The sequence below is a fragment of the Impatiens glandulifera genome, chromosome 9 (assembly GCF_907164915.1).
Source record: "Impatiens glandulifera chromosome 9, dImpGla2.1, whole genome shotgun sequence".
Taxonomy (NCBI): Eukaryota; Viridiplantae; Streptophyta; class Magnoliopsida; order Ericales; family Balsaminaceae; genus Impatiens; species Impatiens glandulifera.
In genome coordinates, this window is record NC_061870.1 from 21,987,180 (window position 1) to 22,131,358 (window position 144,179).

Sequence of the window (144,179 nt, forward strand, 5' to 3'; positions counted from 1 at the left end):
CATTTTATTGGAAGATCATCCCCTTATTCTATGGTGGACGATTTGGAAAGAGCACAATAGAAGGAGTGAAGGACATTTAAAGAAAGGGTGAGAAAAGAGAGGATGAAGGGCTTGGCACAGGGTTTGACAATTTGATCTAATAGGAATCTAACTCATTTTTCATTGTTAATGTGCTTTCATTTTTTTTTCATCACTGTAAAATGATTGCATCTCGCTTCCATAACTCTTAAAAAACATTTAATACAAAATGACCCTTTTAAAAAATACAAGATAAGGGAACTCAAATGCTACTATTATGATAATGGTTGTTAACATTCTTCTGAAAACAAAAGACAAACAATAATTGGCCTCCATCATTTTCAAGACGAGATAATTGCATGCCCTTGAATGATGGAGCTTAGTGATGATTACATAATCCTCTTGGACAATTAATGAGATCAAGCTACCCCAGGGATTCAATATTCTAATTAAAGCTCCACTATTCAAAGTTGCAGAATAGAAAATCTGACAACCAGTAGAACATTTAAACATACCAAAGTCCTTCTGTTCATTTGCCAATGTTGCAGTTGTTCATTGGAGGTTTTCATGCAATTACCATCCCTATCCCCATTAGCCATTGATTCTCTAGCACTCCCATTTCCATGAATCTCGTTTTCTTTTATAGGAGATAAATGCGAATAGTCGAGAGGCTTGCAAAGACCAAAATCAGAAAGCTTCATATGACCATTCTTATCCAATAGTAGGTTGTCAGGTTTAATATCCCTACAATTGTTTACAGTGGAAGAAAAGAAGTTAAACTAAAAAATTGCAAGAGTGAAGCGCCAATATATTGTCGAGTCTTAGCATGGCATACTTTGAAGACGGACCGACCTGTGAATGTAGTTGTGCTTGTGTATAGATTCTATAGCAAGACAACATTGAGCAACATAGAACCGTGCTACAGTTTCTGTTAAAGTTTCTTCTCTAATCAGCAAAGTCATAATGTCACCTCCAGGTAGATACTCCATTACTAGATACAAGTACTCAGCATCTTGGAAGGAATAATACAGTTTCACTATGAAATGGCTGACAACCTCCGCAAGTAAATTCCTCTCAGATCTAACATGTTCGACCTGCAGTAAAAGTAAAATTGACAAACTCTAACATATTCCTGCTAGCAAATCAGAAGAAATCGTAAAAAAGGGTAAAAGTATGAAGTAGTGCTATATAACTTTCTTGTTAGAAGGATGGTTTCGGTTTCATCAGACAACATAATGACGGTTTCATCTTCAATTAAAAAAAAAAATTACAAGCACTATGGCTTGTAGTGAATAAAACAGTGTTACACCATGACGAAATACGACTGTAGATAATCGATTACATCTGTCTCACCTGTCCTCTACTAAGCATTTCTGACTTTTTCAATTTTTTCATGGCAAATATGTTGGCTGATTTCTTCTCCCGACACAGTGTAACCTGTGAAACAGTTTCGTGAAGCATCAGACAACTCACACTAACAATCTGAATGCTGAACAGCTGAAGGAACAACAATTAATTTATTGTGTGAATAGAAATACAAGAAAGACATGGCTTAAGGCCATAGGCACCGAACAAAAATAATTCTTTGTATCAGATAATTTGCCTTGAAATTTCCCGAGCCAGCAAGAAGCTGTTCACATAGAAGAAATAGGAAAAAAAACAGGAAAAAGGTCGAGGTATCTCTTCAGAATATTGCAATTTTATTTATATGATCTGCAGCATTGCAAAAACCATCTATCAAAAGCAGAAACATGTGAATTTAACAACTGTTTCTAACAACCTGATTGCAAAATGCTAAACCCCAGAAGCTTTCAAAAACATTCAAAATTTATAACGGTTTTCGTTTTCTCTTTTTGAAAAGAGGATCAACTTTTAGTTGAAGAAATAAATTGAATGCGGGTTGTGCTCATTTAAATACAAAAAGGAAGAGAAACAAAGACAAGATAAGTAAAGTTAAATGCAAATCAAGCCCAAATAATCCCATCCTGTGCAAATTCTTCCAATTTTATAACTTTTCCAGTGAACTCATATTATCTTGACAACAGTCACGTAAGAGAAAGAAATGTATATGCACGATACTAGTCCATACCTCTCCAAATGCTCCTCTACCTATGACAGTTAAAAGCTCAAAATCATCAACACAAATCCTGTTCCGTTTTAGTCGTATAAACTCAGTCTCTTTCTGCTCCAACTCTTTCCGTAGATTTTTCTTTTCGTCTTCTGGTAAATCCAAGGAAGCTATCTTTTGTTCAAGAATAGAACGCCTGGGATTTTTGTAGTAAAAAATGTCAAAAGAAGCAGACCAGATGAAAAAATAAATCTGCAAACCATAATGATGAAGACACTCTTTGATGAAAACATAAATGCTGGAAAGTGATCGAGTGAAGTCCAAATATGGCGGAAGAAAGAGCTTACATGCAATCATGTTGATTTCTATGATACAGTTCCTTAGCTAACATCAGCTACATATAGTTCAATCTCATAGTGATTCAATCTCATAGTGATTCAATCTCATAGATGAATGAATACTAAAGGAAGGCAAAAATGCAGTTGATTGTACTGTATAAATGCATATTAAGGATATGAAACTTTCCAAATCAATCATATATAGAGAACATAATCTATTCCGTTGCAATTAATGAACGAATTTCACGATAATGAAAATTTACCGCTCTTTTCGTTGTTGGATATGCTTCATAGAAGACTTATAGTGACTCTCGATAAATTGTTTGGCGACAGCGACCTTCTTTCTAGTCAAGCTCGAACCAAACTGCTGCTCATCTTCCTCCTCCTGGACCTCCTCCGGTTCGTCGCCGGCGTCGTCGTCGTCTTCCTGATTCTTCATAGCTACAGATAGATTGATACCTTGTTCACCGTCGCCGGCGTATCAATCTTTCTCGCACTATCCCTCTGTCATTCCATCATCATCATCATCATCGAGGAAAAGAGAGATGAAAGAATGAACCGAAATTATTCATTGCAATTCTACCACCACCGGACGCGTGGCGGTTCACGCAAACCGGTATCCCAAGGTTAACGAGCGGATGCATTTCACAACGGAACATTTTTATATGGAGAAAAAGTCATATTTGCCCTCCAACTTATTTTCTAAGATCAAAAGAATTCTTAAGCTTATAAATAATAGCAAAACAAAATTAAAAAAATATATAAACAAAATAAATTTAATAAAAATAGATTATTTTAAAGTTTAAAATTCTTAATAAATCACGAATAATATATTAAAAAAAAATAGAACACATACATTCTACATTTTATTCACTTCGATAAAACAACTTATCTTCTCATATATTTCATCACATATTTTTTCTCAATGAACAACTCATCTCGTGACCTTACACTTTCATTTTGGTCAATCAAATATTTGATTCATATTTTTTAACATTTAACATCGTGACCTCACATTTTGGTCAATCAAATATTTGATTCATATTTTTTAACCACTTTCAATTGTTACCGGCTTATTATCCCTCGGCAAACCACGTCCTAATAACACTTGATTAAAAGTTGTACTTGTTTTGTTGGGTTGTAAGTTCGAAATATACATATATCATTTTTAATTTTATTTTTAACCGTTTTAAATTTATGGGCGGATCAACCTACAATCCGACTCAAATATTTATTTACTCTCACACATATATTTAAATTAACCACAACTCTCGACACAGCAATCCAGACACTTTGAGCATCATTATATATAAGGAGATGAAAGAGTGAGGGACGTTATGCAACTACTCCATAGCGCCCCCCACCTGTCAGGTACGTGAAAAAAATAAGTCACTTTGAAAAAAAAATTATCATGTAAAAATTTAGAGAGAGAAAGTTAGAGAGACTAAGCCATATTCGAGACAGAATGCTCCCGAACATGGCCTTGTTAATGTTCGAGATAGAATCTCCAGAATATGACTTTCTCTCTTCAACATTTTCTCTCTAATTTTTTACATTTATAAATTTCTCGCTAACTTTTATATTATAATTTTTTTTCATCGTGTCTTATCTTTTTCACGTGCCTGCCAGGTGGAGGTCGTTGAAGAGTCGATGCCCCAACGTCGTTTTCCCTATCATTATTCTAATTATTATTATTAAAAAAATTTTAGAAATTTGTTTGGAGATCAAAAATCACCAAATTATTGTTATGAAAATTGGAGTTTACACATGATTCCCTACTAATACAATTACATACAAACTTATTAAAATAGTTAAGACATCAAATGTCACAAATTCAATTTTCACTTAAAACAGAGTAGGTAGGCCCGATATTTGGGTCCCATGTAAAAAAAATGTGATTTTTTTGCCTTAAGTCTAATTTAAAATATTGATAAAAAAAATTATTTTTAGTAATAAATCTACATACCCAATTTATAAAATTAAAATAATTATTTTGATTTATTTTCAAATAAATAAAATCAAAATAATTAATTTCAAGACCAAACCTAATTAAATAATTAATTATATTAATTATTGTGATAATTAAAACATAATGAATTAAGGAAAATGACCTAATAAAATAAATAAATTATTTGAGATAAATATTGTACTCATTTTATCTTGAAATAGTTTTAGAAAAAGTCAAGGGATTAAAATAAATAATTTAAGATGAAATGTGATACCCATTTTATCCCCAAAATTTATTTATTTAATCCAAAAATATAAAAAATAATAAAATAATTTGGTAAAATATTTTTCATATTTATTTTTAATATTTTGTGTATTTTAAAAGATCATAATTAAAGCCAAAAGATAAAGAAAAATCAATTTCAAACAAATCCTTAAAATTTTAAAAATTAAATTAAATATTTAATTATGTGTGGCCAAAATTATGAAGATCGGGCTATAGCAAGGACCATAACCATCAGATGAGAACGCTCACAGGCCGCGTCGCCCGCTGTAATGGAAGAAGCGTGTGCCCGCGGAACGGCAAACTAGCTAACACGAGCGTTAGTTCCGTCAACTAGAACGCGACGGAACAGCCAAAACGCAACAGCGTGTTGACGGAAGTACGGACCGCTCTACGTTCGCGTTCTCGCCCAAAACGACATTGTTTCGTCCCCGATCATCTTTTCGTCGCGATCGCCAAAGGGATAAGATTGAATCCCATCTTTAATTTTTCAGAGATGGAACTCAGACGATAGTCCACCTTTTCAGCTGATTCTAAAGGTGAAATGATCCCCTACTGTTACAAGCGTAACTTGCTAGCCTCGGTCTTGGCTTGATTGCGGAGGGCCAGGACTGAGAGGTGCCTAAAAAGAATGTCGCGGGTGTGCGGCATGGGCACCGGAGTGGCGAAATGCGAAGTGTTGAAAGATTCTGTCGGGGCGCGAGTTTTAAAATACAAGGACCGAGAGATGGATGCTAGCATGCGGGTTTGGCTCGGCATGATGAGGAGTGTCGAGACTGAGCTGAAGTGTGGTCGCGTGCGTGCGACCTAGGGCCGAAAGAGTAACAACAGCCAGCGCATTGAGTGTGCGGGCATCGGGTGGGAAAAGTGTGGAGAAGGAAGCATCAGACCGAGAGAAGGTTAGCCTTACGGAAGCATCAGACTGAGGGGGAAAACTGACTAAGAGTAAGCATCAGACCGAGGACTGAGGGCTGAGGACCGAGTGTTTCAGACATGGGCCGGATCATTGTGCATGGGTCAGGCCTCGACCATGGATCGGACCTTGGGCCGGTTTTGGACCGGTACCCGCTCCGACCCACTTGGCGACCGAGGAGAAGTGCGTCGCTAGGTCAAAGATGGAACAAGTCTCAGTCACGACCGAGTATTTCGGGAGGGCCCGGTCAAGATCCTATAATTTCGGAGGGCCAAGTCTTGGATGACTTTTTCAGCCAAGACCTAGCCAAGGGTTTTCTACGTCTCCAAGTTTCCCATTGTTATTCTTTAGGGCTATAAATATATCATGAGCTGCACAAGACGAAGTAGTTAAGTTTTGGTAGAGAAATACCCACAACTAGTGAGCGTCATTTTGTGTGCAGCCTTGAGAATTTATAGCCTTTTTGTAATCGATATTTGTGAGTGAATATATTATAAAGTTGGGCATTTGCCCGTAATTCTGTGTCTTTACTTTACTGCATACTTCTTGATTGTGTTGTGAACTTGCTGGTTAGTTTCTGTGCGAAAAACTAACCTCGGTGTTGGAGTTGGGCTGACTGTTTTGGTGCGCAAAACAGGCCGCACAAGGGCGAAAAGTTAGAAAAATTCCGCTGCCTAATTGCCTTTGTGACAGGTGGTATCAGAGCTCTGTTTCCGAGTTCTATCAAGCATGACAGAGAGAAGGGAAACCCGAGGCCTGACCTTAGAGATGGAGCCAAGGCTAAGGCGCTTGGAGGCGCTGGTGGGAGTCCCAAATGATGGAGAGGAGGCCTCCATATTTTCTCAAATCAGCGACCTGAATACAGAATGGTTGTCCACGCGGAATTCCATTGTTGTTGTTTCAGAGTTTGTTGGTCAGAAGGCTCTAGTGACTGAAGAGGATCTAGAGGTCCGACTGGAAGAATTGGTGACGGATGAGGAACTAGATTCCAGATTGGAACAACTGGTAACTCAAGAAGATTTAGATTCGAGATTGAAACATTTCGAGAATGAAATAAAACTCTTGAAGAGAGTGGTTGATGCTTCAAAATCGGCTGGCCAGGGAGCGCTAGTAGCCGAAGGTGACTTTTTGTCCAGATTGGAGTACTTCGACGTAGAAATCAGGCTCTTGAAGAAAGCTGTTGGCAACAGCCATGCCACAGCCCCTGTTTCTGCATCTAGATTTAATTTGCCAGAGCCAAAACCCTTTGGTGGCGTGAGAAGTGCCAAAGAGTTGGAGAACTTTCTGTGGGATATGGAAACATATTTCGCAGCAGCGAAGATCCCCGAAGAAGAAAGGGTTTCGATCACGAGTATGTACCTTGAGGGGGACACAAAACTGTGGTGGAGAGCTCGCTTATCAGACGATACGAGTGCGAATCGTGCTAAGATTGACTCGTGGGAAAGCATAAAGGGTGAGCTGAAGGAACAATTTCTGCCTCGAAACTCATCTTGGAGGGCGAGAGAGGCACTTTGAAACTTGAAACATGCTGCCTCGACCAGGGATTATGTTAGGGATTTTACTTCTCTAATGTTAGATGTGAAAGACATGTCTGAAGAGGATAAGTTGTTTAACTTCTTATCTGGTTTGCAACCGTGGGCGCAAACCGAGCTAAGAAGGCAGGATGTGAAGAACTTGTCTTCGGCTGTTGCTGCAGCTGATCGCCTAGTGGACTTTAAAGCAATCGGGGGTGTGAATCCTGATGCTAAGAAGCATACGCAAAGGGACAAGGGAAAGGCCAAATCTTATGAAAAAGAGGCATCCAAGTCCGAGGGATCATACAGCAAGAAAGAAACAAAAGGAAGTTTTGTTTTCAAGGACCGTGCCAACCAGTGGTGCTTCATTTGTGATGGCGACCACCGTATGAAAGACTGTCCAAAACGCGCAAGAGTAGCAGCACTCTTGGCCGAGGAAGATGAGGAACCAAGTGAAGAAGTTCCAGCTAGGGTAAATCCAATACAACTATTGAGTGCCTTGCATGCGGAGAAATCAGTTCCAGGGTTGGGATTGATGTTTGTGAAAGTCTGTATCAATGGAAGATAGGTGATGGCGCTGGTTGATTTAGGGGCCACACATAACTTTGTTGCAGACCGAGAAATTCAGAAGCTGGGATTGGTGATGTCCCCACACAAGGGCCGACTGAAGGCCGTGAATTCTGAAGGCACGTCAAATAAAGGCATGGCCAAGGCCGATCTCCAGGTGGGAAGTTGGCAGGGGCAGGTCGAGTTTATGGCTATCCCTTTAGATGATTATGAAGTCATTTTAGGACTTGAGTTTTTGATCCAAGCGATGGTGGTGGTGATGCCTCATTTGGGAGGGATTTTCGTTGGTGATCCCAAGAACCCCTCATTTATAAAAGGAACTTATGAATCTCTAAAGAAAAATAAGTCGGGATGTCTTGCAGCTAGTTGAAAGTTGTGTTGGAGAGGAGGAGGCAGAAGCGTCGACTTGGTTGGAGAAGAAGGCCAGAAAGGGCCAAGTGTCGGCCTGTTCCAAGGTCCCGACGCTTGCTGGGTCCAGATTTTCGAAAGTTGCTCGAAAGGTAACTAAGAAGGGCCCTAAACATCAGCCGCGGGTGAAGTTGATGGCTTGTTCAGTATGCAAACTGGGCAAGACCGAGAAGAAGATGGAAGTGGGTCTGCTGCAGCGACCATCACATATTCCGGGGAGAATGGGCAGATATCTCTCAAAGGGCTTCGTTCTCGAATTCCCAAGTGCAAGTGGGAAGATCTCTACTCCGTGTGTGGGTAGATCAGCCAAGTATACAGTCTCAATGGGGGTACTAAAGGTGTTTCCAGCAGAGGGGACCGAGGAATGTTTTTCTAGATACTTGGGTGCGGCGAAATTCCTGAAGGCGAGCAGGAAGACCTCGGTCCCAGGAGTGGACAGATTATACAAGTACACGGCCCGGATGGCAAGGTTGAAAGCGGGTTCGGCTAGCAAGACCGAGAAAATTATTTTTGTGTGCTTGAGCAAGGCATGGTTAGTGCAGGCCCCAACGAGGACGTTGGCTTCGTCTGGTGGGGGTGGTGTGTTACAAGCGTAACTTGCTGGCCTCAGTCTTGGCTTGATTGCGGAGGGCCAGGACCGAGAGGTGCCTAAAAAGAATGTCGCGGGTGTGCGGCATGGGCACCGGAGTGGCGAAATGCGAAGTGTCGAAAGATTCTGTCGGGGCGCGAGTTTTAAAATACAAGGACCGAGAGATGGATACTAACATGCGGGTTTGGCTCGGCATGATGAGGAGTGTCGAGACCGAGCTGAAGTGTGGTCGCGTGCGTGCGACCTAGGGCCGAAAGAGTAACAACAGCCAGCGCATTGAGTGTGCGGGCATCGGGTGGGAAAAGTGTGGAGAAAGAAGCATCAGACCGAGAGAAGGTTAGCCTTGCGGAAGCATCAAACCGAGGGGGAAAACTGACTAAGAGTAAGCATCAGACCGAGGACCGAGGGCTGAGGACCGAGTGTTTCAGACATGGGTCGGATCATTGTGCATGGGTCAGGCCTCGACCATGGATCGGACCTTGGGCCGGTTTTGGACCGGTACCCGCTCTGACCCACTTGGCGACCGAGGAGAAGTGCGTCGCTAGGTCAAAGATGGAACAAGTCTCAGCCACGACCGAGTATTTTGGGAGGGCCCGGTCAAGATCCTATAATTTCGGAGGGCCAAGTCTTGGATGACTTTTTCAGCCAAGACCTAGCCAAGGGTTTTCTACGTCTCCAAGTTTCTCATTGTTATTCTTTAGGGCTATAAATATATCATGAGCTGCACGAGACGAAGTAGTTAAGTTTTGGTAGAGAAATACCCACAACTAGTGAGCGTCATTTTGTGTGCAGCCTTGAGAATTTATAGCCTTCTTTGTAATCGATATTTGTGAGTGAATATATTATAAAGTTGGGCATTTGCCCGTAATTCTGTGTCTTTACTTTATTGCATACTTCTTGATTGTGTTGTGAACTTGCTGGTTAGTTTCTGTACGAAAAACTAACCTCGGTGTTGGAGTTAGGCTGACTGTTTTGGTGCGCAAAACAGGCCGCACAAGGGCAAAAAGTTAGAAAAATTCCGCTGCCTAATTGCCTTTGTGACACCTACCATGGTGATCATTTTTCCTATAATCAGCTTAGACCTAATCAAAGCTTAAACGAGCAACTATGATGAAGAACAACCAAAATATATTTAATGACTTTTGGCTGATTCAATCTACTTGAATTTATCAACCGACTTCGGGAGGCTATAAATATCCCCTCTTAACAATTCTAAAGCCAAGAGAATCTATCTCCAGCTTCCAATCAAAATTCAAAAAATCCGTCATTGGAGCTCTAAGCTTCTGATTTTTTTGGAATTTTCGTGTAAGGCCTTAAAGTTTGGATCTAGACATCCAAAAAGTTTCCTTAAGGTCTAAGGAGTGTTCTCAAACACTTGGTAAGCTTCCAATCATCATTTAATTCATACTTCTAATTTTGAAATTGAAATTTTTATATTCAATTTTCATAAGCTTGTATGCTATATTTTTCTTAAATTTGATGATTGGAAATCGATATTAGAATCATTTATGAGCTTTTTATGAAAGCCATAACCGATCAATCGGTCTTCAAAAGAAAAAACCAAATTTAGATTTGGGAAATTTAAAAATTGGGGTTTTCTGTTTTTGAGCTAATTCTCAATAATAATAGCTTAAAAAGCTTCCCAACATGTTTATAATGATGTTGGATAACTATTTGGATCATGTTTGATTTATCCCGATTAAATTGATCAAAATCAAAATTTTCAAAAGAATTAAAAATTTTGAATTCTTGAATTGGTCCAAATGAGCCGCTAGTGTTCATGTTTTGGTATCAATTAAGCATATGAAGTATAAGAAAGCTATTGGCAAGATCCTTACACTTCAAAACAATTTTAAAACCAAAACCCCGATTTTTCGCCATAAATTATTTTGAATAAATTGATAATCACCCAGGTCGATTGATATATTGGGATGATGTTCTAAATGTTCATGCGAGTTTTGTGAAGTTACCTAGGCCTTTGGATAAAAGAATCCAAACCTCCATTAAAATTTCAAAACATGCAATTTTGATGTTCTTGAGGACTAAGAAATCCGACCGATGTTCTTCATCTAAGACCGAGAGGTCTGGCCGATGATTTTTAGATTAGACCGAAAAATCAGACATATGACTGAGGAGTCTCACACCCGACCGAGAACTCCTGAACCTAGTACCAATGCCTTACACCTAGGACCGAGAAGTCAGACCTAGGACAATTGAGTCTTGCACCCGACTAAGAACTCTCGAACCTAGGACTAGTGACTTCCACCTAGGACCGAGGCGTCCAACCAAGAATTCTGGCACCCAACCGAGAATTATAGCCAAGGATTGAGAGGTCTTAGCACCCCGACCGAGGGACTCCCGCACCCTGACAAAAGGATTCCTGCACCCCAACTGAGGATCTCGAACCTAGATTGAGGGGTCTCCGACCTAGGACCGAGGGCTCTTAGCTCTCGATCGATAAAATGAACCCAAACCTAGGAAATCGGTCCTAAGGTCTATTCGGTTCCCATTTTCAAATTTCAAAATTATTTTTGTAATTTTGGAACCTCAAACTATTTTTTAAAAAATCCAGAAAATTTAGAAAATGATTTCAAAATATTTTTGGGATATTTTTATAAAAAATATTTTTACAAATACTTGTTTATGATATATTTTTAAACCCTAATGTCTTTTAAACTAATGTTCTTCAAGTATTTTCCTCCATAGTCATCATCAACAACAAATACTTAAATAATTGTTGTTACAATTCTTTAAATAACGCTAAAACCTACGCATATCTAGGACTGGAAGAATAATCGGTTAAAATAAAATGTTATACAACCGATTTTTCAAAAAACAGAATTTATACGGAGGATGAAGCGCGAAAGCCCTTTTCGAGTATCACCAAACTACGAACTAAAAGAAACTTTGGTTAAAAATATGTTTGTACACGTATTTCATTTTATTGATTTCAAAAATTAATTGACGATTCTGTTTTCAAATAAATAATCTTTAAACTAATTATTTTTTATAAAAAACAATGAGTTTCTAAAAAATTAAATTGTAATTTGATAACAACAAATTCTCAGATTATTTAATTTGAAGCCAAAATTAATTAATTTTAAAAGCTGTCATAATTATTCGAATTTTTTTATATTAAAAAGATTCTTGACATGCAAATCAAAGTTGAAATTCTCGAATTTCAAACTTCCATGGAACCAAAGGATTTTCCGGGGTTATAATAAGATTTGAACCCACAACTAAATACAAAATTTCAATTTTTATCTTGATCCATTATGCTACAACATTTTATTTTATGAGAATAATAAATTTTAACTAAATATCTTATTTTTTTTAATAAATAGGCCGTCCTAGTGATTAGCCTGAGGGCTTGCTAGGCTTACTCCGGACCAACCATGACTTAAAACTAAAAATGTTAATGGAGTAGTTCTTGAACGAGAAGTGATACCCATCCCTGCTTTGATATCTCTGAACATCTATATTCTTGTCCCGATCCCGACAGATATTTTTATTACATACCATTCTCGCACCCAAAATATTTAAATTATTTTTTAAAGCTATATAAATAAATTTTACTATATTTAATTTAGTTAAATTAAAAAAAAAAACTATAATAAAAAAAAGAAAATATATCAAATATTTGAAAATATATCATTCTATTTGTTTATTAATGATGCTTCCAATCATTTATTTTAGTTAGACTAGGTAGATTGACTGATTGTTTTGATCAGTTTAAGTTAGACATATTTTCACTTTAATTATTTAATAGAAATTAAAATATAAATATTTATTCATATAATCAAATAAAATATATATATATATATTGAGAGTGGTATCATCCCACACCCTGATTTTCGGTCATCGTTTTTTCAGAATTTTTTTTATGGATCAATTATGTGGTACGGATTTTAATTATCATGTAAAAATCATTATTCAGTGTTATATAAAAGTAATTGTATTAAAAAAAATTAATATTAATAATAATTTAAAATTACATAAAAGATGGTTTTCAAGCAATATTATGGTGTAAAAGGTTATGAGCAATATTATCTCTAGCCTTAATCGATTCAGCAGATCTAACAGGATTTTCCGGCATCATCTCATCATCAAAAAGCTCAAATCCCATAATCATCTCCGGTTCCATTTCTTCCCCTCTAATCTCACATATATTATGCAAAACACAACACGCCCCAAGAAGAACAGGCAAATCCGTAAGCTTCACTTCCGTCCTCTTCTGCAAGCATTTCCACCTCCCTTTCAACCTTCCAATCGCCGCCTTCGCCACCTCTTGAACCTCACCAATTTTCTCATTCAAAGTATGTTGTGTCCAACTGGTATAACTCCTATTACTATAGGGTACCAAAAGCCAATCCGTTAACGGAAAGTTACAATTCCCCACAACCCAAACATCTTTCAGCTCTCCATTGTTAGCTCTTTCGAAAATCGTTGATTTCTCGAGGATGGTTTCGTCGGAATTTGAACCCGGCCAGCCTATACATACGTCGGTAAAGACACCGGTTGGATCAACCACGGCTTGAAGAGTTATTGAGTAGGATGTCTTTTGGTTACGTTCGGTTTGACGTTTGTTGAAATAGGATGCAACGTTGTTCTTAGGAGCTATGATTGGGATATGGGTTGTGTAGATTGAACCACATACGTTTGGAATTGAAGAAATCGATTGGAATTTCGATTTGATTTCGTTTAGTTTTGATTCGTTTGGCCATTGGAGAAATTTCGGCATGAGGACTGTTTTTATAGCAGAGGAAACTTCGATTATTAGTTTATGACAAGTAGAGATTCCTAAACCGAAACGTTTGGAGACTAATCGGAGTGGCTCACCGGTAGCTAATCGCCAGATGCAAACGGCGACTCTTTGCCTCACCGGAATCGCAAGTCGGAGCATCGTGTTTTTCTTAGTTACAACTGAATCTAACGACTTACATATCATGTCAAACGTCGATTTACTCATTCGAAACGCTCGACGGAATTCATCTTCAGGGAAATCCGGTGAGTTACACTGTTCCCACCACGCGTTTGACCTGTTCTTCACCCATAACCGCCGTGGATGGCCGCCGCCGCCGCCGCCGGCCTCTGGAATTTCGCGGCGAGCTTGTTTTCTCTCGTTTTCTTCAAAATCGGGATGAAACCCAGTTGAATTCTCGTGGTTGCTGAATGAATTGTAAAAGGAATCAACGTATTCAGATGAAGTTGAACTTTGGTGATCGTTTCTCTTCCGCTTATTAGTGTTTTCGCCATTATCGTCCATATTTTGAAAGAAATTGGTGTAATCTTCTTCGTCCTGATTAAGAAATGGAAATTGAACGTGGGAGACTTCCATTATAGATAAATGGATACTACCGTTGAAAGATCTTGATGAATGTGAAACCGTTTGACCAATCTGAACTGAGAAGAAAGGTATTGAATTCAACGATGATCATAACCAGTACAAAATATATAATATATATAGGTGTGAACACGAAGCGCGTGGGAGGAGAGAGAAATTATATATTTTTTTATATAAACGCGGTTAAGATTTAATAATAATAATAAACAAAAAGATGACATTTATGTGACGACATTTCTGTCGTCAATAATTGAACACTTTTGGAAGGGAAATGGAAGCTTCGGTATTATTAATATTTATATTAATCAAAGAGTATCCATATATAGTTAATTCAAATAAATGATAAACACACTAGTTTCATAATCTTATATACCATTCATTATATCTTACATTTTACACAGCAATCTGTACAAACTAATTCCACAAACAAAACAAAACAACCAATCAAATTTTCGATATCTGCGATGAAGATTTGTTCTTCAACCGTCGAATGGAAGTGCTAGTTGTGACTTCCATTCGATGATGGCAGATTGCAGAGTGTGGTTAGGGACTAGTATTTTATGCTTCAACTTGGTTTTCGTGACTGGTGAAATGTTATATCTTTCGAGCCATTTCTTAATTGCAATGTGCTCGTATGTGAATCCGTCTGCAGCTATTTGAGGGTCTTCCATAACTTCCTGTATTAGAAGACACCCAACATGTGTAAGCATTTGTATTTTGCAATGCTGTTGGAGAACAAGATGACATGGCAACTATGTTTGGCCATGTCAGCACCAAGTCAGCTATGCAAATTAATGAAGATGAAAGTAGGATTTTGATTGTGATTATCTTAGGTAATGATTGGTTTGATAAAACCACTTATCACTTGATTATGTGATTGTTTAAATCAACTTCATTTATAATTGTTGCTTGTAAATGTTTCTAACAATGTCATGTTGTTCTCTAACAATGGCCAAAATGACTGTTGTACATGTTTCTCAAAATTTACTGAAAACTTTCTTCATATGGGCTCATCATTAGTACAATCAAATTCAAATTTCTATGTGAAATTCTTTCATCAATTTATCTTTGATTCCTAAACTTTGCTTATAACATAAGCAGGTTATAATTTAAACGAGAAATATAAAAAAACATTGATATTGAGTTTGATCTCTTTACCTGGAGGATTGGGCAGTAATAGTGGTCAGGCGTGTTGACTTTGTGGTGAGGTTCGGTCATGTCATCAATTTGCTTACTCTTACCAGACTCTGCAACAATGGAAAGCTTCTTCAGAATAGGCAAAACCTCAGTTTCCAGCTCTGGTCTTTCCCTGCATTTGAGTCTAGTACACTTCAAAGCAATTTTCGCAAGTTCTTCAGCTTCAGCTAATGGCCAATCCTTAATTGAATCATCCAGCATGTCAACAAAACAACCAGTACTCAAAGCAGCTTCGAATTTCGGTACAATCTCTTTCGGAGATTGAGAACACAGCATTTGAAGACAAATTATTCCGAAAGCATATAAATCTGACTTTGGCCTAACCGTGCCAGTTCTATAGTACTCTGGGTCCATGTAGTGAAGCGTCCCAGCAATAATTGATTCCCGATATTCTGTCACATTATCGGGAATCTGATCAGATATAAGCTTTGCCAATCCTACATCTCCGATTTTGCTCACGTAATTTCTGTCTACAAATATGTTTCCTGGTTTTACATCGCGGTGAATGATGGGCTCGGGCTTGGAACTGTGCAAAAATGCGAGCCCACAAGCTACTTCAAACAATATTCGGAAACGAGCTGGCCAAGGAAGAGGGGGGAGACAATTTTTCCGTAAAATGTGATCTTCTAGGCTTCCATTTTCCATGTACTCGTAAACAAGGCTCCCATTTTCTGGGCAGGCACCAAGAAGCAGAACAAGGTGAGGGTGACGTAGCTGGCTAAGTATCTCAACCTGAAATAAAAAATGGAGCCATATCAATATATAGAATTAGATTCAAGGTGTTCACCAAACATGTCACTCAAAAGATACTGAAAAGCCTATTTAGATCATTCACTCCAGATGTGACTTCAATTATGTTTGTATATTTAATGTAAACTAGAGCTTGATTTATGTAAATAAAACTATAAAAAGGATAGAATTTCATCTTGTTTCCTCAAACTTGCATCAAAAACCCGTTTTGCAAATGACTGCAATTACCGTGCCATCAGTTCTTAAATCTAAGTTCTTGGCTAACATATTTTTTTTCTTTCTAGAGTGCATATCAAGACACTACCCAAGCAAAAGGAGCCTACTGAATGTTGAGGAAGCAAAACAATAATGTTTTAATGCAAGAAAGCAACTGAGCTTATTTCCTCAATAAAATATAAACGAAAGGGAAGTCATGGGAGCATAGGTGAAACCTCTTTTAGAAATTCCGCTTTCTTTTCATGTGCATTGTTCTGACAAACTTTAATAGCAACTGGAATGTGATCAAGTTGGCATCTGTATACTTTTCCATAAGATCCTTCTCCAATCAATTTGGAGACAGAAAAGGAATCGGTTGCATTCTCAATTTCTTTTTCAGAATATTGTCTGTATCTTCTGTCATTGGAAAGGAGTGCATCCACAATTTTCTTTCTCTCAATGGAATCATATCGGGCTTTTAGCTCTGCTAATTCTCTTTCATAAGCTTCTATTGAGAGCAAACATTTTGCCTTCTCAATTTCCTTCATAGCAACCAAATATTTTTGGTTCTCCTCAGTAGCTATTTTCCTAAGCATTTCTTCCCTTTCTTGTGCAGCATTTACTTTTCTTACCTCCTCAATGCATTCTGACGAAAGCATACGGACCTGTAAAACAGATTATTCATCTTTTCATTTTCTACTCACTTTTGGGGATTAGGTATAATTCGTAATTTCATAAATCACAGTATCTGAGGGGTGTGATCTTTTTATATCCCTATCACCCTCTAATGTATTTTGATCAGACTATAGTAAATACATATAGGAGCAGAGAAGTAAATGGGTTGATTTCTTATCAACTTTTGTCATGTTCATTGTCCAAGAAAAATCTACATTTGTTATGTTTGTCAAAAATCACAATGACAAAAAAACGATCATGATTTAGAAAAAAAAAATATACATATACCAAATGAAATAATAAAAAATGACAAACTTGAATCATGATCCAGAAATTATCTTGTACAGTTGTACCAAACGAAAAAAATATAATTTTAAATTTGGCAATTTTTTTATCAGATAGTGATCGTGACAAAGATTGTAACAAACTATTGGTTTCAAAATAGGCTCTTACCTTGTTTTTGGCATGGATCAGGTGCTCGCAGGCCTGATTATACATGACAACAGTGTTCTGCAATTCCAGGCGTAATCGTTCCACTTCAGCTTGGACATCTACCTGAAGGGAATAATTAACATGAGTAGGTAAGACAATCATTTTGAAACATCATTTTAAATGTAGCTCAATCGTGTAGCTCCAACCAAGCTTAACTAGCATAATTCACCTTCTTCGATGATGATGATGATGATGATATGGTAGAAAGTCTTTGATTTTCTGAAATACTGCCATCAGCATTCTGGAAACTTCTGTTTCCTTCACCAACTGGTCGAGAATTCATAGAACTGTGATCTGATAATGCCTCAGATGTTCCAAAACTGTAACTGCCTCTATGACCAGTAGAAGAAGCATAAAGACTATATTTAAGTTTCATGCTGTGAAAAGAACCGCGATACTGTTTATTAAATAGCCAGCTCTTAGAGCTACTCTCTGCAAAAATATATCAGTAAAAAGGGACATGTTACTTGCATGATATGAATGAATAAGTCATTAGAAAGGCAGAAACACATCAATTCTTAACCTACCGTCAGTTGGCAAAGATTGCAAGGAAGTGGCCATGAGTCTATGTCTAGAAACAACAAAAACACCACATGTCTGAGGAGCATTTTTTAGCATGAGAGATGGTACGCTAGGTCTTTTCAGCTTCCTAAATAAAGTTGAGTGAAACATCAATTAGAAATACTGAGAGAAGAATTCAGTGTAAGCCTCACATGTTGGCAAGCTTTTTGAGATGACATCTTAGCCAAATGATAAAATCTGAAGAGCTTTAGGGAAGGCACACAACGAGAATACAAATGTACCATTATACCTTCGAATACAATTGAAATAGCAGGATCCGAGCACTAAACTCCTTATATCCGAGTTTGAAACATAGTTAAGAAGGGCTGCAGCAACGTTATCACCTTCCAGTACCAAAGTTTCCACCTGAAAAAGGCTTTGGTTTGGTTACATTCATAAGCACCCCCCATGTTTTGCCCCCCAAAAGAAAATTGCTCACCTTTCTCGGTTTGCACAATTTCTTAAATGGCACAAATATTTCTTCGCATTTTGATTTCACTTCTTCAACATACATTTTCACAACATTTGCATCTAGGTTCTCAAAGGGAATATGTTCTCCAGCTGTATAGTTCAAGCATGACATACCCACATCAATAGATAAAAACTATCACTACATTAAAAGACCCTAAACAATTAATCAAAGTATAATCTCTGAAACTCTAATTAACCGAAACAACTGAAGTTTCTGACCAAATTAATCACTTAACATGAGATCAGAGCATTCAACTATGTAAATGAGAGAAAGTAATTTAAAGTGAAAACCCCAATACTATGAGGTATCTCTATTGTTCAATGGCACATGAATAATTCATCACTTTCTGTGGTTACTTGTTAGTATCTGTTAGTAATAATTTAAGTTCTTCCTACACTCATTTCCCTATGGTTGAAGTGACGGTTATTAATATAGTAGTATAAATGGAATATTAGTGGTTAAAATAGTTATGAAAAATGATTAGTTGAATTCTTTTGTTAGACTTTATCTCTCTCATCCCCGTCCAATTCACTAATTTTTCATTTCCTCAGTCTCAATATAATTCTTCTATATTTTTATCCATTATACTTCTTCTCGGTTCAAGATTTATACCTAATTCTAGTTCAAAAGTATTACGATTAAGAGAGTAACAATTTTAGGGTTACTTGACCGTTGAATTAAGCAATATTCTACAGAATTGAAAACAAAATTAAGAAATCTACGCTCTATTGACATGATCAAATCCAAGTAAAATTAAAAAGGATGTGATCTGCAATATTAAGGTTAGCTCCTTAGCTCTATCTATGGAATACGGATTACAGTTTAAACGCTTCTACCAGTACCTTCATCAAACAACTGCAATTATAATGTATTAAAAGAGAAGAGGAATGGAATAATTACATGGAGTTGGTACAGAAGTAATTTCAGGAGTTACGTGAATCAGGATGAACCGATCGGCTTTATCAGCGAGATTATTGACCGCCCACCGGACAGCGCGGCGGCTTCCTCTGCCTCCTTGACCACCGCCACCGCCTTTCACGGCCACTGCCACCGTAGCCAGCTGTGCAAAGTCGCTTCCAGCGCTCATTGTTTATAATTGTGATCTCTTCTTCTTCTTTGAAAATGAAGTCTCTGTTGTTATTTACGCAGGAAACGACTTCATAACTCTTTCAAGTCCTAACAGAATACCATAGGAGGAAAGGAACAGATGATGAGAGAGAATAACCATTTCTTGTTTGATTAGGTGGACCCCCATTGAAGATCTCATCTTAGCCGTCTGATTTGTGTGTATTAAATGATGAGTCAACTTAACCAATAACTCGATAGTCAACTTTATCATAGTAAATTTGAAATATATTAATAAAATATATTAATAGTCACATCACATTATATTAAAAATTAAACTAGGCCCCGGTTCTCTTTGGGTTATTTGAAAAATCCAAATAAAATCAATTTTCCAATCAATCACTTCTCAACAATTATATCACTCATTTCATTAACTAAAATACTAAAATACCCTCTATTTTAAATTATTATTTTTTATTTTATTTATATATATCAATACCTTTTAAGTCATTTTATCAAAAATAATCATCACTTTCTCAAAATCATCACCGATCATTATTATTTTCTCTCTCTAAATTTTTTAAAAAACCTCAATCCGAACAAGCCCTAGGATCGTAGAGCGAATCTCCGTAACATTGTCACGCTGAAATTTTTCAATTTAAAAAAAATAAATTCAAATAAGCATTCAATAATACTCTTAACATGCCTCTCTCTCTCTCTCACTAGCATTAATGCCCGACTTGACTTTTCGCCAACTCCTAGACTTAATCTCAATTATAACCATATTGCCTCTCTCTACTCCTATCTCGTTGTGGAAACGCTCAATTCTTTCCAACAAATTTCTTCTTAGCGTTGTTATCTCTCTCGTCGTGGAAGTCCCTTGCTGTATTATTTCCCCCACCTTGCCTCTTCTTGTATTCTCACTGTATGTTTTCTCCAATATCAAATATCTTCTTGTTGTTTATTCTCTCGACGCCTAACATCAACATCAATGAATTTTCCCACCGATATCAACATCACCTCTACCGCCCCTTCCGACATTGTTCTATTCGATGGAAACCACGACACCACCGTTGTAACGATCCCGAACACACGAAAGAGGAAGACCATCCCGAACGCACAAAAGAGGAAGACCAGCGGTGTTGACGTCCAAGATTTTGGAAATTAAGTTATCATTTGTGTGTTATATTTCGTAATAAGTGGTTATATTGAGCGTGAAATGTAGTTATATAAAGCGTAAATGTAGTTATATGAAACGTAAAATGTAGTTATATGAAGCGTAAAATGTAGTTATATGGAGCATAATAGGTAGATATATGAAGCATAATAAGTAGTTAAATGGAGCGTTCATTTTTTTCATTTTTTCAGTTCGAAGTGTTAAAGAGAAGATTGTCTAACATGGCTGGCTACATACAAGTATAGAACAACGATTGCAAATATCCGCACTTCTCCTCGGGGCCTATATAAACTCATTAATGGACTGTCGGACCTCCAGAAGTAAGTTGTCAAGGACATCGACTTCGGCTCTCTCCTTTCCTTACGTTTCTCTAAATTGTCATGCGCAATTGCAATTTATTTGTTTAAACACTTCGATGAACTAACGAGTTCCCTGGTTTTAAGCAACCATCAGACTATGGTTATCGACGAGGATGATGTCCAATGCATACTAAATATCCCTAAAGGAGAGATCGACGTAACTAAGTCCATTGAAAAAGTGACGGACCCGAGTACCTCGCCCTACTTAGGGCTTGGAGGATGAGATGGGTATGGAGCGAAACCAGCGGTGCTCCTATCATTTCCTCTATGCAAAAAAAAATTCTGGCCAACTCAATTGTCGACGACAACTTCAAACTTGACTTCGTTGTGTACGTCGTCTTCAGCTTCTTGTGGGCCACTGAAAGCCCAACGTGCAGGTAAAACTCTCCAGCTTCTTGTATTCTGTAGTTATATGGAGATTATTGTATATTTATATGGAGCGTATTGTATAGTTATATGTTGCATTATTTGTAGTTACCGTATTTCATAGTTATATGGAACATTATTAGTAGTTATATGTAGTGTTATTTGTAATTATATGGAGCATATTATATAGTTATATAGAGCGTTATAGGTAGTTAGTTATATGGAGCGTAGTAGATATTTATATAGAGCGTAATAGAGTTTTTATCATATTAATCTAATTGAATCATATTTTCAAATCTGCAGGTCTAAAATCTTGAAATCACTAGTTTATGTTGACAGTATTAAAGACCTAAATTGGTGTCGATTACTTTAAATGGACTTGTTAAGAGTGTGAGAAAATGGAAGAAGAAACAAAACTCCTTTTTACACGGACCAACAACCTTCCTTATGGTAAGAGAAATTCATTAATTAATTTCATAACATTGCTAATTAGTATAAAACTAACATTCCTTCTTTTTTCAATTATGTTACATGGACAGGGTAGCAGATTTCACCCAGAGAAGGAACGTCAGGATTTTCCCGATCTTGTCCTGTTGGGATGACAAGATGATCTTTGAAAGGTTACGTACTGAGAAATAACTTGGTGGTTATGACAAAGGGAGAGTGTTATATAGGATTCTACTCTCAACACCAGAGAACATTGTTGCTCCTTCAATTTCTGCTCCTACTGTTGTTGCTCATTCAGTTTCTGCTCCTACTTTTGCTGCTCCTAGTGAATGGGACGTATTCTTAGAGGCAAAAGTCTAATTGTCAACCTCTGTAACTGCGATCGCAAATACATCTCTAAACTTGAATACCGCAGGCCACATGTCTATATTTATTAAATCTGCCATCCAGCCTGCCATGATGACGATGTTCCAAAATCCCGACCTCAAATTGGCAATCCAACCGTGGATTCAGGAGTTAAATTTTGAGGCCTCTCCTCCCACACACAAGAGTCCATCTTCTCACACACCCAAGAGTCCAACTCAAGTTCTAGCTCCCACTATCACTATCCAGCTCCCACCACACTCCCAGGTCAGGAATCAAATTTTGAGGCCTCACCTCCCACACCCAGGAGTCCTTCTCCTCACACACTCAAGAGTCTAACTCAAGTTCCAGCTCCCACTACCACTATTCAGCTTCAGGAATCAAATTTTTAGGCCTATCTTCCCACATCCATGAGTCCTTCTCCTCACACACTCAAGATTCCAACTCCAGTTCCAGCTCCCACCCACACTCCCATATCTCACTCCCACTCTCCAGGTCCAGATTCAGGATGAACCTTTACCCGCCATGATACGCAGAAAAAAAAGATCTTGACGCCCAATAAATCAAGTACTGACGAAGAATTTGACGACTCCATATTTGAAAAGAGTCTATGATCAATTTAGCAAGATGAAATCAGCGGACAGAACCAATGTCAATTTTATATTCGCATTTGGGTTGGCTAAAATGGAGATCCTATATTTCAATAACATCACCACCTTACGTCGAGAAGATTTCCAGTCAATGGAAGATTGCTCGCATATTATTGATAACATGATTAGTGCATGGGCTTATGAATTGTACATCGCCGAAAAATAAAGTCCAAGCCTTAGAAAGCGGATTTTCTTCACATACTTGCACAATGTAAGTTGTACCCTTATTATCATTTTTTGATGCACCTATAGTTTCTAACACATTTCTTAATGATCATCCACAACTCATTTTCAAAATTGAACATTAAGTTTATAATCAATCAATGGAAAATGAATGGAGGTTATTTGGCATGACAAGTGAAGACATCGATCAAACTGAATTGGTGAGTTATCTTCATGACCTGTTATTTTGTATTTATTTGAATAAGTAATTGGTAGTTATATGTTTAAGTGGTAGATATATAGAGCTTAAGTACTAGACATATATAGCGTAATTGGTAGATATATGAAGAATGAGTGGTAGATATATTAAGTATATTATCTCATTATATTTAGCTAATTGACTCGTTATATTGTACTTGTTGTTTCGTTATAATTTGTTGTTTCGTTATAATGAGAAAACAACTAATAAAATTATTAATTTTGTATTAAAAAGTAAAAATAAAACAATTTGAATTAGTGGAATTGAAATTGAAAACAAATTTACAATTCAATTTCAAAGAATTTGCATTGAACAATTCAATTATCATGTTTTGAAAAATTATAAAGTTGTTTGAAAAAAATACAATAAAAACAATTTGAATATAATATTATCTATATTATTAAGATATTTTTTTTACATATCTTATTAGGATAACTCGAAGATCAAGAGATTTGGTTTATATGTCGAATCTCACAAAAAAAAATCATTTCGACATATTAATTTACTACTTTAAAAAAATAATATCGGTTTCGCATTTAACTTCATAAATTAAAAAAAAAAATATCGTTTCAATATTTAATTTTATAAATTAAAAAAAAAAATATTAGTTCGAAATGTTAGTTTACTAAATTAAAAAAATAAATATTAGTTCGAAATTTTAACTTTCTAAATAAAAAAAATATTGTCGGTTTAAACAATTAATTAATTGTGTTGTAAATGATAAAAAATAATAATTTTTGTTTAAAGATATAGATAAATAAATAAATTCTAATTTCAATTCCAATTTTTTATTTTAAATATCCAATTCCAATTTCATGATTACCGAAAAAGGTAATAATTCATTTAAACAGATAATAAATTTGTAAGCTCTGGTTAGTTATTTTAAAATATATTACAATATAATTAATTATAAAAAATAATTTAAATTTATTATTAAAATTTATAACTTACATCTTCTCGAATGCAAAAGAAATGAGGGATTGAAACAAATTAAAGAAATTGAATTTTATAAAACTAAATTAGACACAAGTTCAGATATTCACAAAAAAAAAAAATTATGAACTCAAAACGCAAGTGTAATAATCATTCAAAAGATCTAGTGGCCAGATATTTCAGAGTAGAGACAGCCCGTTTAGGATGGGCAATTGGGCAATTGCGTCGAGGTCTTTTTCCACACGTAACCAATCATCGAACCCTCAAAACCAAATTCTCGAAATTTATTTCCTAGCTTCTTTGAGAAACAAAATAAGGTGACGACTCTAAAGTCAATTAGGTCAATCTGTTTGAGAACACGATTGATCTAAAATATATACGAGCCAATTAAAATGTTTATGGTAGAGAACTTTATTTTTGGCTCTTCATCTCACTTTAGAGACGAGACAACTACTGAGAGAGTGACATTCTCTTTTAATTTTACGAGATCTAAGAGAAATGTAAGCCATTAGATTCTCTAACATAGCCTAAACAGCATAAAATATTTTTTCTTTTAAAAATAGTACACGAGGTCGAGTCATCACTTGTTAAAAATATCAAAAATATTTTTACGTGTATAAACGTAATTTTATTAGAGATTCTTTGTAAGCTCAATATTTGGTGATACTCGAGAAAAGGCTCTCGCGACATGTCATACTATTAAATAGTTTCTACTTCACAAAATTTTAGTTTTATTTAGAAGATTAGATTCTTACATTTTAATTATTTAATTATTTTTCACAATTTAGATATATATTAAAATTAAAATTTTAAAATATTAAATAAACGTCAATACCTGCCATTGATGTTGAAAATTATGAAAAATGGTACAATGTGTTAGAGAACACATATACTATTGCCAATGCTTTGTATGAATCAGAACTAAGCTTAGAATACAAAATTTTCTAAAACTGTAAAAAGCTTAAAAAATTTTATTGACGGATTCTTTATGGAACTTGATTTGTGTGTTGAGACTTGATTCTCCTCATTCTTCTTTGCTTGGGGAAGCTATTTATAGTCGAGCTAAGTCGATTTGAAGTTTCGAGATGATAGAATTTAGCCAAAGGCTATTAATGTTTCTAGGTCCTGATTCGGCCTACAATTATATGTAAAAATGATCACCATGCTAGGGTCGGTCATTTAACTTTTTACTTCAGCCAAATTAATTCGGTAATCCGAGACGAATCCAAAAATTTGAGTTGGGTTGGACTTGAAAAATATTAGAGATAGTTTTAAAAAATGATGGAAAATTAATAGATAAAACGTCAAAACAATACATTTATTCAGCAAAATTTTTTTATGGATTATAAAGTCATAATTAATCAAAGCAATAAAATAAATCTTATTAGTTTATTAAACCACATGAATTATGTTTAATTTTAAGTATAATTAAAACTATATCTCAAATAAATATATTTTATTGAAAAGGATTATTTATAAATTTTTAATACATGAAACACTCAAATGACATCATTTCACCGCCATTTACCTGACAAGTAGCCAATGAAAAATGAGAATATGGTCAATGAAGTGGGGACTATTTATTGTTTCTTTAAATAAACCTACATTATTACATTATTTTAAAAATAATTAATTTATATACACAATATGTCATACAAAAATACAAACTCAATATTTTATTAATATATCCAACTAGCTTAAAAGATTAATTAGTCGTAACAATTAACAACACTAACTCAATATCTTTTAAAAAAATAGACTACTAATATATAATCTAGGCAGATCCACCTCTTCACAACCCAATCTTTAAATTATAAATAATTCTTTTCAGTTCTATTTAAATAATATTTTAAAGAATGTAAAATAAAAAATTAGTCTTGAGTAGCCCAAACTTCAATACTTAAGATATAATTGAATTATGCTTAATGTCCTTAACAGTTTATTAAAATGTGTGAAAAAGTTCAATGATAAAATGTTGATTTATTCAAAATGATAGAAAACAAAATAATATACAGAGGATTAATTTTAATTGTTTTCTTTAGGTTTTTATTTTTCTTGGGTAGCTGTCTCATTTTTTTTATGAATTGGACTTAATTATTTGTTATGATTTTTTATTTGCCCTTATACCTGCAAACACTTAGGCTTTGTCTAAAAAATTATTATTGGATGAAAAAGAGTTAATTGAGTTCTAGTTTTGTTAAAATAATGTTTTTTTTTTATTTAAAATTTAAATTTTAAAAAATAAAATAATGATTTTTAGTATTTTAATTAATAAAATAAATAATTGTATATTTAGATTGATAGCAACGTGATAAATATAACAAAATTCAATAAAATTTCAAAATAAACTAAAAAAATCCCACATAAAAAAGAGCTCCTGCTCATTCCATATATATATATATATATATATATATATATATATATATATATATATATATATATATATATATATATATATATATATATATATATATATATATATATATATATTTATTTGTACTTTTGCCTACTCTAATTCATTTTTTTATATGTACTATGCATTAATATATATATATATATATTTTTAATGAGAGTGATGTTTAATTTTTTATACAAAAACTAATAGAAAATTTTAAAAATGACTTCAAATGGACGTGGTTAAAAGAAAAAATTAAAAATGTCCCAAAACGCACATGGATAGGAGAAAGAAAATTAAAAAGTCCCGAAACGGTCATTTCGGGATTAAAAAAATTAAAATTCTGGTCACGAAATGAACGTTTTCGAGACCCAAAATGTGAGTTTCAAAATAAATGTGCATTTCTGAACGTGGAGACAACGTGGTAGGCAACGACGAATTCGTGAACTTGCTTTTATTAAAATAAAATTTTCGTCTAGTTTATTATTCCTCAAAATATAATAATGTTTTCTAATGGTCAATTTTCATTGGATTGAATGAACCAATTAATGTGAAAAGTGAAGAGTTATAGTTTTTTGATATTATAATTTTGTTAAAACTGAAAAAAAGTTACATGTTAGAAAACTTTACCTCAAAAATAATCTACATTTGATTTTTTTTTTTTTTTACTTTTTACCTAAAATAAATTTAATCTACTCCTCCATACATGTGCTTTTGACATATTTTTATCAATATTTTACTTTTTTTTAATATACTTCAATAATTACTTTTATATTATATACAAAACTTTTCATAATTTTAAGAAGGTTTGTGATTATAACAATGTTGATAACAAAATATCACAAAAACTTTAAAATTATTATTGTCATAACTCATAATCACTATTATAATCACAGTTATATCTAAAATTGTCAAAATAAAAAAATAAGTTTGTATTTGATATAAAAAAATATAATTGAATTAGCTAAAATAATTTTAAGTATAAAGTATATGTAAAAGTATTTTTTTTTGACAAAGTTTAAATTATAGTACCAACAAAATAGTTATATTTTCTTTTATCAGATATATATGTAATTTTTTTTATAAAATAAAAAATTAATATACCAAATGAGTTAGGTACTAATTTATTTTTAGAGATTATTTAGTTGGGTCTGAAAATTGGTTTTAACATTGCAGTTTAAGAAAATGTATAACTAAAATTACTTTAATATATATATATATATATATATATATATATATATATATATATATATATATATATATATATATATATATATATATATATATATATATATATATATATATATATATATATATATATATATATAAAGAGATTAATTCAAATAATAATTAATAACTATATATAATCTTCTTCTAAAAACTTATTTACACAACATGAGATATTTTTTTATCCTCTAATAAATAAAGAGTATCACCCTTATAAAATAATAACTAATTATGTTGGTGAATATTTAGTGCTTAGTAAACTATTTGAAATAATAAAATAATTTTAAGTAATAATTTTAAAATTATTTATTTATTTTAAAATTATTCAAATTAAATAAACCTTTTAAGGTTATTTAAATAAAAAGTTATTAAAATATAATATGAATTTTCTTGTATTATAAAATGTTTAGTTGCTCTAAATTATTTAAAAAAGATTATATTCATAATATTTTTTTAAAATAATCATAATTAAACATTATTTTATCTATTGTCTCTTAAATTGTAAATCGTAATTATGGTAAATTTTGTAAAGTATCAAATTTTTTTTTTTTGGTTATAATAGAAAAAATAGTAAGATATAGTACCTATATTGAAATTTTCGTAAGGTAACTATTTGATTTTTTCTATACTGAAATTTTATGGCTAACCCATATACCTACCTTTAGTCTATTGAAACTTAATTTATTAATTAAAATATTAAAAATTCATTTTTTAAAATTATCATAAATTAACATTTATTTAAATAACATCCAACCAAACCAGCTTTATTTATTAAACATTTGAAATGAATTAGATATTAATTTTAATTTAAAATTATTTGTTGGTCAAATTATATTTTTAACTTTAACGAAAACAATCCAACAGAGGTTCCCTGCGAAAGTTGCCACGTGTAAAGAAAAGACGATGGGTATAAAAAGACGGTTCATAAACTTAAGCGCGTAATTCCGCCACCAGTTCGTCGACACTTCTCGGGATTCTCTCTCCTCTCTCTCTCTCCAGATTTTTTTTTTTAAATCTCTTTTCCTTCCTCGTGATACCGCTTCTTCTTCCTTGGTGACTTTCTCCCAGATTTTCCCTCTTTGATTCCCCGGAGATCCTCCAAATGACGACGGCGACGGCGACGGCAATGACTTCGACGGATCGGAATGACGCATTACATAAGCTACCTAATGGTAACGCTACCGTTGATACGTTGTCTGATTTGTCTTCCGAGTTGAACTCACGCGAAGCCAATCAGATCGGAGGTCATGTAGAATCGGCTAACGAAATTAATAACGGGAAGAATGGCGGTGATAAGGCTGAGAATGGAGAGGAGAAAGGAAAACGTAGTTTAACAAGTTTGTCTCATAGGCCATCTGCTCCAGCGCATCGGAGAATTATGGAGAGTCCTTTGAGCTCCGACGCTATATTTAAACAGGTACTTTATGCTTGATAAAAATTCTACACGCATTTTGCGTTCTGGTTTTATATATTTGCATTATCTTAGGGTTCAAAATGCGCTAATCTTGTTAAATCTATCGATTAAGTTTCGGTAGATGGAGAATGGAGAATATTCCTACTTATAAATGCGCATCTGTGTTTGTACATGCGAATATATTGATTTCGTTGCTTGTATGTACCCTAGTTATTCTGCATGTGTTAGTATTTGGAAGCTTTTCTATTTTATACTGTTCGCATTCGATTATATTTCCGTTTATCATGTAAGTGGTTGTCAATAGCCGGTCCATAAAGCACACAAGTACAATGTGACTCTATATTTTCTAATTTGGAAATACAGTTAAGAGTAATTTGGAGTCTGGATTTTGAAACAAAACAGACAGAAAGAGATCCCCTTCAGTTACTGTGGTGATGATGCTTGAATTTCTTAGAATTTAAGGCTTGAATATAGATAGATAGATGCCTTGGGAGTTTGAGATTTGTAACAATTTGTAGACAAGCAACATAACACTCTCGTTTCCTTTCAGTAAAAAAAACGATTCATTTCCATAATAGAAATATCACATAAAGGCGTGGATCTCATGATTTTTGTTTTGGGGAGGGGGTAATTAATTAAGGTGGGGTGTTGTTGATTTCACAATGTGCTGATAAATTGTTATATATTTGGCAGAGTCATGCAGGTCTTTTCAACCTTTGTATAGTGGTTCTTGTTGCAGTGAACAGCAGGTTAATCATTGAGAATCTAATGAAGGTTTGCACACATCATTGATTTTTCATGTTGATTGGCAAGCTCTGGATTCTTGGTATTATGATATAATTGAAACTTCACACTTTTATTGTATATTGGTGCCATTACAAACATTTTGTTCCTGGAATTTGTTTGTTATAAGAAGATTAAAGTGATCATGAAAGTTATTTTGGGATGAGAAATGTTGATAGAAGAATATTAAGTTAAGATAGAAAAAGATTTAATCCAAATAATCCCTTATCCCATCATCATATACTTCATCAATCAAATCATTTAGATTTAGATCATTAACTAGAGTACCCTTACTATTTTCTATAACTTTTTAAAGTATTAAATACAAAGAATATTTCAGTCATTTAACCCAAATGACCACTAATAACCCACTTTTTCATCAAACAAGGTCTTTTTTCTTTCTTTCGAAAAGAGATTATTTCAAAAAAGCCCTGCATCAAACAAGCTCTAAAGTGTTTGGGTAATATATGTTTTTTGTGCTCTCTCAGTTTTAAATGAATAAAGTTAGAGATCAAACTGATATCATTGCATTTATGATCTTAATTTATTGGTGTGGATATTGGCATGAATTGATTTAAAATTTAACATGGGTGTGATTTTTTATTTAATTCTAAACCATTATCCAGAGTTTGTACTATCTGATAAAAACTCTTTTAGGACTTGGTACTTCAAATGAGTTTTGAGTTCATTGTTACTGCAGTACGGATTATTGATTAGGACTGGCTTTTGGTTTAGCTCAAGGTCATTAAGGGATTGGCCACTCTTTATGTGCTGGTATTGTGTTTTCTCCTCATCTTTTATTGTCAGAGGTTGTTGATACATGTCAGTTTATTTGTGGAAATAACTGTTAGAATATTAAAATAATGCATAATTAATTAATTTTGCAGTCTTTCTCTTCCAGTACTCCCTGTTGCTAGCTTTGTTGTAGAAAAGTTGGCACATAAGAAGAGTATATCTGAGCCAGTAAGTGATCTATATCTAAGTTTTTTATTTTACTCCAATTTATTTGATCTATTCATCTCATAATAGATATCAGAAGAAATATAATTTGGCAAAGATATTTATTAGTATTTCCTTCTTGCCTCTTTACGTTGTAGTCAAATCTGAGATGCCTCAGGGTGTATGAATTTTGAAACTTAATATTGCTAAATTTCACGTTTTATTGGTCCTATTTTCTTTATTAGTTGTATAGGCAAAGACTGTCCATGGACCATGGAACAAGCTCATTTTCTGATAACTGCCTTTTAGACATAATCTGTTGAGCAGATGAAAACACCGGTCTATATGCAAAGTAAGGATCTAGAACTAAACAAAATTGTGGATTAACTGAACTTTGGTATAGAAAATTCTGAGAATCAATACATTTTATTTCCCATTATTCTAAGTTTTCTTCTCTTTCAAGGAACGTGGAAATGTTGTTCGATTTGGCTCCTGGAGTTAATGAAGTAGGTCATTATGTTGAACTTGCTAAACGCTTAAATAAGGATTACTAGCCTTTGTCTCAATAAACCCTTATTGGCCAAGAAGACTAGGCCTGAATGATTTTTTTTTTCTTTTTCTGAAAGGATGTAGTAACAATTTCATTAGAAAAGTTGTGTTTCATTGCAAGGCCTGGATGTTAGTAGGAGGGATTGAATTCTTGTATATGACCTGAGCTCTGAACATGACTCATTTTCGTTCTTATGTTGCAGGTTGTTGTTGTACTTCATATCTTCATAACTACTTTATCAGTCCTTTATCCGGTTCTTGTAATCCTCAGGTTTGTTTATCAAAATAATTCCCTGGAGGATTTATTTTACTTTTTTTTAAATAGATTCAAATTTAAAAAGTACATATTGCAAAATGATGATTAATAATGAAGAAAGATAAAAAGTGAAACAAGATGATAATGCCTAGCTTACTCAGCTAAATATTGACCTTCTATGAAAAAACATGCCATCAACAAACTAAAAAACAACATCCAAATCCTTCCTAACGATACCACCAAACCGCCATGAACGATCACAAACATCCCCATGGACATTAAACTCATAAAGCTCTCGTATATAAAACAAAAAATGTTCCAAGCTTACCTTCACTCTTACATTTGTCTTTCCCGACCGCATAATCCTTACAAACAAATCATAATCAGGATGATCCTGAATAGTGTAATTAACATTTGTACTCATACAATGCATTTCCCACTGAAACTTTGACCTTCCTTCTTTAACCTCCCTATGCTCTTGATTGTCACTTTTGATATCACCTTCAATAAGTTAAACTGCTTTTGAGCGTTCCATCTTTTTTATTGATATAGAAGAGCAACCCTCAAATAATATGCCATATTATCATTATTTTCTCATCCCAATCCTTCATTCCGTACAGAAGCTGAACGCTGAAATTCCCTGGAGGATTATAAAGTTAATGCAGCCAATTTGGCATATTAAGAAGGAATATAGATTGACTTTAGACAGCTTATTGTTTTTATATGCAATTGACATTGATTCTTCAATCTGATCCTTCTGATTTTGGTTACATTACTACTGGTCCTTTCACTTGTTTTATGACAGTGTAACATATGGCGATAAGTATTGAAGGCCAGGAGAAAGGCAGATTCTTGTTTGGTAGTGCCAACTTGCTAATGGATGTTTGTTTATGTCAATAAAAAATGTGCAGGTGTGATTCTGCAGTTTTATCTGGTGTCACGTTAATGCTCTTCGCATGCATTGTGTGGTTAAAATTGGTCTCTTATGCACATACGAATTATGATTTGAGAGCTCTCTCAAAGGCATATGCCAAGGTAATCAGTTCCATGTGTATTTTTGTTAAAAGTAATAGGCATTCTAGGGTCAATAAATCTGCAGCATTAATTGTGAGTTCCATTTCATCCAAGTTTCTTCACATAACTGCACACCATTCTTATATTCTCTAACTATGACATGCTTTGTCTGTTTATTGATGATATAGTGTGCAATCTGATTTCTACAATTATGTATATTCTAAAATGATTCTCACATAAGTCATTTCATGATGCTAGGAGGAGGCATTATTTGGTTCGAAAATGTACCAATCCACTGAAGTCAGCTTTAAAAGTTTGGTGTACTTCATGTTGGCTCCAACAATGTGTTACCAGGTATGTGTGCTCCTAATAAGTTACAGGTAAAAATGGCAGCATATTAATTTATATCATGTTCGAAAATAGGCATAATGAAGATTCTCTTCTCATGGTCTTAATTCTGAATAGCTTGTTGTTCCTGACTTGCAATAACTTTATTGTACTAATATATATATATATATATATATATATATATTTATTTATTGGATGGGTTATGTCAAGTTGCATTGGCTGTGTTTGTCTATATTTGAAAATGAGTTGTAGATATTTACAAGCATATAAAAGAGACAAAAATAAGAAGAAAAAATCTCTTAGGAATTACAATTCTATGCCAATTCTTATAGAACTGGAATTATAATTTTAATTAGTAAATATGTTTTTTCAGCTAAACAATGTGATAGCCTTTGAAACATGCAACTTGCTTAACTGTATAGTTTACATGCTAGGTAAATTTTGTGAAGTATACCACTTATGGTATAGAAGACAATCTTCTGGTATTGCCTGTTATGATAATTTTATCCACAGTATAGCAGCATGTTTAATGATTTCTGAACTATACTCCAATGTCTCAGAATTTAATTAATGTTGTTTGTCAACTGGAGTAACTGAGCGACTCTGACTATTAACTGTAAGTGGTTCCCTTTCTGAATTTCGTGTTCTCACCACAATTGTAACTTTTTCTTTTGTAGCCAAGTTATCCCCGCACTGCATGCATACGAAAGCGTTGGGTTGCACGTCAACTGGTCAAGTTGATTATATTTACAGGGCTCATGGGTTTCATTATTGAACAGGTCAGTTGTTCTAGTACTGCATGCTTATTTTTTGTTGTCCTCTTGGAAAATAGAGAACTGTAGCAACATTTATTTTCTTATAATTTTCTTGTGCAGTACATTAATCCGATTGTCAAGAATTCACAGCATCCACTGAAAGGGAATTTGTTAACTGGATTGGAGAGGGTTCTGAAGCTTTCTGTTCCAATTCTTTATGTTTGGCTCTGCATGTTCTACTGCTTCTTTCACCTCTGGTATGTTGGATCTAGAAACTTATCTTGATGAGATTATGTTTGGAAACTGAACTTAGGTCAGAGAAAAATTTAGAAATTTATTGGTTGTTATGGATCCTGATACAAAACAAAAATTATACATGGCAGGCATCAGGGCTCTTTTTCTGATCTTAAGATTATTTTTTCAAGACCACAGTTCTATAGAATCGTCTTATTTTTGAAATTTTAATCTTCATTTCTTATGCTGTAATAGGTTGAACATACTTGCTGAACTCCTCCGATTTGGTGATCGTGAGTTCTACAAAGACTGGTGGAATGCAAAGTCTGTGGAGGAGGTAGACTATATTAGTTTAACATTCTTGTTATTTTATTATTTCTGGTTGTTATTGATTTGGGGACTGATTGATTACTCCATATGCTTCTTCCATCTGTTTCGGCGCATCTTCAGTACTGGAGAATGTGGAACATGGTATGCTCCTAAAAATCAAAATTCAGTTTCTATGATGCTGTCTATTTGTTAGTTGAATTATTGTATTGCGAGCCTTCTATTTATAGATAATTCCTATAACTGATCACAACCCTATGCTCATTACAGCCTGTGCATAAATGGATGATACGCCATGTTTATTTTCCAAGCTTACGAAATGGAATACCTAAGGTAATTGTCCTTTCCTTATGCTCGGAACAGACCTTGATGAAGCAACTTTTTTTAATCTACTTCCTTTTGGTGTTTCTTGGGGAGTACCAACCATGCATTCTTAAGATGCTGGTCTGTTGACTTGTTTTACATTTGTAGCTTGCTTCAAGTTTACCTTGGGCTATTTTGTTTGAAATTTTTTGATCCTGCAAAATCTTTATTTGTTATGTTTGCCAAAAATACAATGATCTAGAAAATCATTTGCTCATGATCGAGAAAAAAAATCTATATCCCAAATGATTTTTTTTGCTTTCAATCAATGAAAAATACTCTCCTCAAATAAGGAGTGTTATGCCATCATATTATATTATATGTTTTAGTTGACCCAAATCAACAAAATAAATTATTTTATGTGGCTGTATTGTCAAGCCACGAACCAAACAAATGAATGAGGCGTGCAGTCGTCCCATGTCATTAACCATACATAACATGCTAGGTTAAAAAAAAATTCTATTGTCACATCATCTTTAGTTCAATCTTTAGATCAAAATAGACGATGACATAATCACATTCTTACAAAACTATCTTTTCCTATTTACACACTCTCTAATAATATCATACTAACTTAATAATAAGCCATCTACCAAGCCATCAACCAAGACATATAGGTTTTGCGTTGACGCAATAGCCATCAACCAAGACATATACGTCTTGCGTTGACGCAATAGCCATCAACCAAGACATATACGTCTTGCGTTGACGCAATAGCCATCAACCAAGACATATACGTCTTGCGTTGACGCAATAGCCATCAACCATGACATAAAGGTCTTGCGTTGACGCATTAACCATTAACCAAGACATAAAGGTCTTGGGTTGACGCATTAACCATTAACCAGTATAAGCGGCACTCGAGGCACAAACAAATACAAGATCAAATCCTGTGTAATAGACCAATCTTCATAACTATTTAAAGCCTCATTTCAAGTCCAAATATAACATATTCCATTTTAATGTCGAGATAAGAAGCCATATCAAACTACTTGAAAACCATCTATCACAAATCACCATTTTATCACAACCATTTCAAAATCATCTATCATAAACCATTATTTTATCAAAAGTTATTTCAAAATCCTCCATCATAAACCATCATTTTTGATAAAAGCCATTTCAAAATCCTCTATCATAAACCATCATTTTATCAAAATATACATACATTCTTGATCCATATATTTATAAGCCCAATTTAAATATAAATATGTTTTACCTTGAAACAACACTATATAGTATGAAAATCAACATTTCAATATTCTAAAACTTATACCCAAAATAATCATACATATATTAATAAAACTAAAACTGAAAGAATAGATTTCCTTACCTTAATTCCAGTATAGCTTCTACCCTTTTTCTCCAACCAAACCAAATAAGCCTTCACCTTCTCTCTATAGCTAACAAGCAAATGATATGGTCATATGGTGCACTATGCATGAAAAGTAACAAGCTAATTAAAATTTCACTCACCTATGCCACTTACCCTTATTAGAAATAGGCCACTTGTCCTTTATAATAAGTCACTTGTCCTTTGTCATGAATTCCATTTGTCTCCATTAGAATATGTTACTTGCTATATAACTCATATGACACTTATCTCCCTTAAAATAAAGCATCCCTTAAAATAAAGCATGTGTCCACCTACAAATGAAGCCACATATAATTTATATTTGAAGTCATTTATTTTTATTTTTACTTTTAAATTCAGATATTTCATGTATGATGGAACATTAATTGCTATATTATTAAATAATACTTCTGCTTAAATATTTTTTGGATTATTTGTTCTTTCACTCAATCTGGACCTATACAATTATTCTATTAGATATTTCTATTGGTACCTTGGTGTTGTTCTGTATAAAGTGGTTTAGTTTATATTCTGATAGATTGTCACTTATGGGCATTTTATTTTTGGCTTTAGTACAGATGGTAGCTGTTGTGATTGCTTTCTTTGTATCTGCCATTTTCCACGAGGTATTGATGCCATCTAAATCTCCTTCATTTTGTTTTCTTATTTTATGAGTTGCATCTTGTTGAAGAAGAAGTAAACCTTAAAATTATCTTTTGCAGCTATGTATTGCTGTTCCGTGCCATATATTCAAATTTTGGGCCTTTATTGGTATCATGTTTCAGGTATGATTTTTTTTTTGTTTGTGTTTTGAAAACCTAATCAAGAGTTTTACATGGTCGATAGTGATGTATTGATATCTAGGGTTTGTGTTCTTGTATCAGGTTCCCTTAGTCATTGTGACAAATTTCCTGCAAAATAAGTTTCAGAACTCTATGGTATACTTCCCTCCTTACATCTCTCTCAACTTATTTTAGGGTTGAAAGTTTGATTTATTAATTAACATTATGGTATAAGACATAGATTTTAGGGTTCCAAAGGCCAATCACTCATGGACATGGGTCTAAAAATTAGTAGTGTTGTTGGTTAGGGAAATTATAATTAGCATTATAGTTATCTATTAAATTTAGGTTTTTCTTTTCATTGAAACCATAGCCTGATAGCCAACAGGAATAATTGAGAACTATAGTACATTTTATAATTGCATTTTGCATAACTAAAATGATACCAAAAGTCTCTCTCTCTATATATATAATGTAATCGAGTTCCTAATTAATCATAATTATAATAGTTATGCCTGTAAACTAGTTACAAACGCGTTTAAGATGAGTGCATATTAAGCAAGAAGTTGTTTGTATGTTTGATTTCAGGTAGGAAATATGATATTTTGGTGTTCTTTCTGCATCTTCGGTCAGCCTATGTCTGTACTGCTTTACTACCATGACTTGATGAACAGAATAGTTGGATCGCAGTGAATTATCCATCCGGTCAGATAATAGTGTTGTTTGTTTGTTTGTACATGGATTTTTTCCCCCTTAATTGAGGAGATTGTGTATAACTTTTGTCATTCTTGTGGAATTCATTGGCTGTGTATGTATGGCCTCTTTTTGTACCATTATTATTCTCTAGCAAGTTTAACTTACTTTAGGTTTTATGCTTTTATTTATCTTGTTCAAGCTTTTTTTGGTCACATAGTGATCATTATCACTCAACTGAAGAGAACTTCAAATGGAATGAAATCTCGAATAAGTTTTTATTTACTATCATTCGTATTTGCTTTCGTAAATGAAAATGTGCATTTTGATGATGCAATCAATCTATTTTGGAGCTCACTATCTAATGCTTCTACAATCGAACATTTAGATGTCTTAGAAAGAACTATTTCATTCATAAGTGTAGATTTTATCGAAGAATCGAAATATGCATATTTCCTTCTCAATTTAGTATATAAATTTGTCATATATTGAATAACTAGAGAGTTCTTTGACTAAATTACACAGAACCCATAGCATTAAAGAACTATCACCAACATTCCCAAAACAAATAATCAAAAACAAGACACTCTCACATGGTTTCATTATGTCTTCTTTTGGTTGTCTCTTAGATCCACTGGTTCATCTGATCTCTTCATCTTTTCATTGGTCGAGTCTTCATCACTCGAAACAGTAGTCGTCTTTTGAGGTCTCTTCTCAGATGTATTATTATCCTCTTGATGATCCTTAGAAACTAAACCGGCCTGCCTCTTTGGTTCATTTACAATCTCCTTTATAGTTTCCTCTAGCTTATCGAGTCTTTCGTTTACTTTCAAGATCTCAGGAGGAATTTCTGCCACTTTCTCTTCATCCCCATTCGATTCCAACTCTTTCGCAGCTTTTGCTGCTTCCTCTTCTTCTTCCCGAGCTTTCTTCACCTCCAGTTCCTGTAATGTGTAAAGGAATGATGGACATGGAAGAGTAACACAGATAAAGGAATGGACTTCTTCTCATTACCGCTTCCATTCTTCTGATTTCATATCGAGCATATTGAGCAACCAAATATACAGCTGCCACAAGAACACAATGACAATGAAGACATTTCTAGGTATGCAAAAGAATCAGAATCAGAATGAGAAAGATACCCAATGATGGCAAACAGGTGAAAAACAGTTGTACAAGATGGAAATCGAGCCTGAACAAAAGAATAACGAGTCATTATTAGATCATATGCTTTTCAATCACACTAACTACATAAAACCCTAATGCTGCTAAGAAGAACAATGCACAGTTTTCTGCTCAAGGAAACAACAATAAAACTTGAGTAATTTATAACATAGAATTACCCGAACTTCTTCTTCTTATTAGGAGGATCACTGGTGAAGAGAATCTTGGCGGCAGTCATGAAATCGAGTTTGTCCAACTGACGGTAAGCATCATCATAGCTTCTTCTGTTTGCAGATCCATTCGCATTGTTATCGCTGCTTGTGAGTTTGGTTTTGGTGCAGAACGGTTTGAGATGATGATGACCACCACCACCGTGTTTGAACCGCGTCAGACATTGAATCAATGTGGATCTAGCGCCAATCATTCTTTTCATTTCTAGTTGCAGTAGTACATTTTCAATCAAAATGAGAATTTCCTGTAATATATATATACCTGAAATGAAAACATTTGTTGTGAATCTATGAAATCGAGAGATATGAATACTTTAGTCTACGGAGGAATGATCCCGCCGCCGGCGGTTTGCTGCTCAATCAACGTTACCGATCGGAGGCGACGGACCGGTTAGCTGCAGAAAAGCAGGACGGACTCAGGGTGAGTCGAAAACTATTAAGTGTCAGAAAAATCATTTTGACCCCTAATCTTTTGGTAGATATTCAACATTATTATAATTCATTTTAAACTTCTGGTAAATAAAGTTTGTTTTATAAATTAAAAATTGCACAAATACGATTTTAAACCTATTAATTTATTATATATGTCTTAATAATTTGAAGCTTCTTATGGTTAAAATTATACAAAATGAGGTTGTCTTAGCGATTTTAAACGCCCATTAATTATTATTTATTTCATATCATTCATTTAACCACTAAGAGTTTATCGATTATTTAAATTTCGGTAGTTTTGATAGTTAAATTAGTTATATCAACTATTTATTTATAAATACAACTTTAATAATAAATTAATATCGTTTAAAAACGTTAAGACAAACCTCATTTTTCTTTTGTATAAATTTAAATTATAAGGGTAGAAAAAATCTTAATTAAAAATTATTTTAACCAAAATAATATCGCAAAATTGTCAAATTTGGGGCTCCTTATTTAAGTCAAATTGAGATTTTAGACTTTTTCTTTCAAAGTTCACAATTTTAGGCTCATTATTGTTAAAATTATACAAAAATGTCTTAACAATTTCAAACACTATATTATCTATATGACATTTATATACAAATAAAATATTTGTGTCACTAATTTAACTACCGAATTTCAGAGTGAAAGAAAGGTTTAACGAATTTTAGTGAATTGGAAGTTTTAACTACCCGTTCTTTTAAATTCGGTAGTAAATTTTTTTTATATTGTTGAAATTTGTAGTTAAATTAGTGACATTGATATTTTATTTATTTATAAATGTCACGTAGATAATTAATTAACCAATTTGAAATAGGGCTGTAAATGAATCGAGTCAAGCTCAAATCAGCTTGAGCTCGAGTTCGACTCGATTAAGTATTTATTAGCTCGACTCGAACTCGAGCTTAAACGAGTTTATAAATTTGAGTTCGACTCGACTATTTGCCTACAAGCTCGACTCGACTTGAAAAACTTGAACTAAAATTAAATTTTCAAAGTCGAGCTCGAACCAAAATTATTTTCAAAACAAAATATCAAACTTACATACCTTTTCAATGAAAGAAATGATTGAGTTTACTAATTCTTGAAAAAAAATAATATGAAAAAATAAAGTGACCAAAAAATATTTGTGAATAAGTGAGAGAAATTGTAAAGAGAGAAAAGTGATTATGAATAAAATTACTAAGTGTTTGTCAATAAATGAATGAAATTGTGAAAATAAAAAGATGCTTATGAATAAGTGAGATAAATTGTATAAAATGAAAGAATGGATACAAATATAGAGGAGTGTTAGGGGAGGAAATTTGAGTGAGGGAATGAGAGAGAGAATGATTTGACATCATTGGTTGGAAAAATGGTAAAGTAGGAGGAAAGAGAAAAAAAAGAGAAATTATTTGATTTTTTTAGCTAATTTCCTCACAAAATTTCCTCTCTCAATCATTTCTCAAAAAAATATATGATAGAATTATTATATAATATATTCAATAAATATATTTATGGAATATATATATATATATATTATTTCTAACGAAGGATTAAGGAATTATGATTTCTAATTTTGAATTTTTAGGACAATATAATATAATATTGAATAAGGAGAGAGTGAACAAAAAAATATTTGTTTTAGATTTTAAGTTTTAATATTAAAATAAATAAATATATTATTTAGTATTAAGTTCGAAAAAGTTCGACAAATTATCGAACAAATATTATATGAGTTGGAGCTTGACTCGAATATTAAACGAGCTCGACTCGAACTCGAACTTAATTAAAGTCAAGTCAAATTTTGATCAGTTCGTGAGTAACTTGATTTATTTGTCGCCCTAATTTGAAATAGTTATAAAATCTTTACAATTTTAATAACAAGTAGTCCAAGATTTGATAAAGATGTCCAAAATTAAAATATACCCTCAATAATATAATAAATTAAATATGATTGAAATCCCTAATAATATAATTTTAGTTTAATAATATAAGGTTAGGTTAAGATTTAAAAGGTCTCTAGAAGCGCGTGGGTCAACCCAGAAAATGGAAATGCATCAAAAATATAGGGAATGAATCAATCTTAGAGAGAGAGAGAAAGAAAGAAAGAGAGAGAACTCCACAATTGCCTGCTCGTTGTCTAATGAGCAGTTCAGCGAACTGATAAAACTCCAGATCTCTATTGCTATTCGGTGAATTGGTGTCTCCTTTGAGAATTTTGCGATTGATCTCTCTTGATGGAGCCTCTCATTGGCGGCAAGTATCGGCTTAGTCGTAAAATCGGAAGTGGATCGTTCGGAGAGGTGTATCTTGGTTTGTCACGATACTTCGTTCTATTTTCTGGTTCCTCTTCTTGTTTAACTTTCGTTTGATGGTCGTCGGCCTCTGCTTTACAGGAACCGATATACGGACAAATGAAGATGTCGCAATTAAGCTTGTAAGTAGCCTTCTTCTTTCTCAATTACGCGAATTCTTTGATTGATTCATTAAGAAACTCTTCATTCTTGTCCATCTCAATAGTGCTTTTGCGGCATTAATGCTTCGTTAACAGGATTGAGTAGGTCTTGGTGCTTGTGAAAGTATCTATTAAGCGTTCTTGTTTATCAGATTAATGGTGTGTGTGTTTATCTATAAGTGTTCTTGGTACTGAAGTTCTTTTTCTTTTTTCAAGCCCTAGATGTTTAATTTCTCTAACAAGTATGTGTTTTATTCCTTTTGACATGTGTCATTGCAATTCTATTATGATTCTTCATCAATAAATGGGGACATGTTTCTTGTTCACAGGAAAATGTGAAGACAAAGCATCCTCAGCTACATTATGAGACGAAACTGTACAGAGCTCTTCAAGGAGGAAGTAATGGAAAATTTTCATTTGATCAAAAATTGGATGCACCTCATCTATTTGAACTCCTTTTGTCATGGTTTTATGTATACAGATATTAATTTTTTTGAATATTTCAGCTGGCATTCCTAGTGTGAAGTGGTATGGAGTGGAGGGCGAATATAATGGCATGGTGATGGACTTGCTTGGACCTAGTCTTGAAGATTTGTTCACTTTTTGCAACAGAAAACTTTCGTTAAAGACTGTTCTCATGCTTGCGGATCAAATGGTGTGATTAAGTTTGTTTTAGTGATCATTTGTATACTTTTCAGTCTATTGAAATGAAATGACCTCACATCTACTTCAGATCAACCGTGTTGAGTTTGTACATAATAAATCATTTCTCCATCGGGATATTAAACCTGATAATTTTCTCATGGGCTTGGGAACACGTGCAAATCAGGTTTTCAGATAATTTTTTAAACTTTGTATTTTAATTTGATTTTATGCTCAGTTAATGTTAACATGGGTGCTTCTTCTGCACTCTATTTAGGTCCATATTATTGACTTTGGTTTGGGTAAGAAATTTATAGATTCAGCAAACAGGCACATTCCTTATAGGTGAGATTAACTCTATTTTATGATATCTTGTTTAATGTTAGTTCTAGAATTCGTATACTCCCCCACAACCACCACAATTTTATTCTGTTTTGCTTCCTTTGAGAAATTTACATGGGTTAGAAGTTGCAATTTGGCTTCAGTTTTTCTCTCCATCAAATATATTGTCAGCACTAATGGGTAGTGCCAGTTGAAAATGGTTGGTTGCAGTTGCGATCATATGTTTCTATACTGTTGTAAAAATTAGTGAAATAATTGCTAGAGAAACAAAATGTGTAAGCTTTTGAAATCTCATAAATAATGTCTTGTTTTTACTAGCTTGATAGGCTATGTCTGATCTCATAGTTGCTTGCTATTTTGTATCCTCATACAGTGCCAGAAGTAAAGCACATTCCATTTAGGTTGTTTTGAGCCCACTTAGCTGTTGTATTAAATGTATTTACTTTTAACGACAATTAACTGCAGAGATAACAAAAATTTGACTGGAACTGCAAGATACGCCAGCGTGAACACTCACTTGGGAATTGGTATGTGTTGTTTGTTCTCCTATTTTATTTATTTTATGTTAAATATGGTTTTAAATGTTGACTAGTTCCTTGCAATCCTTTCTCATACAGAACAAAGTAGGAGAGATGATTTAGAGTCGCTTGGTTTTGTCCTTATATACTTTTTAAAAGGATGGTAACTGATGTTATTTTCATCTATCTTGTTCAATTTTCATCTTGGTGCTTACTGTCATCCATTTTGACATATCTATTATGTATTTGTAGTCTTCCTTGGCAAGGGCTAAGAGCTGCCAATAAAAAACAGAAGTATGAGAAAATAAGTGAAAAAAAAGCTTCCACGTCAATTGAGGTAACATATTGTCTCTCCTAGGCCTTCTTTGATCTAGGGTTATTTGGATAACTAAGTGGTTATTTCCAATTAATCTTGTTTGATGTAGGTTATTTCCAAATAATCTTGTTTGATGTAGGTTATTTGGGTTAAAAAATATTTGGGCTATATATGATGTGATTGATGAATAGAATGTTGATTAGATAGTTCGAGTTATTGGGAATTAATCTCAAATAACCCACATCAAAGAAGGCCCTAATGTTATTTATGCAAGATTATGCCTAACTATGTGTTGCACCTCAGTCCTTGTGTAGGGGATACCCATCAGAATTTGCATCATACTTCCATTATTGTCGATCTCTGAGGTTTGATGACAAACCAGACTACTCTTATCTGAAGAGGATTTTCCGTGATCTTTTTATTCAGGAAGGTGTGCTTTTTTCTCTTTGGTATATAGCATCTTGGATATGGTTAGTAGTTTGTTCATCGACATTGTGCCTTCTAAACAGGTTTTCAGTTTGATTATGTGTTTGACTGGACCATTTTGAAGTATCGGCAATCTAGCCAACCACCTCGAGCTCAAGTAAGTTGACAGGTCAAATATCAAATCTTCTTTTCTTCATTGCTGCCTATTTTCTGCATGTGTAATATTTCTCATTTTTTAGGACTCTGGTGCTGGAGTGAGCACTGAAGTAGTACCACCACCCCCTGGTTTTACTCATACGGTTCGGCAGGCAGGTAATAATAATACACTTTGAATAAGAAGTGGTTGACCTTTATGGTTATTGTGTTGGGTTTGTAGTTCATATTTTGGCCTTATCTATTAGGTATATTTTCAACATCAGCCCCTTGGAAAGCTTCTTCTGGGCCACATGCAAATCTTGAAGGTTTATCCAAGCAGAAGGGTCATGTTCCAAGTGAATCAACTAGCAAAAATGTGCCATATGTTAGTTTGGATCTCTCTCTCTCTTACACACACACACGACACATGCATACATTTTCATTTGTTCGTTTTGTGCACTGATAAAACTAAATCTGAATTTCATCTAGAAAACTAGGGGCTTGTTTGATCTTAAAACATGGATGATTTTAGTTTTTTGGGGTTAATTACCAACATATCTATAGTAAGGGTATTTTGGAATTTTAGTTGATAATTAAAACAGAAATCTAAGTTTTGTTTTAGAATATTATCTATTCTAAATCAACACTCGGATGGGACAACAAAAAACGAAAGTGTTTTCAAATAAATTTATCTCAACCAAAACGAGACTGGAGAGATCATTTGAGATCTGGATATCATTATTATTTGGCATTTATTTTGGCAAATGACAGTTAAACTTGAATCATATTAAATATACATATGTTGTGAACAGCTTTCAGGGTCTAGATTTTTTTCAAGACCAAAACGAGCTGTAGTGTCTGGTTTGGGAGGAGATTCTGATCCTTCCAGTCATGTCATAAACGAGTCTAGTCCAGGGGCTAAACTGAAAGTATCTAATGGCCGAAAAGGTTCGCCTGTTGGGCGTTCATCAGATCTGAAGGGAAAATCTGGTAGGTTAGGCAAGAACTTGGACTCTTCTGCAATCTACAAGGGGATAGACATGCTGAATTTTGGCAAGGATGATATTTTTCCTTAAAATAGTTTTGTTGAAAGTAATTTGAAAATTCATGTAAATCAGTCGATGAATCATGTTGGTATGGAGGGTTTGGTTTGATTTTGTATACTTTAGTATACTTATGGAAACCAATCCTTTATTTTGACCACTTGAGGGGAGGGATCTAAAAGGCCATTATAGTTTGGAGTGTAAATTTGTCATGTTAGAGTCACACCTTGGACAATTCATATCGGTCATGTGACCTTTGGTAATGTACTACATTCTTATTTTTGTTCATAATGAGGGCTAAATTGCTACAATTATCTTTCTTATCAAGTCTAAAGTAGAAAATTAGGTTTAACTAATATTTCTTTTTTCAATCTCTTGTCTACCATAAAGTATTTCAATATGGACCAATAAGCTTAAAATTGAGTTAAAAGAATTCAAAAGAAAGCTAGCATTGAGGGACATGATGATGATAATTTTAATCTTATTTAAAGAATTTCTTGTTAGATTTTAGAAGTGATTTGTTTGGGTTAAATAATAATTATTTTTAAATGTTATAATAATAAAGTAACGATAAAAAGCATGAACATGTTCTCTATCGTTACTTTAATAAAATTAAAATATTTATTAATTTAATTGATAAATATGAGTTAGTTTCATTTTTCTCACATAAACATGAATTTACTTTGGAGTTGCTTGAGAGTCTTAGGAAGCTTTCAGCAGTGTCTATAATTAAAAAGTCGGTTGAGATTTTTTCTGAAACGTTTGACTCTGATTCTAAAGTGATATAGGAATTTACGTAACAAGAATTCGCCTGAATTTGAATTTCGGCCAAAATTTCAAGTAGAGATGTGTCGTGATCACCCTGTCAATCCGATATTAATTCACAATAATAACCGTTGTTTAGAGAAGAATGTGAGAATTAGATTAAAAAAGGAAGAGAACTAGAGATTAAATTGAATAGAAATTGAGAAAATTAGGGTTAATAACTTAATAGGATTGTATTTAAAAAGAGAATATAGAAATCAATACACTAAAATACAGTATACTTTTCTTGATAATTCTATTTTTATTTAAAGTCTAACAAATTGTAAAATAACTAATTACAAAATAAATGCTAGATCACCTTACAATAACTAATTACAAAATAAATGCTAGATCACCGCTTTCAGCTATAGCAACTACTCCCAGCTCAACATACCTCACTACGTCATAGTCCCGTTACCTAATCACTAATACTTGTAATAGATTCATCATGATTGTGAATAGGGATGACAACGAGTAGTGAAGTACCCATCTTCGAACCCGATTTTAATTTCACTACTCGACTCCGAACCCAACGAGTATCACTACTCCTATCCCCATCTTCGATTCATCGGATACCTGATCCCCGACGAGTACCCTATTACCCAATTAAAAAACTTATAAGATTATAAATATTGAAGAAAAAAAAACACAACTTTTATAAATAATTTTAAAATAGTAATATTGAAATATTAAAAATATAAATAAAAACATTACTTCTTTACTTACCTACCTACATACTTATTTTTATAAATCTTGAAGATAAATTAGTGTATAAAAAAATAGAATGAAAATTAAAAAAAAATAGAGATTATTTATGAAGAAATGATAAGATAGAAATAATATTTTGTTATTCAATAAAAGTTGGAGTTGAAGATTTATGTAAAAAATATGGTCTTTCGTATTAGACCTTACAAAGTACTCGTCTACATATTTGTACCTCCTTTCACACATCTCTTGCACTTTGCCTCATTCCAAGTCTCCATTCACCATGTCAAATAAAATCTATTACTGTGTACTTACACCACAAAATCATAGTGAGTCTAAAGATCCAACAAACATTTAATATTTCAAAACCTGCTGTGATATGTGGGCTGAGCCATTCCCACCCAAAGTGGTGACCCCCGATTTGGCCTGACATGGTTGAGAACTGTTTTAAACTCTTCTGGGAGTTGGTGGAAGCAGAAACTTCTCTGAAAGTCAAGAAATAGAATCCTACGATTTTTATGACGAGGATTCATTAAAAAGTGGTGATGAAAATGAAGTACATGCATAAAAGGTTTATATAAAAGACATTTAAAAGCTTCTTTGAATTCATGTGTTGATTTATAAAACAGTTTATCATAGTGATGGTACAGGGTATCGAGTTTGTGTTTCACACACTCCCCATCCCCGACCGAGTACATTCTCCCTCTCCCCATGCCCGACCCTGGCCCCGGACCCGAACCCGATTTAAAAATACCCAAATCCCACTATCGGGTACCCACGGGTATCGGGCATACGGGTACCCATTGCCATCGTGAATATTAGAGTCGCGAAATCTCTCTCCCTTAAGAGTTTCATTTCCATTGTCGAACGTGGTTTCTACATCGAAAACTACTCACAAAATTCATGAAATTGAAAACGAAAAAGTCCACTCTTCCCACGTGGCGTCCTCCAAAATTGTCTATAGAACCAACAATATATCATCATCTTTTGCTACTACATGCAGAGAGATAAGCCGACCGTATGCACTTGACCCGATTTAACCCTCAATAAACGTACGTGAAAAACAAAATGAATTTTGCAACCCTTTTGAAGTTTCAATTTATGGGTCACCTCTTCAATTCTTTGTTCAACGAGAGATAGGTCCAAAATATTTTACCGACAACTTGATATTTTTACGGGCAATGACTGGAGTTTGACGATAGAGTTTTAGCTTTAAGAATATCCAATCGCCCACAATAAACACTCATTCCTGTCGTTTTTATCAGCTTGTTGTTTAATACGATTCCGAACTAATTCCAAATTCTTTTTCAGAATACTTAAGAGCGTGCATTGAAATCGAACCCCATCGTTAACCCTTTCGATTTTGGCCTCCTTTTTAGCTTTAAAACAATCATTCTCGTCATCATAGATAAATTCGACTTTGGCCTCTTATTTAGCCTTAAATTAGTCGTCTATCGCGTCTTCTATTACTTCAATATTGAATAGTTGATGACGATTGAGACAAACATGATCTTTGGAATATTTTCCATCACACTTAAAAAACAAATACCTTTAACACATTCTTCTCTCATTTATACAAACTTGAGATCTTTTACTGGTATTTCAATAGTACTTTTGTTAGCATTTGATTTAAACGTACCTTGCTGGTTATTACTCAATGAAGGTTTTGATTATGTTATATTTGGAGTATGAGTTGAAAATTTGGTGAACAATTTCTTTTTCTTACGGAGAGGTTTGAGAAACTCATCCTTCACCTCAACCAATTTTATTGATCGATATAATGTTTCTGGTCCTGCCATCTTCAAAGCCTTTTTCAATTCAGGTCGTAAGCTCCCATGAAGCTCTTCATGCAGTACTCGTCGTTTTGTGGAAATTTAGCTGCAACCAATGCTCGTAGCTCTCACCATTGATATTTATAATCTTTCAATGTTCCTATCTGTCTCAAATGATTAAGTTGTATTATGACATCTTGGTGTCCCCCTTCTTGAAATGTCATTAACACCACTTCAAAAATTTTCACAATTTAGTAACGGATTTAGTAACGGATGATCAATCAGATAATCACAGAACCAAACATCAGCCTCACCAAAAAGGAAATAAGAAAAATAGCTTACCTTCTCTTTTCAGACATGGTGAAGTGATCAAAAAATTTATTAACCCTTTTGATCAATCCTCTAGGTTTGAACCATCAAATTTATCTATATCCATTCATGGTTGTTTAATTGACATACCTCCCACAGTCCGTATCGAATTTGGATCCATAGTCTACTTCCGGTTACTAATAGGAGTTTCAACTATTCCGGAAATTTGTTTGACGATCTGCTTGTCTGGTCTTCTGTAAATGACATCCCTCTCATGAGGATGTGCTCTGTGTCCAGATCTATGTTGTAGTGGAGGTGTATTCGAGCTTTCTCCTTTGTCCTTGGCTGATTTATTATTTGTGTTCAAATTCTTGGATTCTAGAAGTTTTATTATAGACTCATACTTCTCAACGCTATTTTTCTGCATAACCTCTTAGTGACGAGCGGTTTCGATCTGTATCGTTTTATATTCTCTTCGCCTTGAGATTTTCTTGTTTCAGTAACTTGAACTTTCATTAAATTGTAATACCATCGTCTCGATGCGTTCGGTCAGATTCTGCATCATCTCTTCATTACTTTTGTTACAAGCATTCACCATTTTCAGTGGAAGTTCGAGGATCGTAGGCTCTGATACCACTTGTCGTGATCATCCTGTCAATCACGATATTATTTTCACAATAACAGTTGTTTAGAGAAAAGGAGAAGAATCTAAGATTCAGAAAGGAAGAGAACTAAAGATTATATTGAATAGAAATGGAGAGAATTAGGGTTACTAGGAGCCTAGAGCTCTAGTACTTAAAAAGAGAATATAAAAATCAATCCACCAAAATTCAATTATCTCTCATTGACAACTCTATCCTTATTTAAAGTCTAACAAATTGTAAAATAGTTGACTACAAGATAAATGCTAGATAACCGCTTTCAGTTACAACAACTACTCCTAGCTCGGCATATCTAAGCTAAGTCACAACCCGGTTACCTGATCAACAATACTTGTTATAGATTCATCATGGTTGTGAATATTAGAGTCACGACAAGATGAACCTTCTCCAAACGTAAGCTTGGAGGAGATGATCCAAACTAGTTTTAGAATTGATTTGCAAATGATTTGTGAAGGAAAATCAAGACCGTGTTAATATTTTGAATACCTGCACAAGAGCTTCTAAAAAACGGTTAATTTTTCCTTAAGTGCTGGTTAAGCTTATTTGTTAACTCTTGTGTGGATGTAAGGTTGCTCTTAAGGTCTTAGGACGATTCTAGGACAATTAAATCAAATTTAGCCTACTGTAATCATTATGTAGGAAGTTGAAATTCTAGTCATCTTCCTCGTTGCTCCGGCGAATATCTGCTATGCTGTGTTACGTACAGGTCGAGTTATGACTTCTTGTTTGCTTAAGCACGCTCCAAATTTGATATGGAATTAAGTGTGACTTTGGAAATGCAATGAATTAATGCCTAACATGATCTAGAATATGACAAAAAGTTCAGCATTAACTTAGAATTTTTATTTTGATTCTTAGTCATTGCCTGATGCTGTGATCTTAAGTTCTTGATTTGGTCATGTTTAAATATTTGGTTATGCAAGAATTCAAGTAAGATTGATGAGTTTTAGGAGACTTTGATTTGGTTTAAAAAAATATGAAATGGGAAGAAGACGAAGAATAGGATGTATGTTTTATTTTGCCACGACTTCAGCCATCCAGCCAAGTTGGTTTAGCGGCTAAATGCATGTTTGCTGGCCGTTTAAGTATTTAGGTAAATATTTTTGAGGAATGATACATATCTCTACTGGGAGACAGTTAGGGATGACAATGAGACGGTTCGGGGCGGGGAATGTAATTACCATCTCCGCCCCGTTTTAATTTCGGGGATTTTTTTAATACCATCCCCGCCCCGTTCGGTTTTTTTCGGTTTCGGGGAATCCCGCGGGGCACCGTTAATAATTTTTATTTTAAAAAATAAATAAATATTATACAATAAAATTATATAAACCAATTTTTTAATATAATATATATATATTGTAATATATTAAAATTTTATATTATTATAAAAAAATAATTTTAATACTCTTATAAAATATAGTAAATAAATAAATATATTGGTGATTTAATATATTTAAGTATGTTTATGGTATTCGGGGTAGAATCCGGATGAAAACGGGGTGAAATCGGGGCGGGTCGGGGGACACAAATACCATCCCCGCCCCATCCTCGTTCGGTTTCGGGGAAAACCGTCCCAAACGGGGCAATTCGGTTCGGTTTCGCGGGACGGTTTCAAATTGTCATCCTTAGAGACAACGACTGAGAGAGCGATGGTATACGTGGACAACATGTGGAATTAATAAATAAATAAAAATATAATAATAATTAAGATTCTCTCTCCTCTTATTAATTAATTTCTCTCTACTCTTATTAAATAATTTTTCTCTCTATCTCTACAAATTAATTTATTCCATTTATCCTTATTCTCACGATTATTATTTTACTCATTTCTTTAATATTTATTATCTCTCATTTAAAATATCTCAATAATTTACAACAAACTCTCATATTAAATATTTTAATAATATGTTTAAATAAACTCTAAACTCTAAACTCTAAACACTAAACCTTCAACCCTAAACCTTAAATCATAAACTCTAAACCCTAAACTTTAAACCTTAAATCCTAAATTTTAAATTTTAAAACTTAAACCCTAATTAATATCACTGATTAGTTGAATTATGAATTTATCTCTTTTATTTTTATTTTATTTTTATGACTTTTCAATTTTTTTATTTATCAAATATTTTTTTATTTATTCTTTATGCCCTCTTTTTTCTTTTTTCTTTTTATTTTTTTTCTATTGTCTTATTAATATTTTTTCACGATTAATTTTTTTTAATTTTACCCGTCGCTGGAATTATATGAGAGAAAATAATTAATAAGAAGAGAGAGAAAATAATTAATAAGATGAGAGATAATATTCTATCTGTCCGTGTCCAGGTAGGCATCGCTAGATCATTCGCTGTTTCAAGTCGCGCTCTATATCATTTTTCAATTTTTTTTTATCTAAAGCCCTCTTAGTTTTTTTTTTTTAAAAAATATGAAAAGAATAGAAAACGACCCAGAATAATTTTCTACATTTTATGAAATTCAAAAATTTTAGTAGACTTGAGCAAAATTTATTTCGTAGTAGAGACTGTCCTTTCGGACGGACATGTGGGACATAGCGCCGAAAAGTCATTTCTCACACGTAACCAAGCAACAAGCCCAAAAGAATTTAATTTTTTTTTATTTCTTAGTTTCTCAAGAAACAAACTAAGTGCAACTCTTAAAAAGAGAAAAAATGTCTAACTTTTGCCAAGTTCTATTTCCGGTTCCTCATCTCAATTTAAGACGAGACGACTCCCGAGAGAATCGTTTTCTCACTTCATTTTACAAGATTCGAGAAAAAGGTAAGCCACGAGATTTAACAAAGTAATCTACTAATAACATTTTCTAAAAAGTGCACGACTCGAGCTTACCATTTCGGTTCCTCATCCACTCGAGATTTAAGATGAATGTAAGGCATTAGGTCGACCAATTTCATATTGCACGAACTATCCTAAAATACTGGGTAAAATGTTTTAAATTGTAGAGCGAAAAAAGATTTATAAAAAAATGAGTGACAATGATTTTGAGGATTTGAGTATTTTTTTGATAAAATTTTTTAAAATTATTAATAAATAATAATTTATTTTAAATATAGAACATTTTAGTCAATAAATTAAGTGACTATCATTTAGGAGTATTAAAGATGTAGAAGATAAATATTCTGAACAAGCTCTAAACAATTTCAGTATTTTTTAATTTTTTATTATTATTCCCGTCATAATTTCATTCTGATAAAAAAAATATTTATACAAATAAAATTTTGGTATGATAAAATTATATAAATTGATATTTTTACATCTATAATATATTTATATTTTTAATAAAAAATAAATTTATTATATATTTAATTTGAAGAATACTATATTTATTCATGAGATTAGAGCAATTTCTTAGACCGCTCGATCACCTAGAAGCATTTTAAGTTTAAGCGAGAACCATGATTGTGGGGTGTCATGCTAGTTCTCTTTTAATTCCCTCGAAACAAAAAAGAATGATTTCTTAAATTTATTCATGATCTAAGAATATGTTGTTTATACATTATCTTGTAAATGTTGTCAAATTTATCTAAGAGACTAAATTTGTAATCGTGTGTAGTCGAATTATGAATTCGGATGCAACAAGGACCAGAATCATCGGATGAGCGTTGGAATGTCATCCAACGCTCCTAGGCTGCACGCGTAGTCCGCTGCAACGGAGGGAACACGCGCCCATGCCGCACCCGATTAGCTAACGCGGACGTTAGCTTCGTAAATCAAAATGCACGGAACACTCATGTCATGACGAAACGCTGACAGTACACTCCATGTCTGTTAAACAGCGCTCGAAACAACGTCATTTTGGTCGCCATCGTCTTCTTCGTCGCGATCGTCGGAGAAGATAAGGATGAAATCCCATCCTTTGATTTCCCGAAAATGGAATACAGCCGATAGTCAACCAAATCAGCTAATTCAAAAGCCGAAATGATTACCCTACTTCAGTAATCATTTCCCCTACATCAATAAGGATGAATCATTCTTATTCTGGCCAGTTGATCCAAGTACAACCAAAACACCATTGAGTGTATTTGACTAATTCGATCCACTTGAGCCATCCAACTGACTTCGGGAGGTTATCTAAACAAATCCGAAGCCAAGAGATCCACTTTCTAGCTTCAAATCATAAGAAATTTGAAATCCGCCAATAAAGCTTCAATCTTTCAGATTTTTGAAATCTTTGCATTAGGCTCTAAAGTTTGGATCCATGCATCCCATAACTTTTCTAAGGTTTAAGGAGTGTTCTTCAATCCTTGATATGCTTTCAATCATCCTTTATTTCATACTTACAGTTTGAAATTGAAGTTTGTATTTTTTAATTTTCATAAGTTTATATACAGTAAAACCTCGATAAATTAATACCCTTGAGACCGGGAAAAATTATTAATTAATCGAAATATTAATTAGTCGATAAATTAATAATTTATTAATTAATCGATAAATTAATAATTTATCAATTTATCGAGATATTCATGAATTTTAGTAAATTAAATAAATTCTTGAATGTAATTAAATTATAGATGCATGAATTTAAATAAATTATATATGCATGAATTTAAGTAAATTAAATACAGAATTTATTGATTATCCTGGTGAAAATGAAGCCGCTATAGAATTTTGAATGATGAACAAATCATTAACAGTGTTATGAAAAATAAGAAAGAAGATGAAGCAGAAGATGACAATACATAGTTGGAGCCGGTCTCACGAAAGAATGTCATTCAAGCAACAATTACATTGCGTAATTTTCTCTAGTAATATAAACATAATACGCCACAGCTCAATAATGCATTAAGAAGGATTTAAAATGAAGTACAAGGAGACATTAATTTCAAAAGGAAGCAAATTACATTAAAGTCTTATTATAAAAGTACATCTTAGAATAAATATCTATAATTTTGATGTAATATGGAATTATTAATTTATATATTATATGGAACTTATATGCATTAATAAAATTATATTATCTTATAAATTTATCGAATTATTAATTTATCTTAATGGTCCCGAATTGGGACTACAAAAGTTTATTAATTAATCGAGGTTATTAATTTATCGAGTATTAATTTATCGAGGTTTTACTGTATTGACTGCTTGTTAGATTTTAGGATTGGAAATTTCCAAGTTTTTTTTAGGTTAGAATCAATCAATAAACTTTAAACAGAAAAATCCAAATTTGAATTTTAAAAATCCAAAAATTGGTTTGTTGTTCTTTGGATGATCCTCAAGAATAACTGCCCATAAATCATCCCAACATGTTTCTAATGATGTTGGACAACTATTTGGATCATGTTTGATCAAAATCAAAATTTTCAAAATAATTGAAAATTTTAAGTTCTTGATTTGATCCAAACGAACGACTAGTGTTCTTGTTTTGGTACTAATAAAGTATATGAAGTATAAGGAAGCTATTTTCGAGCTCCTTAAACTTCAAAACAACTTTAAAACCAAAAACTCGATTTTTGGCTATAAACTGTTTTGAACAAATTGATCTTCACCCAAGTCGATTGATACCTTGGGGTGATGTTCTAAATCTTCCTGTGAGCTCTGTGAATCTATCTAGGCCCTTGAATTGAAGAATCCAAGCCTATATCAAAATTGAAAAACCTACAATTTTGATGTTCTTGAGGACCAGTAGGTCCGACCGAGAAACTTAACCTAGGACCGACATGTCCGACCGAGGCTTGTTAGCTAGGACTAATAGGTTCGACCGATATTTTTCATCTAGGACCGAGAACTCCCGAATCTAGGACTAATTGCTTCCACCTATGCCCGAGAGGTCAACCTAGGACCGAAGAATCTCGACCTTTACCGAGAATTCCCAAACCTATGACCGATAAAAGTTAGCCCAGTCCTAACCTAGGACCGATAAAAGTTAGCCCAGTCCTAACCTAAGACCGCTGATTTTTTACACCCCCGATCGATAATCCTAGTCATGGACCGAGAGTCCTTAGCACCTCGACCGAGGCTTCTTAGCCCGGACCGATGGGTCCGACCAAGGGTCCTAGACCCCAACCGATGAAAAGAATCCAAGGCCTATGACATCGGTCCTAAGGCCTGTTTGGTTCCCATTTTCAAAATATAAAATTATTTTTGTAATTTTGGAACCTTAAACCATTTTCTAAAATTCTCAAAAAATTATAAAATGCTTTCAAAATATTTTGGGATGTTTTCACAAAAAATATTTTGACAAAGACATGTTTGAGATTTATGTTTAAACCTAATGACTTTAAAAACTGATGTTCTTAAAGTATTTTCCTCCCTAGTCAACGTCATTTGCAACATGTACGAGTATTTAAATATTGTTGTTACAATATTTTAAATAACGCTAAAACATATGCATGACTAGGACCAGAAGAATAATCGGTAAAAATAAAACGTCATACAACCGATTTTCAAAAGCCAAATTTATAAGTAGGGAGCGTTTTCAAAATAGGTACGGAGGATAAAGCGCGAAAACCCTTTGCTGAGTATCACCAAACTACGAACTAAAAGAAACTCTAGCCAATACGTTTGTACACGTATGTCGTTTTATTGATTTTCAAAAATCAATTGGCGACTTTATTTTATATAAATATTTTTTTTTTAAAATAATTTAAACAACGGATTTCTAAAAAAATCAATTTGTAATTTGATTTGCATAAATACCCGGATTATTTAAAATTAAACTGAAATTAGTTATTTCTAATTAATTTCAAAAGTTGTTAGGGACTATTTATTTATTTTTTAAAATAATGTTTTATTCTTGACACGCAAATCGAAATTAAAATTCTTGAAAACCTCGAGTTTTTCTGGAAAAACCGAAAACAAGGATTTTTCCAAGGGTTACAAAATTAATTTTTATCTTGAATTAAAACAAAATCCTAACATTTATGCATTACAATTATTCAAATACTATCTTAGAATATCAAAAATATAACCCCAATTTGAATACATATGACAAGTCACAAAATGTTGAGGACAAAAAAATCAAAAACTTAGTACTAACTTCATCAATAGTTTTTGACTTACTAACTCATCTACATTCAGCTCATGCTTAATCAAACGCTTGACCCTTAAAAACTCAAATGTTAGAGTCGCAAATTCGCTTGTGTTGATAGGTTAGTTCATTATGCAATTACAAAGATTTAAATAAAATTAAAATTTACACAAATTGAAATCAAACCAAATGTAAAAAAACAGTGAGTCTTTTAGACCACAAAGTTTCCAAATTGCATGAGATTAGCATGATGTTGCAAATGATCTTTGACAATATCCTGTAGCTGAATTTGATTTAATTACTAGATGAGATGATAAAATGAGATTTTTTTGGGGTTGAATTTGATACATTGATCTCCTAAGAAATAATAAAATGAGATATTTATATTTTTTATTTAATTCATTATTTGTTTATCAAATTTTAAAACATAAGGCAAAAATCATATACATACCCGGTCGTTTTATTCATAAAATTTCAATTATTCTTTTATGGTTAAGAAAATAAAATTCAAACTTATTTCAACTCTAATTCGTTTAAAATTAACTGTAAATAGTTTAGAATGATTATCTTATAATGAATTAGATATTTGATAACAATTATTATTTTTTCCATTTTTTAAATTTAAGAATGGAAGAGAATTTAATAAATAGTTTTGACACTTGAAGCTATAACCAATTTTGTATAATATATATAATCTCAGAAGCTAATTTAAACTCAATTACAAAATAAAATACATGATTAAAGTCGAATAGCAATAATTCAAAGTACTCATTTTACACTGTTTTGATTTAAAATAAACGATTTCTTACATTTTCTACTTTTTGAAAAGATTCTAGAAAAAGGAAATTCACAACTTATAAATACTGTTATTTATTTTTATTTTTTTCATCCTTAAGACTTTTTGAAAAATTCGATTTATAACTTATCATATACTTGTTAAAATTAAATTAATTTTTTATAATTATTTAACCCGATATTTAATTATAACATATCACAAAATAAAACGTATCAATAGATTATAACATTCTGAACACTTAAAAATATGAAATAAAATTATGTCACGAGTTTAATGTAAAATAAATTTATTTTTCAATATAAACTAACAAAATGCTATCGCGTAAAAACTAACTGTGTACAAAATTAAAATAAAAGCCTAATAACAAGTTCATTATACTTTTAGATTTTAAGACTTTCCCGCAATCTTTCTCCTATACTTAGTTACATAGGCAGATCTTCTCATTTTCTCCATGATTATGTAATTATAAAGATTTAATTAGAGGAACATTATAACATTACAGAAGATAAGGTGATAGTTATATGCAAGATAAGGTGAATTGGCGATGATACAATAAAGAAGAGGGTTTATAAATGAATATATCTTTTAAGTGACACTTATTGATTGATACAATATTCCGTCTTCTGAAACTAACACTTTTGAGGTTATTTGACGTACAATAATTTCTATATGCCTATTATGGATCTGCAGTCATTTGAATTTTATTAACCAAAGAGATACGGGAGACTCTTTTCAAGAAGATTCTAACTATTTTCGATTTGAACTTTTTTTTTTATTAAAAAAGGGTGACCCCCTCTATTTTTTTTTAATTGCATTTTGAGGACTTATATTGAAGTGTAATGTGTCTCACAACCGAAACGAATTCGGGGATGGACAACAGGTGAATATTCCTGTACTACCTCTTGTTGGTCCCGAGGGACGGAGGAGACTAGGTTAGCCGAAAGATGGTTATCGGTTCAAGAACGTAAGGTGACCCTGCTTTTCTATGTGCGGGTTCAATTCCCGTCGTTCGCCCAGACCCATTATGGATAACAATAGTATGTTCAATCATTGTGGGTACAATGGTAGATGCTCGGGACCCCAAAAACGGAAGAAAGAGATTTATAAATAACTTATGAAACGAGGGGATTAAACAAGAAGAAGAGGGATCCACAGAAGAAGTAAGGAGGATTCGGACAAAAATCGATGAAACGATACACTCATTACAATTTTAAAAAAATTGAGTATTACATTTTTGAACAAAACTTAAAATAACGAGATTAATGAAATTTTATTCTTTCCATATTTGTGCCAAAAAGAAGAAGATAGAATATGTATATACATGGTTTGATCGATAATCAAAGTGAGCCTATTCGGTGAGTCATCAAATATGACTAATTTTTGAGATATAGTCTCATGATCATAAACTTTTTATAATAAAAAATTCTTAACCATAATTATAAATCTTTTAAATTTTCAAATAAAAACAAAATTAAATGTTGGATGAGAAAAGTAATAAAATAATGTTTGATTAAATTGTTATTTAAATAATTCTAAAAAATAAAATAAAACCTTACCTGATTTTTTTCTTTCTTTCTTTCTTTCAGAAAACTGAGGAATTATAACTATGGGGCTTTAGAATCTAAAGATGATGTTACAAACTTGTTCTAAACCAACATTAATCAAGAAAAAAAACAGTTTCTTTCAAAAACAGCAAACAAAAACATTGAATTGTAAATTGTAATCAAGATAAATTATTGAGCAGAAAAAGAACAGAAATCCAATAAAATTGATCATCATCATCATCATCGACAACCATAAACAACAAGATTGCACCTTTCTTTAATCCACCTAAAACCCTTTCTTACAGATCTTTTAATCTTCCCTTCCATAGCATAAGCTTTATAACTAGCAACCCTTTTCTTCCTCTTTAACTCTGGATCACTAAAACTCCATCTCTTCGATTGCCCATTACTACTTCCTTTCCAATTCTTTGGAATTATCACCATTGGCGCAGGAATCACTGGTTGTGAAGAAGACAAGTACGAAACCCCATATGATTTCGATCGAAAACCTTCCATTCTAGATCTTTCCTTTCCTTTCCTTGCAAGAACAGACCTTTATTATGTGGGTTTCTTTTTTCTTCTTTCACTTTTAATAAAATACGGAAATTAAGGTATATAACCAAACGAGCCCCCCACCGACTCAACAATCTCTTCCTTCTTCCACGTATCATCACAAGAACGTTTCACAGATCCGTATAGATTGGAAATCTGAAACTTCAAAATCAAAGTAAATCAGGAGGAACTAATTAACCCCCATCTTCTCTTCTTCCATGGCTGAATCCAAACAACAACAACAACATGAAGGTATATACATACTTCTTCTTCATCTTCTTCTTCAAATTAATTGATTTCTCAATCTGATTTCTTATCCCCTTTTTCTCAAAAGTGACTAAGGAGTTGCCACATGAGACTGAAACTCATGGATTGAGTGATGATATTGATGAGAAAACTCCAGTAAGTGAAGTTAAAGGTCCAAACATATTAGCAAGAGCAAAGGAAGAAATCGAAGCTGTTGTTGATGCAATCAATCCAATCAAGGAATCAGACAGCAGCAATAGCAAGGATTAATGATAATATTTCTGGGTTCATGTTTGTTTTGATTTCTGTTGAATAAAACTAATCCCACTTTCAAATAAGCATTATGTTCTTGAGGCCAAAGATGGTGATGGAAAACTGAAAAGGGAAGTGCATAAAAGATTAACTTGGATACAAACTATTTACATATTAAGACTTATTTGGGTTCAGTAATCAAATCCTCCAATTCACGAAGAATATGATTATTATTGTTGTTGTTATTTTCGCAAGTGATCATATCATCTTCAAGTAGCTTCTCCCACATGATGTAATTGAAATTGGTTTCTGTTTCTGTTTCATTAATGTTCTTATCATCTTCTGTAACTGGACTACTTCCATCACCATCACCACCACCACCATTTCCTCCATCCATTGATTCATCATAGTAAGATAGTGTTTTCACCTCTTGTTCATTAATCATCAATCTAGGTTTCTTCTTGTTCAAGTTCATGTTCATCAATCTTCTCTTTTTAAGGCTATGAACTACTTGGCTAAGAAAGACTGGACTAGCAAATGCTTTCGCCATGAACAAAAACATCTGCTGTTGTTTATACTCACAATTGTCAATTCTCTCTTCCATGTTCATCATATCTGTATCACTCATTTCCTTCTGTTGTTTCAATTTCAACACTTCCATTCTCAATTCAGTTTGATCCTTCTTCAGATAATCCAACTCAGTGGATGAATTCCCAGTTTGAGTTTGTGAATGTGATGAAACCTTCTTCCTCTTGATGTTTTTCAGTAAATGTTTCTTCCCTCCTTGAAATCCTTCATTTGCAAATTCCCATCTATCTGAATCAATCTTCTTGAAACCCTATATAGATCATCATAAAACAAAATCAGTAACTTTCCAATCAAAATTTCATGACATGATAATATGATATAAAATTAAGCTTACATAAGTATTTAGTTGACGAATGAAGGATGAGAAGTTATTGTGCTTGAAATATCTCGGTAGAAGATTAGTAGAGAAACTAAAAGGATCCCAAATAATGAAGCTAGTACGAGAATCACTCCATGAGATAACTTCATCTGTTCCTGGTTCCTCCACCATTTGGAAGGTTTTCCTCAGAAATGGAGTTGGTGCTGACTTTGACGAAGAAAACCCTAATTCACCTCCTCCATACCCATCTTCTGTTTGTTCTTCTTTCTTCACAAACATTGTTTCTTGATCTTTTAAGAGAGAAAGAGAGGATTTTTAGTAATGGAAGAAGACAGTGATCTTCTCTGCTATAAATTGGAGAAAGTGAGAAATCAATGGCTATCAAAAATTCAAATCTTAGTGATAATGAAAGGTCTTACTAGTCCCTATGCTTTGTTGAAATTTACATTTTGGCCTCTCAAGATCTAGAAAGCGACAAGACTTTACCGTTAGACGTGTCCTCGTGGGGCCTACACGGTCAGAATTGGTGGTTAGAGAATGAGACACGTGTTTGATTGTTCATTAGAATGATGCCACGTTAAGAAAGGATACACGAGGAATATGTGTGTCATGTCGGTTGGCTTGTCTGTTTAAGTGACACGTAGCGAGAAATTTGCGGTCCCAAGTTTCTTGCCTCTTGGAATACAAAAGTCATGTAAATTATTATTTTATTTTATGAGAATAGGTTTTTCTTTTTTAAAATAATTTTGTATTAGTTGAAAATTTTGATTTGGGTTTGATTGTGAAGAGATTTGTTCTTTTTAGAAAAGAATGTAAAACATATTAATATATAATAATTTTTTTATTTTGAAACACATGTTTAATCGGGTTACATTCGTATTACAGGGCCGATCTTGGGTAAATCAACCAATGCACTTGCATAGACCCCTTTTTATAGGGCCTCCATTTTTTTATATTTAATAATATTATATTATTAACATTATTTTTTCTTCTTTTTTCTCTTTTAATATTAAATATATATTATAAAAATAACTTTTTTTTTTATCTCTTTTTTAGTCTCGTATTATAATATATTAATTATTTATATTTTATTTTATTAATTAAAATATATTTTTTTTACTATGTTAGGCCCAAAAATTTAAATTTGTTTAGGGCCCCCAAAATCTCAAGACTTTTCAGGGCCGACCCTGATTGACCCTGATTACGTGTCGGTCATTAACATGTTCAATGAGTGAGTTTTAGTTTTGTCTTGTTTTCTTTGAATTTTTGTTTCAGATTTTGATGGTGCTCGTTCGAATTATGTATCGAATCAGTTTCTCTTGACTACATTAGGCATGACGACAAACAATTTTTAATCGACGTTTTGATATTTGATTTTCATTTCTTTGGTTTTGTTCTAAGTTTTGATATTTGGTTTTGTGGGACATTTTTGTTTGGACCAATTTTATTATGTTGAGATTTTTTTATTGTATTTTAAATTTTACTTTTTTCTAAAAATAATTTTTGTTTGAAAAAATAGTATTAATATATAAGGATAAAAACGCTATAATTACAAAATAAAAATAAAAAATCTATCATGTTGAATCCTTCAATTATATGTCATTTTTATTAATTTTAATATTAAAATATTATATTTTATATTATTTAAAAAATAATAATATAGAATTACAAAATAATTAAAAATTATATAGATCCTATTATATAAACCCTTGTAGCCGTACTTCACTAGAAGTAAGCGATTGCCTAAAATGTCGATGAAAAAGATGTTATTCTTACTATTTTGAGTTAGTACAATCATCAATTTCCTATCAAAAATACTAAATTAATTAAAATGTGACAATTTAAATATAATAATATTTCCTACAAGTATCCACCGAATATAGGCTGTCCTTGTCTAATCATGAAAACAACAACTAATAAGAAAAAAAATGCTCCTAAACTACGACTAGAGAATTGATGTACAAATATTTTATATTAGGCCCTTTTTTATATTTATTTATTTATTTATTATTTTTTACAGAGGTTGTTTAAATAATTTAAAGAGGAAAAAAAAATAATGGGTAATATGATTGTTGAGGAAGTAATTTATATTTTTTTTAGTTAAAAGACAAAAAAAAAAGTGTATTATGTTGGAAATAAATTGTTGTTACAACTAAATCATAAATTGTAATGCTCTAGATCATAATACTTGTTCCTGATATATGAATGATAAGAGCGAAATATCTACATAAATCCTTAGACATGATGTTTAGATGAAATGATTTTCCAAAAGGGCAAAAATCTTTAATTTCCTTTATTCTTCGATGATTGGGATTGAGAGAGAGCGAGAGCGAGAGCGAGAGCGAGAGCATGATCAAATAATTAGTTATTTTATCCACGGCTTTATACCTTAATTTTATCTTCTGCCATTTGGGGACCATAACCGCGTTATTAATAACCGTCTTATTAATAACTGTCTCATTAATAAATGATGTTGATTTTTAATTTGGCCCCCATCAAATTAAAAATACCGCAAGATATCTACAGTTTAACATTCATGACAATAATGTCATTAAGTCAAATCACAAATAACCTTAGATCACATAATATTAATTTATTATATTCAATAACCATATATATCAATTTAAATATATAAATGCCCCATTAAATTCTAAAAGTCTCCCACTAGAAATATATATTTAAAAATGAATAATATACCCTTATTGTGCACAATATTGTCATTGATTCCGAGAACATTAACAATCTCGTCCATTAATCACATTAACATAGGATCAATGCGGTTTTCGTTGTATCAATCACAACTAAACCTTCAATGGTCACGAATATCAATATGACAAAATGACATAGATCAATCATGAATTTGTGGCATGAAAAATTACATGCAAGGTGATATATTTATGTCAATTTTCAACTGGTCCAACCTTAATTTTAGTGAGATCAAACTTTAACTTTATTTTACAAAATACAATAAAATGAATAATACTTTATTTGATTAGAAACCGAATACAAAATTATCTATAAAACAAACTGAGAGACAACTGAATTTACAAATTTCCACTTAACCGAGAAATCATCCATCTCTAAAACACCCATGTTAATAGTGTGCTCAAAAAAGACATTAGGCGACAAACCCTTTGTCAAGGGGTCAACTACCATGGACTTTGTACCCAAGTGTTCTATAGAAATTTGACCACTTTGAACCATTTCCTTCTATACTAGGAACTTTTTTGTTTGTTTTTTTTTGTGAAAGACGACAAAGCTTCAATTAAATAAAAAGGCACAAATGGGCAAATGAGTTACATGAGTTCAAAGGAAATATGAGTAAAAATAAACTAAATGAAGGACAATAATGAAAAAAAAGAGATAAAAAATGACAAATGATAATTGAGAATTAAAGTACAATTAAATCAGTGGTGATAGTGACTTTCTCGTAAGCGATGTTTCAATTTTGACAAATTAATCAATTTTTCTCGTCTGTGGGAATATGCATTCACGTTCAGATGAGGGAGTTACCATCGGTTATGATATTGTTCCATCTATATCTGCATTATTGTGGACTCCTGAGAAGACTCTAGCGTTCCTCTCCATTCAAATGCGATAAACAATGTTGACGAAGAAACACTTAAAGGTATTGGAGCTGAAGTCGTTGTCCTTGGTCTTGTTGATGGTGAGGTCCTTGATGTCAGTCCATTCATTTTAGAAGCTAAGGAGGCTCATTGATACGGAGAATCTGCGCCAAAGCAAGGTGGCGAAAGGACAATTCCCAAGGAGGTGTTCAATGGACTCCTCATTTCCCAAGAAAATGAGACAATTAAGTTCCGTGATGCTCATGTACTTTTTGATCCAATCATGGGTATCACTTTGGTAGACCACATTAAGTGGGACTATGAGATAATGTCCCTATGATCATGAACACAATCCCAAGCAGACCCTGAGACGAATCTACCAGTTAAACTACTAAAAAAATAGTAAACCGAAAATCGAACCATTTAACTGGTTAACCGTAATCTTTAGAATCGGTTACTCAATAAACCAGTAAAATGAAACCGGTAATTTATCTGTTTGGTTATGTTAGCGGTTTTTATTTTTTTTTCACCGCCCTAGATATTTATAACCCAGGTTTGAACATGAGGAACGGGAGATTTTTTTAGTAATAGAGGATCCGACCTTGATATTTATACGTTCGACTTATATTTTCAAATTTAATTTTTATTAAATATATTTATGTATCACTTAATTATAACCAACATACTTATCATTGGTTCTATTTCATTATAATAACATGTAATCCCGTGTATACTGTTTTTGACGGTTGAGATACACACCACAATTTTTGACCAAGACATAGATCGACGTCTCAGATCTTACCACTTGATAAATAAATTATTATTTTTTCCTTTTCTTTAATTCCATTAATTAATTATTCAAAATCCGCGTTTATTTGTTGTTAAGCATTATCATCATCATCTCCGACACACACGCCACGGCAGGAGCACCACTTTCGTCTTCCTTTCTTCTTCTTCTTCTTTAGATCAATCAATAAGCCATACGCGGAATTATCTCCTTATATATAATCTCTATCCCAAACAATTATAGTTATTAAGAAGAGGAATCGCAGGTGGGTTAATAAGAGTTTAATAATGATGCATAAAATTGAGCAGTACAAGAAGTTGTTCTCCCATTTTGACGAGAACGGAGACGGGAAGATATCTCCACAAGAGCTCCAGCTATGTCTGGCCTTTATGGGCGGCGAGTTATCGGAGGAGGAAGCGGAATCGGCAGTAGAATCGATGGATTCAGATGGGGATGGATTATTGGAGGTAGAAGATTTTGTTAGGTTAATGGATGGGGCGGGAAATGAAGAGAAGGCCAAGGAACTGAAAGAAGCATTCAGGATGTATGAAATGGACGGGTCCGGTAGCATTACGCCCAAGAGTTTAAAGCGAATGCTGAAGAAGCTCGGTGAATCGATGAGCATGGATGAGTGTAAGATGATGATCGCTACTTATGATATAAACGGAGATGGCGTTCTTAATTTTGAGGAATTCAAACTCATGATGGCATGAGATCACAAATTATTTCATTTTTTACAATGACTACTACACCTTTTGATACACTTACATTGATTGATTCTATTCTATTCGTTTGTAATTATGTAATCATTCGTTTAACCAATTGTTCTGTTACTTCACATATAATAAAGTTTTTTTTTTTTATTGTTTTTGAGAATACGTTTAAATTTATTGAACTATTTGGATTTCTGCGGTACTAGATTACTGATTTGTTATAATTTTAAAACCGTAAGGGTGTGTTTGATGAGGGGAAATTGAAATTAGAATTGGCATTGGAATTCTAATTCCAATTCCATGAAAATTGGCATTTAATTACAATTCAATTCCTATGTTTGAAAAAATTATAAAATTGTAATTCAATTCAAATTCCTATGTTTGAGAAAATGATAGAATTGTAATTCAATTCTAATTCCTATGTTTATAAAATAAAATATCGGTTCAAAATATTAACTTTTTAAATATGTTTTTACGTTTTTGGCACGTTTAATACGTTTTTGACATGTTTAACACGTTTTTGATATGTTTAACACATTTTTACACGTTTTTGGCACGTTCAACCACGTTTCTGACATGTTTAACACATTTTCACACGTTTAACATGTTTTTCACATTTTTGGTATTCATAACACGTTTTTGACATTTTTAATACGTTCAACATGTTTTTCACACGTTTTTCACGTTTTTGGCACGTTTTTAACATTTTTAATACGCTTTTCACATGTTTAACATGTTTTTCACGTTTTTGGCATGTCTAACACGTTTTACACATTTTTTTATACATTTAACACGTTTTACACATTTTTGACACGTTTAACACGTTTTTTCACGTTTTAGCACATTTAACACGGTTTTCACACATCTTCACACGTTTTTCACGTTTAACATATTTTCACACGTTTTTCACACGTTTTAACACATTTTCACGTTTTTCACACGTTTTCCATTTTTTTCACAAGTTTTTTCACACGTTTTAACACGTTTTTTACGTTTTCACATGTTTTCACGTTTTCACACGTTTTCACACGTTTTTCACATGTTTTAACAAGTTTATCACGTTTTTTACACGTTTTTCACACATTTTAACAAGTTTAACACGTTTTTCACACGTTTTCCACGTTTTTTCCACGTTTTCACACAATACAACAAGTTTAACACGTTTTTCACGTTTTTGGCATGTTTTTAACCTGTTTAATACATTTTTCACACGTTTAACACGTTTTTCACGTTTTACACGTTTAACACGTTTTTGGCATGCCTAACATGTTTTACACATTTTGACACGTTTAACACTTTTTTCCACGTTTTGGCACATTTAACACGTTTTTCAGACGTTTAACACGTTTTTCACACGTTTAACATGTTTTTCACGTTTTTGGCACGTTAAACACATTTTTGGCATGTCGAACACGTTTTTCACACGTTTCACACATTTTGGACATGTTTAATATGTTTTCACGTTTTGACAAGTTTAACACGTTTTCACACGTTTTTCATGTTTTTCACACGTTTTAACACGTTATTCACATTTTCACACATTATTCACGTTTTTCATGTTTTTGGCACATTTAACACGTTTTTGACATTTTTAATACGTTAACATGTTTTTCACACATTATGATAGGTTTAAAACGTGTTAAACATGTCAAAAAACGTAAAAACGTGTTAAACGTATCAAAAATGTGTTAAACGTGCCAAATAAGAGAAAAACTTGTTAAACGTGCCAAAACGTGAAAAACGTGTTAAACGGGTTAAAAACGTGTTAAATGTGTTAAAAACGTGTCAAACGTTTCAAAAACGTAATAAACATGTGAAACGTGTCAACAACGTGTTAAACATGTTTAATGTGTTAAAAATGTTAAATGTGTCAAGGACGTATTAAACGTGTCAAGGACGTGAAAACGTGTTAAATGTGTCAAAAACGTGTTAATTGTGTCAAGGACGTGTTAAACGTGTCTAGGACGTGAAAAACGTGTTAAATGTGTCAAAAACGTGTTAAACATGTCAAGGACGTGAAAAACGTGTTAGATGTGTCAAAACGTGTTAAACGTGTTGAACGTGCCAAAAACGTGTTAAAAGTGTCAAAAACGCGTTAAACGTGTTAAAAACGTAAAATTCATGTTAAACGTGTCAAAAACGTAAAAATCACGTTAAACGTGTCAAAAACGTGTTAAACGTGTCAATGACGTGTTAAACGTGTCAAAGACGTGAAAAACGTGTTAAATGTGTCAAAAATGTGTTAAACGTGTCAAAGACGTGAAAAACATGTTAAATGTGTCAAAACGTGTTAAACGTGTCAAAAACGTGCCAAATACGTGTTAAACGTGTCAAGGACGTGAAAAACATGTTAAATGTGTCAAAACGTGTTAAACGTGTCAAAAACGTGCCAAATACGTGTTAAACGTGTCAAAAACGTGTTAAAAACGTGAAAATCACGTTAAACGTGTCAATGACGTATTAAACGTATCAAGGACGTGAAAAACGTATTAAATGTGTCAAAAACGTGTTAAACTTGTCAAGGACGTGAGAAATGTGTTAAATGTGTCAAAAAGTGTTAAACGTACCAAAAACGTATTAAATGTGTCAAAACGTGTTAAAAATGTGAAAATCATGTTAAACATGTCAAGTACGTGAAAAACGTGTTAAATGTGTCAAAGCATGTTAAACGTGTCAAAAACGTGTTAAACGTGCCAAAAACGTGTTAAACGTGCCAAAAACGTAAAAAGCATGTTAAACTTGTCAAAAACGTGTTAAACGTGTCAAAGACGTGTTAAACATGTCAATGACGTGAAAAACGTGTTAAATGTGTCAAAAACGTGTTAAACGTGTCAAGGACGTGAAAAACGTGTTAAATTTTTAAAACATGTTAAACGTATCAAAAACGTGTTAAAATGTGTCAAAAACGTGTTAAACGTGCCAAAAACGTGTTAAACATGTCAAAAACGTGTTAAAAACGTGAAAATCATGTTAAACATGTCAAAAAACGTGTTAAACGTGTCAATGACGTAAAAAACGTGTTAAATGTGTCAAAAACGTGTTAAACGTGCCAAAATATGAAAATATGTTAAACGTTTGAAAAATGTGTTAAACGTTTTAAAAACGTATTAAACGTGTTAAACATGTGAAAAACATGAAAAACGTATTAATTTAGAATTACAATTTCGACCTAAAAAGATTGGAATTGAGAACTATCAAATTACAATATATTGAATTCCATTGGAATTCTAATTCCAATTCCAATTCTTAATATTAAAGTGTCTAACCAACATAAGAATTGGAATTGGACCCTCCAAGTGTTTATTTGAAATTGATTTTTCTTTCCCTCTTTTTACTTTAATTTTAATTTTTTAAATACACAAAATATTAAAATAAGTATTACAAATATTTTATAATTTTGTTTTTGTAAATGTTTTTAGGATTAAATAAATAATTATGGGGTTCATCCTAAATTATTTATTTTAATCCCTGATTTTTTTCTAAAATTATTTTAAGATAAAATGAGTATAACATTTATCTCAAATAATTTTATTACTTTATTTTGGTCATTTTCCTTAATTGATTTAATTAATTATTATAATAATTAATCCTAATTAATTGTTTTATTGGGTTTTTGATCAAGAGATTAATTATTTTGATTTTTTTAAAAAAATATAAATCAAAATAATTATTTTAATTTTATAAACTGGTATGTAAATTTTTAGTGTTTACACCAACTTAATAGAATAGTTCTTCAAGCTAATTAAACAAAATAATTAAACGCAAATTAATGGAGTTTCATTATTGTGGTTATTGATAAATTTCTTTTATTGTCTTTTATGTCCCAACCCCTTCAATGGAGTAGATTTTAAAACTTGAGCAAAATATTTAAATTGGTCTTTTATATTTCTCACAACTTAATATTCAGAAGAAAAAAAAATTCAAATTAGGAGACTCCAATTAATTCATCAGATTAGATGTCGGTCAGGCACTCAGGCCTATTTGAAAATGACATCTTTGAAGAAAGAAAATATTTAATTTAAAAGTTAACATTATTTCATATCATCTTTCTATTGATATGCCCTTTTTAATTTGTATTTTTAGATTTGGTCAAGTAACATTTCACCACAACTTAATGGAGTAATTCTTGAAACCTATGTAATTTAGTTTTTAAATTTTATGTTTGTTACACCCTATCACACCATAATAAGTTGTGAACTTGGCTAGTCATTATATTTAGAATAATAAAACATTATTCAAATTAGAATTCTCGAATGCTGTTTCAGATTTGATGCTCCACTCTACACCACCTTCATAATATATGTTGACTTTTCATTCTCTCTTCATTAATTTTGACTTATTCTATAAACTAACCAATTTTTGTGAAGGTGGTGTAGGTTGGACTACCAAATTTGTAACAGGAAATTTGAGCTTTTCTCGAAGGAATTCATCACATGAGAATGAGATGACGTCATCAAACCAATTAGGCTGATTTCTATAAAGTTTTAAGTTGTAACATTTGTGTAACCCAATAACTTTTATTTTCTGGGAAAACAATAATAATGGCCTTATTTGATAATTGTGTATCTTCATATTAATAAAATAGTTAAATTTATTTCTTTTTTTTCAAATATTAATGTAGATAAATTACAATATACTTTAATTATATATATATATATATATATATATATATATATATATATATATATATATATATTTACAAATTAAATAACATTTTCCTCAAATTTAACATAAATCTAACTTTTTAATATTTCCAAAGAGGTCCAATAGGTTGTATTTAGTATAAAATTGTGATCAACTATATTTGTTGAGGCTGCAATTTCCAATTTGATAGAGAAATTTATTTTATTTGGTGTGTAATTATTAGTGGTCAGCCTCAAGCTACTCTAATTAAAAGAAAATGTTATTAATTATTTGGGAGTTTATTATACAGAGACATTCATATGTATATTTATCATAATATGACTTTTTATGTCCTATTTATTGGATTAGTCGCTTAATATATTAAGGAATACAATTACAAATACACATTATTATTATTATTACATTTTTAATGATATTCATTTTTTGGATAATTTGAAGGCAAAAGATTATTCTATATAAACATTCCTAGCTATAATTTTACAAGTTATATATGTACAAATGGTGAGAATTCAAGATATCCATTTAAAACTAACTAATTAATCCTAAAAAGTGGGAATGAAATTAGTTCAGAATTTAGAGCCAAAACTTCTACCTTTCTTAACTAGACATAAATTTAATAATATAGCATGGACAACTAAAATGAGAAATGAGTGAAAATATTTTAAAGTTAAATGAGTGAAAATATTTTAAAGTTAATTGTCAAACGCATTTAGATATAATGACCTAATGGGCCTTTGGCCCACTAAAAAAATTAGGTTTTCGGAATAACGATTCCTATAAATAGGGATCATCCACGAGACCCCTTGACACACCACATTCCAAGGGAGGCGCTACACTACAAAACCTTCGCCGCCACTCCGCTTGAAGTCAGTCACTCTAGTTTTGGTGTGTCTATGCAAGCGAGCAACTAGAGCAACTAGATATTGAATTCTGATAATTCCTTCCACATATTTTAAACTATATTATGCATTGAAGTGTTACTATTCTCACCTTCATTATTTGATTTCTGATTTGGAATTATGATGTACAAAATTAGCTTTTATGATGTCAAATGTTAATATATTATCATTTATAATATTTCTTTCATAATATCTAGCTATCTGGAATTGGTTTTCAATGTTTTCATGATTCCACATTTTTTTTAATAATTTCACTAACTTGTTTTACCCTCTCAGGTACATGGTTTATTGACAAAATATTTATCTTAAAGAATGTATCATTTTGAGATCTCAAGTTCGATTCTCATTGAAATGTCTAACAAAATTAGAAGACTTCCAAATTGTGAAACATCATTTTGCACAAGTTTTTCATAAAGCTTGTAATCAAAATGATGACGCAATTAACTCAACGATCTACGAGGCAAAAATAAGGTTCAAAAGACAATAGACGAGTTGGTGTGAGTCGAAATGAAACTCGACTCTTTGAGATCACAAAATGGGGGCATATGAGACTGGTGAAGAAGAAGATTAAGGAATAGTGTTCAATCCAAATTAGTCCATAATTATCTGTTTGTTTCTTGACTGTAATTGAAATTCTAATTGTAATTAGTTGAAATTGTAATTTTAATGGATGGATGTATGAGTTTTTATGTTTCAATTCAAATCAGTTTTAATTTTAATCTCCAAAAATAATAATTGTATTTTAATATAAACTATAATTCTTACATAATTGAAACTATAATTTGTTATCATTTGGTTAACATGCAATTAGAAATATTAAAAATGAAATTGAAGTTTAATTTCAAATTATTTGTTTGTTAACTTGAAATAATAAATATAATTTCAACAAAAATGAATTTATTTGATTTTAAATTATAATTAAAATATAGTTTCATTTATATTGCATTCTTACTAATTATTATTTACCAATTAAATATATAATTATATGACTAAAGTGAGTCAAAGAGTATCACCTAATTATGTGTAGAAAAATGGCTATTTTAAAAACACTTTACATTTTGATTTCTCAATGAATATTTCAGATATAAACAGTCAATAAATTTTAAAATTATGTTTTACTATATTTTATTTGTAAGCCTGTTCTAATTTAGATTCACAATATATATAATATATCTAAATAATATTTCTTTAGTTAAATCATGTATATTTTATATTAAAAGTAATTATACTTTCTCTCAAAAAGTGAAAAGTCATTTTTAAAATTTGTTATTATCATCATCATTAATATTTAATTATATATATTTTTAAAAATTTAATGTGTAGATATACAATTTTGACTAAATTTGTTCGAGGACAATTGTAAAATATTTAATCCTTAATAAATGAAATACAAATTTTCAAACTGAATATATTAAATTTCAGAAACTTAAAAAAACAAAATCAATCCAATTAAAATTTATATAACAACACACATGATTAGTTATAACAAAAATTGAACATATAATTAATTATCAAAATATCTAAGATATGTTCTATTAGAATTTGTTTTATTAATAATTCATTACAAAATTTTATTTTAAACATATAACACTATTGACTAAAACATTATTAGCGTTAAAATTTTCATTGCCGACGTTAATACTTATTAACACTTATTAGCGTCGACGAATAGAGCCGCCCGTAGACATTAAAGAACTCGACGTTATAAGATTATGATCTTTAACCACGATGTTAGGTGAGGAGAGCCAACGTTGATAGTTCAATTATCAGGGTTGGCGTTAGGAGGAGAGTCGACGTTGATACTCATGGATTTGAAAAAAAAAGTGATGAATCTGTTTATGGCTGTGATTTAGGTTGCATAGTCGTAGAAGACGACCAAGCCCCGAACCTCAGCTATTCCTTGGATTGGAACTTGGTCTCACAAGCTTTTCCAATGTCCACTCCTAAATCAACACGGCTAAGAACCCAACTCCTTTTGAACACAATTGTTCAAAAGGAGTTTGCTTTGTTCTATTATATTCTCATCTTATTTTGTGTGTTAAGCTACTTCAATTAATTTCTAAAATTCCTAAAGAAAAATATATAACACTAATAAAATATTGTTTTCAACAAAAATATTAAAAAAAAATTATTTGGTTCATTCTTTCAGTTTTTAACATATTATAAAGTATACGAAGATATCTATAAATAATTATAAAACAAAATATAAAATACATAAGAAAGTATATAATTATCAAATATGTTAACATATTATAAAGTATATGAAGATATATATATATATATATATATATATATATATATATATATATATATATATATATATATATATATATATATATATATATATATATATATATATATATATAAGTTGATAATAATAAATAAATAAATGATTCTTTTTTAGGAAAAATACAAAAACAATTTTCTTAATCCTTGTTTGGATTTCATTTATTTGTAAACTAACACTTTATTTCTTTTGTATGTACCATTATTTTTTCGAGACATCGCTACTCGTCTAAAGGTAATATCATTTTTGTTTTTAGATTTATAACTAATGACATAGGCGCATGATTTAGGAATATGATGATACACAACTATAGACGTTTTTATGTTTGAATTTACTTTTAGACACATGCATTATGATTGAATAAATAAATAAAGTGTAGAATAATATTATTTTAAATGACCAAAAGTTTAAAATATAGACTCTAAAATGAAATACATGTAAGACATAGCAGGGGAGTCTTTTTTCATTTGTAACCAAGCACCGAACTAATAACAAAATCTCTAAAATGCGTGTGAACACACAAAAAAAAAAATTATTTCCTAATTTTTGAATCGTTGTGGCGACTCTAAAAAAGTTAAAACTAGTTTAAATCGACGTTTTTAAATACACCATAGTCAAGCTAACCATTGGTTATAAATGTGTATATATACAAATTTAACTAATTCTAGTAGACGAGGAGAGTTGATTTTTGGCGTTACAAATATCTATATATAAAAAAAAAATTGGGAAAACTGTTAAAACCATTTCATTAAAATCTCAAAAGTGAGAGGGTCAAGAATCAAAGCTAAACAAACCCTAACTATGATTAAAAGATGACAATCAAGCGACCCTGAAGAAACTGATTAGTAACCATCAAACATACGAAAAATAGAGATTACAAACAAAGATTACAAATTGTATCAAATCATAATTATCCCAATCAGGATTTTTATTTCCATACCAACATAATGTTTCAACAGGTTGTCTTCTTCTTCCCCTTCTCCTTCCTCTTCCCATTCCCCTTCCTCTTGTAATGAAAGAGGGGTAAACTGAAGATGATGATGAGTACTGCCTATTCTCATTTTAATTTTTTCCTTTATATGAACCCATTCTAATTTTATAAAAATAATTATTCTTCAAGAATTCTGAGCTCTTAACCTTGTTGTTCTCAACTTAAATTTCAAGATCATTGTCTTTATTTTCTTTAGTTTCAACTTTAAAAATTCTCAGAAACTTTCGATTCCTCTATATCAACCTTAGAATTCTCTTCTTCCTCTTGATTAACCTGAGTATCTTCCTCTCTGTTTTCATCAGAAACCACTTCAACTTGATTGTATTTATAATCATCGACTATCTCTTCAATATGATTAGGTTGAGGTTCCTCGACTGTCTCTTCTGTTTCATGATCTTTAACCACACTTTCTCTTTGATATATAATAGGTACCTCTGTTTTATTTTCCTGCATCTTTACTTTCTAGACTTTATGAATTTTTTGATCTTCTTTCTTAGCCAAATCACAATTTGGGTTTGTATGTTGGAAGGTATTGCAGAAAGTACATCTCTATGGTCTCCACTCATAAGTGATTTCCATGACAATAGGTTTTTCTTTTCTGTCTACTACTGTCATACTATTCGGAAATGTGCTTCTAGGATACTACTGTCATACTTATAATTCTAGCAAATGATATGTGCTCTCCTCCTTCAGTAATTGGGTCCATGTATAATAGCGTACCCAATAAACCTGCAAAATGACTAAGAACTTCTACATTATACATGTGTGCAGGGATATTCCAAAGCTTGAACCATATTTGAGTTGTTTCTTTAGGCTTGCTTAATAGGTTCAAATCTTCAGACCATCTTTCCAACTTCATGCAGTTGGATCCAATATATGTATGCCCATTTTCCAGAATTTCATCCAGATTTGATCACTTCTTAAATTTCAGAAAGTAGAGATCATGTACATTCTTTGAAATGTTCTCCAATCCCTTTTCCTCCGATTGCTTCATAAGTGCCTCTTTGGTGACTATGAAAGAAACTCTATTATTTCCTATGTAGTTTCCCACCACTATATTTTCCCATTCTTTAACACAATTTTCTTCTACTATAGTAGACAATTTAAATTCAAAAGGAGAATTCAGTACCTCCACTTTTGTCTGTACATTGTCCAAGTAGATTTTTCCTTTGTATGCATGATCTTCAGCCTTTTTCCCAATGTTGTTTTTCCAGACTTCATTGATTTTTTATGTAGAATTACTTCTAATAGTATATGTCTTTAATTTAGGAGCATTCATTAACTCCCTCATTGTTGCAACAGACCATTTTATTATCACTTCATATTCATCATTCTTGAGTAAATTTCAGTCTTGGAGATAATGAATGTTAAGCTGGATGGTTATGTTTTGTATTTTCTCATTGCTGAGTACAATCTCTCCTTTCTTAGAATGTATAAGGAGTTTGGTGATTTGGTTTTTTAGTCAAGTAAATTTGCCCTTTGATTATACCCTATCATCCAAACTCCTTCTTTTTTCTCATTGATCCTGCATTATTTTCCAAAGGCTTTTGGGCAGCAATTGGGTCTTTGCTGATTTCCTACATTTTTTTGTTAATAACTTCTTCAGCTATTTTGTTCATTTCCTTCTCTACAGTTTCATTGACTCCTTTAAGAACAAAGTCCTGCACTTCTATGACATTGACTCCTTTAAGAATAAAATACTCCACTTCTTTTGCCTTGTTGTTTTTCCTTTTACCCATATTCTAATAAGACCTCAGAACAGAGGATTAAAGTTAGAACAACGATCTTGAAACGACCTTATTCAAACCCTAGACGATTTCCTCAATGTGCCGAACGTGCCAGACGTACATGTCGTGCCGATCATGACATACATGCCGACGATCTTTACTCCGACCACGTTTCCTATAACCGATTACCAAATAAACTAAATCGCGCGACCGAGCAACTGTGTCGAACGTGTCGATCATGCTGATTGTGTCGATTGTGCCAAACGTGCCGACGATCTTGATTTCCACGCGATTCTTGATTTAATATGAGAATGTGCACGTATTTGGGGAAGAAATTCAAGATTCCATCGCTGAAAAATTCTCACCGGAAATCTTGAGAGCTTTTCTCTCACTTCCCTCCTATATATATACAATTTTAACTTAACTTTTAAGAGGTACATTATAAAATATTTAATCCTTAATTAATGAAATACTAATTTTCAATTTTCAATTGAATATATTAAATTTAAAAAAATAAAAAAAACAAAATCAATCTAGTTAAGATTAATATATCAAAACACATTAATTATAAAAAAGTATTGAACATATTTAATTATCAAAATATATAAGATAAGTTCATATTAAATTTTTTTATTAATAATTTATTTTAATGATATATTATTAATTAAAATTTAATTTTAAACATTTAAATAATAATTTTTTTAAAAACAATTTAATCAATAAATTAAATAATTATGTTTTAATTTTATTTAAGATAATAGTTAACTAATTTATTATTATGTTTTAACATATTTTATTATCTCATGTTTATTCACAAATTTATCAATAATATGTAATCTCCTAAAATTATGTAAATATTACACCTATTTTTGTGTTTGTGCCAAATATTCACCACAATTCTCTAAAATTACACTTTTTTATATTTCAAAAAAAAAATATTAATTCACTATCAAAATATGAAACTAATTAATTTATTAACTAAGGCCTTATTCGGATGAGTTTAAAATAAAATGCGAACACCATCAAAAAATAATTCCATCTACTTTATAATTAATTCCGATCACTTAATTTATTGACTAAAATATTATTTAAAAAAAATTATTTTATAATTATATATTTTTAAAATTATTATCAGAAAATATATTTTAAATAAATTAAATTTATTTCACTACCCTAACCAGCTCTAATAATCAATCATAATATATATTTTTTTTTGTGTAAGTGTGTGTGGGTTGAAGGTGCAACTTATATAGTCCTAGTCACCACAATTATCATCCATAAATATTTTTAAATGATTTATTGTTTGGATGTATAACCGGCCATCCCAAAAAATAATAATAATAATATTTTTTTACGGTTTAAATTTCACTATATCTACTAATATTTTTAAAAAAATTAATATACTTTCATGTTTTTTTATTTAAATAGCAATAAAAGATATTAATATTTTATTTATTTATTTATAAAGATTATAAATTGTAATTAAGAATAATGATGATCTATTTATGTTTATGTAAAACGCCATTTTTTTATAATCGCCGAAGTTTATTTGTGATCCTTTTTAAGAGAATTGTGTGTGAGGGAATTAATTTGTACGTTATTAAAATTATGTTTTGAAAATAAGACTTTATAGACGACTCCATAATTTAGGAGTCGTAGAATATGTGATAGATTATGATATGTGAAATATGGATTCACTTATTTTTAAGCCCAACGATTTTACATTGATTTCGACAAAAAATCGTTGATGATTCCTTACATAACTTAATTAACTTTGAGAATGCTCCACAAAAACTCCAAATTGGTTCAACATGAGGGCAATGCAAAAAAATGCGTGAATTGTTTTCTTCGCTGTAAGGTCCTAAAACCTAATTTTCTACACCTAATTCAATGTGAAATTGGTCATAAATGCGGAAGCGCTAGGGTGCCTTTCTAACATGTCTATTGAAAGAGTGATATAAAAGTCAATCGTACGGTCTCGGTCCCTCCTTCCACACACATCTCCTGCACCATGCTCTCCACTCCAAGACTTCCTTCACATGTCATCTAAAACTTGTGGCTGAGTTCCTACACCACACAAGCATAGTGATTCGATAGACCCAACAAACATTTAAAAGAAGACATTAAAAGATATTTTACGGCATTGCATCCATAAGGGATTTTAAGGATATATCATTAGTCGATAATGTACAGTTACATATTGATCCATATTTGGACCCTAGACCTTGAGAGCTGATCCTTAAGGTGAGGTATCCATCCGTCAATTCATCAGCCATATTTTGGAATCAGACTACCAAAGCTCACGTTGGTAGCCATCCTCCCGTATCCTTCAATTCCTTTGAATCCATATCCCTTCTATAAAAACGCCATTCTTTTATAAATCATGGACATGCAATGAAAACATTCTTTGAAAACATTATTCATTGTTTATATAAAATACATGAATAAATAACATTGTGTGGGTTTAGAAAATAGTATAGAAAGAGTACTTGCTTGATAAATCCTTCATCTGCATGATCATCGGTTAGACCACTCGGTCCTGTGTTCCAATATCCTCGGTCCTAAGTCTTACCCAGGACCGAAGGCTCTCGGTCGGGAAAAGTTGAATTTTGGGATGTGACATTTGCTTCCCTACATAAATAACACATGTTCATTGTGATGATCCCTTTAGATTGAAGTTTATTGTCTGTAAGAATACCACCATAAAGGGCACACCATTCAAAGAAATAAATGTTGGAGGTTGTACCATTGTGTCAAACCATATTCCACAGGTAGTTATTCATCTCTAACTGATTTAATTATTCATAATATTTTCTCACGCTAAATTGATCCGACTTTTTCCACACCATTTTATCATCAATGATAGGGTTTAATCTTGTTCCTTTGATTTGATCATTCAGTTTCTCCAACATCCTTTTTTTCCTTGTTGTTGAGTCTACGGCGAAATTTGATATTAACATTATAACTGTTAACATGTCTCTAGAATTGCTTTGAATGCAAATTGTTTCTCTTAACAGTGTGTAAAAATCTTTTGTCACGCTCTTATTCTCGCACCAGTTATCATCCAAAAGTTGATAGAATTAACTTTGCCCATAACAAGCCTCAAATTTTCTCTAAGATGCCTCTAAATATTGATAATTTATTTCCACAATCCACATTCATTCATTTGTAGTGTTAACCTTCTTAGTGAACCAACTAGATAAATTATTTACGTATTAACTTTGGTTAACCTTCGCCCTAAAAGCTCTCTTTATCAGTTACCTACCTCCAACACCACTTAGACAACACAACTTTGTTAATAGAAAACATGTCCCTAATTTCAAGACCCCATTTTTTTGTAGAATATTTAACCTTGATCCATCTTACTAAATGAGTGATGTTAGAATCAATTGATCCCCATATGAAGTCTCTCATCAGTTTTTCAATTTTCCATGTCACCGCTCTCGAAAGACTATGATAGACATCATATACGATGGGAGAGACGTGATGCAATTTTTATAAAAAAGCAACCTCTCCCTCTTTAGAGACCATTTTACTCTTCGACATTCTCAACTTGATTTCTAATTTATTGATAATCGGGTTTCAGATTTCTTGGCTCCTAACATTATCCACAAAGGTAATTTCAAGGTAGGTTGTCAACATTGATCTCAACCTGTAACCCAAAAACTCAACTAAGAAAGCCTAAGAATTATGACTAGTGAACATAATTTATGACTTGACATTGTTCGCTTTAAGATCCGACCAAACTTAAAAGGTTTTGGAAATTTTCTCTATTAGCCTCAACATACAAAGGATATAGACGACGATAACAAAAAAACTAATTACAACGGTTATGATCGGGATCGCCAATAGGGACTGGGGTCCGACTATTGTTGAACGCTTACACACTCTTCGATTGATAATCACCCTGTTAGAGGTTGATTATCGGTTTCTATTCTTCGCAAGTCGTCACAAACTCTTGAACCGAGTTCAAGTGCGGAAGTGTTTATTTCGACTTGAAGCAACAAATAAATGGTAGAAAGATTCATAAAGTAAAGAAAACATTACTTAAGAGATGTTTATGGATGTTCAGAGTAAACTCTCTTACGTCACCTCTTCTTCTCAACCTCGAGAAGGACATTCTTCTCAACCTTGGGAAGAATATTCACTAGAAGATTTGGTTAAATACAACACACTTTTACAACCCAGTCGAACAACCAGGACTTAGTTACTGCCTAGTTTTGAAGTCCTAGCACACACAACACTTGTTGATAGACACTCTATCAATTTACAAAGAACTCACAACGACGGAAAAGTGATACAATGATTTTCGGTATGAGAAACACTCTCTCACAAAAATATGCTAAGGAAAATATATATTTTTATAGAGAGAATATTTTATTAGCAAGGGAGCCCAGATCATCAAGTCTCCTCTTTGTTCTTCCTTTAATCTTTTTATATATTCAAAGCACAACAACGATCATATTTTCTTCACTAACGGAAATGTTGACTTCAAATGACACTTGTCCTCTTTTGATTGGTTGAGCTTCCGAATGGTACAATAGAGAAGATCTTCTTTGATCTTGTCTGTTTTTGATGAAAGTAAGCCAAAATTCATTTAATGAAGTCTATTGTACTAGGAATGTTCATTTCAGAGATTTGAATAATCTTGGTATGTAGTAGTCTTCTTTATTTTGTCTCTACTGCTGTGTCAGACTGCACATCCCAAATTGGTGATATACTATTTTTCCAGACTACCCATGACGAATGCTTAATTTGGAGTTGAGATTGATCAAATACTGGGATATGCTTATCTAGATTACCGTTTTGAGAAGAGGCAAAAGAAAATTGTGTTTGGCCTAAAGTCGCTGATCAGAGAAGAACAAAAGAAGGGATGATATTCTTGCATACACGAACTAACTTGGTTGACTGGTCAGAGGCTGGTCAGAGACTAGTCGGAATCCTTCTCCATAGAGAATATAGTGTACATGGAAGAGGGAGTAGAGATCTAAGAGAAAGTTGTTTCTCTTACTTTTTGTGTTAATTAATGAAATTCCCTAAGGGGCTTTATTTTTGGTTAAGCCCACAACCATTTGAACTGACCCCGACAAATCTCCTCTATTTGCGCAACTTTGTGGGCTCCAATATACTCCCTCTCTCCCGAAAACTTCAAACTTGTCCTTAGGCAAGAACTTTGTAAACATATTTGCACCATTCTCTCTTGTATGAGCAGCTATTTTGCCTCAAGAACATCACATATCCAATGAAATCTCACGTCGATGTGTTTGGATCTCGAATAAAAAGCTGAATTTTTCGAGAGATAAATGGAACTTTGACTATCGCAAAATAAAGTGAACTTCTCTTGTTTTTGGCCCAACTCCTGTAGGAAATCCCGTTGGGCCTTTTGGGTCCAGCCCAATTAGGCAGTTAATTAAATGAGCAAAACCTAAAAAATGCTGCTCATTCTAACACTTCTAGAGAGAGAAGATATTTTGTAAAGAAAAGAAGAAATAGAGGAGAAGAAACAGAGGAAGAAGAAGAGAAGGAGGAAGTAGATCTCTTACATTTTCACCTTCAGGTTCCAATTTCTTGTTGTCTCATATCTAGACTAGCTTGAGTGTGAATGAAATTGGGTTTCTCTGTTTGTATACCTCAACTTTGGGTTTAAAGTCGAGAAGAACATTTGTATCTGTTTCTTGCTTATAGTGAAATTTGCTGGTTGGCCCCGTCGTTTTTTACCCTCCAGGTTGAGAGGGTTTTCCACGTAAATCTGGTGTTGTTTTGTTCTGTGTTTGATCTTCTGTTTTAGACTTGGATAATCTGTGCATCTACCCATCTCACATTGCTAGATTACAGTATAAAAGTAATCTTCATTTCAGAATTCCCAACAAGTGGTATCAGAGCTATTAGGTTTATTTTTGAAGAGTGATTTTGTAGGTTGAGATGGAAGGCAATAGCACAATGATCCGGTTGACAAATAATAACTGGCAGATTTGGAAATCCAAGATGGAGGATATCCTTTACTATAAAGACTTGTATGAGCCGGTTGAAGGAGATAGTGAGAAGCCAAAAGATATGTCTGACGGTGATTGGACAAAATTGAACAGGAAAGCAGTTGGCACAATCAGACAGTGGCTTGATGATAGCGTGTACCACCATGTAGCAAGTGAGAAGAGTGCACATGAGTTGTGAAAGAAGCTTGAGTCATTGTATGAGCAGAAAACAGCAGGTAACAAAGCGTTTCTGATTCGAAAGTTAGTAAATCTGAAATTCAGAGAAGGTGCAGGTGTTGCTGAGCATTTAAATGAGTTCTAGAGCTTGATTAATCAATTGTCAGTGATGGAGATGACCTTAGAAGATGAGTTGCAAGCTTTATTGCTCTTGGGATCATTGCCCGACAGTTGGGAGACATTGGTTGTGACAGTCAGTAATGCAGCTCCGAATGGTGTTCTTACTATGAGTATAGTTACTAGAAGCTTGTTCAATGAGGAGACAAGAAGGAAGTCAACTAATACAAATAGTGTACAGGCCCTTGTCACAGAGAACAGGGGAAGAGCTGAATACCAACAACAATCAAGAGGCCATAGCAAGTCCAAAGGCAGATCAAAATCTAAGGGAAGACAGTTTTATCACTGTGGTAAAGAAGGTCACATAAAGAAAAATTGTAGAGCCTGGAAAAGACTTCAGAATGAAGACAAAAGTCAGAAGAAAGATGATGAGATCAGAAATACCACAGCCACAATAAGTGCAGATGATGTAGTGATTCTTTCTTGTGAAAAAGAACAATATCTACATGTAGAAAGTCACCAAGGAGTTGAGTGGATAGTTGATACAGGTGCTTGTTATCATGCTACACCAAATAGAGAGTTCTTCATGACTTACAAGGCTAGAGATCTTGGTATAGTGAAGATGGGTAATATAGTCACTCGAGCATTGTGGGTATTGGTGATATTTGTTTGCAGACAGAGCTGGGACATCAGTTAACACTGAAAGATGTGCGACATATTCCTGATTTGCGTCTAAACTTGATATCAGGTGATGCATTGGACAAAGATGGATTCAAACATTACCTTGGTAGTGGAGAATGGAAGCTCAGCAAAGGATCAATGATTGTAGCAAATGGGAAGTCGTGGAACTCCTTATACAGAACCCATGTGAAGATACTCAAGAATGGGTTGAATGCAGTACAAGTTGAAAGCTCTTTAAATCTGTGGCATCAACGTCTCGGCCACATGAGTGAGAAAGGGTTACGAATTCTGGTGAGGAAGCTTCACATCCCTTCAACCAAAGATGAGGTTTTGGATCTATGCGACTACTGCCCATTTGGTAAGAAACACAGAGTCTCTTTTAGTCAAACATTAGAAAGGAAACAAAATGTGCTGAACTTGGTTTATTCAGATGTGTGTGGTCCTTTTGAGGAGGAGTCATTGGGTGGCAATCGATACTTTCTAACATTTATTGATGATGCATCTAGAAAGACGTGGGTTTATTTCATGAGAACGAAAGACCAGGTATTTAATTACTTTCAAGAGTTCCATGTCATGGTAGAAAGAGAGACAAACAATAAGCTGAAATGTCTTTGCTCTGATAACGGGGGAGAGTATATTTCCAAGGAGTTTAAAGCATATTGTGTAAAATATGGAATTCGACATGAGAAAACAGTGCCTGGAACTCCACAACACAATTGTGTGGCTGATAGAATGAATCACACCATTGTAGAAAAGGTGAGATGCATGCTGAAGATGACAAAGTTGCCAAAACAGTTTTGGGCAGAAGCAGTTCGCACAGCTTGTTATCTCATAAACAGGTCACCCGCTGTTCCTTTGAAGTTTGAAATACAAGAAAGTGTATGGTCTAAGAAGAATATTTCATACTCGCATCTAAGAGTGTTTGGATGCAAAGCATATGTGCATATTTCAAAGGAGCAAAGATCCAAGTTGGATGATAAAGCAATTCCATGTATTTTCTTGGGTATGGAAATGAGGAATTTGGGTACAGATTATGGGACCCAGAAAAGAAGAGAATTGTTAGATGCAGAGATGTTGTGTTCTTCGAGGGTCAGAATGGGATAAATCCAGAAATCATTGAGAAGTCAGAGAGAGTTGATGAGTCCATAGAACTCATACCAATTCCTTCACATGTACAGTCAACAGTAACAGATGAAGATGAACATAATGAAGAAGCCACTGAGGAAACCTCTGACATGAATGGTAGTAATGATGATGAGACTGTTTATGATATTCCTGAGAGGGGGGGCAACATCATCAAGAGGAGCCAGAAGAGCCCCCATTAAGAAGGTCTGAGAGAGAGCACCAACCTTCTAAAAGGTACCCTTCTTTAGAGTATATTCTATTGACAGAAGAAGGAGAGCTAAAATGTTTTCAGGAGGCACAAGTTCATAAAGACAAAGTTAAGTGGCAGAATGCAATGAAAGATAAGATGAAGTCATTGCAAGAAATGGGCACATATGAGCTGGTGGAACTTTCTAAGGGTCGAAAGGCATTGAGAAACAAATGGGTGTCCAAGCTAAAGAGAGATGAAAATGGAGAAATTATGAAGTACAAAGCTCGACTTGTTGTAAAGGGTTTTGGACAGAAACAGGGCATCGACTTTGAGGAGATTTTCTCACCAATGGTAAAGATGACTTCCATTCGTACAGTGTTAGATCTAGTAGCTAACTTAGACCTTGAGCTTGAGCAACTTGATGTAAAAACTGCATTTCTTCATGGTAACTTGGAAGAAGAGATCTACATAGTGCAATCAGAGGGATTTGAAGTGAAAGAAAAGGAGAAAATGGTTTGCAAATTGAAGAAGAGTCTATACGGTTTGAAACAAGCTCCGAGACAGTGGTACAAGAAATTTGACTCTTTTATGATGAGTCATGGGTACCAGAGAACAAGGAAGATCCGTGTGTTTACTTCAAAAGATTTTCTACTGGAAAGTTTCTGATCCTTTTACTTTATGTTGATGATATGTTGATTGTAGGACATGATGCTGAGAAATAGCAATGTTGAAGAAGGAGATGTCCAAGACATTTGATATGAAGGACATGGGCCCAGCACGTCAGATATTGGGAATGCAGATTACTCGTGACAGAAAGACTAAGAAAATTTGGTTGTCACAAGAGAAGTACATTGAAAGGGTGCTTGAAAGATTCAACATGCAAGGAGCAAAGGAAGTAAGTTGTCCACTTCCTAGCCATTTTAAATTGAGCAAGAAGATGTGTCCATCAACAGAGAAAGAAAATCATGAAATGTCAAGTGTTCCATACTCCTCAGCTGTAGGGAGTTTGATGCATGCAATGGTTTGCACTAGGCCAGATATAGCGCATGCAGTCGGTGTGGTAAGTAGGTTCCTCTCTAATCTAGGAAAACAACATTGGGAAGCAGTGAAGTGGATTCTTAGATATCTAAGAGGCACTTCCAATTTGTGTTTGAGTTTTGGAAATGGTGAAGCTGTGTTAGAAGGTTACACAGATGATGATATGGCTGGAGATCTAAATCACAGAAAATCCACTTCGGGTTATGTGTTTACTTTTGCAGGGGGAGCCGTTTCATGGCAATCCAAGTTGCAGAAATGTGTGACTTTATCAACAACAGAAGCAGAATACATTGCAGCAACTAAAGCTAGTAAGGAGTTATTGTGGATGATTAGATTTCTCCTAAAGCTTGGTATGCAACAAGAAGATGCAATTGTTTTTTGTGATAGCCAGAGTGCCATAGATTTGAGCAAGAATGCTACATATCATTCCAGAACTAAGCATATTGATGTGAGGTTTCATTGGTTAAGAGATGTAATAGAAAACCAACAGATGAAGCTGAAGAAAATCCACACGGATAATAACCCATCAGACATGTTTACGAAGATTGTTCCAAAAGACAAGCTCGAGCTCTGTTGTCGGCTTGTCGGTATGAATACCAAGTGATGACTTGAAGATCGGTGTGCCTCTCTTCGTGGGCTTGAGGGGGAGATTGTTGGGTCTTTTGAGTCCAGCTCAATTAGGCAGTTAATTAAATGAGCAAAACCTAAAAAAATGTTGCTCATTCTATCACTTCTAGAGAGAGAAGATATTCTGTAAAGAAGAGAAGAAACAGAGGAAGAAGAAGAGAAGGAGGAAGTAGATCTCTTACATTTTCACTTTCAGGTTCCAATTTCTTGTTGTCTCATATCTAGACTAGCTTGAGTGTGAATGAAATTGGGTTTCTCTGTTTGTATACATCAACTTTGGGTTTAAAGTTGAGAAGAACATTTGTATCTGTTTCTTGCTTATAGTGAAATTTGCTGGTTGGCCCCGTGATTTTTTACCCTCCAGGTTGAGATGGTTTTCCACGTAAATCTGGTGTTGTTTTGTTCTGTGATTGATCTTCTGTTTTAGACTTGAATAATCTGTGCATCTACCCATCTCACATTGTTAGATTACAGTATAAAAGTAATCTTTATTTCAAAATTCCCAACAAATTCTTCATCCACAACACCTCTTTACATGTTTTGGTATCTGCAATATACTCAGCTTCTGTAGTAGACAAAACACCGCCTACAAAGGTAACCAAAAAACCTGATACGAATTTTCTTGAATCAAAATTACCCGCCATATCAGAATTTGTAAAGCCTTCCAAAATAGGAGTATCTCTTCCAAAGCATAAATTTACTTTCAAAGACCCTCGAAAATATCTGAGAATCTACTTAACATTCAACTAACTGTGTGTTTTATGTCTGGTCTGGTACATACCATGACATACATAAGACTATCAACTACGGAGGCATAAGGTATATTATTCATCTCATCTTTTTCTTTCTCACTTGTAGGACATTGTTTAGAACTCAACTTGAAATGACCTGTAAGTGGAACTGAAACCGGTTTTACAGTTTTCATTGCAAACCTCTCAAGTACCTTCTCAATGTACTTCTCATTTGATAGTCAAATTGTTATGTTCTTTTTGTTTCTTGTGATTTCCATGCCTAGGATCTGCTTCACTAAACCCAAATACTTCATCGCAAAAGACTTGTTCAAATCCCTTTTGAGCTTCTCAATTTTTGCACTATTTTGCCCAACAGTCAGCAAATCATCAACATAGAGTAGAAGAATAACATAATCATCAACGTTGTATCTCTTGATGAAAACACAATGATCATAAGTAGTCTTACTGTACCCATTTACTTGCATGAATGAGTCAAATTTCCTGTACCATTATTTAGGTGTTAGCTTGAACCCAAAGAGACTTTTCCTCAACCTGCAGACAATATCTTCTTTTTTTAACTTTGAAAAACCCTCGAGTTGTTCCATATAGATCTCTTCCACCAAGTCACCATGGAGAAATGCAGTCTTCACATCAAGTTGTTCAATTTCCAAATATTGACTAGCAATCAATGTTAACACAGCTCTGATGGATTACCTCTTCACAATCGGTGAGAAGATCTCTTCAAAATCAATCCTTTTTTCTGTCCAAAGCCCTTTACAATCAGTCTTGCTTTGTATCGAGGTTGTGAGCTATTCTCTTGATACTTCAACTTGAATACCCGCTTGTTCTTAAGTCTTCTTTCCTTTTGAAAGTTTCACCAAGACATAAGTCGCGTTCCCTTGCAAGGAATTTATCTCTTCTTGCATTGCCACCGACCACTTGTTCTTGTTTTCATGAGACAATACTTTTTGATAGGTTTCTGATTCTCTCTCGTCAGTCAATATCACATACTCATTGGGAGGATACCTACTAGAAGATTGTCGTTACCTACTAGATCTTCTAATGTGCTAATCATTGGGTGACTCTAGAGAACTATCATCATCTTGTTCAGTTTCCTTTGTTGGCTCAACATCAACTAGAGGAGTCTCATTAACCTTAACTTGGACATTTTCCACATCATTGGGCTGTGATTGTGGTGTACGAATTTTACCATTATCGGGAAATTCCTTCTCCGTAGACTTTGGTTTTCTTTTTTCTCAAAGTCTTCAATGGTCTGATCTTCAAATAATACCACATCTTTGCTTCTAATGAGTTTCTTGTTAATCGGGTCCCAACATCGGTACCCAAATTTTTCGTGGTCATACCCAATAAAGATACATTGTCTCGTCTTTCTATCAAGTTTAGCGCTCTCATCTCGAGGAACATTAAGAAACACTTTACAACCAAAAACTCTCAAGTGATCATAAGAGACGTCTTTACATCTCCAAACTCTTTTTGGAATATCACCATCTAAAGGAGTTGAGGGTGAAAGGTTTATTAGATCAATCGATATCTTCATTGCCTCTCCTCAAAAGGATTTTAGCAACTTAGCATGAGACAACATACACAAGATTCTTTAATTGATAGACATGTTCATCCTCTCTATGACTCCATTATGTTAGGGTGTTTATGGAATAGTCTTCAAAAGTTTGATCTCATGACTTCTACAGTATTCCACAAATGGCCCTCTATATCTGTCACCATTTTCCGAACGAACACATTTCAAATTCTTCACAGTTTCTCTCTTCAATTCAGCGTGAAATAACATAAAGTAATATAATGTTTGATCCTTAGTCTTCAATAAATAGGCCCATGCCTTTCTTGAGAAATTATTGATAAAAGTGATATAATAATGAGCACCACTTAAAGTCAAGGAATCAATAGAACAAATGTCTATGTGAACCATATCTAGAATATTGGGTTTCCTAAATGGAGAGAAACTCTTGAAGGAAACTTTATGTTGCTTACCAACTAAGAAATCTGTGCATGTCTTCAAATCTGTGGACTTCAAGCCCAAAAGATCGATTGTCTTGGAGAGAACTTGCATGTCATTATGACTTAAGTGACCAAGTCGCTTATGCCAAAGCTATACTGAGCAATCGTTCATTGTATTTTATTCTCCCCCATAAAACTTAGCCTCTGTCACATAAAGAGAATAGACTTTCATTCCATAACTACCACCAAAGACCCCTTAGTGAGTTTCCATTTTCCTTCACCAAAATGACTATGATAGCCCTCATCATCAAGAATGTCAGTGTAGATCAAATTCATCTGAATATTGGGAACATGTTGAATATTCTTCAAAAGTAGATTGCATGAAGTGTTAGTATACAAACAAAAATCTCATTTTCCAACAATCTTACATGTAACATGGTTTCTCAACGTCACTGAACTAAACTGTCCACTAGTGTAAGAAGTAAATATATCACAATGATTGGTGACATGATAAGAAGAACCCAAGTCTACCACCCATTGTGTATCTTGAGAAACAATGTTGATATTATCATTGTCGTAAACAATGTCGATGTCATTACCACCCACAACTGCAACCTTACTACTTCCATCTTGTTTATTCTTCTTTTGTTCTCGCTTGAAAGATCTGCACTAATACTTTTTGTGTCCTGGCTTGCTAACATGTAATCTCTTTTCGCGAGCTAGATGTTCCCCGTGACCTGTCTGAATGGCCACAACGATTCTTTGGAGTTTTACTTTTTCTTTTATCCCTTCTCTCAGTCACGAACACCTGACTTGGAGTCGAGAAGCCTTGTTCTTTTCTTCTATCATCTTCATTCAACACGCTCTCTTTCATCATTTTTAAAGTGAGTTTACCTTGTGGAACAATATTGATAATTTAAACCACAAGTGTCTCTCAACTAGCAGGCAAAGAATTATTCAAACACATAGCATGAAGTTCAACATCAAATTTCATTCCTATCGCAGTCAACTCATTTAGAATACCTTGAAAAGAATTTAAATGCTCGGACATAGAAGACCCATCTTGATATTTCAACGAGCAAAGCTTCCTAAATAGAAATGCTCTATTTTGAGTGTTGTTCTTCTCATACAACTCACTCAAAATAGTCCACATTTTATGAGCATTAACCTTAGTAGCCACATGATGATACACACTATTGTTAACCCACATCTTGATCTTACCAACCTGTCTTTCTGTTCAGTTTCTTCCAATCTGCATTTGTCATAGCCTCTGATTTTCCTTTATCACCCACGATAGTGTCTTCATAATCATAATTACACAATAAGGCTTTCATCCGTGACTTACAGATTGTGTAGTTGGTAGGTGTGAGTTTGATCATCGTTTCATTACTACTCAACGATTCTTCTATTTGAATTATACAAGAATCACCACCCAATTAAACGAACTCAGCTCTGATACCACTTGTTAGAGAAAAGGAATAAAAGCTCTTGTTTATCAATCCAATTAGACAAGATAGAACAAAGGCCTAAAACTATTTTTCCCTTCTATATAATCAAATGAGAAGCCAATTCAAGTTAGCATAATAGCTAGATTTTCAAACAAACAAACAAGACACCGAGATTTTACGTGGAAACTCAATTAAGGTAAAAATCACGGGACCCTTAGGCCACTTAAATCATCCATTATATCAATGGGTATACAAATGTTGTCAAATACAAGCCTAGAGGTAATTTAATAGGAAACATCAAATAACTTCATCCTAACTTGTCATTACAACATATATCATCATTATCAAAGATGGCTAGAAAAAACAAAGGCAAAAGAAAATTTTGTCTGGCCTAAAGTCGTTGATCATAGAAGAACAAAAGAAGGGTTGATGTTCTCGCCTACACAAACTAACCTGGTCGGTTGGTTAGAGGCTGGTCGGAGGCTGATCGGAAATCCTTCTCTAGAGAGAACAGCGTGTACAGGGAAGAGAGAGCAGAGATCTGAGAGAAAATTGTTTCTCTTCTTTTTTTTGTGTGTTAATTAATGAACTGCCCTAATGGGCTTTATTTTTGTTAAGTCCAAAATCATTTGAGCTGACCCCACTATGTACTTTAATTGTAATCATGAATCTTCTATTTCTTTAGAATGGAAATGGTCTTTAATCTCTTCTTTCCTTAGACTTTCTGTAATGATTCTTCCAATTTGATGAGTACATCAATTGTTTCTCTCTTTGTTGACGGGTACATATAACCAACATTAAGTTAGTTATTACAGTTTGATCATTTCTATTTTAGCCCTTTCATAAAATTAGAAATGTCATTTACGTATCATCACTTTTATATTCATGCAAATACACTCATAAATCATAAACTTAATTTCACATTAGATCACATTATTTTGGTTTATATTAATGATGAAATTTGCATAAATATTTATTATACTATTGGCCACATAAATTCAAACAGGTTTATCTTTTCATTATTTTAATCTAGAAACGTGGTTAACAGGCTAACATACATAGTATTAGTTTTCACTTTATATAATTTTTTATTTTTTCCGCCCCAATGTGAGAATTAAATTTTCAACTGCTTACCATTGTTGGTTAGCGGTTTTTTATGTTTGTTTGAGTTTTCTTTTCCACAATTGGTTTTTTATATGGTGATGGTCTATTACCTTTTCATTTGTGTTTTGTGAACAATAGAATGATCCCACTAAGGAGTAACCTTTGACAAACTACTACTTAACAAGCTGAAGTATAATTCCTTTGTACATATCCAATGTTCTCAAGATTTTAGAGTTCTTCATGATTGAGATTTCTTATGTTATAAAATATTATGATCCATAATTTTTATAGTAATTTTGAAATAATAAGATATTTAAACCTCTGCACACAATTAAGGATGGATCCGATTGAGTTGAAGTTGATGAGACTCCTTCAAATGTGAATGGAGCATTTATGATGTGTTATTAGGCTATAATATCTACTTGATGAAAATGTTCTTTAAACATGAATGGAGAATGATATGGAGCATTTAAGATGTGTTATTAGGCTATAATATCTACTTGATGAAAATGTTCTTTAAATATGAATGGAGAATGATATCTTCTAGACGTGTTTTTATGACTTGGTATATTACTAGTATATCGAAAAACCATGCAACAATATACAGTTACGAGACCCACTTTAATCAATGTGCTCTTAAAATAAATAAAAAATGAGAACTTCTATATGCTTCTATACCAATTAATTAAACAATCTTGTTACCAATAAAGTCCGTTATAGAGAACATTTTATTGTCGATCCTTCATTACAAGTTGATTGTCTAAAATATTGATGAAGAAGATGATATTCTACAATAACCCCGTGCTATCTTTGAGTTGGTATGATAGTCCATTTCCTTACAAGGAAACAAAATCAATTAAAACATGACCATATAAGAAGGATTAAATGACAATGAATTTTGCAAATAACAATAGAGTGTCCACTGAATAAGGGTCGTTCTTATCTAATCATGAAAACGACAACAAACAAGGAAAAAATGATCATTAACTGCGGTTAGGGAATCCGAGGTCCAAATATTCTTATTAGTTTTGGATATGTAATGTCCTAGTCGTAATAAAGGATAATAATAATCATGTTTTTTTTTATCAAGATTACAAAAATTTAATAAGGATAATGATGGTTTTATTTATTCAAAAAAAGTAAGATAAAATTTATTCATATTTATTAAAGGAGATTACAAATTGTTATTTTACTAATTAATTATTATAAAGTACTTTTCCTAAACTTCAACTACCCATTAATTAAATATTTTCTCATATACTCTATATATAAAGAAGGGCTTCTCCAAAGGTCAATTACAATATCAAAATATCTAGCCTTAAACATCATTTATCTTGATTCTTGATCTACATCTACTTATATCAATGGAAGCTAGGAAAGTTGAGTGCTTAGTGTGCAAACACCAAGCCAAACAATGTAATCCCAACTGTGTTTTTTCACGTCATTTTCTGTCGAAAAATTCGGTAGAATTCCAAGATATCGAAAATCATTTTGGAATTACCAATTTCACAGAGCTCGTAGCCAAGGTTCCTGGCAATCAAAAAGAAGATGCCATCAGATCATTAATATTTGAGGCAAAAACTAGGAGGGAGCATCCCATTCTTGGCACTTTAGCCATTCAAGCTGAGCTCCAAAAGATAGTTTGGAAATCATTAGTGGAGTTGATGAGACTCGAAGAAGAAATTCGACAATTTGAGATCAACAAAAACTCATATGGCTCTCCCATCTGATTTTGATGTTGACCTAAATAATAATAAAGGTATGCCATATCCATATTCCATGCACACATAGAAGAATTGAAATATGCAGCTCTAAATATGATTTTGATTTTGATGTTGACATTATGTTTCTTATTTTAAATATGCAGCTCTAAATGGAAGGGCAAGAAACCAGTGGAAAAAGGATGATGAAGAAGATTAAAGAAAACTTAAAAGTTGCAAATAGAAGAATTGACAATGTCCAATTCAATTCAAGTTGTTTACTTGTTTACTTATGAAATTAAAGATGAACTTAAATTTTAATAGATAGATCTGAAATGACTTTTATATATGTTTAAATTCAATCATTTTAAATTTCAGTCTTATCATATAATAATTACATTTAGTTTATACCCGTTCTTACATAATTAAACTATAAGGTTGTGTGTATAACTTGCCCACCTTATGATTTGGTTACGATGGGATTCCTCGAAAAGTTAAGGATTAGTAATCCTTTTTAGAAATCGAAGGGATTCGGTCTTATACATACGCGAGGAAGGTAATCAAAAAAGAAAGAAGATGAGTTCTTCTTGCTTATCACTTAGGAGCCGTGTGAGATGAAAGTCTCATGCACGGTTTTGAATGAGAGAAAGAAGTGAGGAATCCTCTTTTCGACTCTGACTCTCCCACTCCAGTCGTTGCTTTTCTTTCTGTTACTTCGAAAGTAGCTGCTTCAGCTTCAGCCACTCGAATTTTCGATATTCCTTTTTATTTCTCATCAAACGAATGGAATTCAAATTCAAATTCAAATTTAAATTTGAATTTTAAATTATTTATTTGATAATTTTAAATAAATAATTATAATATCAATATATTTTACTTTTAAAGTTCTATTTTTAATCTTTGAACTTGTGAAAAAATTAAAAATAAAATTACTATTCTAATTACACAATTTTAAACATATCCTCTTTATCAATTATATGACCGATGGAAGCAAAGAGTTATCACTATCACCTAGTTATGTGTACTATAAGGGACCTAGATTTACCGTTAGGCTGAGTTTGAAAAAAAAAAATGAGTTAATTTTTTTTTTTTTGATGACATTGAATAATATAATGAGAAAATTATAGATTTAACAAAGTATAAACATGAGTTTAGTCCTTTTTTTTTTAATTTATAAAAGAAAATAATAAAAAAATAGAAAAAAAAATAAATAAGTCACGTCCCTTTACCACTATAAAAAAATATTATTTTTTATTATAGCCTAGATCCACTCTTGGAGAGAGTCATTCTTATATATAAAGGAATATTAAAATATATATATTATAAAACCGAAATAAATTTAAAAAAGTAAAATTTTAATTAAATTTTTGTATATTTAAATAATTCAAATTTAATTTGTAACAGGTAAATAATAATAAAATACTCTCGTACACTAATTAATTTTTATGGATAGACTTTCTTATATATGTTTTTATTGAAAGTCAATTGATTCATTTCATTATTACGACTGATTTATAAAAAAATATAAAATAATATTTGGAAAAAAAAATAAAAAAATAAATAATATGTAACTAAAAATAATCCTAAGATATAATTTAGAAAAAGGTCATAGTAGATATTAGGTAAATAATAATAATATTATTATTTTTGATAAATTGGAATATACTACTTTAATATTAATTATAAAATAATTATTTATTATAATATATGATTTGAATATAAAAAAAAAATTAAAAAAAAAAGTATCCATAAATTATAAAAATATTAATAGTTATATGGGACAAATTCTAAAAATAATTAAATCCAAATAATCATTAAAATCAAACACAAATAAAATAAATATATCTAACCTCTTTTTTTTCTTCTCAATGCTAAAAAACTTCAAATTCCTTTCTCAACATAATGCACATTCTTCTGAATTATATATACATATAATAAAAAAAATTATGAATGAAAAGGCTTGGTTTTAAGCCCACCTCAGCCCCTTTGCTCCGTACGTCCCTCTCTGATTTTGACAACATATTTAATCTAATTTTTATTAATTTTAATTTTTATTAACGAAATTTCATCATTAATTATTTTATAGGTTTATTTATATATATATATATATAATAATAATAATATATTTTTATTAATTATTTTAAAAGTAAATCTAATAATTCTCATCTAAAATATTATATATATTAATTAAATTTAACATTAAATATTAATTATAAAAAACTATAAAAATAATAAGAATTTTAATTATCAGTTTAACATTAAATATTAAATATATAAAATAAAAAAATTTCAATTATCATATTATAATTATCTATTAATTTAATTTAACATTAAATAACTATATATATATATATATAATAATATTTTTTTTCATTAATTATTTTAAAAGTAAACCTCATAATTCTCATCTAAAATATTATATATATTAATTAAATTCAACATTAAATATTAATTATAAAAAACTCAAAAAATAATATCTTTAAATATTTTATTAATTATAAAAAAATTAAAAATTATCTATATTAATTCAGTTTAACATTAAATATTAAATATACAAAATATACAAAATAAAAAAAGTTTCAGTTATCATATTATAATTATCTATTAATTTAATTTAACATTAAATAATGAATATATCAACGTATATAATTACAATTAAACCAATATACCCGAACTTTTCATTTTCTTCTCCACCCAAATATTTTCTTCCTATAAATAATATTATATCAATAAGGTTCAATTGAAGAGAGAATAGTAATATCTCATTATCTCCATATCGACTCATAATATTCTCAATTTCTCTATCAATATCATGTTTTCAATAATTAAATTTGCATTATATTATGTTTCAACAATTAGTTGTTCACTATTTTTATTAATATCATGTTATCAATAATTAAATTTGCATTATGTTATGTTTCAACAATTAGTTGTTCACTATTTTACATATTTTTCCAAGAATTTAATCGTTTCAGGCAGCTACAACAACATCATCGGTCTCCAAGCTCGGTCTCCAAGCGTGTTATCTCTGTATCTATATCGACTCGTAATCTTCTCAATTTCTATATTAATATAATGTTTTTAATAATTGAATTTCTATATATATGCTTAATTTGAAAGATTGGAAGTGTACATCACTCTCTCCAACATGATTCACGTCATATATATCAATTCTATTAACATGTTTCATCATTAATTATTCTATGTCTATTTCTTTTATATATATATATATATATAATAATAATAATAATATATTTTTTAATAACTATTTTAAAAGTAAACATAATAATTTTCATCTAAAATATTATATATATTAATTAAATTTAACATTAAATATTAATTATAAAAAACTACAAGAATAATAATAGTTTCAATTATCATATTATATTAATTATAAAAAAATTAAAAAATTATCTATATTAATTCAATCTAACATTAAATATTACATATGAAAATATGTAAAATAAAAAAAAATCAATTATCATATTATAATTATCTATTAACTTAATTTAACATTAAATAATGATTATATCAACGTATATAACTACAATTAAACCAATATATTAAAATCAACTCGACTCTTCATGTTCTTCTCCACCCAAATATTTTCTTCCTATAAATAATCTTATATCAACAAGGTTCAATCGAAGAGAGAATAGTGATATCTCTATCGACTCATAATATTCTCAATTTCTCTATCAATATCATGTTTTCAATAATTGAATTTGCATTATGTTATGTTTCAACAATTCGTTGTTCACTGTTTTGCATTTTTTTCCAGGAATTTGATCGTTTCAGGCAGCTACAACAACATCCTCGGTCTCCAAGCGTGTTATCTATGTATCGACTCGTAATCTTCTCAATTTCTATATTAATATAATGTTTTCAATAATTGAATTTGTATTATGTTATGTTTCAACAATATTTTGTTGATTGTTTTGCATTTTTTCTCAGAAATTTGATCGTTTCAGGCAGCGGCAACAACATCATACGCATTTCATCGATCTTCTTTTAAATCCGATATGGTCAAAGTATGAGTAATAATTAAATTTTATGACTGATTAATAAAATAAAATTAATTTTTTAAATGCAAATGATCTCTATTCTTATAGCCTAAAATTTTAATATAATAAAAAAACTAAAATTTTAAATAAAATGAACATATTTGAAATAATTTATTTCAATTGTATCTAAAATAATAATAATAAATATGAGATTAAATGACTTCACACAATATTAAAAAATGGAACAAATGAAAAAACAATATTGATACTATAAAATTTATGTAATAGTTCAGTATTATTTTTTTAATATATATTTCACATATATTTTAATTAATATTTTGACTTTTGATAAATAATAAACTGTTTCCGAAATTTGTGAGAGAATAATATAGAAGCTGAAATAATTATGATTAAAAGAGAAAAAATACAAACATATTTTACTAAAATATTATTTTTGCTTATTTAAGATAAAGTGATAATTTAAGTTAACCAAATGGGAAAATTAAATTAAATTAATAGAACGAAAAAACTAAAATTTTGAATAAAATGATCATATTTGTAATAATTTATTTCAAATTTATCTAAAAAATATTTCCATAAAAAAAATATAATAAATATGAGATTAGATAACTCCACACAATATTAAAAAAAATGAAATAAATGAAAGAACAATATTGATACTATAAAATTGATGTAAGTATTACTTTTTAATAGATATTTCACGTATATTTTAATTAATATTTTTACTTTTGATTGATAATAAACTGTTTCTAAAATTTTTGAAAGAATAATGTAGAAGCTGAAATAATTATGTTCAAAAGAGAAAAAAACACAAACATATTTTTGCTAAAATATTATTTTTACCTATTTAAGATAAAGTGATAATTTACGTAAAAAAAGGGGGGAAATTAAATTAAATTAATAGAACGAATAAACTAAACTTTTGAATAAAATAACCGTATTTGTAATAATTTATTTCATTTGTATCTAAAAAAAATTCTATAAAAAATTATAATAAATATGAGATTAAATGACTCTACAAAATATTTAAAAAATGTATTAAATGAAAGAAAATTTTCAAACTTATATATTTAATATATATAGTGTCTAACAATATAAAATTAATGTCAAACACAACATAATGGTAAATTTTATGTAATAAAATTCAAATGATTATTATTATTTTTTATAATTCAAGTGTTAAGATGTAAATAAAAAAAAATGAAATTTAAATGTGTTATTTTTTTATATAACAAAATTTAATTAAGATAAAAATTTATGTTTATTGTATTTGATAAAATATTTTTAAACTATTGAATAAAGGAATTATTAATATATTTTATAGTAATTATTAATATATTTTATAGTTTGATTGAATTTGATTTTTTTTTTTAAATTTAATTTTTTTAATTTTATGTCTTAATTATTTCGCTTATATATTTGTCCGTTTGCATCGCACGAAAATCCTGCTAGTTCTAATATATATCATTAATTAAATATAAGCCACATTTTTAATCTTGTACACCAAATTATAATTTTCCGTTACTTCCATAATGGTTACTCACTCTAATATAATAAAAAATGAGTAAATTTTTTCGTTCTTTTTATTTGTACTCTTGTTATTTGTTTTTTTGAAAATAATTCAGAATAAAGACTTGAACCCATGATCTTGAAGACATTAGTTTATGTGCACTGTCACTGAGTTATTAGTCTTCATTTTAAACTCTTATTAATGTAATAAAATTCAAATGATTATTATTTTTTTTATAATTCCAGTGTTAAGATGTAAATAAAAAAATGAAATTTAAATGTGTTATTTTTTTATATAACAAAATTTAATTAAGATAAAAATTTATGTTTATTGTATTTGATAAAATATTTTTAAACTATTGAATAAAGGAATTATTAATATATTTTATAGTAATTATTAATATATTTTATAGTTTGATTGAATTTGATTTTTTTTAAAATTTAAAATTTTTAATTTTATGTCTTAATTATTTCGCTTATATATTTGTCCGTTTGCATCGCACGAAAATCCTGCTAGCTCTAATATATATCATTAAATAAAAATATAAGCCAAATTTTTAATCTTGTACACCAAATTATAATTTTCCTTTACTTCCATAATGGTTACTCACTCTAATATAATAAAAAATGAGTAATTTTTTTCGTTCTTTTTATTTGTACTCTTGTTATTTGTTTTTTTGAAAATAATTCAGAATAAAGACTTGAACCCATGATCTTGAAGACATTAGTTTATGTGGACTATCACTGAGTTATTAGTCTTGTTAGGATTTAGATCGCCGCTGGGGAACCGGGGGTTGGACCGGTTAGCGGTTCACACTCGAAGGGTGGTGGTTAATCTGGTTAGAGATTAACACCGGGGTTTCAATACTACACAACCTGTCACAAACCCTTGAACTAGGTTCAAGCGCGGAAGATGTTTGCTTTCAGGTTGAAGCAGCACACTTGTTTGATAGACAAGGCCGGTTTCGGATGATGGAGATTTGGAAATGGTGGATCGGTTTCGGTAATCTGGATATTCGGTATGGTTAGTATAGAGTCGGTTTAGAGCGGTGTGGTTAAGTTAGTCGGTTAGATAATGAAGCCGGCAGAAAGTAAATAACAAGACAGATTTTATGGATGTTCGGAGATTAAACTCCTACGTCACCCCTTCCTCTCGAAACCGCGAGAAGGATATTCACTAAGGAATACAAGTACAGGCCGATCGAGACTTGTTTCCTGCTCGATAACACTCTTACAATTTACACCGAAATTGTAAAACACACTTTAACTTTCAACACTTAGGCTTTCTAAAACAGCACACTCTTATCACTTGTAGTAAATGCTCTTAGCGCTTGTTATCTTAATAATGTGTCTCTTAATATCTCAATATCACACTGTTGTCCCACATTTACTCTTCTGCAACTGCCTCCTTTTATAGGTGAAATATGCCAACGGTCATATTTCACTTCCTTGAATCTGATTGGCTGAGCAGAGGTGCAGTGATTCAGTGTTTCAGAGGTTCAGACCTGCGGTCGCTTCCTCAGACCTGGTATTCTGTCTCAGACCTGCCGGTCTGTTCTTCCGGTTTGTAAGACAAACCTGCCGGGTTTGTCTTTTACTTGATGTAGGCACTGTCTGTTGGACAGTTGTCTGTACTTAGAAGATTTCCTTTCTGGCTTATCCCGAAGTAGAAGGATCCGGTAGTACTGTTTTCTGCAGCCTACAGTCTTTCCTTAGACTTGCATGGATATGGAAGTATTCAGTCTGTTCCTTTGGTATCATTCTCAACAGATACCCAAATTGTCTTCTTGTACTGGTCGGCCGCTTGACTTAGCCGAAAGGCTTTTGGTATGAGTGATGTAACCGGACTTCTTCCGGTTGTTTTTCTGCCTTTTGGATGATCGGCTATTTGATGATTCCGGTTTTAAGCTTTGGCTGATCCTTTCTTTGTGCGGTCACGTTCCAAGTATTCTTGATCGGTTTGGTAGCTTGACCGGTTGGTTTTTTTTAGCTGGTTCCGGTTCGGTTCCTTGTTCCTGCATGGAAAGTTTATTTTAAGTTAGGTTTATTTGAACCGGTCTTATTTTATCTAACAATTTCTCCCTTTTTGATTATTTTATTTAAAATTATCAAAATCATGTAAGTTTGCAACCGTAGGCCGGTTGTTTTGTTTGGCCGGATTTTTGAAACTGACTTGGGAGAATTTTTCGAAAAATGTTTGAGAAAAAATTTGGAAGAGTCTTTATAAGAGTCTTTATCTTTTATCTTATCAATTTCTCCCTTTTTGATTATTTTATTTAAAATTATCAAAACTAAGTAGAAATGCAAAAGATGGCCGGTTTCAAAAAGTAACTTTATATATATAGGTAACCGAAAGAGACAAAAAATATATAAAAGTACTAAGGCAATAAGAGGAAAGGTAGTCCCTATTCAGAGTCCGTGAAGTCATATATGCTCTTCTTCTTCGGTTGCTGTCGACCGGTCGGTTCGAAAGATCGTCGTCTTGTAGACCGAGACCGCAGTTGTTCTTCGACTTCATCTTCGATTTGGTCGTCCTGCTGCGATGTACTCGGGATGACCGGTTCAGAGACCTCTCTGAGCAGCTCGGCAATTTGAACCTTCTTGAGGGGCTCCTTTTTAGGAGCTTCCCTCCTCCGCTTTTTCGGCGCTGAGGCGAAGGCGGCCGCCTTCTTCTTCTTGTTTTCTTCGGCGAATTCTTCCAGCTTCCGTTTTTGCCTTTCCAACCGCTCAGCATCCTCTGCTGCTAGAGCGGCTGCTTTCTTAGCGAATCCTGGGAACAGGGCCTCTCCTCTTTTAATCCGCGCGGCTTCCTCTTCCGCTTCGGTCAGCTGAGATGAGCGCGGTGCCTCTTTATCTTTTCCTGCTTCGGTATCCAGCGCATCCTGGACCCTCTTAGCTACTTGAGCATCAGCCGCTACAGCCGCGGCGTCCGCGTTCACCTTAGCCCTTAGAATTTCTGCCATTTGTTCGGAAAGCGCCTTCACTTCGGCCACGAGATTCCCATTTATCTTCTCGAGTTCAGAGACCCGGTTAAGTGTCGTGCCGATCAGATCCTCACTCATCGCAGTCAGCCGTTGATCGGTATCTCTCTCAAGCCGGTCGAGGTCATCCTTTAAATCGGAGGTCACATCCTCCAGAATTGCGGTTCGTTGAACACATTTATCTCGCTGAACCGTCTCTTCCCGCATATCATCGCCGATTTCTGAGATTCGGTCCCGATTGGAATTCAAAAGAAACCATGTGGCATCGGCGAAATTGAGTGCCGAGCCAGCGATTCTTTGGAATCTATCCTTGAATGGTTGAACCACTGTACCTTCGAACTCTTGAAGTCGGTCCTCAACCCATTCTTTAGTAAAGTCTGAAACGGGGACTTCCGGCTGTGGTGGAGGCGATTGCCCGGTGAGATTTGGATCGGCTCTGTCACTGGATTTTATCGATGCCGCATTCTCCTTTGGAGGAGTTGAACAGTTGACCGGAAACCTTTCGATCTCGGGAGCAGTATAGACCGGTACTTGCATTCGGCTGCATATGGCTTCCAGCCGCTCGACTTCTTGAATTAGTTCCCCTTTGGCTTTTTCAAGCCTTGCTAACACCCGCAGCGCTACGGTGTCCACCGATTCCATCTTGTTGAGCTCCTCCGTAATTTTCCGGATTTTTGTCGTTAGTTTCCGAAGTTGAACCTTCGGTAACAAGAGACAAGTTCGGTGTTGTACCTCTTGGAGTGTGTTGGAGTTCGTAATGTTCATCATCAGGTCCTCCACTTCCTCCAGTCTGTTTATGCATTGCTCATCTGTGTGGCCCGGTAGGATTTGTCTATACGGTGTATCAAACCGGTGCTCGTGCCACTCCAGGTATAGTTCTTCAACCGACTCGGCTCTTCTTCTGATGCTTTGAAGGAGTTTCCCAGTTATCCTATCGGCCTCTGCTTCTTCGGCCTCCTCCCTCTCTATGTTGTCGCCTTCATCATCGGCTTCTTTATCAACCTCTTCTCCACCCTCGGTGGTCTCAGGGTTGGTGTTTGGTGCGGCATCCTTAGGACTCTGGGCCGAGCCGTCTTCATTGAGGACCGTTCTATCATCCTCCGTCTTTTCCGTGTCTGTTCTCTCAGAAGCCCACTCCTCATCTTCTGTGTGCTGAGGTGGTTCTGAGAAAGTTATCTTTTCTTTGCCTTTCCCTTCGGCCTTTGCTTTGGTTGAGGCAGCTTTCTTGGCGGTTTTCTTCTTTTGGCCACCTGTGGAACTGGGGGCCGTCTGCGTCCTTTCAAGGAATTGCCTTGATCTGATGAGGCAGCGTTCTTCTACAGCAACGCCGGGACCGATGTCGAGATTTAGGTGGAGGAAGATCTTACCGAGGGGCACGGCGTATCCCCACGACCGGTTTGAATCCGGTTTCACCATGTCCATTAGGTTACTGAACACCGATCTTGCCCAGTTGACCTCTTTTCCCTCCATCAGACCGATCAGCATCTTGATTTTGTCTCTTGTGAGGTTGTTGAGGTTTCCTCCCCTCGCCAGGATCGCCCTTGTAAAGATGTCACATATCGGGATATATTCCGGCTTCAACATTTGTTTGCTCCCGGATGTTTTGATCGGCTTATCAGTTGCCGATAGGATCTGGCAAGCCGCCTCAAAGGTGTCCTGCTCTATTTCTGCTGTTGCATCCTGGCCGGTTGTTGGAAGATGCAGGCTCTCGGCCACCAATGCTTCGGTGAGCTCTATTTGTGAACCGCATACAGTCGCGGTGATCTTGTCGTAGGCGACGGTTGCGGTTTTGAAGAACTCTTCGACCGCATCTTTGTATATAATATGGGGACCGCCGAGGAAATATTCCAGACCGGTTTTAATTACCCGGTCAATAACTTCCTTCGCCTCAGGCGTACCATTCAACCGGATTTCCTCGAAATCCACCTGAGAGTAGAGTCTGAACAAAGCCGAATCACGCCCCATGTTTAAGAATTTGAGAATGTGAGAGATAACCGCTTAAGAGAGTGAGAGAGCTTAGAGAGAGAAAGCAGATTCGCGTGAGAATGAAGTAAAATGACCGAAAGCCCCTTTTATAGATGCGGTTTGGAGACCCAACCGTCCCATCAATAAAAGGCGGGAATTTTCCCTCCGAATTGAAATGAGCACCAAACCGTGGGCGCCAAACAAAGGGCGGCAAACAGAGGGGCAGCAATTTTGGGCGGGAAATCTCCCTTCAAAAGCATTTGCTTATGTCATTGATGACGCACTCTTCTTCTAGAAACCGATTGATGATTCGGTTTCTAAGTCTAACCGGTCAGTCTGAGTGATCAGAGCGTTAACAGATTATTTTTAAGCGGATTTTATGTGATCAGAGTGTTATAGTTTGAAGATGTGAGCCGGTTACTTAGATAAATGTTCGAAGAATTAAGAAGACACGGTTATTTAAACTGAAATGATATAGTAGAGAAAGGGAACCGACATAAGATTCGGTACAGAGATTCGGTACAGAGATTCGGTACAGATATAGACATACAGAAATAATGTAAAGTACAGCCTATTGAAAAGACATTCTACAGATTCGGTCTATTGCCGAATCATTGTCAAGGATGTTTGAGGAAGAAGCCGGTGTGCCCGGTCCGAACTCTGGTCGGTACCCAAGAATCAGCTTGCTGATATGCGGTGCATACCCGAGACCTTTCTTGGTCAGCACCATATTCTTTAGGTTTTCTCATATGACCGTTGACCAGTTGATGGCCGATTCGCAAAGAATGTGGGTCATAAGGTTGTAGGTATTCCTAGAATAACGTTGATTCGGTGATTGACACAGAATCGACCGTGTCACGATTTCGAGCAGTAGCTGACCGTGACTAGCAAGCTGGGTTTTTGGCCCAAAGTGTTCCACCGGAAAAGGGGTGGCCGACAGGTATTGGGCGGTTTCAAATCCCGCAAGGTCCTGTATAGTCGGAAAGTCAGAGAAACCTTTAGTGGGTAGGCCGAATAGTGAGGCAAATTCAACCTCGTCGATCCAGAATGTATGGTCTCTGACAGTAGAGACGATGTACTTTCCCCTGATTCAGGCGCTTCGAAAGAAGGCCTTGACATCGTCTAGGAGAATAGGACCGGCTTCTTCAAGAAAAGGTTGAAGACTGGTTTCAGCGAGAGAGTGATACATGAGTTTCTGCTTAGTAGTACAGTCCCTCTCGCCCGTGTAGGAGTTGAAATCAATGCTTAGGAAGTTTCCCAGAGTTCTGCTCGGCATGATTTCAGTATTGAGAGAGACGGGATTCAAGAATATCAGATGTGATCTTGTGCTTTCGGATGTGATAAAATGAGTAGAGGATGGCTCCTTATATAGGATCAGTTTTGGAGGGAAAATCTTAGCATTGATGGTCAGTTTTGTTTTATTAAGGAAAAGAATCTTTACCTTCTCAAGGCGCATGGGGAAGTGGCAGATTGCAAAGCCCTAGGTAAGTGTTAGTTGGGAAGTAACCAGGTTAGTTGGATTTTAAATGTGCGGGTGGTTGGGGGTTATCTCATTGATTGGGATTATCTCATTAAATGCACTTAAACATAACCGAGATTAATTAGATAGAGGCCGAAAATAACAGAGACAATGCCGAAAATGGCATAAAGAGCGATGAAGAAAACATGAAATCAAGAAAGACACAAATAAAGCCGAAAGAAACATAGGTAAAGTCGAAATGATCAAACTTGAGTTGGTTAAAAATACACCCGGTGCATGAAGCAAAACGACCGGGTGCAGGAAGGAGTGACTCAGGGTGCATAGGGGTTGACATCACCGTTGTGGCGGTTTCTTCTCCTCCAGGCCCTCTCAAACGGCCTATAAAATGGGTCGGTTACTTCTTTAGTCAGCACCTGAGCTTGGTTCAAACCTTCACCGGGACAGGTTGGGACTCCAAGCTCCACAAGGAGGCTGCTTATTTGGGGAATGAAACCAACTGATCGGATGCCGACCATCCAGATAAGGGTGTCAAAGAGCACCCTAGACCAGTTTACCGGTGTGCCGGTGATTATAGCCGCCATCATGTTGAAGTTCGAGACACTGTAGGTGTTTGTGACGTCCCTACCAAAGATGCTTTTGCCGATCACATCATTTAGAAGCTGATATTCAGCTCTCAGACGCGATTTTGCTCCGTGATCTTCAACTGGTTCGTCAGACCGGGAAAAGGCGATGGAGACCTCGGCCTTTACATCTGCCGGAATGTCTAGATCTGTTATTCCGTGCCTTGGCAGGCTAAGACACCGCGCAAAGTCCCGTTCGGTGAAATCAAAGACAATGCCTCCCACTTTGGATTGAATGTGGGTTTCAAAGTGGGGGGTGCCCCTAAACACCTTTGCGTGGTAGAAAAATTCCAAAACGGATTCCGGATAGATGGTATGTTTGTCGTCTAGGAAACACTGAAGGCCGGTTTCCTCTAGAGACTTGATCATCTTATATATCTCATATTGATCTGTGGTTGAGCCTGAAGGATGTTGGGAAACTGAGACATTTTTGCCTTAGTGAGAGGGTATTCTTTTGAATGATGTGGTGAGTGTTTTCTTCACTTAAATACTAGTTTAGGGACTATCCTATTGTCCAGGCATTAAATGAGATGATATGTATTAACTGCAGGATAAGAGATTTTGCATGAAATAGGCAGGTTTGCAGTCTAGGTGTCGGTCATAGGCCTGAACTGTGAAAGATATCAAAAGATCTTCACGTCTTTTTAGGCGCGACCTATTTTACTTTGAGAGGGTAATGTTGCAGAACAGATATCCTTAATCCCTGATAACTATTCCTCTTCTGTTTGAAATTCAAATAATCTAGGGTTGCCTGCTTCCGAACCGGTCAGGTATCAGTTGTTCATCCCGATGCGGTTATTTGGCGCATGCACCAAGTAGCCGGTCGGTTTACTCTATCTGATAAACTGGGCGGTTCTTCCACAGACACCCTGAAGATTCGAAATTCAACAGCTTAGGAAGAATTACCGGTTTTGTCTGTCTGAACCGGTTTCCCTTTAAGCATCCTTTGGAAGGATTTGGCTAATGTCGGTTAAGCCGAGAGTAAGTCTGAATTGAGAAAACTTAGCTTCCTGTAGCGGCTTTGTGAAGATATCGGCTACTTGTTGATCGGTCGGTACGTATTCCAGCCGGATATGCTTCAGCGTGACATGCTCCCGGATGAAGTGATGCCTTATGTCGATGTGCTTGGTTCTGGAGTGGAGAACCGGATTGTAGGTGATCGCTATGGCACTCGTGTTGTCACAGAAGATCGGGGACTCTTCGGCTATGACACCGAAGTCCTTCAGCTGCTGTTGGATCCAGAGGAGTTGAGAACAGCAACTTCCGGCCGCCAAGTATTCAGCCTCTGCAGTGGATGTGGCCACAGATGTCTGCTTCTTGCTATGCCATAAAACGAGCCGGTCACCAAGGAACTGACATGTTCCGCTGGTGCTTTTTCTGTCAATCTTACACCCTGCATAATCTGCATCTGAGTAACTTGTTAGATTGAAGGATGAGTCCTTTGGGTACAACAGACCGACATCCGGTGTGCCCTTTAGATACTTCAGTATCCTCTTTTCGGCTGTGTAATGGGATTGCTTTGGATTTGCTTGAAATCTCCCACAAACACCAACTGCAAACAGGATGTCCGGTCTACTCGCTGTCAGGTACAGTAGGGAACCGATCATGCCCCGGTATGCAATCTGGTCTACCGATTGGCCCTCATCATCTCTGTCCAGTTTAATGGATGAGCTCATTGGAGTAGCCGCCGAGGAGCAGGTGTCCATCCCGAATTTCTTTAGCAGCTCCTTGGTATATTTAGGTTGACTGATGAATGTTCCTTCTTTGAGTTGTTTGACCTGAAGATCTAGGAAGAAACTTAATTCTCCCATCATACTCATCTCAAACTTGTCAGTCATCATTTTTGAAAACTTGTCACATAGCTTAGGATCGGTGGAACCGAAAATAATGTCATCTACATAAATTTGAACAAGTAGGATATGTTCCTTCTTTTCAAATTTGAACAGTGTTTTATCCACCGAACCGATGGTGAAATCATGTTTTAATAGAAATGCGGTTAGTGTATCATACCAGGCTTTAGGTGCTTGCTTTAGACCGTATAAAGCTTTATTTAGCCGGTATACATGGTTTGGAAATGCAGCGCTTTTGAAACCGGGTGGTTGTTCAACATACACTTCTTCACGTAGGTCACCGTTCAGAAATGCACTTTTAACATCCATTTGAAAAACTTTAAAGTTTTTGAAAGCCGCAAAAGCTAGAAAAATCCTAATGGCTTCAATCCTGGCTACAGGAGCAAATGATTCTTCAAAATCAATGACTTCTTCCTGTTTGTAGCCTTGTGCCACTAATCTGGCTTTGTTCCTTGTGACCAAACCGTCCTCATTGAGTTTGTTTCTGAATACCCATCTTGTTCCTATGACCGATTGATCTTTCGGTCTAGGGACTAGGTACCAGACTTTACTACTCTCGAACTGGTTTAGCTCTTCTTGCATTCCCAAGATCCAATCCGGATCTGACAATGCTTCATCTATTCTTTTCGGTTCAATCTGGGATATGAAAGCAGAGTTAAAATATCCTTCCAGAAGTTGACTCCTAGTTCGAACAGGTTCTGAAGGGTCACCTATAATTTGCTCAGGAGGATGTTTACTGTTTCTTCTGAGATTCAGTTCAGGAGTGTCTACCAAATTACCGTTAACTTGACCAAGGCTAGACATGTCGGTAGGCTGAACGAGATTGTCAGACCGACCGACTCCCTCGGATTGGACCGAAGTGTCAGCTTCCTGTTGTGGAACAGCTTGATCCGGCTGGGTGTCAATGTTACCCATTTGGTCATGGACAAATCGCCTGAAGACCGGAGTCTCATCTTCACTATCAGAATGAATATCATTATTTTCCAATCTGTTGTGTAGATCAAAGCATGAAGCAGTGTTGCTTTCAACCGATTCATCGAAAACAACGTGAATTGTTTCCTCCATGGTTGCAGTTCTATTATTATATACTCTATATGCTTTACTTACTGCCGAGTACCCTAGCATGATGCCGGTATCAGTTTTTGCATCAAAAACGGTGAGTTGGGTTTTACCATTTATGTGTATATAACACTTACAACCGAAAATCCTGAGGTACTTAAGTTTGGGAACCCTGTTAAAATAAACCTCATACGGTGTTTTGTTGTGAAATTTGTTTATTAGAGACCGGTTTTGTGTATAGCATGCAGTGTTGATAGCCTCAGCCCAGAATTTCTGAGCAATGCCGGAATCGGCTATCATGGACCGTGCGGCTTTCTTGAGAGTCCGGTTTCTTCTCTCGGCCAGGCCATTTTGTTGAGGAGTCCTAGCACTAGACAACTCGTGTCTAATGCCGGATTCATCAAGATATGCAGTTAATGTACTATTGGTAAATTCGGTACCTCGATCACTTCGAATGCTATTAATGCGAGTTGATTTTTCATTTTGCAGTCGTTTAAGAAGTGTAATCAGGTTTGATACGGTTTCACGTTTAGATGGTAGAAATATTACCCATGTATATCTAGAATAATCATCAATAACTACCATGGTGTAGAGCATGCCTCCTAAACTAACAACCTGAATCGGTCCAAACAAGTCCATATGAAGGAGGTCTAAGCATCAGCTAGATTGAATGTTTCCTTTACTTTTAAAAGATGACCTAGTTTGTTTACTCATTTGACATGCTGAGCAAACCTTATCCTGGTTAAATACTATATCAGGTATGCCTTCAACTAGCTTTTTACCACGTATGTAGTTTAAGGTTTTCATGTTTAGATGGTTTAGTCTCTTGTGCCACAACCAGGTTTGATCGGTCTTAGCTATCATGCATATAGGATATTCTATTCTGGTTTTCCAGTCTACCTTATAGATGTTACATATCCTATTTCCGGTTAGTAGTACAATACCTTGAGAGCTCTTAACTAAGCATGCATGTTTAAGAAATTCTATAGTATATCCAGCATCACACATCTGACTGATGCTAAGCAGGTTAAAACGTAGATTTTCAACTAAAAGTACATTATCAATAGTTAGGTTACCATGGACAATCTTATCCTTGCCCACAGTTTTACCTTTTGAGTTATCACCGAAGGTGATTAGAGCACCGGTTGCTGTTCTGATATCGGTTAACAAATTGCTGTTTCCGGTCATGTGCCTGGAGCAACCGCTGTCCAAGAACCATTCGGAGTTTCCTAGCCGTTTCTTTGAATCCTGCAAAATGTACATATTTACAACTATTTGGTACCCACATTTACTTGGGTCCACATGCGATTAGTCCCTTAGGTATCCAGACCTTGATAAAACGGACGGTCTTCTTTGCTAGGGTTTTAACTGTCCTTTTGGCACTCGGTCTCGTGTATCTCGATTTTCCTTCAGATGTCCTAAATGGTGATGGTCTTTGGTTTGGTGATCTATGGTTTGACCTACGCGGCTCAGGAAAGGCTTTCTTATATCTGAGGATTTCGGCTTTTCTTTTCTCAGGGTCAAGCCATGATCCGGTTGGACCAACATAGTCGTATTTTAGCTTTTCTTCCCTATAGTATGCGGTCTCCTCTTCTTCAGCGGTCCAGGAGCTCTTAAGAAATTTTATAAAGGGAAGGTTTCCTTTTGTAAGCCTTGCTTTCTCTATGGGTTTTCGGTCTTTGGGGCTATTTTCGTATCCTAGACCACGCTTACAACGAGGATGCCTATAGTGTTTATTCAAGTTCTTTACTATATCGCTAGATCTCTTATAGGCGGCCATCTTATATTGAAGTCGGGCATTTTCTTCCTCGGTTAACTCTCTAGTTGGTTCACTGGATTGTTCGGTCTTAGGATCTAATTCGGTTTCTAAAGTGTGGGTATCGTCAGGCTGTAAGACTTCTGGTTCGGTTATAATGGGTACCAATGGTTCTGTTGAAGTGGGTACTATGGGATCGGTTCTAATGTTGAGATGCTTAGGTAGCATGGTTAGTAGGTTCTTATATTCTTCTACCATGTCATTTAATGCATTGTATAACTCATCTTTAGTAAATTCCTCACAAGGAGAGTCAAATACCTGTTCTTCATTTGCCATGAGGCACGTGAGTTCATCATCACTGTCACTGTGAGCCCATAGACTTCCTCCATCTTCGGCTATCAGTGCTTTCGGTACATCACTTCCTTCACCGGTTTGTTGATAATTGTTTCTGTCATTCTGATAGTCCGGTTTCTGGGTATCCCTCCTCGGTTTCCTGCATTCCCACTTAAAATGTCCCAAACAGTTACAGTTGTAGCATCTTACATTGGATTTGTCACCATAGTAGTTGTTCGTTGGTTGGCTTCTTTTCATGAACCTTCCAAATTTCTGTGCAAGCATTGCCATGGCATCCTCAGTGAACTGTTCGGCGGTTCTGATCGGTACGGGTGCAGGAGCCGGTGCCGGTGCAGGTGTAGGAACAGGTGCAGCCGGTTCTGTAGATGTGATTAGTGCTCTGGTTGATGTTGAAGCCGAGACTTCCTCTTCGGTTCTAGATCTCATTTCGAACTCATATGCCTTCAGATCTTCGAATACATCGTATAGTTTCATCTTACGTAGGCTCTTTGATTCCCTCATTACCATTGTTTTTATGTCCCAAGCACTTGGAAAAGATCTCAAAACCTTCATAATGACCTCTTTGTTGTCATACTTCTTGCCCAGTGTTGCTAATTCATCTAACACACCAGTGAACCGGTCACTGTATTCCTTCATAGTTTCTCCTCGTTTCATCTTGATGCTCTCAAACTTTTGTGTGGCCACCATTATTTTGTTCTCCTTTGTTCTTTCATTTCCCTCAAAGATCTGGATAAATGTGTTCCATGTCTCCTTCGCGGTTTGGCAGTCTCTGATCTTGCAGTATGTGTTTCTATCCACGCTGTTGGAGATCCGGTTTCTTGCATGGTTATCCAGGTTGTTTCTTCTCCTATCTTCAGCCGTCCATTCCTTTCTGTCCTTATCAATAATTATCAGTCCTTCGGTCAGAATGGACTCCATTTCATCATCCAAAGTGACTAGGTGCAGGTGCATGCGTGCCTTCCAGTTGGCAAAGTCATCACCTTCTAGCATTGGAGGCCTATCTTGATACATGCTTGCTTGAGTATTGAAACTAACTGCTCTGATACCAATTATTAGGATCTAGATCGCCGCTGGGGAACCGGGGGTTGGACCGGTTAGCGGTTCACACTCGAAGGGTGGTGGTTAATCTGGTTAGAGATTAACACCGGGGTTTCAATACTACACAACCTGTCACAAACCCTTGAACTAGGTTCAAGCGCGGAAGAGGTTTGCTTTCAGGTTGAAGCAGCACACTTGTTTGATAGACAAGGCCGGTTTCGGATGATGGAGATTTGGAAATGGTGGGTCGGTTTCGGTAATCTGGATATTCAGTATGGTTAGTATAGAGTCGGTTTAGAGCGGTGTGGTTAAGTTAGTCGGTTAGATAATGAAGCCGGCAGAAAGTAAATAACAAGACAGATTTTATGGATGTTCGGAGATAAAACTCCTACGTCACCCCTTCCTCTCGAAACCGCGAGAAGGATATTCACTAAGGAATACAAGTACAGGGCGATCGAGACTTGTTTCCTGCTCAATAACACTCTTACAATTTACACCGAAATTGTAAAACACACTTTAACTTTCAACACTTAGGCTTTCTAAAACAGCACACTCTTATCACTTGTAGTAAATGCTCTTAACGCTTGTTATCTTAATAATGTGTCTCTTAATATCTCAATATCACACTGTTGTCCCACATTTACTCTTCTGCAACTGCCTCCTTTTATAGGTGAAATATGCCAACGGTCATATTTCACTTCCTTGAATCTAATTGGCTGAGCAGAGGTGCAGTGATTCAGTGTTTCAGAGGTTCAGACCTGCGGTTGCTTCCTCAGACCTGGTATTCTGTCTCAGACCTGCCGGTCTGTTCTTCCGGTTTGTAAGACAAACCTGCCGGGTTTGTCTTTTACTTGATGTAGGCACTGTCTGTTGGACAGTTGTCTGTACTTGGAAGATTTCCTTTCTGGCTTATCCCGAAGTAGAAGGATCCGGTAGTACTGTTTTCTGCAGCCTACAGTCTTTCCTCAGACTTGCATGGATATGGAAGTATTCAGTCTGTTCCTTTGGTATCATTCTCAATAGATACCCAAATTGTCTTCTTGTACTGGTCGGCCGCTTGACTTAGCCGAAAGGCTTTTGGTATGAGTGATGTAACCGGACTTCTTCCGGTTGTTTCTCTGCCTTTTGGATGATCGGCTATTTGATGATTCCGGTTTTAAGCTTTGGCCGATCCTTTCTTTGTGCGGTCACGTTCCAAGTATTCTTGATCGGTTTGGTAGCTTGACCGGTTGGTTTTCTTTAGCTGGTTCCGGTTCGGTTCCTTGTTCCTGCATGGAAAGTTTATTTTAAGTTAGGTTTATTTGAACCGGTCTTATTTTATCTAACAAGTCTTCATTTTAAACTCTTATTAATGTTTCTCTTTCTTTTAATTATCACAACATAGGAGTTTTATTTCAGTTATTTCTCCCCAACAATAGGTCAACAAATTTCCATCACGTCCTAGATTGTTATGCTGACAATGTCATTTGACTTATAACCTCACCTTCTTTGTTAAAATGTTGTCTTTTTATATAGGTATCATTTTTGGACATAACATAGCTATTGCGAAATTCATTGACTATGATCTTTTACAAATAAATTGATTTCAATTATCTATCATTGGGGCTCTTTATTTGGTTGCATCTACTTATAAAACTTATAAGTATTAATCGCAGATCCTTTTCATCATTGTTTTTTTATGGATTAGAAAGTCATGAATTTAGCCTTGAAAGATTAGATATCATCAACACTAAAATTACTTTCCCAAGCTCAAGTTGTCCAATTTTTTCTTTCACATTAAAGTTAAATACGAATGTTAAGATATAATAAGTTAGATAATATCAAATATTACATAATAAATCATAAATGCAATCAATTAATAGTTATTTTGAGTTTTTCAATAAATTGTTACATTAATTAATATATTGGAGATCTCTAGATTAGTGGATATCAATGTTATAACCTTGTATATATTTACATTTTGAAATGAATAGAACAACGGATTGTATTCATTTATGCTCACAAATGCTTTACGGTTGTCCACACTTGATTTTTCCCGGGCTGTTTCAGATCACTCATTGTTTGTGTTTCATTAGGATGAGCAAATGGCATACTTGTTATTATATGTTGATGATATAATATTGACGGCATCTCTAACTCTCTCCATCGATTCTTCATCTCCAGCTTGAGTACAGAATTTGCTATGAAGGATTTGGATCCCTTGCATTATTTTTTGGGCATTTCGGTAAGGCCTCATGCAAATGGTATGTTTCTCTCTCAACAAAAATATGCGTATGAGATTGTAGATCGTGCGGGTATGTCATCTTGTAATCCACTGACTAAGTTGGTTTATACCACATCAAAACTTGGGGCTTTAGTCTCTTTTCCTGTGTCAGATTTTTCTTTGTACCGCAGTTTGGCTTGTGCTCTGTAATATTTGACGTTTTCTCGTCCTGATATCACATATGCGGTTCAACAGGTTTTTCTCTTCATGTATGATCCCCGGAAGGTACACATGGCAGCTCTAAGGAGAATTATCCGGTATATTTAGGGAACTCTTGATTTTGCCTCCATTTGTCACCACCCTCTATTGCATTTCTCTTGGCTTATAATGATACTGACTAGGGTGGGTGCCCATAAACACGTCGTTCGATGTTTGACTATTGTGTCTTCTTTGGAGATAATCTAATCTCTTGGTCAGCTAAGCGCCAAACCACTTTGTCTCATTCTAGTGTTGAGACTGAGTATCGGGCGGTTGCGAATGTGGTTTTGGAACTTGTTGGCTACGAAATTTATTCCTAGAACATCATTGACTGGTTCCCACCACTACTCTTATTTACTGTGATAATATGAGTACGATTTAACTATCTAGTAATCTCGTTCAGCACCAACGGACAAAACACATTGAGATGGACATTCACTTTGTTCGTGAGAAGGTCTCACGCAGTCAGGTTTGAGTTCTTCATGTCCCATCTCGTTTTCAACTTGCGGATATCTTCATTAATGGAATTTTGAGAGTTCTCTTTGAAGAATTTCGATCCAATGTTTGCATACATCGCCCATTTACTTCGATTGTGGGGTGTAATAAATGTAATCAATTAATATTTATCTTAGGTTTTTTTATATATGGTTGGCCTAATTAATATATTAGAGATCTCTAAATTAGTGGATCTCAATGTTATAATCTTGTATAGAATTTACATTTTGGAATGAATAAAACAACATATTGTATTCATTTAATAATAATATTATGATATATTTTTTCTTATATACATAAAAGTAATGTCAATGTAATTTATAGAGCCGTCAATTTGGGTTAGGCCCGTTGGGTTGGCCCGTCCCACAAACAATTTAGACGGGTTGGTTTGAAATATTAGCAACCCATTTGGAAGTGGTCCTATACGGGCCAGCCTGCTCGGGTCGCGGGCCTAGACGGGTCGGGCTTGGGGTGGCCCGCTGGTTGGCAAAAAAAAAATTTAAGCTGATTTATTTACAATTTTTTAACCATGTTTTGACTTATTTGTGACTTGTGAATTCATATATTAGTTTATTTTGATTTGAATTTTTAACTAACTACATTTTTAATTACCTTCATTTTTGTGTATTTCATAGGTAGATAAAAAGTCAAGAAGGAAAAGTAATAGTTACATCAATATTGTTCAAAGTAAAGATCAAATGTTCTAGCGGATGCTGATGCAGACATTGAAGAGAAAAGCGATGAAGGTGAGGGATTTGACATGGATTATAACTTGGTTGATGATATTTAAAGAATGTTGACTTCACTGAAATTCCTATTTTATGATTTTTTTTTAAATTTTAGTTACTTTGTTTAACTATTTGGTTAATCAATGTGTAACGATAGACAATACTCTTGTTTGATGTGTATTATGACTATTTGATAATGTTCTAGAACACTTATTTTCTAGAAATATTAATAAAATTTATTTATTTTAATTTGGAGTGAGACAACCTGCGGGCTGGCCCGCCTAACTCACAACCTACCTTAGGTTGGGTTGGGGATTTTCAGCCTGTGGGATGGTGGGCCGGCCTGCCATCGACTCATCATCGTTTTGGTGGGTAGTGGCGTTGGCCCGTCTGACTGCCTAGTAATTTGTGTACCAAACAAATTTAATTTCTCATTAAGGTTTATATCCATTTTACTTTTTCATGTCAAATTAGAAAAAAAATTATAAAGTGATAATCCAATATTATTTTAAAATCTTGAAATCTTTGGATATTTTTGTAAAATTGTTATCAATGCCATCATGGTTTCTAATTTGTTTACTTCTTTTATGTGTGATTTTAATTTTTTAAAAAGAATTATAAGACAGACCCTACACAACTCTCTCCACGATTTATCACTTATATTAGTGAGTTTTTAATTAAGAAATATTATTATTCATTTGTGTACTACAATTCTTTTTTCATTTAAAAAATGCATCAATAAAGATATTGTTTGTATTGCTTCAAATAATACCAAGTACAACCATCATATAAATGATAAATTAACAATATATTACCTAAAAATAAATAAAAATCTTTGGCTGCATTTCATATTTTATCATAGTTTAATAAAAACAATATGAATCATATTATAAAATAATTATTACTACCTTTCACTTTTCAGGATGGCAATGATCTCTTCCCTTTCCTTTGTTGGTAGTATCTGGCGAGTTGAATCTGTCATTAATTTTTTTTTTTGACAATCAAAACGAAGGGTAACCTGTCCTAAGGAATCCAGCGTCCAAATATTCATATTGGACATAGGATACCCTATTCGCAATTAAGGACAATAATAGATATATATATTGCTAAATTTCTAGCAATGATTTAGATCAACAAAACCACAAATGGGACTCTCGGCGAGAACGACAAAAAGCTAGGACAACCTTGTTGAAACGACAAAATAAAATGGCACAATGCCGCTTAATTGCATTTAAGGACAATGATATAATTATATTTATTACTAAATTGCTAACGAATTATTTATATCAACAAAACGATAAATGGTGGAGAACGACAAAAGGCTAGGACAACCTTGTCGAAACGACAATATTAAAAGGCCCAATGTCTTAACTTCAGATAGGACATCTGAAGTCCAAATATATATTCATATTAATTTTGTCATATCAAATGGCGACAATAAAAGATATATAACTATCTTATTTATTAATTGTTTTTATGAAAACTATAAAAGGATAATGATGGATCTTTTTCTTAAAAAAAGTAAGTGAACTTTCATATATATTTTACAAGATTACAGAATCCTTTTTTACTAATTAAATGTAAATGAATTATTATAAAGTTGCTTTCTTAAAATTCAACCAACCATTAGCTATACTTTAATTCAGCTTTTTCTCATATATTCTATATATAAGGTAGAGCTTCTGATCAAATTTCAATCACAATATCAAAACAATCTAGCCTTAAGCATCCTTCATATATATATCTCGATTCTTAAACTGCTCTCTTTCTCTTTAACTCAATGGAGTCCAAGCCAGTTGTGTGTGCCGTGTGCAAGCACAATGCCAAACAATTATGCGACCCTAACTGCTGTTTTGCTAGGCATTTTATGCCTAGCAATTTCGAAGACTTTCAAATTGTGAAGCAGCATTTTGGCATTACGAATTTCACAAAGCTTGTAGATAAGGTGGCCGATGATCAAAAGGACTCCGCCATTGAATCATTGGTCTATGAGGCCACAATAAGGAGGATGACTCCCATTGAAGGCACTCTAGGAGCCAAGGCCGTGCTTCAAGACAAGATTCGTAAGACAATAAAGGAGTTGGTGAGAGCCAAAAGAAAACTCGAATCTTTGAAGAAATCAACAAAAACTCCCATAACAACTCCCCCATTTGTAGCTGATTTTGACCTAAACGTTGTTCCGGTATGTGATGATATCTATATTTCATGTACATATGTAACATGCATGTTGATTCTAAATTTCTTTGAATTTTTAACTTCTCAAATTTTTTTGTTATTAGGTTATGGAAAACTCAACCGATAGTAAGGAAGATAATTCGAAGACGGGGGCATCTAGGTGATATAATTTTACTTGAAGTAGTATTTCTTTTTATGTGTTAATTAGATTTTTTATTAAACAAAGTATATTTTATTAGTGTTAAAATGTGTTGCTTATGTCATATGTAAAATGAAAAAAAATATGTTTTCAAATGTGCAGCTCCAAATCGAAGGGCAAGAAACCAATGGAGGCAGATGAGCTGATGAAGAAGAAGAAGAAGAATATTAATTAAGAATTGTAATTTTAATTTTAATGGATGGATGGATGGATCTAAGAATTTTTATGTTATCATTTCAAATAAGTTTTAGTTTTAATGTAATTTCCATTTGTATTTTAATTTAAGCTCCGATTCTTACATAATTGAAACTATAAATAAGGTTATCATTTGGTTAAAATTCAATTAGAATTAAAAATGAAATTTAAGTTTAATTCCAAATTATTTGTTTGTTTGTTAACATAAAATAATTAATATAATTTCAATAAAAATGAATTTATTTTATTTTAAATTCTAATTCTGATCTTTGCATTTCGGAAACAAAAAATCTAAAAAACAATTATAATTTCATTTCATTTAAATATAGCATTCTTACCATTTGCCGTTTACCAATTAGATATGTAATTATATGACTAATGAAGCATATGGTTCACCTAATCAAATAGTTCATTATAATTTCATTTCATTTAAAAACAATTTACATTTTGGTTTCTGAAATTGAATATTTCATATATAAAACAGTCAACAATATGTTTTTGACTAATTAAATGTTTTTTTTTTGTAAAACTGTTTTAATTTAGATTCAAAATAAATAAGAAGTCTAATGAAAAAAAGTTAGGAATATATCTATAACCATAAATTGACATATCACATAATTCTTAATTTAATATATTAATAATTTATTTAATATAAGAATATTTATAAATACGTTACTATATTTTTTTTAACAAAAGAATATTTTATCCTTCTAAATTTAATAAAATTATTTTTATATATAGAGTTGTATTATTTATATTTCTTTTCTTTTTTACATCAGCAATCAACTCTTTATATCTTCTAAAGTAGTATTATTTATCTTTCTTTTCTTTTTACATCTGCAACAACTCTTTAAATCTTCTCTTTAATTATAGTTCATTAGATTTTATATTATTATTATATTTGTATCATTCTAGAAAGTAAAAATATAATAATAATATATATATATATATATATATTATTATTATTATTTTTTTCAACTCAACTTTTATTAACTTTTTCCTAATATTATTATTGCATCATTCATTCCGCTCTCATTTCCTTTACCAAATTATTTTTATCAATTGTTTTTCTATATTATATTAATAAATTAATAATTAATAATTAATAATTAAAAATATAAATTAAAATAAATATTAGTATTTATTTTAATTATTTAATATATAAATTATATAATTCAATATATTAAAATTATTAACTAATATAATTAATACATAAGGTATAATAGTTTTGATGCATTTTTTTCAAAATATTAGTTTTAAATATTTTTAAAATAATTCAAATATTGAATATTTAAATGAGTGTTTTTATTTGGATTAATTCAATTTTTTATTGTAAAATATTTAAATTATTAGATACATAAAATTTAGTATTCAAATTTTAACTTTTAATTTATCAAATAAACATTGCTATTTTAAAAAATTGAATAAAAATGTTGTATTTTTTTTTAAAAGAAGGTGATTATATTATATAATATAATATAATATAATATAATATATAAGGAGTGATAGGAAAAGAGAATAATGAGAAGAAATGACGTAATATATCTCATTAATATATCTCATTGTTAAAAAAAAGTAAAAAATATGACTAAACAGAGAAGAAAAACATTATCAAACAATGATTGTGTCATTCCTATTCTCATTCCCTTTACCAAATTATTTTTCTCAATTATTTCTCTATATTATATTAATAAATTAAAAATTAAAAATTAAAAATATAAATTAAAATAAATATTAATATTTATTTTAATTATTCAATATACCTAATTATATAATTCAATATATTAAAATTATTAATTAATATAATTAATACATAAGGTATAATATCTTTGATGCATTTTTTTTAAGATATTAGTTTTAGATATTTTTAAAACAATTCAAATATTGAATACTTAAAAATGAGTGTTTTTATTTGATTAATTCAATTTTTTATTATAAATATTTAAATTATTAGATACATAAAATTTAGTATTCAAATCTTAACTTTTAATTTATCAAATAAACATTGTTTACACTCTTTTGTGAAACCGCATGGACCAACTGTATTTGTCACCCCACAATATGACGTTTTTTAATTGGGATTAGTCGGTTTTTATTACATCTGAGTATACACATCTATGGATAACAAATAAATACAAATATGACATTATTTGTAAAACACTTTATCACCGAACCAAAAAGTACTAAAAAAAATTAACATTAAGAAGGAAAAAAAAGAACACCACTCAATGGATGTTTCAACCACATTATTTACTCGGTAGTTTACATAGTCATAATTGAGGATAGGGGTTAAGATTACCTCCGCAGCCAATGCTCATCTGAGACACCCTTAAGAGCATCCACGATCTCTAAAAGAGGAAATGAAACGATCACATGTTATCGCCGACACTGCCTAATCAAACTTATTTTCAGCCCGACATTCAACCTGCTAGTAAGTGTGTAGCGAGACTATAAAAGTCCTTAATAAGCATGGTGTATTTAAGAGAACCACATCCATTTTCTAAAGATGGTCCTTGTAGGTTACTTCCCTCAAAAAATGTAATGGAGATAGAGAGGTTGCCATAAACCCCCTCCCCTTGGAATTTGGCACCAATAATAACATATCATTAACACAAGATAATTTTGAATGTTTTTAATGTGAAAAACAGTTCCTACTTAGAGCGGTCAGACGGATCAACTCATCGTTTGACGGGTCGACGACGGGCTGAAAATCCACAACCTAACCCAACTGTTAGGATCGGTGACAACAATAGAAAGGGAATTGAATATTGTTGTGCTAATTTTTACTTTTGATACGATTTTAATCCTATTAGATATTAAAATATGTTTCTATTCTTCGGCAAATCGTAACAAACTCTTGAACAATTTCAAGTGCGGAAAGTGTGTTAGATTTGAAGCAGCAGATGCAAGACTGAATACAACGGTAAGGAAATAACACAAGATTTTATAAATGTTCGGAGATAAAACTTATACGTCACCCTTCTTCTGTTTCCAGAAGGATTCCACTAAAAGACTTTGATTTGTATAGTATCTACACAAACATAGTCAAAACTCAGGACTTACCAGTTGCCTGTTCTGAACTTCTAGCTATCACTCTGTTGAACAGACAACATTCTGTTCAACTTATAACACTGAATATACTCTCAAATAGTATAGTAATTAACTCCCAGCTTGACATAAATGAAATACAGAATGCACATATGAAAGATAAGCTAGAGAGAGAGTAAATTGATCGAGAGTTGAAGCTTATTGTTGTTGTTATTATTGTTGTTCGTCGTTGTACTCTTGAGCCTTTATATATTGAAGCGTAGCAACGGTCGAATCTAATTTTTAGATACGTGATTTGACCAAGAGACCAGATATTTAGGGATCGTGAATTGACCGAAAGTCCAGATATTTAGAGATCGTGAATTGAACGAAAGAATTCGTCGTTATACTCTGATGTCCTTTTATATTGAAATGTAACAATGGTCGAATCCATTCGTAGACACGTGTCAAATTTCTGATGGTTGTATGTTAGGTGGCAGGCTTCTGCTAGCGCTTCTTCAGACTATTGCTGAAGCAAGGCTGCTGCTAGCGCTTTTTTAGACTGCTGTTGAAACAAGGTTGCTGCTAGCGCTTCTTCAGGCTGCTGCTAAAGCAAGGCTACTGTCAGCGCTTTTTCATACTAGTGTTGAAGCAAGGCTGCTGCTACTGAAGGAAGGTTGCTGCCAGCGCTTCTTCAGACTACTACTGAAGCAAGGCCGATATCAGTGCTTCATCAGACTGCTGCTGAAGCAAAGCTGTTACTCGCACTTCTTCAGACTGCTATTGAAGCAAAGCTGCTGCTAACACTTCTTCAGCACATCAGTTGAAGCCAGCGTTTTGAAGTCAACTTTGTTGTTGGCAACCCTGCTGATAGCGCTTCTTCAACTCTGCTGACGTCAACTCTGCTGCTTGCGCCTCTTCATCTTTACATGTGTATTAAACATTTGCAGAACTTATTTTTATTCAATTATCTACGCATCATCAAAACTACGTCGTAGTAATTTTTAGTATCCTAAGTTCATTTTAATCAATTGAAGTGTTTTTTTTAATTCAACCTAATTAAAGATTTCTTCTTTAATCTTAATTTAATTAATTTCCTCCTTTTTCTTTTTTTAACTTAATCTAACACCAATCCAAGGTGGGTTGCGAGTTAAGCGGGTCGGCCCACGGGTTGTCTCACTACAAATAAAAATAAATAAAAATCATTAATAGTTATAGAAAACAAGAGTTTAAGAACATGATCAAATAGTCATAATACACACCAAACAAGATTTTTGTCTATCGTTACACATTAATTGACCAAATCGTTCAACAAAGTAACTAAAATTAGAAATATTCATAAAATAGAACTTTAAAATTTTAATCCACAAACCGTTGAAGACGAGAACAAATAGAAGAAAGGCGGGAAAAAAAATAGTCGGCAATCGATGGGCGAAGTATTCACAGTATTGATTGCTGTAGTGTTTCCTGTGAGTGAATGTCATTGGTCCTGCCATCTTTAAAACCTCTTTCAATTCAGGTCGTAAGCCTCCCATGAAACTATTCACATAGTATTTGTCGTTCTGTGGAAAGCATTTAGCTGCAACCAATCCTCTTATCTCTCGCCATTGATAGATATAATCTTTCAAAATTCATGTCTGTCTCAACTGATTAAATTATATTATCACATCTTAGTGTCACTCTTCTTGAAATGCCAATAACACCTCTTTAGAGAATTTTTCCCAATTTGGCAATGGATGATCTATCAGATAATCATAGAACCACACGTCAACCTCACTAAAAAGAAAATAAGACACGTAACTTACATTTTCTTTTTCAGGCATGGTGAAGTGATCAAAAAATTTATTGACTCTTCTGATCCACCCCCTAGGGTTTAAACCATCAAATTTGTCCAGATCCATGTGTGGTTGCTTAATTGACATACCTCCCACAGTTTGTATCGAATTAGGACCTATAGTTTGATTCTGATTACTGATAGGAGTCTTAGTTGTTCCAAATTTTAGTCTGATTGTCTGTTTGTCTAGCCTTCTATAAATACCATCTCTCTCATAAGGAGTTGTTCCATGTTCAGATCTCGATTGCAGTGGAGGTGTATTTGAACATCCTCCTTTGTCTTCGGTTGATTTATTGTTTGTGTATGAATTCTTGGATTCCAACATTATTATTATAGATTCATACTTCTCAGCGCTATCTTTCTGCATAATCTCCAAGTGACGAGCAGTTTCAATCTGATTCGCTTCAATATTCTGATTAATTTTGAGATTCTCTAACTGCAATAACTGGAACTTATCATTAATTTGTGATTCCATCGTCTCGATGCGTTCAGTCAGATTCTGGATTATCTTTTCATTACTTTTGTTACGTGAATTCACCATTCTCAGCGAAAGTCCGAGGATCATAAGCTCTGATACCACTTGTCGTGATCTCCCTGACAATCACGATATAAATCCCACAATAATAGTTTCGTAGAATAGAAAGAGAAGAACATAACGAATAGAAGAACAGAATAGGTATAAGAACAGATTGAATAAAAGAATAGATTGATAAAAGAACAGATTGAATAAAAATTGGGAGTTTAGGGTTAGGGTTACTAAGAGCGACGACTCTAATAATTAGAAAGAGAAAATATAGCAATTTAGAATATCAAAAATACAATACACTCTCCTTGACAATTCTAACCTTATTTATAGACTAACAAATTATAAAATAGCCCCTCTTCACAGTTTCTCTCTTCAATTCAGCGTGAAATAACTTGAAATAATATAATGTTTGATCCTTAGTCTTCAAGAAATAGGCCCACGTCTTTCTTGAGAAATCATTGATAAAATTGATGTAATAATGAGCACCACTTAAAGTCAAGGAATCCATAGAACATATGTCTGTGTGAACCATATCTAGAATATTGGGTTTTTAGATGGAGAGAAATTCTTGAAGGAAACTTTATGTTGCTTACCAACTATGCAATCTGTGCATTTCTTCAAATCTGTGGACTTCAAGCCCAAAAGATCGATTGTCTTAGAGAGAACTTGCATGTCATTATGACTTAAGTGACCAAGTCGCTTATGCCAAAGCTATATTGAACAATCATTCATTGTATTTTATTCTCCCCCGTAAGACTTAGCCTTTGTCACATAAAGAGAATAGATTTTCATTCCATTAACTACCACCAAAGACCCCTTAATGAGTTTCCATTTTCCTTCACCAAAGTGACTATGATAGCCCTCATCATCAAGAATGTCAGTGTAGATCAAATTCATCTGAATATTGGGAACATGTTGAACGTTCTTCAAAAGTAGCTTGCATGAAGTGTTAGTATCCAAACAAAAATCTCCTTTTCCAACAATCTTACATGTAACATGGTTTCTCAGCGTCACTGAACTAAATTGTCCACTAGTGTAAGAAGTAAATATATCACAATGATTGGTGACATGATAAGAAGAACCCGAGTCTACCACTCATTGTGTATCTTGAGAAACAATATTGATATTATCATTGTCGTAAACAATATCGATGTCATTACCACCCACAACTGCAACCTTACTACTTCCATCTTGTTTATTCTTCTTTTGTTCTCGCTTGAAAGATCTGCACTAATACTTCTTGTGTCCTGACTTGCTAAATGATAACATGTAATCTCTTTTCGCGAGCTAGATGTTCCCCGTGACCTGTCTAAATGGCCACTACAATTCTTTGGAGTTTTACTTTTTATTCTATCCCTTCTCTTAGTCACAAACACCTGACTTGGAGTCGAGAATCCTTGTTCTTTTCTTCTATCATCTTCATTCAACACGCTCTCTTTAATCATTTTTAAAGTGAGCTTACCTTGTGAAACAATATTGGTAATTGAAACCACAAGTGTCTCTAAACTATCAGGCAGAGAATTATTCAAACACATAGCATGAAGCTCATCATAAAATTTCATTCCTATCGCAGCCAACTCATTTAGAATACCCTGAAAAGTATTTAGATGCTCGGACATAGAAGACCCGTCTTGATATTTCAACGAGCAAAGCTTCCAAAATAGAAATGCTCTATTTTGAGTGTTGTTCTTCTCATACAACTCACTCAAAATAGTCCACACTTTATGAGAATTAACCTTAGTAGCCACATGCTTATACACACTATTGTTAACCCACATCTTGATCTTACCAACATGTCTTTCTATTCAGTTTCTTCCAATCTGCATCTATCATAGCCTCTGGTTTTCCTTTATCACCCACGATAGTGTCTTCATAATCATAATTACATAATAAGGCTTTCATCCGTGACTTACTGATTGTGTAGTTGGTAGGTGTGAGTTTGATCATCGTTTCATTACTACTCAACGATTCTTCCATTTGAATTATACAAGAATCACCACCAATTAAACGAACTCAGCTCTAATACCACTTGTTAAGGAATAAAAGCTCTTGTTTATCAATCCAATTAGACAAGATAGAACAAAGGCCTAAAACTATTTTTCCCTTCTATATAATCAAATGAGAAGCCAATTCAAGTTAGCATAATAGCTAGATTTTCAAACAAACAAACAAGACACCGAAATTTTAAGTGGAAAACTCAATTAAGGTAAAAACCAAGGGACCCTTAGGCCACTTAAATTATCCATTATATCAATGGGTATACAAATGTTGTAAAATACAAGCCTAGAGGTAATCTAATAGAAAATATCAAATAACTTCATACTAACTTGTCATTACAACATATATCATCATCATTATCAAAGATGGCTAGAAAAAACAAAGGCAAAAGAAAACTGTGTCTGGCCTAAAGTCGCTGATCATAGAAGAACAAAAGAAGGGTTGATGTTCTCGCCTACACGAACTAACTTGGTCGGCTAGTCAGAGGCTGAGCCTGATCGGAGGATGATCGGAAATCCTTCTCTAGAGAGAACAGAGTGTACAGGGAAGAGTGAGCAAAGATCATCTAAGAGAAAATTGTTTCTCTTCTTTTTTTGTGTGTGTTAATTAATGAACTGCCCTAATGGACTTTATTTTTGTTAAGCCCAAAATCATTTGAGCTGACCCCAATATGTACCTTAATTGTAATCATGAATCTTCTATTTCTTTAGAATGGAAATAGTCTTTAATCACTTTTTTCCTTAGACTTTCTTTAATGATTCTTCCAATTTGATGAGTACATCAATTGTTTCTCTCTTTGTTGATGGGTACATCATATAACTAATATTAAGTTAGTTATTATAGTTTTGTCATTTTTATTTTAGCCCTTTCATAAAATTGGAAATATCATTTACGTATCATCAATCACTTTATATTCATGACAAATACACTCATAAATCATAAACTTAATTTCACATTAGATCACATTATTTTGATTTATATTAATGATAAAATTTGCATAATTATTTATTATACTAGTGGCCACATAAATTCCAACAGGTTTATTTTTTCATTATTTTAATCTAGAAACGTGGTAACCATTGCATACATATGTTAAAAGGCTAACATACATAGTATTAGTTTTCGCTTTATATATTTTTTTATCTTTTTTTCTCCCCGAACATGAGAATTAAATTTTCAACTGCTTACCATTGTTGGTTAGCAGTTTTTGATGTTTGTTTGAGTTTTCTTTTCCACAATTGGTTTTTATATGGTGATGGTCTATTACCTTTTCATTTGTGTTTTGTGAACAATAGAATGATCCCACTAAGGAGTAACCTTTGACAAACTACTACTTAACAAGCTGAAGTATAATTCCTTTGTACATATCAATTGTTCTCAAGATTTTAGAGTTCATGATTGAGATTGCTTATGTTATAAAATATTATGATCCATAATTTTTATAGTAATTTTGAAATAATAAGATATTTAAACCTCTGTACACAATTAAGGATGGATCCTATTGGAGTTGAAGTTGATGAGACTCCTTCAAATATGAATGGAGCATTTAAGATGTGTTATTAGGCTATAATATCTACTTGATGAAAATGTTCTTTAAATATAAATGGAGAATGATATCTTCTAGAAGTGTTTTTATGACTTGGTATATTACTAGTATATCGGAAAACTAACCCATGCAACAATATACAGTTACGAAACCCACTTTAATCAACGTGCTCTTAAAATAAATAAAAAACGAGAACTTCTATATGCTTCTATACCAATTAATTAAACAATCTTGTTACCAATAAAGTCCGTTATAGAGAACATTTTATTGTCGATCCTTCATTACAAGTTTATTGTCTAAAATATTGATGAAGAAGATGATATTCTACAATAACCCCGTACTATCTTTGAGTTTGTATGATAGTCCATTTCCTTACAAGGAAACAAAATCAATTAAAACATGACCATATAAGAAGGATTAAATGACAATGAATTTTGCGAATAACAATAGAGTGTCCACTGAATAAGGGTCGTCCTTATCTAATCATGAAAACGACAACAAGCAAGGAAAAAATGATCATTAACTGCGGTTAGGGAATCCAATCTCTAAATATTCTTATTAGTTTTGGATATGTAATGTCCTAGTCGTAATAAAGGATAATGATAATCATGTTTTTTTTTTTTTTTTTTTTTTTTTTTTTTTTTTTTTTTTTTTTTTTTTTTTGTTGTTGTTGTTGTGAAGATTACAAAAATTTAATAAGGATAACGATGGTTTTATTTATTAAAAAAAAGTAAGATAAACTTTATTCATATTTATTAAAGGAGATTACAAATTGTTATTTTACTAATTAATTATTATAAAGTACTTTTCCTAAAATTCAACTACCCATTAATTAATTAAATATTTTCTCATATACTCTATATATAAAGAAGGGCTTCTCCAAAGGTCAATTACAATATCAAAATATCTAGCCTTAAACATCATTTATCTTGATTCTTGATCTACATCTACTTAGATCAATGGAAGCTAGGAAAGTTGAGTGCTTAGTGTGCAAACACCAAGCCAAACAATGTAATCCCAACTGTGTTTTTTCACGTCATTTTCTGTCGAAAAATTCGGTAGAATTCCAAGATATCGAAAATCATTTTGGAATTACCAATTTCACAGAGCTCGTAGCCAAGGTTCCTGGCAATCAAAAAGAAGATGCCATCAGATCATTAATATTTGAGGCAAAAACTAGGAGGGAGCATCCCATTCTTGGCACTCTAGCCATTCAAGCTGAGCTCCAAATGATAGTTTGGAAATCATTAGTGGAGTTGATGAGACTCGAAGAAGAAATTCGACAATTTGAGATCAACAAAAACTCAGATGGCTCTCCCATCTGATTTTGATGTGGACCTAAATAATAATAAAGGTATGCCATATCCATATTCCATGCACACATAGAAGAATTGAAATATGCAGCTCTAAATATGATTTTGATTTTGATGTTGACATTATGTTTCTTATTTTAAATATGCAGCTCTAAATGGAAGGGCAAGAAACCAGTGGAAAAAGGATGATGAAGAAGATTAAAGAAAACTTAAAAGTTGCAAATTGAAGAATTGACAATGTCCAATTCAAGTTGTTTACTTGTTTACTTATGAAATTACAGATGGACTTATAATTTTAATAGTAGATCTGAAATGAATTTTATATATGTTTAAATTCAATCATTTTAAATTTCAGTCTTATCATATAATAATTACATTTAGTTTATACCCATTCTTACATAATTAAACTATAAGGTTGTGTGTATAACTTGCCCACCTTATGATTTGGTTACGATGAATTCGAATTTTAAATTATTTATTTGATAATTTTAAATAATTATAATTTCAATATATTTTACTTTTAAGTTCTATTTTTAATTTTTGAACTTGTGAAAAAATTAAAAATAAAATTACTATTCTAAGTACACAATTTTAAACATATCCTCTTTATCAATTATATGACCGATGGAAGCAAAGAGTTATCACTATCACCTAGTTATGTGTACTAAGGGACCTTGATTTACCGTTAGGATGAGTTTGAAAAAAAAAATGAGTTAAAATTTTTTTTTTTTATGGCAATGAATAATATAACGAGAAAATTATAGATTTAACAAGGTATAAACATAAGTTTAGTCTTTTTTTTTTTAATTTATAAAAGAAAATAAAAAAAAAATAAAAAAAAAAAATGAATGAGTCACGTCCCTTTACCACTATAAAAAAATATTATTTTTTATTATATCCTAGATCCACTCCGTCGAGAGTCATTCTCATATATAAAGGAATATTAAAATATATATATTATAAAACCGAAATAAATTTAAAAAAGTAAAATTTTAATTAAATTTTTGTATATTTAAATAATTCAAATTTAATTTGTAACAGGTAAATAATAATAAAATACTCTTGTACACTAATTAATTTTTATGGATAGACTTTCTTATATATGTTTTTATTGAAAGTCGAATTGATTAATTTCATTGTTAAGACTGATTTATAGAAAAATATAAAATAATATTTGAAAAAAATAAATAAAAAAATGAATAATCCTAATATATAATTTTAAAAAAGGTCATAGTAGATATTATGTAAATAATAATAATATTATTATTTTTGATAAATTGGAATATACTACTTTAATATTAATTATAAAATAATTATTTATTATAATATATTATTTGAATATAAAAAAAAAATGAAAAGATAAAATGTATTCATAAATTATAAAAATATTAAAAGTTATATTGGACCAATTCTAAATCATAATTAAATCAAAATAATCATTGAAATCAAACACAAATAAAATAAATATGTCTAACCTCTTCTTTTTCTTCTCAATGCTAAAAAAAAACTTCAAATTCCTTTCTAACATAATGCACATCCCTCTGAATTATATATATATATAATAAAAAAAATTATGAATGAAAAGGCTTGGGTTAAGCCCACTCAGCCCCTTTCCGTAGGTCCCTCCCTGATTTTTACAACATATTTAATCTGATTTTTATTAATTTTAATTTTTATTAACGAAGTTTCATCATTAATTATTTTATATGTTTATTTATATATATATATATATATATAATAATAATAATAATATATTTTTATTAATTATTTTAAAAGTAAATCTAATAATTCTCATCTATAATATTATATATATTAATTAAATTTAACATTAAATATTAATTATAAAAAACTGCAAAAATAATAAGAATTTTAATTATCAATTTAATATTAGATATTAAATATACAAAATAAAAAAAGTTTCAGTTATCATATTATAATTATCTATTAATTTAATTTAACATTAAATAATGATTATATATATATATATAATAATATTTTTTTTTATTAATTATTTTAAAAGTAAACCTAATAATTCTCATCTAAAATATTATATATATTAATTAAATTCAACATTAAATATTAATTATAAAAAACTTCAAAAATAATAAGAGTTTCAGTTATCATATTATATTAATTATAAAATAATTAAAAAATTATCTATATTAATTCGTTTAACATTAAATATAAAAATATACAAAATAAAAAAAAGTTTCAGTTATCATATTATAATTATCTATTAATTTAATTTAACACTAAATAATGAATATATCAACTTATATAACTACAATTAAACCAATATACCCGAACTTTTTATCTTCTTCTCCACCCAAATATTTTCTTCCTATAAATAATCTTATATCAATAAAGTTCAATTGAAGAGAGAATAGTGATATCTCTATATCGACTCATAATATTCTCAATTTCTCTATCAATATCATGTTTTCAATAATTAAATTTGCATTATGTTATGTTTCAACAATTAGTTGTTCACTATTTTTATTAATATAATATTATCAATAATTAAATTTGCATTATGTTATGTTTCAACAATTAGTTGTTCATTATTTTGCATATTTTTCCAGGAATTTAATCGTTTTAGGCAACTACAACAACATCATTGGTCTCCAAGCTCGGTCTACAAGCGTGTTATCTCTGTATCTGTATCGACTCGTAATCTTCTCAATTTCTATATTAATATAATGTTTTTAATAATTGAATTTATATATATATATATGCTTAATTTGAAATGTTGGAAATGTACATCACTCTCTCTTCAACATGATTCACATCATATATATATATATTCACATCATATATATATATATATATATTAACATGTTTCATCATTAATTATTCTATGTTTATTTCTCTTATATATATATAATTAAATAATATTTTTTTAATAATTATTTTAAAAGTAAACATAATAATTTTCATCTAAAATATTATATATATTAAGTAAATTTAACATTAAATATTAATTATAAAAAACTACAAGAATAATAATAGTTTCAGTTATCATATTATATTAATTATAAAAAAATTAAAAAATTATCTATATTAATTCAATCTAACATTAAATATTACATATGAAAATATGTAAAATAAAAAAAAAATCAGTTATCATATTATAATTATCTATTAACTTAATTTAACATTAAATAATGATTATATCAACGTATATAACTACAATTAAACCAATATATTAAAATCAACTCGACTCTTCATGTTCTTCTCCACCCAAATATTTTCTTCCTATAAATAATCTTATATCAACAAGGTTCAATCGAAGAGAGAATAGTGATATCTCTATTGACTCATAATATTCTCAATTTCTCTATCAATATCATGTTTTCAATAATTGAATTTGCATTATGTTATGTTTCAACAATTTGTTGTTCACTGTTTTGCATTTTTTCCAGGAATTTGATCGTTTCAAGCAGCTACAACAACATCATCGGTCTCCAAGCGTGTTATCTATGTATCGACTCGTAATCTTCTCAATTTCTATATTAATATAATGTTTTCAATAATTGAATTTGTATTATGTTATGTTTAAACAATCTTTTGTTAATTGTTTTGCATTTTTTCTTAGGAATTTGATCGTTTCAGGCAGCGGCAACAACATCATACGCATTCATCGATCTTATTTTAAATCCGATATGGTCAAAGTATGAGTAATAATTAAATTTTATGACTGATTAATAAAATAAAATTAATTTTTTAAATGCAAATGATCTCTATTCTTATGGCCTAAAATTTTATTATAACAAAAAAACTAAAATTTTTAAATAAAATGAACATATTTGAAATAATTTATTTCAATTGTATCTAAAATAATTATAATAAATATGAGATTAAATGACTTCACACAATATTAAAAAAATGGAACAAATGAAAAAACAATATTGATACTATAAAATTTATGTAATGGTTCAGTATTATTTTTTTAATAGATATTTCACATATATTTTAATTAATATTTTGACTTTTGATAAATAATAAACTGTTTCCAAAATTTGTGAGAGAATAATGTAGAAGCTGAAATAATTATGATTAAAAGAGAAAAAATACAAACATATTTTACTAAAATATTATTTTTGCCTATTTAAGATAAAGTGATAATTTAAGTTAACCAAATGGGAAAATTAAATTAAATTAATAGAACGAAAAAACTAAAATTTTGAATAAAATGACCATATTTGTAATAATTTATTTCAAATGTATCTAAAAAATGTTTCCATAAAAAAATATAATAAATATGAGATTATATAACTCCACACAATATTAAAAAAATGAAAGAAATGAAAGAACAATATTGATACTATAAAATTGATGTAAGTATTATTTTTTAATAGATATTTCACATATATTTTAATTAATATTTTGACTTTTGATTGATAATAAACTGTTTCTAAAATTTTTGAGAGAATAAAGTAGAAGCTGAAATAATTATGTTCAAAAGAGAAAAAAACACAAACATATTTTTGCTAAAATATTATTTTTACCTATTTAAGATAAAGTGATAATTTACGGGAAAAAAATGGGGGAAATTAAATTAAATTAATAGAACGAATAAACTAAAATTTTGAATAAAATAACCGTATTTGTAATAATTTATTTCATTTGTATCTAAAAAAAATTCTATAAAAAAGTGATAATAAATATGAGATTAAATGACTCTACAAAATATTTAAAAAATGTATTAAATGAAAGAAAATTTTCAAACTTATATATTTAATATACATAGTGTCTAACCATTATAATACTATAAAATTAATGTCAAACACAATATAATGATAAATTTTATGTAATAAAATTCAAATGATTATTATTTTTTTTATAATTCTAGTGTTAAGATGTAAATAAAAAAATGAAATTTAAATGTGTTATTTTTTTATATAACAAAATTTAATTAAGATAAAAATTTATGTTTATTGTATTTGATAAAAAATTTTAAACTATTGAATAGAGTAATTATTAATATATTATATAGTAATTATTAATATATTTTATAGTGTGATTGAATTTGATTTTTTTTAATTTTTTTTTTTTAATTTTATGTCTTAATTATTTCGCTTATATATTTGTCCGTTTGCATGCTAGTTCTAATATATATCATTAATTAAATATAAGCCACATTTTTAATCTTGTACACCAAATTATAATTTTCCGTTACTTCCATAATGGTTATTCACTCTAATATAATAAAAAATGAGTAATTTTTTTCGTTCTTTTTATTTTTATTTGTACTCTTATTATTTGTTTTTTTGGAAAATAATTCAGAATAAAGACTTGAACCCATGATCTTGAAACGACATTAGTTTATGTGCACTATCACTGAGTTATTAGTCTTCATTTTAAACTCTTATTAATGTTTCTCTTTCTTTTAATTATCACAACATAGGAGTTTTATTTCAGTTATTTCTCCCCAACAATAGGTCAACAAATTTCCATCACGTCCTAGATTGTTAAGCTGACAATGTCATTTGACTTATAACCTCACCTTCTTTGTTAAAATGTTATCTTTTTATATAGGTATTATTTTTGGACATAACATAGCTATTGCGAAATTCATTGACTATGATCGTTTTACAAATAAATTGATTTCAATTATCTATCATTGGGGCTCTTTATTTGGTTGCATCTACTTATAAAACTTATAAGTATTAATCACAGATCCTTTTCATCATTGTGTTTTTATGGATTAGAAAGTCATGAATTTAGCCTTGAAAGATTAGATATCATCAACACTAAAATTACTTTCCCGAGCTCAAGTTGTCCAATTTTTCTTTCACATTAAAGTTAAATACGAATGTTAAGATATAATAAGTTAGATAATATCAAATATTACATAATAAATGCAATCAATTAATAGTTATTTTGAGTTTTTCAATAAATTGTTAATATATTGGAGATCTCTAGATTAGTGGATATCAATGTTATAACCTTGTATATAGTTTACATTTTGAAATGAATAGAACAACGGATTGTATTCATTTATGCTCACAAATGCTTTACAGATTTTGTGTCCACACTTAATTTTTCTCGGGCTGTTTCAGATCACTCATTGTTTGTGTTTCATTAGGATGAGCAAATGGCATACTTGTTATTGTATGTTGATGATATAATATTGACGGCATCTCTAACTCTCTCCATCGATTCTTCATCTCCAGCTTGAGTACAGAATTTGCTATGAAGGATTTGGATCCCTTGCATTATTTTTTGGGCATTTCGGTAAGGCCTCATGCAAATGGTATGTTTCTCTCTCAACAAAAATATGCGTATGAGATTGTAGATCGTGCGGGTATGTCATCTTGTAATCCATTGACTAAGTTGGTTTATACCACATCAAAACTTGGGGCTTTAGTCTCTTTTTCTGTGTCAGATTTTCTTTGTACCGCAGTTTGGCTTGTGCTCTGTAATATTTGACGTTTTCTCGTCCTGATATCACATATGCGGTTCAACAGGTTTTTCTCTTCATGTATGATCCCCGGAAGGTACACATGACAGCTCTAAGGAGAATTATCCGGTATATTTAGAGAACTCTTGATTTTGCCTTCATTTGCCTCCACCCTCCATTGCATTTCTCTTGGCTTATATTGATGCTGACTAGGGTGGGTTCCCGGAAACACGTCGTTCGATGTTTGACTATTGTGTCTTCTTTGGAGATAATCTAATCTCTTGGTCAGTTAAGCGCCAAACCACTTTGTCTCATTCTAGTGTTGAAATTGAGTATCGGGCGATTGCGAATGTGGTTTTGGAACTTGTTGGCTACGAAATTTACTCCTAGAACATCATTGACTGGTTCCCACCACTACTCTTATTTACTGTGATAATATGAGTACGATTTAACTATCTAGTAATCTCGTTCAGCACCAACGGACCAAACACATTGAGATGGACATTCACTTTGTTCGTGAGAAGGTCTCACGCAGTCAGGTTTGAGTTCTTCATGTCTCATCTCGTTTTCAACTTGCGGATATCTTCATTAAAGGAATTTTGAGAGTTTTTTTTGAAGAATTTCGATCCAATGTCTGCATACATCGCCCATCTGCTTCGATTGTGGGGTGTAATAAATGTAATCAATTAATATTTATCTTAGGTTTTTTTATATATAGTTGGCCTAATTAATATATTAGAGATCTCTAAATTAGTGGATCTCAACGTTATAATCTTGTATAGAGTTTACATTTTGGAATGAATAAAACAACATATTGTATTCATTTAATAATAATATTATGATATATTTTTTCTTATATACATAAAAGTAATGTCAATGTAATTTATAGAGCCGTCAATTTGGGTTAGGCCCGTTGGGTTGGCCCGTCCCACAAACAATTTAGACGGGTTGGTTTGAAATATTAGCAACCCATTTGGAAGTGGTCCTATACGGGCCAGCCTGCTCGGGTCGCGGGCCTAGACGGGTCGGGCTTGGGGTGGCCCACTTGTTGGCAAAAAAAATTTTAAGCTGATTTATTTACAATTTTTTAACCATGTTTTGACTTATTTGTGACTTGTGAATTCATATATTAGTTTATTTTGATTTGAATTTTTAACTACCTACATTTTTAATTACCTTCATTTTTGTGTATTTCATAGGTAGATAAAAGTCAAGAAGGAAAAGTAATAGTTAGATTAATATTGTTCAAAGTAAAGATCAAATGTTCTAGCGGATGCTGATGCAGACATTGAAGAGAAAAGCGATAAAGGTGAAGGATTTGACATTGATTATAACTTGATTGATGATATTTAAAAAATGTTGACTTTACTGAAATTCCTATTTTATGATTTTTTTTAAAAAAAATTAGTTACTTTGTTGAATTATTTGGTTAATTAATGTGTAATGATAGACAATACTCTTGTTTGATGTGTATTATGACTATTTGATAATGTTCTAGAACACTTATTTTCTAGAAATATTAATAAATTTTATTTATTTTAATTTGGAGTGAGACAACCTGCGGACTGGCCCGCCTAACTCACAACCTACCTTGGGTTGGGTTGGGGATTTTCAGCCTGTCGGATGGTGAGTAGGCCATGGGTTGGCCCATCTGACTGCCTAGTAATTTGTGTACCAAACAAATTTAATTTCTCATTAAGGTTTATATCCATTTTACTTTTTCATGTCAAATTAAAAAAAAAATTATAAAGTGATAATCCAATATTATTTTAAAATTTTGAAATCTTTGGATATTTTTGTAAAAATGTTATCAATGCCATCATGGTTTCTAATTTGTTTACTTCTTTTATGTATGATTTTAATTTTTTTTTAAAGAATTATAAGACAGACCCTACAACTCTCTCCACGATTTATCACTTATATTAGTGCGTTTTTAATTAAGTAAGAAATATTAATATTCATTTGTGTACTACAATTCTTTTTTCATTTAAAAAATGCATCAATAAAGATATTGTTTGTATTGCTTCAAATAATACCAAGTACAACCATCATATAAATGATAAATTAACAATATATTACCTAAAAATAAATAAAAATCTTTGGCTGCATTTCATATTTTATCATAGTTTAATAAAAACAATATGAATCATATTATAAAATAATTATTACTACCTTTCACTTTTCAAGATGGCAATGATCTCTTCCCTTTCCTTTGTTGGTAGAATCTGGCGAGTTGAATCTGTCATTAATTTTTTTTTGGCCACTAATGTGTCAAAGCTAATGGTTAAGACAATCAAAACAAAGGGTAACCTGTCCTAAGGAATCCAACTGCCAAATATTCATATTGGACATAGGATACCCTATTCGCAATTAAGGACAATAATAGATATATATATTGCTAAATTTCTAGCAATGATTTAGATCAACAAAACCACAAATGGGACTCTCGGCGAGAACGACAAAAAGCTAGGACAACCTTGTTGAAACGACAAAATAAAATGGCACAATGCCGCTTAATTTGCATTTAAGGACAATGATATAGATATATTTATTACTAAATTGCTAACGAATTATTTATATCAACAAAACGATAAATGGTGGAGAACGACAAAAGGCTAGGACAACCTTGTCGAAACGACAATATTAAAAGGCCCAATGTCTTAACTTCAGAGAGGAAATCTGAAGTCCAAATATATATTCATATTAATTTTGTCATATCAAATGGCGACAATAAAAGATATATAACTATCTTATTTATTAATTGTTTTTATGAAAACTATAAAAGGATAATGATGGATCTTTTTCTTAAAAAAAGTAAGTGAACTTTCATATATATATTTTACAAGATTACAGAATCCTTTTTTACTAATTAAATGTAAATGAATTATTATAAAGTTGCTTTCTTAAAATTCAACCAACCATTAGCTATACTTTAATTAAGCTTTTTCTCATATATTCTATATATAAGGTAGAGCTTCTGATCAAATTTCAATCACAATATCAAAACAATCTAGCCTTAAGCATCCTTCATATACATATCTCGATTCTTAAACTGCTCTCTTTCTCTTTAACCCAATGGAGTCCAAGCCAGTTGTGTGTGCCGTGTGCAAGCACAATGGCAAACAATTATGCGACCCTAACTGCTGTTTTGCTAGGCATTTTATGCCTAGCAATTTAGAAGACTTCCAAATTGTGAAGCAGCATTTTGGCATTACGAACTTCACAAAGCTTGTAGATAAGGTGGCCGATGATCAAAAGGACTCCGCCATTGAATCATTGGTCTATGAGGCCACAATAAGGAGGATGACTCCCATTGAAGGCACTCTAGGCGCCAAGGCCGTGCTTCAAGACAAGATTCGTAAGACAATAAAGGAGTTGGTGAGAGCCAAAAGAAAACTCGAATCTTTGAAATCAACAAAAACTCCCATAACAACTCCCCCATTTGTAGCTGATTTTGACCTAAACGTTGTTCCGGTATGTGATATCTATATTTCATGTACATATGTAACATGCATGTTGATTCTAAATTTCCTTGAATTTTTAACTTCTCAAATATTTTTGTTATTAGGTTATGGAAAACTCAACAGATAGTAAGGAAGATAATTCGAAGACAGGGGGATCTAGGTAATATAATTTTACTTGAAGTAGTATTTCTTTTTATGTGTTAATTTGATTTTTTATTAAACAAAGTATATTTTATTAGTGTTAAAATGTGTTGCTTATGTCATATGTAAAATGAAAAAAATTATGTTTTCAAATGTGTAGCTCCAAATCGAAGGGCAAGAAACCAATGGAGGCAGATGAGCTGACGAAGAAGAAGAATAAGAAGAATATTAATTAAGAATTGTAATTTTAATTTTAATGGATGGATGGATGGATCTAAGAATTTTTATGTTATCATTTCAAATAAGTTTTAGTTTTAATGTAATTTCCATTTGTATTTTAATTTAAGCTCTGATTCTTACATAATTGAAACTATAAATAAGGTTATCATTTGGTTAAAATTCAATTAGAATTAAAAATGAAATTTAAGTTTAATTCCAAATTATTTGTTTGTTTGTTAACATAAAATAATTCTAATTGATAACATATAATTTCAATACAAATGAATTTATTTGATTTTAAATTCTAATTCTGATCTTTGCATTTCGGAAACAAAAAATCTAAAAAACAATTATAATTTCATTTCATTTAAATATAGCATTCTTACCATTTACCGTTTACCGTTTACCAATTAGTATGTAATTATATGACTAATGAAGCATATGGTTCACCTAATCAAATAGTTCATTATAATTTCATTTCATTTAAAAACAATTTACATTTTGGTTTCTGAAATTGAATATTTCATATATAAAACAGTCAACAATATGTTTTTGACTAATTAAATGTTTTTTTTGTAAAACTGTTTTAATTTAGATTCAAAATAAATAAGAAGTCTAATGAAAAAAGTTAGGAATATATCTATAACCATAAATTGACATATCACATAATTCTTAATTTAATATATTAATAACTTATTTAATATAAGAATATTTATAAATATGTTACTATATTTTTTTTAACAAAAGATTATTTTATCCTTCTAAATTTAATAAAATTATTTTTATATATAAAGTTGTATTATTTATATTTCTTTTCTTTTTACATCAGCAATCAACTCTTTATATCTTCTAAAGTAGTATTATTTATCTTTTTTTTCTTTTTACATCTGCAACAACTCTTTAAATCTTCTCTTTAATTATAGTTCATTAGATTTTATATTATTATTATATTTGTATCATTCTAGAAAGTAAAAATATAATAATATATATATTATTATTATTTTTTTCAACTCAACTTTTATTAACTTTTTCCTAATATACCTACTTTTCTATTCACTTTCTTAAAATATCTAACTTCTCATCTTAAACTCATTAATTAATCCTATATTTTTTTCACCAAACTTAATAATAACTTAATTTTATAAAACTAATATATACATATATAATTAAAATTAATCACGTTTGATTAATTAATTAAAACAAAATTAAAATATTATATATTAAAATAAAATTAAATATATTAAATATATTAAATAAAAATTAAAATAAAATATATTAAATAAATATGAACATATTTTATCTTTATTTAATTTTATAAATATCATATTTATAATTAAAATTAAACATGTTAAACTAAATAATTCAAATAAATATTATAAATTAAAATAAAATATATTACATAAAAATAAAATAAAATAATTAAATAAGACTTTATTTTATCTTTATACATCTTATTTTATTCTTACATCTTTATTTAATTTATTTTTATAAATTTTATATAATATATTTATTTGAATTATTATTTTTATATTTACTTAATTTTATAAATATATTATATTTAATTTTAATATAAGACAGTGAACTTTTGTTAGGTGGTTAGGATATAATTTATTTTTATTATACAGTTTAATTTATATTTATACATTTTATTTTAATATATAATATTTAAAATAATACTTAAATAATTAAAATACATTAAATTAAATATTTTATATTAAAATAAAATATAAATTATATAAATATTAAAATTACACGCATATTTTATATTGACTTAATTTATAATTATAATTTATATGATTAAAATTAGACATATTAAATTATATAATTTAAATAAATCTACACTAAATAAACGTTAAAATAAAGTTATATAAAACAAATTAAATAAAGATATTTTAAAAAAATAAAGTTCTTTAATATAAAATTTAAATAAAATATTTAATATATTTTATTTTAATATTTATATAATGTATTTTATTTTAATATATAATATTTAAATTATGTTTTAATTATTTAATAAAATATTATTAACTTTTAATATTTTTTTTAATCAATTGAGATTGCGTCATTCATTCCACTCTCATTTCCTTTACCAAATTATTTTTCTCAATTATTTTTCTATATTATACTAATAAATTAATAATTAATAATTAAAAATATAAATTAAAATAAATATTATTATTTATTTTAATTATTTAATATATAAATTATATAATTCAATATATTAAAATTAGAAGAGTGATAGAGAGAGGGAATTTGGTGAAGGAATGACATGACATCACCTTGGTTGGAAAATGTAAAAGTGGGAGGAAATAGAGAAAATATAGAAATTAGTAGATTTTTTCAGCGAATAAGATTATGTGAAGTCATTCCCTCACCAAATTCTCTCACCAAATTCCCTTACTTAATCATTTCTCTTAAAATTATTAACTAATATAATTAATACATAAGGTATAATAGTTTTGATGCATTTTTTTCAAAATATTAGTTTTAGATATTTTTAAAATAATTCAAATATTGAATATTTAAATGAGTGTTTTTATTTGGATTAATTCAATTTTTTTATTGTAAAATATTTAAATTATTAGATACATAAAATTTAATATTCAAATTTTAACTTTTAATTTATCAAATAAACATTGTTATTTTAAAAAATTGAATAAAAATGTTGTATTTTTTTTTAAAAAAAGGAGGTGATTATATTATATTATAATATAATATAATATATAAGGAGTGATAGAAAAAGAGAATAATGAGAAGAAATGACATAATATATCTCATTGTTAAAAAAAGTAAAAAATATGACTAAATAGAGAAGAAAAACATTATCAAACAATGATTGCTTCATTCCTACTCTCATTCTCTTAACCAAATTATTTTTCTCAATTATTTCTCTATATTATATTAATAAATTAAAAATTAAAAATATAAATTAAAATAAATATTAATATTTATTTTAATTATTCAATATACCTAATTATATAATTCAATATATTAAAGTTATTAATTAATATAATTAATACATAAGGTATAATAGCTTTGATGCATTTTTTTTTAAGATATTAGTTTTAGATATTTTTAAAACAATTCAAATATTGAATACTTAAAAATGAGTGTTTTTATTTAATTAATTCAATTTTTTATAGTAAAATATTTAAATTATAAGATACATAAAATTTAGTATTCAAATCTTAACTTTTAATTTAACAAATAAACATGGTAATTTTAATAAAGTGAATAAAAATGAGTAAGAATATAATATAATATAATATAATATAATATAATATAAGGAGTAATAGGGTTGGAGAATGATTAAAAGAAATGACTTAATATATCATTGTTAAAAAAAAAGTATAAAATATGACGAAATAGAGAAGAAAAAAATTACCAATCAATCCAATTGTGATTGCTTCATTCATTCTACCCTCGTTTCCCTTACCAAATTATTTTTCTCAATTATTTTTTTATATTATATTAATAAATTATAAATTAATAAATATAAATATAAATTAAAATAAATATTAGTATTTATTTTAATTATTTAATATAACAAATTATGTAATTCAATATATTAAAATTATTAACTAATATAATTAATACATAAGGTATAATAATTTTGATGCATTTTTTTCAAGATATTAGTTTTAGATATTTTAAAAACAATTCAAATATTGAATACTTGAAAATGAGTGTTTTTATTTGATTAATTCAATTTTTCATTATAAAATATTTAAATTATTAGATACATAAAATTTAGTATTCAAATCTTAACTTTTAATTTATCAAATAAACATTGTTTACACTCTTTTGTGAAACCGCATGGACTAACTGTATTTGTCACCCCCACAATATGACGTTTTTTAATTGGGATTAGTCGGTTTTTTATTACATCTGAGTATACACATCTATGGATAACAAATAAATACAAATATGACATTATTTGTAAAACATTTTATCACCGAACCAAAAAGTACTAAAAAAAAATTAACATTAAGAAGGAAAAAAAGAACACCACTCAATGGATGTTTCAACCACATTATTTACTCGGTAGTTTACATAGTCATAATTGAGGATAGGGGTTAAGATTACCTCCGCAGCCAATGCTCATCTGAGACACCCTTAAGAGCATCCATGATCTCTAAAAGAGGAAATGAAACGATCACATGTTATCGCCGACACTGCCTAATCAAACTTATTTTCAGCCCGACATTCAACCTGCTAGTAAGTGTGTAGCGAGACTATAAAAGTCCTTAATAGGCATGGTGTATTTAAGAGAACCCCATCCATTTTCTAAAGATGGTCCTTGTAGGTTACTTCCCTCAAAGAATGTAATGGAGGTAGAGAGGTTGCCATAAACCCCATCCCCTTGGAATTTGGCACCAATAATAACATATCATTAACACAAGATAATTTTGAATGTTTTTAATGTGAAAAACAGATCATATTTAGAGCGGTCAGACGGATCAACTCATGGCGGGAGGAACTACCCACCAAAACTCATCGTTTGACGGGTCGACGGCGGGCTGAAAATCCACAACCTAACCCAACTGTTAGGATCGGTGACAACAATAGAAAGTGAATTGAATATTGTTGTGCTAATTTTTACTTTTGATACGATTTTAATCCTGTTAGATATTAAAATATGTTTCTATTCTTCGGCAAATCGTAACAAACTCTTGAACGGTTTCAAGTGCGGAAAGTGTGCTAGATTTGAAGCAGCAGATGCAAGACTGAATACAACGGTAAGGAAATAACACAAGATTTTATAAATGTTCGGAGATAAAACTTCTACGTCACCCTTCTTCTGTTTTCAGAAGGATTCCACTAGAAGACTTTGACTTGTAAAGTATTTACACAAACATAGTCAAAACTCCGGACTTAACAGTTGCTTGTTCTGAACTTCTAGCTATCACTCTGTTGAACAGACAACATTCTGTTCAACTTACAACACTGAATATACTCTCAAATAGTACAGTAAATTATCTCTCAGCTTGACATAAATGAAATACAGAATGCACATATGAAAGATAAGCTAGAGAGAGTAAATTGATCGAGAGTTGAAGCTTATTTTTGTTGTTATTATTGTTGTTGTTCGTCGTTGTACTCTTGAACCTTTATATATTGAAGCGTAGCAACGGTCGAATCTAATTTTTAGATACGTGATTTGACCGAGAGACCAGATATTTAGGGATCGTGAATTGACCGAAAGTCCAGATATTTAGGGATCGTGAATTGACCGAGAGGATTTGTCGTTATACTCTGATGTCCTTTTATATTGAAACGTAACAATGGTCGAATCCATTCGTAGACATGTGTCAAATTTTTGATGGTTGTATGTTAGGTGGCAGGCTGCTGCTAGAGCTTCTTCAGACAATTGCTGAAGCAAGGCTGCTACTAACGCTTTTTTAGACTATTGTTGAAACAAGGTTGCTGCTAGCGCTTCTTCAGGCTGCTGCTGAAGCAAGGCTACCGTCAGCGCTTTTTCAGACTACTGCTGAAGCAACGCTGCTGCTACTAAAGGAAGGTTGCTGCCAGCGCT

The 144,179-nt window shown here is 32.2% G+C and overlaps 9 protein-coding genes across 12 annotated transcripts in view; 4 read left to right on the forward strand and 5 right to left on the reverse strand.

Moving 5' to 3' along the window:
• The window catches only part of LOC124914827 (serine/threonine-protein kinase 38-like), a 6,610-nt gene extending 3,588 nt beyond the window's left edge, over positions 1-3,022 (reverse strand). The window contains exons 1-5 of the mRNA XM_047455440.1: positions 2,688-3,022; positions 2,108-2,282; positions 1,372-1,455; positions 871-1,112; positions 534-762 (exon numbers count right to left, since the gene is read on the reverse strand). Coding sequence (XP_047311396.1) covers positions 534-762; positions 871-1,112; positions 1,372-1,455; positions 2,108-2,282; positions 2,688-2,863 — 906 coding nt within the window. The 5' untranslated portion in view covers positions 2,864-3,022. The remainder of the gene's footprint in view (positions 1-533; positions 763-870; positions 1,113-1,371; positions 1,456-2,107; positions 2,283-2,687) is intronic.
• Positions 3,023-12,598: 9,576 nt separating this feature from the next.
• Positions 12,599-14,067, reverse strand: LOC124915142 (protein ALP1-like). Its single transcript, XM_047455806.1, has one exon. The coding sequence runs from the start codon at positions 13,981-13,983 to the stop codon at positions 12,655-12,657; it is 1,329 nt and encodes a 442-aa protein (XP_047311762.1). The 5' UTR covers positions 13,984-14,067; the 3' UTR covers positions 12,599-12,654.
• Positions 14,068-14,319: 252 nt separating this feature from the next.
• On the reverse strand, positions 14,320-19,523 carry LOC124914417 (U-box domain-containing protein 34-like). The gene is made up of 9 exons (XM_047454958.1): positions 19,232-19,523; positions 18,299-18,420; positions 18,110-18,225; positions 17,826-17,947; positions 17,468-17,730; positions 17,260-17,361; positions 16,368-16,796; positions 15,148-15,918; positions 14,320-14,666 (listed from the first exon to the last, which is right to left on the reverse strand). Exons 1-9 carry the CDS (start codon positions 19,416-19,418, stop codon positions 14,469-14,471), a joined length of 2,310 nt encoding a protein of 769 aa, XP_047310914.1. The 5' UTR covers positions 19,419-19,523; the 3' UTR covers positions 14,320-14,468.
• A 9,179-nt stretch (positions 19,524-28,702) lies between these two features.
• On the forward strand, positions 28,703-37,830 carry LOC124914516 (diacylglycerol O-acyltransferase 1-like). The gene is made up of 16 exons (XM_047455089.1): positions 28,703-29,151; positions 29,842-29,922; positions 30,632-30,705; positions 30,819-30,894; positions 31,623-31,690; positions 32,587-32,710; positions 32,948-33,043; positions 33,715-33,816; positions 33,913-34,049; positions 34,282-34,363; positions 34,477-34,497; positions 34,624-34,686; positions 36,649-36,696; positions 36,793-36,855; positions 36,955-37,008; positions 37,441-37,830. The coding sequence occupies exons 1-16, from the start codon at positions 28,837-28,839 to the stop codon at positions 37,543-37,545; spliced, it is 1,509 nt and encodes a 502-aa protein (XP_047311045.1). The 5' UTR covers positions 28,703-28,836; the 3' UTR covers positions 37,546-37,830.
• Positions 37,831-37,983: 153 nt separating this feature from the next.
• On the reverse strand, positions 37,984-39,342 carry LOC124915265. 3 transcript variants are annotated; one of them, XM_047455951.1, is made up of 5 exons: positions 39,202-39,337; positions 38,889-39,119; positions 38,688-38,737; positions 38,560-38,612; positions 37,984-38,489 (listed from the first exon to the last, which is right to left on the reverse strand). In XM_047455951.1, exons 2-5 carry the CDS (start codon positions 38,945-38,947, stop codon positions 38,148-38,150), a joined length of 504 nt encoding a protein of 167 aa, XP_047311907.1. In that variant the 5' UTR covers positions 38,948-39,119; positions 39,202-39,337; the 3' UTR covers positions 37,984-38,147. The 3 variants fall into 3 exon arrangements, with proteins under 3 accessions (XP_047311907.1, XP_047311906.1, XP_047311905.1); XM_047455950.1 differs by having other exon boundaries at positions 38,889-39,184; positions 39,253-39,323; XM_047455949.1 differs by having other exon boundaries at positions 38,889-39,342.
• A 2,087-nt stretch (positions 39,343-41,429) lies between these two features.
• Positions 41,430-45,574, forward strand: LOC124913986 (casein kinase 1-like protein 2). 2 transcript variants are annotated; one of them, XM_047454442.1, is made up of 14 exons: positions 41,430-41,687; positions 41,771-41,811; positions 42,159-42,228; positions 42,336-42,484; positions 42,563-42,658; positions 42,749-42,816; positions 43,279-43,340; positions 43,431-43,494; positions 43,584-43,668; positions 43,951-44,077; positions 44,157-44,230; positions 44,313-44,385; positions 44,475-44,593; positions 45,021-45,574. In XM_047454442.1, exons 1-14 carry the CDS (start codon positions 41,612-41,614, stop codon positions 45,282-45,284), a joined length of 1,368 nt encoding a protein of 455 aa, XP_047310398.1. In that variant the 5' UTR covers positions 41,430-41,611; the 3' UTR covers positions 45,285-45,574. The 2 variants fall into 2 exon arrangements, with proteins under 2 accessions (XP_047310398.1, XP_047310399.1); XM_047454443.1 differs by having other exon boundaries at positions 44,493-44,593.
• A 14,421-nt stretch (positions 45,575-59,995) lies between these two features.
• LOC124916762 (heat stress transcription factor A-7a-like) lies at positions 59,996-61,087 on the reverse strand. The gene is made up of 2 exons (XM_047457525.1): positions 60,800-61,087; positions 59,996-60,715 (listed from the first exon to the last, which is right to left on the reverse strand). The coding sequence occupies exons 1-2, from the start codon at positions 61,061-61,063 to the stop codon at positions 60,059-60,061; spliced, it is 921 nt and encodes a 306-aa protein (XP_047313481.1). The 5' UTR covers positions 61,064-61,087; the 3' UTR covers positions 59,996-60,058.
• Positions 61,088-65,376: 4,289 nt separating this feature from the next.
• Positions 65,377-66,005, forward strand: LOC124915562 (putative calcium-binding protein CML19). The gene has a single exon (XM_047456312.1). It carries the CDS (start codon positions 65,425-65,427, stop codon positions 65,848-65,850), a length of 426 nt encoding a protein of 141 aa, XP_047312268.1. The 5' UTR covers positions 65,377-65,424; the 3' UTR covers positions 65,851-66,005.
• A 71,889-nt stretch (positions 66,006-137,894) lies between these two features.
• On the forward strand, positions 137,895-138,447 carry LOC124916016 (LOB domain-containing protein 10-like). Its single transcript, XM_047456752.1, has 2 exons — positions 137,895-138,293; positions 138,388-138,447. The coding sequence occupies exons 1-2, from the start codon at positions 137,895-137,897 to the stop codon at positions 138,445-138,447; spliced, it is 459 nt and encodes a 152-aa protein (XP_047312708.1).
• Positions 138,448-144,179: the final 5,732 nt, after the last annotated feature.

Excerpts from the sequence above, each read along its gene's own strand:
- LOC124915142 (XM_047455806.1), bottom strand. The coding sequence starts at position 13,983 with ATGGAAGTCTCCCACGTTCAATTTCCATTTCTTAATCAGGACGAAGAA.
- LOC124914417 (XM_047454958.1), bottom strand. The coding sequence starts at position 19,418 with ATGAGCGCTGGAAGCGACTTTGCACAGCTGGCTACGGTGGCAGTGGCC. Across the intron at positions 17,731-17,825 it reads GCAATCTTTGCCAACTGACG|AGAGTAGCTCTAAGAGCTGG; the intron begins GTAGGTTAAGAA and ends ATATTTTTGCAG. Across the intron at positions 16,797-17,259 it reads TGATCCATGCCAAAAACAAG|GTCCGTATGCTTTCGTCAGA; the intron begins GTAAGAGCCTAT and ends TCTGTTTTACAG.
- LOC124914516 (XM_047455089.1), top strand. The coding sequence starts at position 28,837 with ATGACGACGGCGACGGCGACGGCAATGACTTCGACGGATCGGAATGAC. Across the intron at positions 30,706-30,818 it reads TGGCCACTCTTTATGTGCTG|TCTTTCTCTTCCAGTACTCC; the intron begins GTATTGTGTTTT and ends TTAATTTTGCAG. Across the intron at positions 36,697-36,792 it reads TATCTGCCATTTTCCACGAG|CTATGTATTGCTGTTCCGTG; the intron begins GTATTGATGCCA and ends TATCTTTTGCAG.
- LOC124915265 (XM_047455949.1), bottom strand. The coding sequence starts at position 39,142 with ATGAAAAGAATGATTGGCGCTAGATCCACATTGATTCAATGTCTGACG. Across the intron at positions 38,738-38,888 it reads AATAAGAAGAAGAAGTTCGG|GCTCGATTTCCATCTTGTAC; the intron begins GTAATTCTATGT and ends TCTTTTGTTCAG. Across the intron at positions 38,490-38,559 it reads AAATCAGAAGAATGGAAGCG|GAACTGGAGGTGAAGAAAGC; the intron begins GTAATGAGAAGA and ends TACACATTACAG.
- LOC124913986 (XM_047454442.1), top strand. The coding sequence starts at position 41,612 with ATGGAGCCTCTCATTGGCGGCAAGTATCGGCTTAGTCGTAAAATCGGA. Across the intron at positions 43,669-43,950 it reads AAGCTTCCACGTCAATTGAG|TCCTTGTGTAGGGGATACCC; the intron begins GTAACATATTGT and ends GTTGCACCTCAG. Across the intron at positions 44,078-44,156 it reads TGATCTTTTTATTCAGGAAG|GTTTTCAGTTTGATTATGTG; the intron begins GTGTGCTTTTTT and ends CCTTCTAAACAG.
- LOC124916762 (XM_047457525.1), bottom strand. The coding sequence starts at position 61,063 with ATGTTTGTGAAGAAAGAAGAACAAACAGAAGATGGGTATGGAGGAGGT. Across the intron at positions 60,716-60,799 it reads TTCGTCAACTAAATACTTAT|GGTTTCAAGAAGATTGATTC; the intron begins GTAAGCTTAATT and ends TGATCTATATAG.
- LOC124915562 (XM_047456312.1), top strand. The coding sequence starts at position 65,425 with ATGATGCATAAAATTGAGCAGTACAAGAAGTTGTTCTCCCATTTTGAC.
- LOC124916016 (XM_047456752.1), top strand. The coding sequence starts at position 137,895 with ATGGAGTCCAAGCCAGTTGTGTGTGCCGTGTGCAAGCACAATGGCAAA. Across the intron at positions 138,294-138,387 it reads TTGACCTAAACGTTGTTCCG|GTTATGGAAAACTCAACAGA; the intron begins GTATGTGATATC and ends TTTTGTTATTAG.